The sequence below is a fragment of the Camellia sinensis genome, chromosome 1, assembly GCF_055761805.1.
Source record: "Camellia sinensis isolate YWXY chromosome 1, ASM5576180v1, whole genome shotgun sequence".
Classification (NCBI taxonomy): Eukaryota; Viridiplantae; Streptophyta; class Magnoliopsida; order Ericales; family Theaceae; genus Camellia; species Camellia sinensis.
The window spans coordinates 147,764,785-147,908,963 of record NC_138961.1 but is presented as its reverse complement, the minus strand read 5'-3'; the positions used below and the strand labels follow the sequence as shown (position 1 = coordinate 147,908,963).

The 144,179-nt window shown below is 37.2% G+C and overlaps 4 protein-coding genes and 1 non-coding gene across 8 annotated transcripts; 3 read left to right on the top strand and 2 right to left on the bottom strand.

The window, feature by feature from the left end:
* The first annotated feature begins 23,719 nt into the window (after window positions 1-23,719).
* Window positions 23,720-24,942, top strand: LOC114309011 (RING/U-box superfamily protein). The gene has a single exon (XM_028254705.2). The coding sequence runs from the start codon at window positions 23,906-23,908 to the stop codon at window positions 24,704-24,706; it is 801 nt and encodes a 266-aa protein (XP_028110506.2). The 5' UTR covers window positions 23,720-23,905; the 3' UTR covers window positions 24,707-24,942.
* Window positions 24,943-40,579: 15,637 nt separating this feature from the next.
* Window positions 40,580-55,703, top strand: LOC114309102 (protein kinase family protein). 3 transcript variants are annotated; one of them, XM_082886583.1, is made up of 9 exons: window positions 40,580-40,860; window positions 44,393-44,510; window positions 44,621-44,679; window positions 53,582-53,646; window positions 54,890-54,983; window positions 55,048-55,128; window positions 55,212-55,323; window positions 55,407-55,469; window positions 55,561-55,694. In XM_082886583.1, exons 1-9 carry the CDS (start codon window positions 40,618-40,620, stop codon window positions 55,578-55,580), a joined length of 855 nt encoding a protein of 284 aa, XP_082742709.1. In that variant the 5' UTR covers window positions 40,580-40,617; the 3' UTR covers window positions 55,581-55,694. The 3 variants fall into 3 exon arrangements, with proteins under 3 accessions (XP_082742709.1, XP_082742714.1, XP_082742717.1); XM_082886588.1 differs by lacking the exon at window positions 55,407-55,469 and having other exon boundaries at window positions 55,561-55,703; XM_082886591.1 differs by lacking the exons at window positions 53,582-53,646; window positions 54,890-54,983.
* LOC114280247 (uncharacterized) lies at window positions 51,420-53,148 on the bottom strand. Its single transcript, XM_082886601.1, has one exon. The coding sequence runs from the start codon at window positions 52,599-52,601 to the stop codon at window positions 51,819-51,821; it is 783 nt and encodes a 260-aa protein (XP_082742727.1). The 5' UTR covers window positions 52,602-53,148; the 3' UTR covers window positions 51,420-51,818.
* Window positions 55,704-69,980: 14,277 nt separating the features above from the next.
* LOC145806416 (small nucleolar RNA R71) lies at window positions 69,981-70,088 on the bottom strand. Its single transcript, XR_014349509.1, has one exon. It is a non-coding gene; the product is annotated as a small nucleolar RNA R71 (small nucleolar RNA).
* An 18,472-nt stretch (window positions 70,089-88,560) lies between these two features.
* Window positions 88,561-129,968, top strand: TSK (tetratricopeptide repeat (TPR)-containing protein). 2 transcript variants are annotated; one of them, XM_082886578.1, is made up of 19 exons: window positions 88,561-88,934; window positions 89,728-90,525; window positions 94,060-94,236; window positions 94,548-94,639; window positions 95,164-95,262; window positions 96,146-96,615; window positions 96,699-96,742; window positions 96,831-97,073; window positions 111,416-111,563; window positions 115,482-115,598; window positions 117,663-117,763; window positions 117,893-118,016; window positions 118,216-118,328; window positions 119,042-119,153; window positions 119,451-119,555; window positions 119,647-119,713; window positions 119,819-119,939; window positions 120,074-120,247; window positions 128,973-129,968. In XM_082886578.1, the coding sequence occupies exons 1-19, from the start codon at window positions 88,659-88,661 to the stop codon at window positions 129,711-129,713; spliced, it is 4,122 nt and encodes a 1,373-aa protein (XP_082742704.1). In that variant the 5' UTR covers window positions 88,561-88,658; the 3' UTR covers window positions 129,714-129,968. The 2 variants fall into 2 exon arrangements, with proteins under 2 accessions (XP_082742704.1, XP_082742699.1); XM_082886573.1 differs by having other exon boundaries at window positions 111,398-111,563.
* Window positions 129,969-144,179: the final 14,211 nt, after the last annotated feature.

Below are 144,179 nucleotides of genomic sequence, written 5' to 3'. Positions count from 1 at the left end.
TGGGCAATCACAAATCACTTGACTGCAATATCCATTTTGACAGATTGCCAAGTTTTACTTGATGTTTTGAATGGCATCTGTAAACTAAAGTGAAACATACTTATTGGTATTGACAATATTAGGCGGTTTAGTACTAGTTTTACTTTAGTATTACTAAGGTGCCGTTTGGTAACACTTACGTTTTCAGTTTTCTGTTTATATTTACAAAAATTTAAAAAACTCAAATAAAAACTTGTTTGGTAAAATTTTTGATTTATAAATCAGTGGTCTCAGTTTATAAATTTGGCTAAAAAATGAAAACACAAAAAATGTGTTTCCATTTTGAGTTTTCAATTTTTTTTTTTTTTAACCACCCAACACTAGCCACCACCCGCCACCATTTTCCACCACCGTCTTCCGCCACCACCCCCACCCCCCACCACCTGCCACCACCACTCACCACCCACCTGCCACCACCACCCACCACCCGCCACCACCACCCACCACCCGCCACCACCACCCACCTGCCACCACCACCCACCCCTTGCCACCACCACCACCACCACTACCACCCACCACCCACCTGTCATCCACCACCCACCACCCGCCACTACCATCCACCGCTCGCCACTACCACCCACTACCTACTTGCCATCACCACTCACTACCCACCTGCCACCACCATCCGCCACTAGCCACCCACCACCACCAGCCACCTGTCACCCACCCACCCACCCCCCCACCACCACCACCATGACCCACTACCCACCCGCCACCTATCTGCCACCACCACCCACTCGCTACCACCTATCACCCGTCACCGTCACCGTCACCCACTTACCCACCCACCACCACCACCACCCGCCACCACCCACCACCACCCGCCACCCACTTGCCACCACCACTAACCACCCGCCGCCACCACCACCACCACTACCCACTCGCTACCACCCACCACCTACCACCTACCACCATCACCCACCCAACCACCATCACCACCCACACACCACCACCCGCCATCCGCCACCCACCTGCCACCACAACCCGCCACCGCCTCCACCATCACCCACTCGCCACCATCCACCACCCGCCACTGTCATCCACCCACCCACTACCAGCACCCGCCACCACCCGCCATCCGCCACCCACATGCCACCACCACCCGCGCACCGCCGCCACCACCACCACCACCACCCACTCGTTACCACCCACCACCCGCCACCGTCATCCACCCACCCACCCACCACCACCAGGTACCCACCACCCACCGTCACCACTTTCCACCACCCGCCACCTCCACCACCACCACCCACTCGCTACCACCCGCCACCGTCACCTACCCACCCGCTACCACCCACCACCACCAGCTACCCATCACCCACCGTCTTTCGCCGCCACTGGCCACTACTTGCCATTTTTCACTCTTTTTTATATTTTTTAAATTTTGTAAACATTTTGTTAATTACCAAACGCGTTTGTAGTTTATATTTTTCTAAAAATAAACAAAAAATAAACAAAAATTAGTTTATAAAATTTTTTGTAAATATAAACTAAAAACGTAAACGTTACCAAACACACCCTAACTTGTGAGAATTGTAATTGAACCATCTCACAAGTTGGCTAAAAATGTACTAAATACTACTAGTTTAAAATATAATTATGTCAATATTCTCAAAAAAAAAACAAAAAAAAAAAATAAACAAAACAAAACAAAACATAAAAGTAGTATCTCCACTTGTTTGTCTTCCCCAACATGTTGTTGATAAATCTACAATATCTAGGCAAGTACTCTACATAAAAAAAAAAAAAAAAAAAAAAAAAAAAAAAAAAAAAAAAAAAAAACCTTCTTAATGTAATAGTATTAGTTTAAAATATTTTTAAATTATGTAGTTACTCTTCCAATTTTATTTTATTTTTTTTGGTGGAAAGTTTAATATGCACCCCCTCTCCCCCTTGAGAATTTTTTTTTTTTATCATTATTATTTACATTATATGCTTTAATGTATTCACCTCATTAGATTTGAATTATGCAATCATCTCTAGATATTAATAAGCTATGTTAAACTTTTTAACTTTTCAAGGCTTTCCATGAACCACCACACCACTTGATTTTTTTTAATTAGAAGAGAATTCCACCCTAGTGAGCCACAGCATAATTTTTAATTACAACTACTCCTTTTAAATTAGAAGATAATTTGAAGCAGATCTTATGGATAATGCCGCTTTAATTGAGAGCCTAGTCCCATTGGACTCTCTGTTAGATCGCAATCTCAATCGCAATCGCAATCGGACTACTTGTTGAGGGCTTCGAGCAGACGGATGAAAAAACAACAAAGGGGGAACCGGTGGGACCATGTATTTCTAATGTTTCGAAAATATCAATGCGAGACTCTGTTCGGCCCATAATAAGGGTTCATGTAATTATTAGTAAAAAATAAATAAATAATTACAAAATATAATTGGTTGGATACACCTTCACGTATTGTTATAAAAAAAAAAAATGTTGGATAATTTTTGTGAACGAGTAAAATTCTATTAGGAAACAAATTTGGATTTTTAGCCAAAATCCCTTGTTGGGCCTTTTCTTGGTAAAAATAAGAGTCTCAATTTTTTTAATTTGCAAACTCTCTCAAGAATATATGTTTCTTTTGATCTTACCCTTCGATATATATGATATAATTACATTAAATCTTTTAACGGTATTAGTCACCACCACAGGGAAAGAGAATGTTGTCATGGTGGAGACCATTCATTACTTTTCATCTTCAGTGTTGTGTTATGATGTTTTTCCAAACGTTTGGAATATTGAGTTGTTATTTTGTATCTTGTTTTGTTTTTTTGGAGTATTGAGCACTGTTTGGTAATTTTCAAACTTTAATTCAAACCTTGTTTATTGTATTTAGACAATTGTTTGGATCAAAATTTACGATTGAGCCATCTAAGAAATGTATATTTTGTTTTTGTTTTTTTTTTAGATGCAATAGTGAATAATTGTTGAAATTTTTTGAACAAATTACACCAATAGTCCCTAAAATTTACGCCTCGTGTCATTTGATCCCTCACTTTCTAATTGTAACACATTTTACCTAAAGTTTTCAAATTTGTGTCAATTTAGGACAAGCAATGATGGATGTCACATTTTTTTGAGGAAAATTGATCACATGCATGACACATAACCAAGTCTCAAGAGCAAAATGGACTATCCAGTTTTCTTTTCTGTCCCTTCCATCTTCTTCCTCCACCGTCTACAGCATAAAACCACCATGGACCTCATTTACTTGCCATACCACCACCACGAAAACAACACCGTCCGCCACCACATTGCCATTCCACAACATCTTTCTGCCACCCACCCCCAATAAACAAGACCCTCCTAGTACTCACTGTCATTTTACGGCACCTTTTTGCCACTGTACCACCATTTCACAACACTCTTCTACCACCCACAACCACAAAATAATACTACTGACCATCCCTCTACTCCACCCACCATCAAACAACACGACCGCTATATTGCAGACCTCTGCAGAACATGAAACAAACAAAAGAAGATTGTGAACCCCTTAAAAACCTTTTATCAAACATCTAGTGGGCAAAGTTCGTAAATCTTGAATAAATATTGTGTTCCCAAATTTCTTCGATCTATGTACAAAACAAAAATATAAATTAAAAAAGGGTAAATTACACTTTGCCCCCAAAAGTTTCATCCATTTTCCATTTTGACCCTTTAAGTTTGATTTTTCTCACTTTGGTCCTTTATATTTGCAATTTTTTCCAATTTGGTCTTTTAAGTATGATTTTTCCCACTTTGACCCTTCATATTTGCAATCCGTCCCACTTTGGCCCTTTAAATGTTTGCAATCCTTCTCACTTTGACCCTCATGTTTACAATCCTTCCCACTTTACTTTTAGACTAACTTCCATTAAAAAAATAACAGAATCTGCCACATCACCAACACATCAGCTCCATGCGTGATGTAAAAAATTCACTAAAGATGCAGAAAATGAAAAATATAAAACAAAAAAATTTGAAATTTTTTTTTAGTTAGTGAACTTTTTTTTTTCAAATTTATTCATAAACATGATTACATTATAGATGTATTTAGATTAGATGCACCTAAGAAAATAAAAACAAATTTAACTAAAAAAAGAAAAACTTTACTAAAGACGAAAAAAATGAAAATATACTAACTTAAACACTTATATTGTCAATTTTAAAATAAAAAGTTTACTATCATTTTTTTTCGTCTTTAGTGATTTTTTTTTTTAGTTAAATTTATTTTTATTTTTGTAGAAGCATCTATAATGTAATAATATTAATAAATAAATTTGAAAAAAAAAATTCACGAAAGACTAAAAGAAAATTCTAATTTTTTTGTTTTCTATTTTTTATTTTTTGCATCTTTAGTAAATTCTTACATCACACGTGGAACTAATGTGTTGGTGATATAACAAATTCTGTTAGTTTTTTGGATGGAAGTTAGTTTAAGAGTACAATGAAAGGATTGCAAACATGAATGGTTAAAATGAAAATGATTGAAAACATGAAGGGCTAAAGTAAAAAAAATCAAACTTAAAAGGTCAAAGTAAGAAATAGGTGAAACATTAAGGGGGTAAAGTGTAATTTACCCAAAAAAAAAATAAGAATGTAACAGGAATGGAGGACAAGAAGCAAAATAGTAGTGAAGAACTCCATAAATTTTTTTCTATGTTGTGTCTATATTAATGAAGAATTCCAAACGAAACAAAAAATGGAAGAACAAATGGAGGCAGTGATGGAGTCTAGAGAAGGGAGTAGAGGCGAAGGCTGGGAAAGAGATTGAGGTAGCGATGGAGAAAAGAGATTGTGCATGGCGTTGACCGAACAAAATTTTGGCAGCTCTGCTGTCTGGTTTGGGTGAAAAAGTATTGATTTGGTGTGGTTGAATGTATTGGAACATCAAAATAAGTGAATATAATTGGTTGAAATAAAGAAATGTGAATAAATAGACAATTTTGCCCTTGAGACATGGTCATGTGTCATGCACGTGATCAATTTTCATCAAAAACTCACAACCGTCACTGGTTGTCCTTAATTGACACAAATTTAAAAATTTAAAATCAAATGTGTTGTAATTAAAAAATTAAGAATTAAATTGATACAAAGATAAACTTCAGGGACAACTGATGTAATTTGTTTGTGAGATTGGAGATCGACCAATATGTAATTCGTTTTGTTATGATTATTTTTTGGAAAAAATACAAATATCAAAATTACATCATACCCCTTGAAGTTTTTAATTTCATAATAAATGGACTATTTTATTAATAAATCATTAAGTCAATTAACAGCTTTTAATGATGTCAGTAATTTATTTTAATTAATAATTTAGCTAATTTTATCATTATATAGGAGAACAGTTAGAAATTTTATTTTTTCAATTAATTCTGTTAAATAAAAAATTCTGACAATGGGATATTTGTAATTTTCTAAACTACATGGGGCAATTCGTATTTCAAACAAATCTCAAGGGATATATTTATAATTTACTTTTATTTTTTTATTGAATATGATTGAATAATGATGTTTTGTTTGTTGTAAGATTAACTTTATACTTGTTTGTTTTGGTAATATGTGACTTATGCTTTTATTTGCTAATGCTCTATTTAAAAGTGATAGTAAAATTTTACTCTGATTTACTATAACAATATGTAATCTATCTTTTCTTGTCGATATTCTGTTTTAAATTAATACTCCGGTTTGAGTTTTGTTTGGTGACCATTTGTTTATAAATGATAGTATAATTTTACTTTGATTTGTTTATAAAATTGACAATAATAATCTGGTTTGAGTTTTGTTTGGTGACAATAAAGTTTGAAATTTTGTTTCGGAATGATATGTTTAAAAATGATGGTAAAATTTTACTGTAATATTATATTTTTTTTGTAATTGTTTATTAATAATTATAGTCACTATAGTGTTTAATGATGATGATGATATTTTACTATTTTAAAGTTAAAAATTTATAGTAAAATGTACTGGAGTAAAATTTTAATGTGATACAAATGTTTTTTCAAAGAATTCCATGACTTATTTGATAAATTTTGATAAGAGAATTTAAAAAATATTAATTTTATAAAAAAATGACATCTAAGTCAAAAATTATATCATTTTAAAATTAAAAAATTAAATTACATAAGAATATTTTGATAATAGTGATGTGTTTTGGACTTTTTAAGAAAAAAATTTTGAAGAAATTACAATTAAGTGGTATGTTAAAAAATATTTGTAAATACATGAAATAGTTTAAAATTTTAATTATTAATCTCCATAAAGTTTACCCTTGTTGTGTAATTTTGTTCCGACATCTACAATGAATAATAATTTTCCCAAATTTTTTTGTATTTATCTTTAATGTATGAAAATTTTATTATAAGGGGATTTTGATCAAATTTACTTACAAATTTATTTATTTTTAATTAATTCGACTTTTTGCTATTTATGTGCATTCTTTTAACGAGCATTTAATTTAATTTTATTTTACTTTTTTAAAGACTTTAAACGAAATGATTTGATAGAGTATAATAGTTATTATTTGGATTATTTTTAAGATTCATTGGTGGTAAATTCATTTATTTTTCTCTTCTTTTTTTTTTTGTCAAAAATAAAACTTCAATTAATATGATAAACGGCAGTGATTCGTAGCTCAAATCTTGTGGCTCGAGAGTGGCTCGATTTTTGTTTTCAGCAGGAGGAGGAGGAGGAGGAGGAGGAGGAGGAGGAAGGAGGAAGGAGGGGAGGGGGCCATAAAAATGGCTGGAGGAGGAGTCGGGGCTGGAGTCGGGGCGGCGCGGGGCTGCGAAGAGCTGCGGCGAGGCTACGACAATCGGAGCTTCTGCAACGGGCGAAGGCGGCGGAGGCGACGAGCTCCTCGCGACGAGGACGACGGGCGGAGGCGGCGGAGGCTCCCTCTCTCCTCTTTCCCTCTGTTCTTCTTCTGGTTTCAACGAAGAAGAAGAAGAAGAAGAAGAAAAGGAAGAAAGAAAAAGAAAAAAAGAAAAAAAAAATCAAATTGCAAAACGACGTCGTTTTGCAATTCGAGCCGATTTCGAGCCACAATTTTCGAGCTACCAGTCTTTATCCTATGATAAAACAGTACATAGTAGTCAACATAGCAAACTAGCTAACTAGTTGATCATGGTTACAAACAGCAACGGAAATCAAAATAAAGCAAAACATTTCCTACTACCTAACCATTATCAAAAGTTTGATGTCCCAGATATATCACCCGCTTTATTCTCTTTTTAATTTTGTTTGATTTCTTAATTTTGGGACTTTGATTTCAATCCGAGATCTCATCGACCGTGTGAGTTCACCACGTTCCAAAATTTTCTTGTGTTAACATCTTAAGCTAGCTTCGGAGTCTTATTTTCTTGCTTCGAGTGCAAAGGCGAATTGGGGTAGAGAAAAGCCTAGTCAAAACTTAGAATCATGTCCAGTAAACAAAACCGCACGTTCGGGAAAGGAGCCGCATGTGTGGGGTGCAATGTTGCATGTGCAGTGATGGGTAGAGTTTTGAGGCACAACTTCTGGAATAAAAACACATGTGGGGGAAGAAAACCGCACGTGCAGAAGAGAGGAATCAAACGTGCGGCTTGGGGCCCGCACGTGCGGCAAAAGACGCACACATGTGGGAATGTTTAGTGAATTCGAAATTTCCTTTTTATTTCCTTTCCTCTTCACTTCTATCGTTTTTTCCTCTCTCTTTCTACTTTTATCTTTTCTTCTCTTGCTCTCTACATTTACTCCACCAACTTTACATTTCCTTTGATTTCTCCAAAACCATTAGGAATTAAACCCTAGTGCCTTGGTACATTTTGGGGAGCTCATCAAGGGCTACATCTTGCGCGGTGGATATTGGCTTTTAACACCGAGTCATAGGGCTTTTCTCACCTCTTCTCTCCAAACTCTTGGTAGGAAATTTCTTAGAATTATATATATGATTTTAGCATATCTTGACTTAGTATTGATGTGATTTTTATGTTCAAAGCTTGGGACTTGAAAATGTTAAGTTTGGGAAATGTTTGAAGAGTGATTCCTCTCATGGTTTTTGCATAAATTAGTTGTTTTATGAATTTATGAGACTCTTGGGAGTCCATTGATGGAAGCATTTTTGTAAATGAGAGAAATGTGTTTTTGAAGAAAACTCTAGATTTTTTTTGGAAATTTGGGAAAAGTTGATTTTATGAAAAACTTATGCAAATGTTGGGATTTCCATTGAGAAAATCACGAACTTTCATAAGTATTGTTGAGACACTGTAGACGTCCCCGAACGTCCCGGGAGGGAAATCCCCCCCGTTTTGTTCATTTGGGCTCACCACAGTTCAGGACTCAAAGTCACGATCCTGTATCTAATCTCGCAAAGTGTAATGCAAGACCGATGAATCATCAAAGAATCCAAATCCGGCAAATCGTTTTGGAAAACTGATTTTTTAGAAAGAAGTGCCAAACATGGACTGCTTTGCCAGATACAAAGTCGCCACCTAAATATTTTATTTTGGGAAATTTAGGAAACCCTGACTCGTTGCCTAAGGCCACGTGTCCGTCATCACCAAAGTTGCCTCGGCTCGAGAACTTGGGTACGATCGGGGAAGGTCACTTCTTGAGCACCCCCGCTCGCCCGATCAAAGATCTGTCTCTACTAACCATGATATCTAGTTTTGAAAACATTATGTGTTCTTATTCCGGTTATTAGCCTAGATTTACTACGTGATGCGCACAGCATACAAGTATAGACTGGATCACCTGAATTGGAACAAAACATTTCATGTTTGTTTATTTTGAAAATGGTTTGATGGTGCTACCCGCAAGTAGGCTAAAATGTGGATTTGCCACCCTCAGGTGGGCTTAGAAAATAAGATGATTTGCCACTATCTAGTGGGCTTAAAACTCACAATTGATGAATTGTTCCAATCCAAATAACCCAACCTTCACCCACAGGCATTCAGACAGTTATATCACATAAGCAATTAGCATCATGGTAAGCATGCTATCATGGCAGTCACTCACACACATGCAAGGATGCTAAAGCATAAAACTTACCGAGTACTCCAAGCCAAAACAGAAACTAGTTAGAAATCAATGCATGATCCTAACTATACAGAAATGCCTAATGCAACACATGCAAAATGCAACTAAGATAGGCTCGGCTATTCTAAAGATGGCATATGAAATGCTACAACTAACAAGTATTCAACTCGAAATTGAAATACAAATGCAGTTAGTATGATGCACCGAGCCCGGTGCATGCAATATAGATGAATGAATGCAAACATGCGAGCATAAGTATGCTAATTGAAATATGCCCTAATCTAACCATCATAAGCTGGTAAATAAAAGGGAGAAAGACGTGAGGTTGGAAGACATACATCATACACACGCACACTTATTACAATTGTGCCCTCGCTTAGAGGGTCTCAATAAATAATACAGTCTGAATAATAATTACAGTTCGAATAAGTACAAAACCCTAATTAATTAACAGTTTAACTAGGAAAGCAAGTAAATTAGCAAGCAAGCTATGGACCGCCTCGGCTCTGTTCCGAATGATGAAAGATGCATGCTTGAGTTGCTTGGCACGGAAATCCATTGCGATGCCCCGATTCGCCTCTGTTTACACTTAATCCCAGAATGTTGTGCGAAGCTCCAGAAGGTTGTTGATTTTTGATTTGCTGCAACAGAGAGCAAGAAAGGGGCATGGCAAAGTATTTTCACATATATATGCATGACTACTCTTCAGGGAGTGTAGTCATCAATCCTCGTGCCACCAATCACGCATATCGATGCATGATGGCCGAGGAGTCAAATTGCACGACTCAATATGAAATGAATGCACATGAAAACACAACAAGACCTAAACTCCATCACGGGTAATCCGGAGTGTCGGCGACAGGGAACTGAGACACGTTCCGTCACTCGGAGTACGAAACGTCCCTCGTTTCCCGTGCTTGGGCTAACTCCTATACCAAACACAATGCAAATGAGATGGCATACACAATGCGACTAACATACAACCTAGCATACACAATGCTATGAGATGGCATATACAATGCTCGATGTAACATGGCATACACAAAGCTCTAACATGCAACCTAGCATACGCAATGCTATGAATTGAAAAGGCATACACAATGCATAATGGACTTACACCAATCATGAGTGGACCTCAGCCACACTCACATCAGTAGCCATTAGATGAAAATGAGACAACCGAAATGCGTGCACACATGCACGCATACCGAGGACCGAACCTAAGGCATCAAATGCCACTCTACCAAAGCATGGCAAGGGATGAAAGATGGCCTATGAACATGTAATTTCCAGCACTAAAACATGATTCTAAATGATCCCGAAACATGGAAATATGACACCCGATGCATGGAATAAGCCTCGAAACTCAAAACTAGACGCATGTATTGAACCACAAGTATACAAAGCAAGCATTATTTGATCATGAAGTCAAAAGACAGAGCCAAGGCAGTCCCAAAACATGCACATTTCTAGTTTAGAGCATGGCCAAAAGATGCTAACATGATAGACAAAAATAGCATGCAACATTGGCTAGCAAGCGTGGTTTACATGGCATATATATGAAGCAAATAAGAACTCATCAAACCAGCCAAAAACAGTGAATAAAATATGCCAAAATATGCCCAAATAATCACTGAAATGCAGCCAATGCATGCAAAAATGAGGGGCTTCTTTGGAAGGCCATTCAAGAGGTTGTTAAGCACATATAAGATAGACACTTAGCATGACCAAACTAACTCTGGAAATGAGTTATGACAGCCCTAAAACTCACAAAATTGGCCCTGAAATCAGTCAAGGAAGCATACAATGAAAGGCCCCCTCAAAAGGTCTTGAATGGAATTATTCTACACATGCACTATAGACATAAAATATGATCAAAAGGGCCCCGGACAGACCTAAGGCAAACCTCAACACCTACAAAATTGGGCTCAAAAAGTGACTTCAATGCATGCAAAATAGAGCCCCTTTGGAAAGCCAATGATGTTGGTAAAGAAAATGAGGGGTGAGAGGGTCACCCCTCTATGATTTCAAAGCTCAAAACCTCATCAAAGCCACTGAAAATCTCATGGATTTCAGTGGCTAAGAGGCCAAAACAAGTCCAATGCAAATGCTCTAATGCATAGCCCTAAATATGAAGGAATGAAGCATGCAAGGAAGGAGATGACTCCAAATAGAAAAGTGACCTCAAGAAAACTTAAAGAGGAGGTCAAAACAAGGCTTTTTCCAGTTTATAACAAATCTCGAAAATGTTCACAAGTAAGGCTAAAGTATGATGCAAAAATAGCCCTAAAAGAGAGATAGAGGGTAAGGGGAAGTAGATGACCTCAAACAGTAAAGTTCCCTTAAACAAAGTTGAAGAGAAGTTCAAAATATGACACTTTCTAGTTTATGACAAAGCCCAGAAATACTTGCAAGTGAAACTAAGTAATGAAGCAAAAAAATACAAATTTAAGGGAAATAGACACTTACCCTTGAAGAGCCGACCTTCAGCAGCTTTTGGACCAAGTTGGTGAGCTTTCAACCTCTGCAAATGACTTCCAAGGTGCTGGAATGGATGATGGAGGTGCAGTGCTAAGGATTGTAGTGCAAATGGACCAAGAAAATTAGGGTTTTGGAGCTTGGAATAGTGACAATGGAGGAGGGAGGTTATATGCCTTAGTAAATTTTGTTCAACCCTTGAACATGAAGCCAAGCCTCTCCTTTATAGAGGAGAGGCTCCAAAATATCCAAAAAGGTCCCCAAGTATCCTCCATACACGTGTATGGAGGATACACCAAATGGCCTCCAGCTGGCACAGCTGGACTACACTCAGAAAAAGCAAAAAGCAAGAAGCAAGCCGGCCAGTTCAAGTGGCCGGCCAGCCACCAGCCCTGGTCGGCCGACCAAGGGTCAAAAGGGTCAACAAAATTTTCTGGCCGGCCACCCCAGAAAAGTGGCCTCCCAGATGAGTGCAACACAGCTATGTAAAGAAAAACCAGAAAATGTGACCCAGAAGAGAGAAAAGCTAGCTTTTAGAGGGGGTCAAAAGGGGAAAGAAGAGAAAACTAGTCGGCCTACCATATTGGTGGCCTCCTAGATGAGTAGATCACAATGGTGTGGTGGGAGGCCAGAAATTGTGGCTCAAAAATGGGAAAAACCAGTTTTCGGTCAGAAAAATCGACTTTTGGAGAGAGAAAATGAGAAAACTGGTTTTTTAGGAGAAAAGGTGGCCTCCCACCACCATACCACCTTCCTAACAATGAAAAAAGGGTCCCTACCAAAAATGGACCAAAACGGATGTAAAACGAAGGTTCGGGGGCCAAAACGCACGGTTCGGGGCCCCGAAAACAGGCTATTAGGCACCGGAAGTGGCGTATGACCACGAAGGTGGTCTCCTGGGCCACAGTGTCCCTCTAAAGGGAGGAAATAAGGTGTGTGCCAAAAATCGGAGCAATCGGAGGTAGTTAAGTGGTCCTAAACCGAGGCACACGGCCGACGGCTCCGAAAATCGGAAACTGGCCTCCTAACGGGAAAAATGGCCTACGACCACGAAATTTAGCCTATGGCCACTAAGAGATGGTCTACAAGACCTCTCCCTCCCTTCGGGAAGAGAAAACGGAGAAAACAGGACCCAGTTCGCAAACCGAGGCAAGGCACAAAAAGAGCCCTGAAGTCCGGAGACAAGGCTCGCAGCCGAGACTCTGAAACCTCAGAACGAGCACAATATGCAACATCACTGAGTGCTCAACTGGTGACGTCTGAGTCTAAAGGTCGGTCAAAAATGGAGTGTCTACAGGCACCCATGAGATGGGCGGGTTGTCTTGTTAAGAAATTACCCTTGTTAGCATGATTGAAATATGCTTATACTTTGAAATTTGGTTTTGATTGTGAATATGGAATATCGTCATATGTCACGTGTATATATATATTGTTGGATGATACTCAAGGAATATTAGTAATTGAGATGATTTTAAGAAATGTTGAACATTGTGTTAACATTGAGAGAATGTTGTAAATTTAGGAATTTTCTTATTGAGGATACATACAAATGTAATTACATTCCATTTCATTCGTCACATGACTTTTGAATAATATTTTATTAAATCTATGATTTTGGAAAGATTAGGTCATTGTTTTCAGATGACTTTTGAAACTTAAATTATTTTAGGATAAATACGGTGGTATGTCCGGATAGGGGATGTAGTTTGAGAATTAAGTTGGCCTAAGTGTCCATAGTGAAAGACCGAAAATACGCGTGGGGCAGGTACCACGTGCCTTCCGGTTAGGAGCCAATAAAGTGGGTTTGGTGAAGTGTTAAAGGACTTACTTGCAGACACCAACCTAGGAATTACCTGAGTCATATTACCACTCCATATTGTGATTTTATTACATTGATATATTAATATTTTCAAAATAAGCATTGGCATGAGATTTCAAAGAGATAAAAACTCATGGTTTTGAAGCATGACATGGCATTGCATGCATACTTTAAGGCTGCTTAAAACATATATACTTTGTTAAGATCCTCCTATTGGGTTTTGTGCTAACCACTAGTGGATTTATGCAGGAAAGGATGTGGTGATTCCACCTTAGTGAAAGTGAGTAGTTTTTTTTTTTTTTTTTGAGAGCGCAAGTTTGCTCGGCCTTTCGTACTCCCTTTCGAAAGAATGAATAGCCCATACAGTTCGGACTCCACTTGTGGGTTCTGAATCTGATTTCACAAGTGCAATGTGAAACAGTGGAAACACAAAAAAAGTCCAAATCCAACAATCTCTTTTGGAAAATCGATGTTTTGAATCAAATACCAAAAATGGACTGCTTTGCCAGATATCAGAGTCGCCACCTAAATATTTATGTTGGGAAATTTATAAAACTCATGACTCATGCCAAAGGCCATTAGTCTGTCGTTATCAAAGTGTCTTGGTTCGGGAACTTAAGTATGAGAGGAAAAGGTCATTAATTGAGCACCCCACTCACCCGATCAAAGATCGGCCTCTACTAATCATTATGTGATTCTTATGTACAGTAAATGTTCTTATTTTATTTTTAACATACAAGTATGGACTAATTTCACTAGAAGTTGGAACGTTTGATTTCATGTTTGTTTTAAAAAAGTGTTTTGAATATGTATCACTTGAAAAAGTGATCTTATATATATACATTAATCAAAGTATCCCAATTTCAGTGAATAGCCTTCATCCACAGGCATTCAAACAGGTATATCAAGTAAGCATTTAGCCTTATGGTAATATGTTTGATATGGCAGCAATCACACTCATGCAATATGCAAAAACAAAAATGCTTACCTTATGTCCGAAGGCGAGTCAAAAGAAAGCAAATAGTTAGAAAAAATGCATGATCCTAATTAATGCAATATGACTAATCTAACATATACAACATGCAAGTAATAAGCTCAACTACTAGCATGGCATGCGAGTCAATTGAAGGCATGTGATAGCGCACGTATTCAAGTAAAGAGGTTGAATTTGACATTCAAATAATATGATGAGCCGAACTTTTATGCATGCAAAACGAATGGATGCAAGTCATGGAAATGCTAATTTGAAAATATGATGTCCCTACACTAACCATCATAAGTTGATAAATAAAAGGGAGAAAGAATGGGGGTTGGAAGATATACAACTTATTACATATTTGTCCTTGCCAAGGAGGGTCCAAATGTCCAAGTGTCCGAATAAATAATTATTACAAATCCGAATAAATAATAATGAAAAGGGGGCTGTCTAATTTATTACAACAAATAATAAGTAATGATTGCGCAATGCTCCTCAGGAATTACTCTGTCTGTCTTCCTGAGACTTGTTCTGTTTCACCCTATCATTGCTTTCAACCAAAAGTGTATTGTTTGCAATTTATTGGAGCATTGCCGACCCAAAACGCGACTTAGTCAAGCCCCAAACAAATCCAATACCTTGTTTTCTTATGAAAATCTTTTCTTTTCTTTTTTATACCTGAGGTGAAACAGTACAGACAGGGTATTCCTAGCCATGTTTGTCTCTTCTGCCCATCATAGAAAATACTCAAGAGATGAGCAAATTCGGTTCTCAAACCATCTATGGTTACAAGTTGATTTGCAAGATGATTTTGGACACAATAGGACAAAGATCAATAAATGCAATGTATAACAACCACCCCTCCCTCCTATCATGAAGTGAATTCAAGAAGGAAAATAGAAACGCTTCAAGATTCATCAAAATATCATGAATTGATGTAAGACAAGCCTTGATACAATAGACTCCGACATAACGTATGGCCGTAAAGACGCTTCAAGATTCATCAAAACATCATGATTTGATGTAAGACAAGCCTTGACACAACAAACTCGGTATAACGTCTGACCGAATTCAATCAATCATATTGGTTCTTTATGTCGGTTGTAATCAAATTAATCAATTTTATTAGCCTTTTTTTTTATTACTTATCCATTTCTTTATCTTTTCTCTTTTTTGTTCAAAAGTGATATTTACGTCCACTAAGTCCAAAACATAATAAAGAGACATGAGCATCAACTTAACCTGAGAAAATAAATCTTATTTTCTTCGGGGGGAAATTACAATGGAAGAGTCAAACTCATTTACAAGCGGTAAGGGATTTCGAGTCAAACCCAAGATGTGCAACAAGGACTAGTCAAACTTAAAAAAGTGATAATGACTTAAGAAAAATCCAAAGTGAGCGATAATGACTTGAAATCAAACTTGATAATAAGCTATAATGACACTTTCCTTGATGATTTCCAAAGGTTTAACTAGAAAGTTAGTCCCTTAAAAGTAAATACACCGGTGATAAAAAGAAATAAAAAATAAAAGATTGGCTTTAGTATAAGAAAGATGTATGCCTTTGGTAATGAACCTCCGAAGAGATTAAACCATTAAGTATGGAAAAATTTCTTTCTTATACTTGAATAACAATCTCAATTTTTCACAACTTTTTAATCAAAATAATCAAAGAATCGAAGGAGATTGCATCAAAATAATCAAAGAATTGAGGGAGATTGCAGAGATGATTATGCAAAGTTGATTAATTGGTTATTATAAAACAAACATAATATTCAAAATAAAACTATTGACATAAATTAAACAGCCCCTAATAGCATAATTTCAGCTAGAAAATGTGAATAAATTCAAGCTAGTAAACAAATTTAAGGAAAGGAGGCTAATCCCCCCCCCTCCCCCTCCCCCCACTTTTATAACTTCAAATCACATATTTGAGATGTTGAAAAATAGCCCCAAATTAGTCCCAAATCAGCCCCAAAACAGTGGCCAAAATTAGAGAAAACAAATGGAAAACACATGGATAAAAGCTTGGAATAAGGTTCAAGCAAGGGTGATTAACCCCTCCACCTTTGGATAGCTTTTAATCACAAATTTCAGCCCTTAAAACAATCCCAAAATAGTATGAAAACACAAGAATAAGATGAACAAAGATTTAAATAAAACAAAGGAAGCTTTACCTCTTGTAGAGAAGGTGTTCTTGTTGTAAACCAAACTTGATTCCAAAGCACCCTCAAGTTTGAGTTATGATCTTCAAGTCTCAATCCAAGTTCCAAGTTCAAGCTCTACTTTGGTATGTATGGATGATATGAGAGCTTCAAAGCTATGGAAGAACAAGGTGGATAGTAGCTTTGATCTTTTCTAACTCTTGATATTTCTAACTCACTTGATATTTCTATACTTGATATTGTTCTCTCTAACCTCTCACAGCAGTCTGAACCCTGCTATTTATAGGCCTCAAGCAGGTTTGATCAAAATATCAGCAAATTTGGGCAGCTGGCAGATTGATGTTGAAACTGCCTGAAAAGTTAAGAGGTTTGGCCGGACCTTGGTGTCTCCGTCCGGATGTCACTGAGGCCCGACCGAACTTCAATGCATCCCCACTGTTCTACACTTTCAGGTTCAATACAGATTGATACAAGGTGCAATACTGAAATTCTAGGGTAGAAATACAGTGGGTATGGCAGGTTGGAATTGTTTAGAGCTCGAACTCGGATTCTTTTTTTGAGAATTAAAACCACGTACACAATATAATCATCATCATCGAGTGCTCGGAATAAAGCGCCTAAGTCTTACGAGCGGTCAAAATTGGGGTGTCTACAGCAAAACTCTTTTGCTTATTTATTATATTTTTTACAAGCCAAGGACTTATGTGTATGGATTTGTAAACCATTTATTGTAACTAAGTTTAAACCTTGGAACTTGTGGCCCGGGGGGATTTATTTTGTATTTTTTTCTTTTGTTATTTATCTATCTCACATACTATAAATTCATACCTTAGAGGATATTGAATATGTAATTGTATGTAGACCTCTTTTGTAAATCTCTCATATATCAAGGAATACAACTATAGAGATTTGATTAGTTAATGATGATCGGAGTATTATGATTATTTAACTAAGATAGATTAAATCAGAGTTATCATATGTTAATTATTTGGAGATTTACAAAAAGGAAAGTGGGTGTCTCCATAAGCATGGATACGAGAAAACGCCGCAAAACATGCCAGCAATGGGGATATGACATTAGGTTCAAATATTGATCTTTTTTTTAGATAAGGACATGATTAATTAAATTGCTTGATAAGAATGATAAATTATTGTTTCAAAATATTTTTTATTATTTTTCATTATTTCCCATTACTGCCAAATCGCTGCTAAACCATCACCAGCATTGAAAAAGTCACTGCATGTGACCAACAGTGGCGATTGGTGATAGTGATGTAGAAAGATAGAAAGATTAAATGAACAAATAGGTAACACGTGGACAAATAAATGGACGACACATATATAGACATGTAAACAAATAAGTAATGTGGACACGTAAGTGGGATAGTCAACATATATACACATAAGTACGACTAATATAGTCTTTCAAATTGTTTTATCTAAGGTTAGAGATATGTATAAATTTGTGCATTATTGTCTTCTTTATGTACTGAGTTTTTGTGGATTCCTTACTGACTTTATTATTGAAGTGCCCTTCTGGTTAACTAGGGATGGACACAGATTTTGTATTTACCCAAGCCTGAACTGGTCCTAACTTCGGGTCTCTATATCTACCCAAACCCGGTCTAAAAAATAATTATAAATCCCAAGCCCACATATTGGGTTATATGTTAAAAAAATTAAATCATTCCATAATTAAATTCAATCACATATTATATTTCTTAAATTAATATATAGACATCATTATAAATTAAAAAATTTGTGTATAAATTGAAATATTTCTTAAATAAATTCAATCACATATCACCACAAATGTAAATTTTAATAAAATCAATAAAGATAAAGTTTAGATCCTAACAAAAAAGTATTTTTTAATGTATTATAAATAAATAATTAATTAATTAATTTAATAATAGGTCGGTCTGGGTTGAAAGTATAAATCTTAAACTCAGCTCATTAATATTTTGAACTGAAAATGTTGGCCCAGTCCGCCCGTATGGGTTAAAACAACATTTCCAAGTTCTAGAAAAATAGGACTGGAGTGAACAGATTGGACGAGCCAACGAGCTGATGTACACTCCTACAACCAATTGTGACAAGGTTTAACCTCAGTATTGCCAAGGTGATTCTATTTACTCCCAAATAATAACTCAGTACGCCCAATAAAAATTTTAAAATTTTAATTAATATTATACTATAATATAAATTTACTAATAAGGACAATTCACATTAAATCTTAAAATAAATTTTTTTTTCATAGTAAACCCTAATCATTTATACATATTTTTTATATTAAATCTCTTCATCTTCTTCTCCAAAATTCAATTATCTTTACTCTATCTTCTTCCTTTTATCAAAACTCTAATCCATTCTACTAAATTTACCACTATCATCAAACAAAAAAGGAACCTTAGATCTTGAACGAAAGTCTAAGGGGAGGAGGTAGTGAAATTTTGAAGTAAAACAATCTTGTTAACCATTTTTTGATCTTTGTGATGAGATTTGTAAAAAAGAGTAAATCGTATCAATCTCTTAATATAAAACCCACTTCACAAAACATCATTCTAGAACCCATGAAACCATTAAAATCATCATTAGAGGGAGAGAGAGAAAAAAGTTTCCAACTGCAGAGAGAATGCACAGTTCTAGATGAAAAACAAACCTTACTCAACAAAGTTCATGAGACCTAACCAAGATCCATATATGATATATACATATATATATATATATATATATACATAAAGAGAGGGGAGATTGGGGAGAGAGATACCGAGCGTTGGGGAGAAAGAAGAAAGATGAAGTCTTTTTTTAATTGATTTGTTTATTATTTGGGTCTACCACAAATTATTATTCTATATTGAAGTGTAATTTTGGAAAAAAATATAGAGTGTAGTAAGAATAAATTATAAAATTAAATAATTAAATAAAGAATAACAAGAAATTGGGTGTACTAAATTGTGGGGACATAATTTTTTAATGACAACACGTGGCCGAGGTGTCACTGAAGTGCCAGCCGAGGTGCCACATGTCCTGGTCATGACGCCGAGGTAATCTCGGCTAGGCCGAGGTTATCTGCAAGAATACCGGAATCCGAGATAAGCGGATAAGGGACAAGAGTCCTAGAATGGTAGAAGACTTTAGTTTGGGTAAAGATGAGACTCTTAGAGAGTTTATCCTAATTCTACTAGGAGTCCAAGATTAGCAGTAATCCTAAGTCCATTAGAGCCAGGCTCCTATTGGGACTAGGATTGTATTGGCTATAAAATGGAGGCACCCCCATGGGTCTAAGGTATGCTTTTGATATTCTGTCTAGTGAGTTAAGCACTATTGGTTATCTTTGAGAGATATTGAGTACTGACTTGATTGTCGGAGTGCCCCCGGGTGAACGAGCCACCGCTAGAAACTCTTCTTTTTGTTGCTGGTCGTTCGGGCTTAATCTATTCTGTCGGTGCTCTCCAGCTGGGTACCTGTTTGGCAATGTGGTCAGAAAATCACCCACACAATTTGGCGCCGTCTGTGGGGAGGAAAGGAGAATAGATGGCCAACGACGGACAGAAAGAGGAGGTTGAAGACAACACCCCTACTAAGAATGGGAAACATATTGACTCTGACGTCGAAGAAGTCAACTGCAACGAAGAGACTCGTGATAAGAATCACGAAGGAAAGGACGTCGGCCAGGAGAGCGGCGAACCAAAGAAAACGGACCGAAGCGGGTATTACAACGAGGACGACCTCCAGGTATGGAAGGATAAAATGCTTACGAAGGGACGACGAGATGAAAGGAATGGCGAACAAATTGGCAGACCTACAAACGGTTGTCAATTTCATAATACAGAACAACGTCATGCAGCCACCGTTCCCGTCACAAGATACGCCGATTCCAGCAGCCAAGAAAGATGCCCAGGCAGGAGGGCAGAAGACAACTCCTACGACTTCTCAGCACGATAGGACCAAGGAACATTCTCACCGGCCTTCAAGGGAGGTTCGACGAGGAGAATCAAGAAGGAGAGATTCACAGAGGACACATCGCACCAAGGAAGCTGACTCCAAAGAACATCGACATGTTCAGGGGAAGGACCTCTGTTTCGACGCGACCAATGGAGGGAGGTCCAAAAGGACTCGCAATGACACAGGAAGTAGTGCACCAAAGAGGCTGAAATCCGGAGATAGCCGAGCTCCTAGACGAACCAAGGAGGATCTGAGGGATTACCTTCAAAGAAAGCGACAAGATGCCGAGGTGACCTCACCTGTCAAGCCGAGATAACACTAGATATGAGAAAACAAGAGCTCAGTCTAAAAGTGAGCAGATCCCAAATTCCAGAAGCCAAGATCTCGGCCTAGATGATTAGGTCTGAGAAAAGAAAAGCTCAGTCTAAAGTGAGCAGATCTCAGATCCCAGAAGATAAAAAGAAAACATACAAGGTCAGACTGCAGTTAGCCAGGTTGAAGACCTTTTATAAGGTCCACAAAAGAGCATGTGAAAGCCATGCAGGGGGCAAAGAGAAGAGAGATTATTGTTTAACACTTGTTAAAATTTGTAGCAATTTACAAGTTGAAGTTAAACCGAGATAATGTTTAACACTTGTTGAAATTTGTAGCAATTTACAAGTTAAAGTTAAACCGAGATTATTGTTTAACACTTGTTGAAATTTTTAGCAATTTACAAGTTGAAGTTAAACCGAAATCATTGTTTAACACTTATTGAAATTTGTGGACAATTTATAAGTTGAAGTTAAACTGAGATCATTGTTTAACACTTGTTGAAATTTGTGGACAATTTACAAGTTGAAGCTAAACCGAAATCATTGTTTAACACTTGTTGAAATTTGTGGACAATTTACAAGTTGAAGTTAAACTGAAATCATTGTTTAACACTTGTTGAAATTTATAGACAATTTACAAGTTGAAGTTAAATCGAGATCATTGTTCAAACACTTGTTGAAATTTGTAGACAAATTAGAAGATTGAAGACTAATGTTTAACACTTGTTTAAACTTGAGAAAAGTTTACAAGTTGAAGTTAAACCGAAACGAAGATTAACACTTGTTGAAATTCTGAGAGAATTTACAAGTTGAAGTTAAGCCGGGAAAAAAGATTGGTTTAAACACCTGTTGAAATTTTTGATAAAAATTTACAAGTTAATCCAATGTTATGTTGAAAGAAGTATCTACAAACTTGCCAGGATTACCATATTGCTGAGACTTGGAAGAAATTTGAAGACAGAAGTCTTAAGAAATAAAAAAGTGGCGAGTTTTGAGCAAACACTTGAGAAAACATTTGTTACAATGTTTTCAAGTGTTAAGCCAAGGCCGAGATAAACAAGACTAGAAGTTGTGTCCGAGGTATTTTACCCCGAAGTGATTACACAGTGTAGGTGTACCTTGAAGACATGCAAATTATTTCAAGTATAAAATGCATTCAGAAAAGGAAAGAAGGCACTTCGGCCTAAACATTAAAGAATGATCGTACAGATTACAAAAGTGGCACGTCGGCCAAATTAAAGCTTACATTGTTTCAAAAGTTTCACTGGAGGAAAAGAATGGAAGTGGTTGTAGAGCTTGAGAGCTTGAAACATGGCAGATTTAGGAGAATAAAAAGAAAGAGAGTCTAGGGACACAGATAGAAATGAAATGGTTTCGTTGGAATTAAAAATCTTGACGTGCCCGTGCTGACGTCAGACGGCGGGGAACAGAACTGATGCGACACAATGGGGGCGTGATTGGTATGTTCCAAATCTGATGATGATCTCTGATGATAGTGTGATCTCTGTTGAGATGTTGAACCTGGATGAGAAAGAACATGATGATTCTTCATTCTTAATTCTTGATGAGTGGACATATGAGTCCTAAATTCTTGGCGCCGACAATCCATGAACTCGGCCAGAGGAGTACATGTGTAGGTTCCATCACCTTAGGATGCCGAGGTAATAGAACCTAGGGGGCAGTTGTGGGGACATAATTTTTGAATGGCAACACGTGGTCGAGGTGTCACCGAAGTACCAGCCGAGGTGCCACGTGTCCTGGTCATGACGCCGAGATAATCTCGGCTAGGCCGAGGTTATCTGCAAGAATACTGGAATCTGAGATAAGCGGATAAGGGACAAAAGTCCTAGAATGGGAGAAGACTTCAGTTTGGATAAAGATGAGACTCTTAGAGAGTTTATCCTAATTCTACTGGGAGTCCAAGATTAGCAGTAATCCTAAATCCATAACATTGTGTGTATATGCCTATATTTTCCATTTACTTGGCATTGGAGTAGCCCTTTCTTCTTCCTTCTCCTGCAGGGATAAGTGGGACTCATGTGGCATTTTAAAAAGAATAATGGTAAGCAATGTTAGGGAGTTTAAAATATATATATATATATATATTAAAAATTTTACACACAATCTCATATAGGTACAGGACTTGTGCTATATGAGATTTGTATATAATTTTCAATAATTTGTTTAAAAGAATTATTATGGTATGCAAGTTATGATTACAAATGTCAATATTTGATCATACAGAAATCATAACTAAAAAAAATATGAATTATAACCGACCATCATAAAGTATAACTGAAGAATTTTTAAATCATAAATAAAATAATAATTAAAATAATGTCATAACTAATATTATAAAAAAATCATAACTAACGTCTTAATAAATCATAAGTATATCACAAAAATCATAATTAAGATGCATAGGTACCATACAATTTCTTTTTATGTAAACGTATGTAGCAGTTTTGAATAATAATGATGATTTAAAATTTTAATGCTATGTTTGGTTGGGAGATTTGGGAAGGGATTTGGAAAGGAAAAGAAAAATGGTATGTGAAACTATGTGAAATATAGACATGATTTATTCACATTTCACTTATACCTTTTTCATTTCCCTTTTCAAATCCTTTTTTAATTCCCTCAACCAAACACAATATAAAAATAAAATTTTACTGAACCAGTAAATTCAAGAAAATATATCAAATTAAAACATTACATCAAAATAGACCCCCACACAACTATCACATCATTAAAGCATGCTCTAAAACTTTTCCACTAGAGCTCAGAAACATTTTCCCCTGAATAATGATTCATGAAAGCCAACTGCAGCTTTGTCGTTGTCTGCTGAGCACAAAGTGGATGGGCCCAATTTCATTGGAAAGCCAATTAAAGTGCTGGAAGATTATTGTGGAGGATCCAATGGTGGGAAATGCGATAAATACAACCAAGATTTGCTTAAAACCCACAGGATGTTCTCAAAATATCATAGTTAGTTTTAATAATCATATAGTTATAGTTGTTTATAAACTCAAAAGGCAAAATCAAATATTTTCTACCTTTACTCTTTCTCTCTCTCCCTCTCTATATAATCCTTTATGCCCCTATGGAACAACCAATCAACCAAAACTCAAAACAATCAACAAAAACAAACTAGCCATGTCTGCTTCAGCTTCTACTTCTACTTCTACTTCTTCTTCCTCTACTACTCAGCTCGTCCAAGATACTATTCAACAATTCTACTCAAGTAGAAGATTGCTGCTGCACACCCCACTTTACCAATCATCAACAGCTACGGCTGCAGCGACTCCTCCGGCTAGCGGAAACGCGAGTGAAGCCTATGGAGCAGCGGCTGCCGGGGGGGACAATACTTTTGATGCAAATGTTGTGATGGTCCTTTCAGTCCTCTTGTGTGCACTAATATGCTCACTGGGATTGAATTCTGTCATTAGGTGTGCATTAAAGTGCTCGAGTATAGTAGTAGCCTCATCATCAGAGTCTGGAGGAGGAGTCAACCCATCATCAGCTTGCAGGCTAGCCAACACTGGAATCAAGAAAAAGGCACTGAAGACTTTCCCAACACTGAACTACTCAGCAGAGTTGAAGAATAAACAAGTGCCGGGGGGGTTGGTATTGGACACTGAATGTGTTATATGTCTATCAGAGTTCACGAGCGGTGAGCGAGTAAGAGTCCTGCCGAAGTGCCACCACGGTTTCCATGTCCACTGCATCGACAAGTGGCTCAATTCACACTCCTCATGCCCTACCTGCAGGCACTGCCTCATTGACACATGCCAAAACATTGTCTGCTGCACCCAGCCACCTCTGCCGCCTACGCCTATGCCTACCTCATCATCTGCAGCTCCTCCTCCTGCTCCTCCGCCGCCACAGGAAACAATCATAAATATTGCACCTCTTGAACCAGAAGGTTTGATTTGTAATTACCGGGGAATTAGTTAATCATTTATTTTCTTTTTCTTAATTGTATGATTGATGCTGCTGCTTGGGTTGACCTCTTGTTTATCTGTACTCTTCTTCTTCATCTGGGTTGGGGGTTTCCTGGAGAAGAAATTTAATTTTAGTACTACTGGGGAATTGATGGTATAATTGTACATAACTTTCAATTGTTTTGTAGCTGTTTGCATTATTGTTTTCCTATTTCCATTAATTCATGAAATTGTGGTGCATTCACTCAATATTCCAGCAAAGCTGATTGATTAATTATATAAAAATCAGAGCTCCACCGGTGGTCTGTATACTCAAATCTTTTTCAACATACATGATATATGAAACAAATATTTAAAAATCCCAGAGTGCTTTTAGTTTTCCAGAAAGGGTTTTAGAGAAAAACTATGAAACCAAAATGGACTAAGAGCTAGTTAGATTCCTCACTAATTCAGCTGAGTCAACAAACACAAACCGATGTTACATGTAGTGGGCATATAGTATATGTATATATATAAAGATCTACTTCATGCATTATTTATTGCGAAAGTGCACAATCATATTATAGTATAAATATTACATTATGCTATGTTTGTATATGCTCATGAAAATGAAAATTATAGACTAGAATAATAAAAAAAACACAGTCGTCAATCCCACACTTGCAACTAGATTCCAGCCTCGTTTGGGGATTAAATATTTTAATTAAAAAGTTAAAAAATTATTATAAATTATTACATCATTCTCTTTATTTTTTTATATATTTTTTCGTAAAAATTAAAAAATTACAAATATAACATGTTCCCAAGTATTAACCAAATTGCACTCATTATTATTACTGTATACAAACAGAATGGAATTATACAATTCCCCGGGACACAAACGCACCCAAAGTAGGGAAAAAAGTAATAAAAATAATTTTAAAAAAAAAAAAACACACAAAGGTGGATGTTCATTCTATTAGTGGAGCACAGAATGAATGGAAGCTGAGAGGGAAATCACCATTTTTGTGAGTTCAATCAAGTAAAACCTGTACTGCAAAGGTGGATTTTGTTTCATAGTACTCAAATCTCACTGGGAGCATGTATTCAGCCTGGCGGCGAAGATATATTATGGCTTCCTTTGGATGTAGGTTGGTTTTAACTTTTGACTAAAAGTTTTGTTTATGATAAATTTTTTAGTTTTTTTGACTTTTGTGAAAAAATAAAATAAAATAATTATAATTTAGATGTGATATTTTGTCTTATTGAACTAAAAAATTTATTTTATCTTTTTGTAACTATTTTAACCCCAACCCACCCCAATCCAACTTCCCAAACGAGTGTTATATATTTTCCAGCATGTTTTTGATAACATGTTATATATATATATATATATATATTGGGTGTTTGAGAAGTGACTATTTTAGAAGTTTTTTGACTTTTTGACTATTTTAATTGATTATTTTAGTTTTTGTGTTTGGAAAGTTGGGTTGGATTTTTATTTGAATTATTGTATTGAAAAATGTGTTTGAAATGATGTTTAGATAAAAAATAATTAAATTATTCCTTGAAAGTCGTGCATGACATGATGAAACTTGGATTATAATTATGTTGGGATATGAAATGATTAAAGTGCCCCCGTGGGTTGAAATGCTAAGTTGGTGGGTTAGTCAAAAAGTAAAAGAGCAAAATCGTAATTTCAAATATACCCTACACAGTCACACACTTCTGCCAAATCTGTCCACATCAGTTTCTGATTAAAAAAATAATAAATAAAAAAACAAACTCAATTACAGTGTAACTTTTTTACTATTTATTTAAAATGGGCTAAAATAGCCTTTTGGCCTCTTCCCAGACACCACCATAGTCGCAACATAGGACTATTTTGAAAAGATGGTTATAATTAACTTTTTTATTAAAAATTACTTATAAACAGTTTTTTTATGAGAGGAGAAGTGAATTATAACTCACTTCCCAAAAGGGACAATAAACTCTTGGCAGCCACAAGATTATAGTAAATTCTTCTTTTACAATTGTGGGTCTTAAATGGCTTCTCATAATTAAAATAGGAGAAATTCAAAAGTAAATTACATAAAACTTAAAAATAGAAATAAAATTAACAGACATCCAAGAAAATAAGCCGCTGAATTATAGTAATAGAAATAGATTAGTGCTTCAAGAACAGTTATCGCAGGAGTTAAGTGAAGTGAAATTGTTAATTGTAGCCTTAAATTATTTATTTAGTTATTTATATTTTTTTTATGCATTTTGTTAACAGAGTCGATTGAAAAGCATTACCACAGCAAGCTACTAATTCTACAGCCAAAAAAAAAAAAGGCAGCCATTAAGGGAAAAAAAAAAAATGAGAACATAATATATAATTGGGTGATTTAATTTATGTTAAAATAATATATGATTTGAGTAGAAAAAAAAAATAAGAATTTTCTGTTGGTATATAATTGGATGATCTATTGTATGTTAATTATATATAATTTAATTTGGTTGATATTTGATTTGAGATAAAAGTATGTATAATAGAGGAAAGAGAAAGACAAGATAATAGCAAGCAAACTAATGAGGACATTATGGTCATTTTAGGCATTATGTTAACAGTTGTGCATACCGAATACCGCACTAGATGATTATGGACCGGAGCTCCACACCCGATTGGTCTATCCAAGAATTGAGTCTCTGCAACAACGAGCACTGTTAGAGCTGCCCGACCGGGGTTGGCCGGATAACCCCTCCTGTGTGGTAGTAAGTGGATGAAGAAGATGAGAAACTCTCTCTGAGTGCAGAGAGAGAAAAATGTAGAGTGAATTTAGTTATGTTTAAATGAGTATAGTTCGGCTCAACTTAATTACCTTCAATGTGAAGAGAGTAAGACTTTATATAAAAGACTTTGCTTGTTGCCCAAGATGGTTTCATGGAGCTTTGGTGCTTTAAAGCTCCCTTTAGCATGGCTCAACGTGGGGGACCTCCAGGGAGTTGACAATGGAGGCATGTGTTCTTTGTAATCATCCCTGTAACAAATCACATTCCCTGTGCTAACCACTTCCGTTATTCTAGAGGGAAGGGACCAGCTGAGGTGACAGCTTTCATGTGCATGTATTCATAACTTCTACATGTCCTTGAGAGGTTACCTCAACTCGTTACCATTGTTCCTCGGCTTGGCCTTTCACGAGACTGTTTGTTAAGATGGGATGGCCCACATAGACATCTTTGTGTGGGCTCGGCCCACTTTGGTTCTGACCATAGGTTCGGCCCATCAGTTCAATCCATGGATTGAGTCCAACAGCTCTACCCAGCCTAGCGCCGCAACTAGACTGGCCTTTCTACTGGAAGTTGGGCCCAAGTGCTTGAGGACTTGGGTGAATTATTTATCATGGAGATGGACTCAGTTGGCTGGCCCATGTACTCATCTAACCCACTTGGAATTGGGTTTAATGGATTGGGCTAGCCCAAGGCTTGGGTCTGACCCATTTCATATTCAGGCCTTTCACTTGCCCTCTAGCTTGCGCTAAGGTTCCCCTTGGGTGGAGCTACTGTCCAATACCGCAACCGTCGTATCGCTTTGGATTTGTTCCAACTCGGCCTTGGTGGCGGTTCAATCCTTACATGTACACTTTTGCATGCATCTTTTCATAAAGATACGTGGCAGCGTGGCACTGGTGTGTAGAGATAGTGCGCCGATTCCATACAAAGGGACATGATTTTGTACCATCACGCCTTTCGAGGGTAATAAAGACCCTAGGGCTGTCACCTCAACCCCTTCATCTGCTCTAAGTTTTGAAATCCCCAAAACCTCTTCATTCTTTCTTGCTAGTTTTGACGGTGCTCCGCTCTGACACTTACTGCCATCACTGTGGGTTGCGAACACTACCGCTCTCATTCCAGTCCCAACGACCTTCGTTCTTCGTTGTTTCTTCATTGAATCTCTGTAAGTTCTCCTGAAACTCTTCTTTTCTCTTACTTTTCCTTTTATGTCGCCATTGTTGGCCTTTGCGCCACTGTTTCCAACGTTTGGTGTTATTTCTCTGTTTCTCGCTTAGTTTAGTTATGTCCTTACCCTTCTAGGTCTAGACAATGAGAAAATTCCGTACATTAGTGGATACCCCTGAGGCGATGGCCCTGTTCCGTCGTGACTACAGTATGCCTGATGATGTTATCATCATGATGGCTAAGGTCAACGCCAAGCGCATGGGTACGAAAAACACTGTTGCGTTCCCCGTTACTGCTATTGTTAAATGAGGGGTTCGATTCCCTCTTGGCCCATTAGTACGTCGCTTTCTGTACCAAGTCCAACTTACCCCAATGCAAGTATCTATAAACCTATTCTGAGTTGTTTGCGGTGTCTCTACTCTAAATAGGCGATCGGGCCTGAATCTCGATGTTTGGGACATCTTGGGCTGTTACACCTTTTCTCACAACAAAGACCACAGTACCTATTACCTCCGTGTCCGTTCTGTTGCCTGCCACATTGTCACCGGTTTACCTGAATCCAATAAGCATAATGATTATTTCTTACAAGTTGGTGGAAACTAGGAGTTCCCTGCTGGGACTGAGGTCCAGTCTAAGAGGATGCCTCAAAACGATGGTTATCCAGGTCTGAATCATGTACCCTAATATTTATGTTCTTCTGCTTTTACCTATGTTTTGTTTGAATGTTGTGCTAATGTTATTCCCCATTTATGCAAAGGCTTCTCGTTACCAACATAGATCAACCCATGAGAATGTTGAAACGATCAAGGTTGTCTTGAGATACAAAAAGAGGTCTACTCCCAAACTGCTAGATTATCAAGCTACTTACCAAACCACAATCCTAAAGAAGGCAAGACTTGCTGCATCCCTACTTGACTCTGATACTGAGACTGACACACCCCCTGCCCCTTTAGTTACAAATTGCCACCGCGGTCGAAGTCTATCTGTTGAGAGGACACCTTCTCCTACCTTCAGTTTCACAAGAGGCATTGCGATGTCAAAGAGAAAGGTGCTAATAGATCTAGAGGTAGAGACGTTTGGCACTTCTGATGTTCTGAAGACTCCATTGGTCAAGGCCAAACCAAAGAGTCTAATGGATATGAAACTGGAGATTAGGGCTTCTGGCTCTTATGTCGTTGCTGACAAACCTAATGCCTCAATTGCTAAAAGGGAAAAAAAAAAGGAGGAGAGAGAGACCGATAAGGCTATAGTTGGCGAGACTTCTGAGGAGTCTGTTTTGGATGAGTCTTTTGAAAAAGGAAAATCGCCCATGCTTCATCAGGGCAAGCCCATTTCTACTTCTGATTCGATTGTTATTTCTAGAGATTTTGCTTTTAATTTGACCAAAACTTTGCTACTGCCGGTAGATATGGCAGATCATAACAGACCTCACGATATTCTAATCTTGAATGGAACCCTTCAAATGATGACTACTGTGAGTACCTCTATATTTCTTTTTTTGTTCTTACTGGTCTGTACCGTTTCCTTACCTATTGTTTGCTACAATGTATTCAGAGGATGCACTTGTCAATTACCCGAGCTGAAGCGCTAGAAAAGGTCGTGCAACAAATCTTGAGGCCAAGAAGAAGGGTCGTAGAACTGCGGAAAGAGAGGTGTTTCCTTTGAACAAAGTTGTTACCTCTGCTGAGAAGTCAAGAAAGGCTGTTGTTGGGGTCCAGGCCCAACTTGAGAGAAAAGTGGCTGAATTAGAGGCAGTAATAGCGGTGATGGCTGTTGAGCATTCGACTCTGGAAGCTAGGTACTGGCAGCAAGGCTGGGATGAAGTTAGAGCTACCTATAAGGAATAGGTATTGGTGTTGCGTGACAAGCTCTTCCTCAAAGGCTAGATAAGTGCCCTAGCAGCTGCTCAAGTTCCTGAAGAGTCCTCTTTGTTCCAGGATGTTCATGTTCCCTCAAAATCCTTGAGTTTGAAGACTATTACCACACCTGCTACTCCTTCATCAAAAATTCCTCCAGGCACTGATTCTGCAAACAAGACTCTAGAGAGCAATGCTGCCAATAAAATAGTGGATGCTGAAGGGCGTGAGAACCCAAGGACTGAAGCCGCGGGAGATATGGTTAAGAAGGCTCATGTTTCTCAAGAAGTTGGAGCTACCTCTACTTTTCCTTCCCAAGGTGACATGGACAAGATTGTGAACACTGCCCCTGAAATTCCCTCTAGTGATAAGAATTAAAGTGGTTTTTGAAATGACTTGAAGTTTTTTACACTTTTTTTTTTCTTTTCTTCATTCTATATTGAAGCTCGGTCGTCCTGATGAGTTGTTCCTTTGTTTGCCAAGACAATTTTGTTCTTTTGATGTTTTGTGAGGCCAGATGTGCCTTGCCCCTACCTGGAGTTAAGTAAGACTAATGGTAGAAGTTTGCTCCTGAAAGAAGTTAGCCAAGTCAATTTGTATGTAGCAGTACTGAAGTGTTGATGCATTTTATGCTTAAGGAAGAGTCGTTTGTGACTAGAGATTATGTGATTTCCATAAAAGAGATGAGCAATTAAGAAATTCATTAGTACGGTTTCCACCAAGCAATTCCACTTGGCTAAGTTCCATTTGGTTACCAAACATAATTCCACAAAGCAATTCCATTTGGCATGTTTGAGTGCAAACCAAAACCAAATTCCGTTCAGTTATTCCGAAACTAGTTCTGTTTGGTAAAACCAAAGCTAATTCCATTTGGAAAAAACCAAAGCTAATTCTATTTGGTAAAAACCAAAGCTAATTAATAATCTGTTTTGGCCTTAAAGTTGTATAGGTGTTGGAAAAAAAAAGTTCAAAGAAGTGGGGAGATGCTTCTATTAATCAAAACCTGAATGCCTTTACACTTGATAAATAATTTGGGGGATAGTCTATTGATAGTACTTCTTGAGGTTTGCTACATTCTAGGGTCGAGGTATGGCTTTGCCCTTCAGATCCTCTAAGTAGTATGCTCCATTCCCAGTAACAATTGTAACCTTGTAAGGCCCCTCCCAATTAGGTCCTACCTTCCCCTCGCCAAGAACCCTTTTGTGATCCATGACCTTCCCCAAAACCAATTCACCAGGTGTAAATTGTCTTGGGAGAACTTTCTTATTGAAACTGTTGCTAAGCTATTGTTGATAGGCTACAAGTCTGATCAGTGCTACTTCTTTGCGGCTTTCTGCCATATCTAGTGCCTGTGCAATTACTTCTTCATTACTTGCATCTTTGAACAGTGCAGACCAAATGGTTGGGAGACTGACTTCCAGCGGAATAATAGCCTTCATTCCGTAGGTCAATGAATAGGGAGTTTTCCCGGTTGAGCGTCGTGCTGTAGTTAGGTAGGCCCATAACATATAGGGTAACTCTTCAACCCACTTCCCTTTTGCACTTTCAAGCCATTTCTTTACTCCGTTAATGATGGTCTTGTTTGACGACTTTACCTACCCATTGCTCTGTAGGTAGCCCGGAAAGGAGTGTCGATATTCGATCTTGAGATTGGCACAAAACCTCTTGAAAATTTTGTCAAATTGCGTTCCATTATCTACAATCAGTACCCGTGGGATTCCGAAACAAACCACGGCATTCCGCATAACAAATCGCTTTGTGTCTGCTTTCTTGATGCTTGCTAGTGCTTTGACTTCCACCCACTTGGTGAAATAATCGGTTGTAGCGATGAAGAATCATCTGTTCCCAGTCCCCCGTGCCAGAGATTCAATGATATCCAAGCCCCACTGAGCAAAGGGCCATGGGCTAGTGAGCAGAGTGAGGTTTTTTACTGGTTGATGAATCAGAGGAGCAAACATTTGGCACTTGTCACACTTCTGAATGTACTGTTGTGTGTCTTGCTACATCTGTGGCCACCAATACCCATGAGTGAGGGCACAGTGCGCCAGTGATGTTTCGCCAACGTAGCTTTCACACATCCCATCGTGAATTTCATAGAGAACATTTTTTACTAGATTTGGTTGCACACATGATAGATAGGGGCCTAGATAGAAGTGTCGGTATAGTTTCCCAGATGGGAAAATCCAAAATTGAGCTGATCGGTGTCGACCTTTGTTTGCCTCTTTTTTGTCTTCAGGGAGAGTGCCAGATCTTAAGAAAACAAGTATTTGGTCCATCCAGCTCGGTCCTAAATTCATACAGAGGACCAGATATGGAGACGCAATGCTCGGTTCCGACACGAACTAGACCCAAATCCTTTTAGCATCTTTGGTATCTACTGATGAGCCAAGGCAGGCTAGAGTATAGGCATGACTGTTTTGGTCTCGATTGATCCATTCCACTTGTATGGATTGAAATTTCTTAAGAAGATCCTTGGCATTGTCTGCATACATAGCCATCCTCTCATCTCTTGCTTCATAAACCCTAGTGAGTTGGTTGATAACCAACTGAGAATCATTGAAAACCAAGAGCTCGTCTGTGCTAAAGTGTTCGGCACTACGCAAACCAGTCAGTAGCACTTCGTATTCTTCCTCATTGTTTGAGGCTTTTCATCCAAGCTTCAGAGCTTGCTCCCAAATGAATCTTTCTAGGGATATGAATGCCACCCCTGCCCTCGAGCCTCGATTATTGGATGATCTGTCAACATAAAGCTACCAGATGTTACCAATGAAGAGTTTTCATGCTTCAGAAGCACATTGTTTTCCCAATTCGGTGGTGCGTGGCACCTGTATCGAACTGGAGTTCTAATGTTTGATGTTCTGGATAGGGGCGAATTCCGCAACAAAATCTGCCAAGACTTGGGCCTTGATTGCTATTCTGGGCTGATATCGAATGTTAAACTCACCATGCTCGACTGCCTATTTCGCTGTTCGGCCCGAGAAATCGACTCTGCCAAAGACAGATATGAGGGGGAACTTAGTGAAGACATTGATGGTGTGCCCCTAGAAGTAGCGTTGTAGTTTTCTTGAGGTACTGAGCAGGGCGTAAGCCAGCTTTTCCAATGGAAGATACCGCGTTTTGGCATCTAGGAGAGTCTTACTGACATAGTATACCGGCTTCTGTTCCTTTTCTACTTCACGAATTAGTATTGCGCTTACCGAATGATTTGAAACTGCCAAATACAAGTATAATTCTTCCTTCGGTTCTGGAGTGAAGAGGAGAGGTGGTGTGCTGAAATACTTCTTAAGGGCCTGCAGTGCCTCGGTATACTCGGGCCCCCACTCGAACGCAACCTTTTTTTCGTAAAAGCTGGAAAAAATGTTTCATTCGGTCTGAAGACCTGCTAATAAATCGGTTCAGTGCTGCCGCCATTCCAGCCAATTTCTGTAGTTCTTTGGCCTTCTTTGGTATCTCTATTTCCTGTATTGCTTTGATTTGATCCAAATTAGCTTCAATTCCTCTACGAGTGACCATGTATCCCAAGAACTTCCCTATTCCTACCTCAAAAGCGCATTTCGAGGCATTAAAGCGAAGCTGATAGGTTTTTAGGATGCTAAAGACTTCCCTTAGATCAGTAAGGTGGTTTGTAACAAGCCTGCTCTTAACTACCATGTTATCTATGTATGTTTCCATAGTTCGACCGAATTGCTCTCTAAACATTTGAGTTACCATCCGCTGGTAAGTTACCCCAGCATTTTTAAGGCCAAATGACATCACTTTATAGCAATAGATACCTCTTGAGGTGATAAATGTTGTCTTCTCTTGATCTGAACCAAATAGAGGTATCTGGTGATATCTGTTGTAGGCATCCAATAAGCTCATTCACTCATGCCCGGCTGTTGAATCCACAAGCTGATCTATGCGAGGCAAGGGAAAGCAGTGCCTTAGATAAGTTTGTTGAGACAAGTGAAGCCGACACAAACTCTCCACTTTTCATTCTTCTTTTTTACTACGACTGTATTGGAACGCCACTGTGGGTACTGAATTTCCCGAATAGCCCTAGGAGCTTATTGACCTCTGCAATTACTGTTTCGGTGTGCTCAACTGAGGATCTTCTACTCTTCTACACGATAGGCCGAGCTGAAGGATTGACGTTGAGCTTATGGCAAGCAAATTCCAAATCCAGTCCAAGAATATCATATGTCGACCATGTGAATACCTCCATCTTTTCCCTCAACAAATCCAACAATTGAAGTTTTTCATCAGCGCCTAACGAGGTACCAATAAGAAAGTACTTCTTTTGGTCACCCTCTTACACCAAAACTTTCTCTAGATCCTCTACTATCTTCTCAATTAGGGTTCCTCTGATATCTTCCAGGACAGGCTGTTCTGCTACTTTAACTGTCTGAACCTGATTACAGAGTTGTTTAGCCTTCATGGCTGCCATAAAACAATACTTTGATATAACTTGGTCCCCCGAGATCTGCTCTACTCCGTGTTCCGTTGGAAAGCGGATGAGCTAGTGGTAGATTGAGGAGACTGCTTTCATTTGATGAATCCATAGCCGACCAAGGATGGCGTTGTAAGGAGATGGAGTGTTTATAACCAAGAATTCTATCTGTAGAGTCTTTGTCTCAACTACTATAGGTAAAACTATCCTACCAAGTGTTCATTCGCGTTGAGAATTGAAGCCGACCAACGGTGTTGTTACTGGGGAGAGATGCTGCTCAGAGAGACCGAGTTTCTAAATAAATCGTAATACAATATGTCTGTGGCACTACCCTAGTTCACCAGGACTCGTTTCACATCAAATCATTTTCCAATTCCCACAGTTATAATCAATACATCAGTATACGGATGTTGAATACCTTCTAAATCTTTCTCAGTAAATGAAATAGTACATAAGGGAGACTTAGGTATTGTTCTTACATTTTTTGGTGTTGGACCAACTGACATTACTTGCTGAATCTGTACAACGTTTGCAATTTCCTCTTGAAGTACCTCCTCCTACTCGAGACTGGTTGTGCCATGGATTACATTGATGACCAGTCGAGGGGGATGCTCTACATTTGGTTGTGGTGGAGGGTTCCCCTATTTGGTCACGATCTTATCTGGATCGATGTATTCTTGGAGGTGCCCAGTAGCTACCAAATCCTTTAAATGCTATTTTCAATGCTCTGCAATTTTGGGTCATGTGCCCTCTGTCTTAATAATAGGCACACCTAAGCTTTTGGTTACACCAAGTTGGGTCTCCTAACATCTTTGGTGGCCAAGTAAAGAATGGTTCTCTCTTGATTTTCTCCATAATACGGTAGATAGGCTCTTTGAATATTGTGACAACTACTTCGTGGGATTTAGATCTGTTTACCTCGTTCATTGTGACTTCTCAGGGTTCTCCTTGGTCTGTCCTTCGTCGATCTCCTCGGCTCGACTGCGCGGTTGACGCTAATTCAATAGGAATTTGATCATCTTCAAGCCGAGCGTACTGCGCAATCCTGTCACGTAAATCCTTCAGTGCAGTGGTTAGGTGCTTGGTAAGTGATTGCCTCAATTTGCTTTCTGGCCACAGGTCGTGCTTAAAAGACATTATTGTCATCTGTTCACTGTAGATATTTTTCTCCAAATCGTTGTATTCTTTCCAGTACCTCCGTGCGTAATTGCGCAGTGTTTCATTTTTTTCTTTTTGGAGACCAAACAAGGTGTCTGGTTCCTTTAGGATCTTGGTGTTAAAGACAAATCTAGCCAAGAATTCTTCAGAGAATTGCTTCCAATTATAAATTGATCCAGCAAGAAGATGATCGAACCATCGAAGTCCAAACTTTCCCAGGCTAGATGGAAAGACTTTGCACATCAGTGCCTCATCTCGGTTCCACAAAGCTAGTGGTTGATGTGTATGAGTGGATCTGACTTCCAATCGTATGGTGTGAAATTTGGTGGAGTGAACTTCTTGGGGGGTTTCATAGCTTCAATGTCTGGAGAGAAAGGGGAAGAGACGAGCCCATTCGGTGCTCGATGCTCCCTTTGATGAACTGTTCGGTCAAGGTGCTAAGCTTGTCGCTCTTGTCGTTGCTCATTTTCTCTGTTCTTGATCAACTAAGTACGGAGATCCTGAGGACGAAGAGGATACTCCGTCTGTTGGCTGGCCGTTTTCTGCCTTTTAGCCCTCTTCCGACGTAAACCACGAGTGTGGCTGCTCGCTACTTCACTTTCTATCGGAGTTGGCTGACTTTGCTGTCCAGACTCATTTCTAGGGACCTTCTTCGCTGGCGGTTCCAAGGATCGACTTCTCCGGCGCAGACGAGAAGGTTCTACGTCTATTCTCTTATCCGTCGGGTCGCCCATTGTCTTCCTGAGCTGTGCTTTTATTTCTTGTATCTCCATGCCTATGGAATCGATGACACAATCTATATAATCTTTCTCCAACAGAAAATGGTAGGAAGAGCCACTAGCAAAGGGTTGTCGATGTTCAACAGATTCTAGAGTCCAGTTGTTTCTCCAAAACGATTGGCAGTGCCAGGCCCTTATTTTTCATCTTCTCCGTTAGTGGAGTTGATGCAGAGAGTGGAATATCATCAATTCCCATCGCCAAATCAGATGAAGAACTCAGAGATAAAGGTCCACGTTCACCGTACCAATTATGCGTACCGAATACCGCACTAGATGAATATGGACCGGAGCTTCGCACCCGATTGGTTTATCCAGGAATTGAGTCCCTGCAACAAAGAGCACCATTAGAGCTGCCCAGCCAGGGTTGGCCGGATAACCCTTCCGGTGTGGGAGTAAGTAGACGAAGAAGATAAGGAACTCTCTCTAAGTGCAGAGAGAAGAAAATGTAGAGTGAATTTAGTTGTAAGTGAGTATATTTTAGCTCAACTTAGTTACCTTCAATGTGAAGAGAGTGAAACTTTATATAGAAGACTTTGTTTGTTGCCCAAGATGGTTTCATGGAGCTTTGGTGCTTCAAGGCTCCCTTTAGCATTGCTCAAGGTTGGGAACCTCCAGGGAGTTGACAATGGAGGCATGTGTTCTTTGTAATCATCCCTGTGACAGATCACATTCCCTATGCTAACCATTTTCGTGATTCTAGGGGGAAGGGACCAGCTGAGGTGGCAGCCTTCATGTGCATGTATTCATAACTTCCACGTTTCCATAAGAGGTTACCTCAGCTCAATACCGTTGTTCCTCGACTCAACCTTTCACGAGACTGTTTGCTGAGATGAAGTAGCCCACTTAGATATCTTTATGTGGGCTCGGCTCACTTTGGTTATGACGATGGGTTCGACCCATCAGTTCGGTCCACGGATCGAGTCCAGCAACTCGGCCCGGCCCAACCCAGCCCAGCGCAATGCCGCGGCTAGACTGGCCTTTCCACTGCAAGTTGAGCGCAAGTACTTGAGGACTTGAGTGGATTATTTATCATAGAGATGGGCTCAGTTGGCTGGCCCATGTATTCATCTAACCCACTTGGATTTGGGTTTAGTGGATTGGGCCGACCCAAGGCTTGGGTTTGACCCGTTTCATATTCAGCCCCTTCAACAGTGTTAATATTGCATTTAGGTCCAACACCACATATGTGGTTCTTTGCATATATTTGAATGTGGAGGGGGTAAAGTGATCTAAGACAAAATCACAAGCTATATTATTTTGTTTTTCCTATTTTGTAGCTTTACCTACATTATAAGGCTTATGATTTTAGAGTTATGATCATACAATGTATTAGATTTTATAACTCGCCAACTTGACCAACCACTTGATTTGAAACTACCGAATACTCAAACCAACTCACTAGTTTTGAGGTTGTGCAGGTTGGTAAGAGGTTAAGAAATTGTCAATACGTGGAGAATGATTTAATTGAGATTATTTCCCGAATATCGCTCAAATTGACTAGTGTACACCCTTAGTAAACATAGGCCATGTTCGTTTAAAGGTTTGGAGAGAGAGAGAAATGGATTAATAGTCCATGGTTCTTACAAAACTAATACTGATTTGAGTAAAATGCCATGGGATTAACAATCCATGAAAAATGTGGGATTGCTAATCTATTCGGGAGTGTTTATTTACACACTATACAAACTCTACACACAATTTTCGTAATTCAAATTACACATGTTTTGAATTGTTTTGTTTTCTTTTTCAATTTACTCCATCAATTGTTTTGTGAACAATGCCAAAATACCTTCATCTTGTCCAATTTTCAAACCCTAACCCAGTTCTAATCCTACTAGCATAGCGGGTTGCTACCCCTTCCCCAATAGTTTCTTTTTTGTAACCACCACTCACAAGCCATGCTATTATCCCATCGCAGGATAATTTTTTCTTAAAAAGTAAAAAGTTGATTAAAATACTTACTTCCTAAAATAATCTTTAGGTTGAATCTATAATCATTTAGGAATAGAGACTTTTTATTTTTTTAACTAAAATATTAAACCAAAAAAATGAATGAGTTTTTAATTTTTTACAAAAAAATTAAATAAAAAATAAGTTATAATTTTTAATTTTTTTTAATACCTTTTTACTTTCACAACAAGCCTCAATTTCGTGGTTTTAAAAAATATTCGGATGGTTTGGGTTAAGATTTGGGATAGTTCAGTCTAGTTCAGCTCATTGGACTTATTTTTTGGTCTCTTTTTGATAATCAAAACCGTTTACATTTTAAGATTTTTTAAATACATTATTCTTATAAAAATTACGTCAGTCGAATAATAGATTTGGATCACTTTTATCTAGAAAAAAAATAGAAGGTCAAAAAAATAAAAATTCATAAAAAAGTAATCCAAATGCATACTATTCGTTATCCGCCTAACGTGATTTTTTATAAAAATAATGTACTTAATAAACCTTCAAAAATAAATAATTTAAATTATCAAAAATATATATATATCTAAAAATTGACCCAATGGGTCGAATTGAATCTTCCAAAAACCACTCAAAAAGGTTTGTAGCTGTCTATCTAAAAATTAAAAATAAAAATAAAAATTTAAGGCTCCGTTTGGTAGAGCTTTGTAACTATGATTTGAGAATATGAGTTGTATTTTGAGTTTGTGTGTTTTAGAATTATGATTTGAATGTAAAAAATTTGTTTGGTTATGGTTTTTGAATAAAGTGTTGAATTGAGTGTGGAATTGAGTTTTGAATTGAGTGTAGAATTGAGTTTTGAAAGTTTGATTTGACATGTGAAGTAAGAAAATTTGTTTGGTTATGAGTTTTGAAAAGAGTTTTCAAAACTTAATTCAAATTGCTATAACTCATAACAAAACACATTACTTTCACATTATTGAAAATTTTGATCAACACTCATAACCAAACTCTTTTTAAATTCAATTAAAAAAATTTATTATTAACAAAAAATAACATTAATCAATTTTTTAATTGAAAATACTACAAAGGAAATAATTTTTTTTTCAAAATAAATATTCAAAAAATTTAAATCATAAATATTTAAATAATTTAAATAATCTAAAAAATTTAATAAGTAAAAAATTAAAATAAATATTCAAAAATTTTAAATCGTAAAAATTTATATAATTTAAATATTCAAAAAATTAAAATAATTTAAAATTTTAATATTTTAAATTTAAAAACAACTCTACACTCAAATCGTAACCAAACACATAAAACAAAACTCAATTAAAAAATTATTTTTAAAACTCATAACCAAACACATAACTCGAAACTCCATACTACTTTCACAACTCTATACTCAAATCGTAACCAAATACATAACAAAAAAATTAAAATATTTAAAAATATTTTTATAAAATAGAGTTTGAATTTATTTTTATAAAATATTTTAAAATTTAAAAAATTAAAATCGTAATATTTAAAAATTAAAATATTTAAAAATATTCAAAAAATTAAAAAAATTAAAAAATTAAAAAAATCGTAACATATTTAAATATTAAAATATTTAAAATCTTAATAAAATTAAAATATTTTTAAAATATTGATTTGAATGGAGTTTTGAAAAGAGTTTTGAATTATGTGTTTGGTTATGAGTTTTGAAAAGTAATGATTATGTTTTGAATTGAGTTTTGAGAAATGAGTGTAGAATTATGATTTGAATATCTTAAACAAACACCATACTAAAAAATAAGCGTGGAACTAGATTTTGAAAACTCCACCAAGGAACCTAAAATTTTTTAGTGGCAACTTAACTCGGGAGGGAGAAATGGAGTCTGGAAGTAGCGACGTGATGGTGACAGCGGGAGAGTACATATTGAGGGAAAAACTGGGAGGAAGGATGTCGACGGTGTGGAAGGCCGAGCACCGGACGCATGGCCAAGCGGTGGCGCTGAAGCAAGTCCGCCTCTCCAATCTCACTCGCACCCTCAAGATCTCTCTCGACTGCGAGCTCAATTTCTTGTCCTCCGTCCATCACCCTAACATTGTTCGCCTTTTAGATGTCTTCCAGGTTCCTCTCTATCTTCTTTAAATATAATTCTCTCTCTTTTGTTTTTTTACTTCCCCATTTAATTTAATTTTCATTTCTAGGGCTTCTCAGACTTCAGAGCTGAAAAATCCTCAGATGTAATTTGATTTTGATATCATTTAACTAACCATGACTTAATTTTTTAAATATTAATATTTTATTTAAATTTAAATTTTCGTATTTCAATATACAAAATTACTACTTCTGCAATGAATTCTGTAACACATTTTTTTGAATTGATCATATTTTTAGTCCACTTACTAGTTAATTTTTTATAAATAATTTTAGAAGAAGAAATGTTTATATTGGTGAAAGATGTTAACAAAATCAAAAGAATATCATTTTAGCCTCGTTTGGCTATTTTAGTGCAGTAGGTTATTTTAATTTTTGACAATTTTATTAAGTTAAAATTTTTATATTTGAAAAGATGGTTAGATTTGTTAGTAGTTTGATGGGTTGTTTGTAAGGAAAAAAAAATGATTATAAATTTAATGTAACATTTTATCTTATTAATTATTTTAATATATTTTATCTTTTTGTGAATTTTAACTATAAAAAAAACAAAAAATTTACTTGCCAAACAGGGCCTTTGTCTACAACATTCTAGTCCATATATTTTTATTTAAGGTAAAATTACAACTACGTTTACTTGAAAGATTTGTGATTATAGAAATTACATCCTGCCCCACCCTCTGAAATTATAATTTCATAATAAATAGCTCATTTTGTTAACAAATCATCAACAAATTTTAATGAAGTTTGAAATTTATTTCAATTAATAATCTAGCTAAATTTATTATTATATAAGAGAGCAGTTCGAAATTTTATTTTTTTAATTAATTCTGTTAAATAAAAAATTATGACAATGGGACATTTTTATAATTTTTCAAGTCACAGGGTAATCGGTAATTTACCCTTTTATTTATTTGATCTATTACAAATATAAAAGAAAGAAAAAAATACATAGGAGGCTTCATTTTTCTATTTAGGGTAAAATACAAATACACTCAATAGGTTTTTTAAAATAGGGATTGCTCTATGTGGTTTTGAAAAATAATAAATATCCTCTTATTAGAATTTTTTATTTAATAGAATTAATAAAAAAAATTAATTACTTTCCTATATAACAATAAAATTACTTAAATTGTTAATTGAAACATATTTCTAATATCATAAAAAACTGTTAATTGACTTGATAATTTATTAATAAAAGTGTTTATTTGTTATGCAATTAGAAACTTGGGGAGAGGGATATAATTTGTCAAACCACATGAGGCAATTCATATTTTAAGCAAATCTTAGGATATATTTTATCTATTATTTTATGACTTGGGCATGTGGCCTCATCAACTTTTTTTTTTTTTTTTAAGAAGCAAGGAAATAATATTTTTTGTGTTTTGTCCATTACTAAGGGTCTTTGTTCAATATGATGGGACTTAAGGCTTCGTTTGGTTTGGTTTGGTTTGTCCATTACTAAGGGTCTTTGTTCAATAGAACAATATATATCATTAAGAGTAGTCTTCTCAAATATGAGGTTTAGGCGGTTGTCTAACTGGCCTATTGGAAGGCGCATATGGCCAGTTTGTTATCTTTGTCTCTTTGTCATGTATCCGTTTCGTGGCAAATTACTGATGTAAGCTATTTTGGTCTGCATGTTATGACTTCCATACCTAATTCAGTAATAAGAGCTTCATGTTATTGGTGTGAGCTAGGTTGATCTGTTTTGCTATATCCAGGGGCGGATCCAATTTCATATTGTGGCCAGCCAAGTGTTGTCGGATATGGGTTAGATTTGAAATAATTACAACATACAATCAATTACAACATAATTACATATAAATTTTCTAAAAAATTTATAATTTTATATCAATTTAATCTTGTAGTTAGTCTAATACAACTCAAATTCAGACTAATAATATTATATCATGTATGTGGCACATAAGTTTTTAATTTTTAATTTTTAATTTTAATTATTGCATTATTCCATAGTGAATTGATCAACATTAATTATAACGATTTAGCGCCAAATGTAGACTTTGATGATTCAGAGTTCAAATATTGGAAAGTCAAATCCGGCGTCTGGGTGCGCCCCTCAAAAAAGGCGTGGTTCTCACACCTAATTCTCGTTTGAACGATAGACATTGTGTATGAACACAAACATCACTATAGTTGTACAAAATCTAAGCCCAAAAAAGTAAAGTGAAAAGCCAATCCCAAGAGGTCCCAAGGTCAAAACTGTTTATCAAGTTACCTATATGCCTAACTAATTCAACTACAGTAAAAACCAACTCCAACGAAAAATAGTGGAGTAATATGCAACCGAAGTGATGTAGGAAAGCCTGTTAGATTTTCAAAACACGGGCTATTAAAGGCCTAAACAGTGAGTAATTTAGAGTTTGAATGGTTAAATCGAATTTGAAGGTTAATAAGTAGGAGAAGGGATTAGGGTTGATTTGGGAGAGTGATTGGATAGGGTTTTAGCACTGAAAAGTGCACTTTCAGAGAGTTGTGAATAGTAACCCAAGAATAGTAACTAGGGTATGTGCACAAAGAAGAAAGAGAAGGATAAGAAGAAGAAGAAGAAAAGAGGGAAAGAGAGAGGTGTTTCACCTTCGCAAGTTAGGCTAATCAGACACAAAGACAGTCACAAATTCTCATAATATCAACTCTCTTGAATCATTGTGATTAGACATATTTATAGGCTAAAGACTGTCCTACAAGGACTATGACTCAACAAATTTAGAAACTGAGAATATTTGGTAACTACAAATATTTTAGACCAATTATGACTATGAATTTTAATTCTACTTTATGATATGAATTCAAAATAGGAAACTTCGATATTTTTTACCACTAAGACTATTCTAGACATAATAAAACACAAATATAATGATCCATTTAATTACTTGACCGTCAAGAAAACCTATGGACTGACTATGACTACTACCAATGTCCAACAATTATTGAAAAACCATAATAACCGTAACTACTAAAACCTACTATAATGACATAAAAATTGTCCAACAAGATACTGAATCTAAAAATAAATAAAAGAAACTAAAAATTATTCCAAATTTTCAATAGATGGTTTTTCATATGTGCTCTATGTGAAATTTAAAATTTTCTCATTTGCTTCTTTCCATGCTCGCCATTGCTAAGTGTGTGTATGTACATGCATTGAGTTTATTATGCTTGAATATCTTTGTGTTGTCTATCCATGAAATCTTCAAGCCAAACCTCACAGTATTCCAAGTCTATGTCAAGCTTCACTTGAGTCTTCATGCAGATGGAACTAGAACTGCTTAGGGACTTAAACTGAAGACAAATTACAGACTCGAATAACGGAGTGAAACTGCTAACAAAAAACATGACTAACTAGACATTGTTCCTATATATATAGGCTTTTTAATTTGGATTTCGTTGAACCAAAATGAAACTCAAATTAAAAGTAACTTCTTCGCAGTTTATTTTTCTCATTGATACACAAACTTGAAATTGCCTTGTTTTTTCTCAGGCTGAAGGTTGCGTATTCCTGGTCTTGGAGTTTTGTGCTGGGGGAGATTTAGCTTCATACATTCGACTACATGGAAGAGTTCAAGAACAAGTTGCTAGAAAATTCATGCAACAGCTTGGTAATTCTTCAATGCAGTCTATTTAGCACTTGTCCTTTATTATTGCATTTAGTTCTTCCTGTTTGAAATGTTGTGATTGGATTGGTGTGTCATCATTTGCTGCATTGCAGGAGCTGGTCTGAAGGTGCTAAACTCCCATCACATCATCCACCGAGATTTGAAACCAGAGGTATATGATATTTACATAATGCATATGTGCTCTTTATTTCTTTTGATAATTATGTAAAATAAAATAAAACAAAGTTCCTTGAGGGGGCGAACCTTATACAACAAATCAGCTAGGACATTACATATTCGTGATGTATACTCAAAAATAAATAAATGAGTAAAAGACAAATGCATCTTGTGACAACATGGCCCAGTGTCACGGGCCGACACTTTGGAGTATGCAAAGGAATGAATTTTTTCCCGTGAGGTGCTTGAACTCGACCAAGTTCAAGCCTGCCTTATCACTTCTTGACCACCGAGTTCTAAATCTTTACCCATCTCGTCAAATATAGGCCTAATGCTTTGTCAAGGAAGAACAACTCCCACAACGGAAGCTCCGCCTTCCGAATGGCACAAGTAGACTTGACATCCACAAGTACACCAAGCACGGCTCAGGTTGCTTCATGGCATCAAACTTGCCTTTAAGCAAGGTGCTCACCCAATTGAGGCTCATGTCAATCAAGGCATCTTGTGTCAGTCTTGTCCACAACTAAGCCAACCTAAAATTGCCCAATTGTGCACTAGCATAGAACCCTTAACCTAGCTAACAAGCTCTTTTTCTCTCGTGCATATGATCTCTTGTTGCACCTATCTTGAATAGCCACTAATGATTTGAGGGTCGCTTGCGTGCCCACAGCTTAATACCCTTGCATGAATTGACATGCTAAACCATCCACCAAGGGTTATTGCGCACCCTAGGCATTGCACTAGCATCTATGAAGCACGGACACCTCTCCGAGGGCTTCGTGTCAGTGTTCGACATGTGTCCGACACGCAGTAGAAGGTGTCCGTTTTTTTTTTTTTTTTTTTTTGTGTGTGTTTGCAGACGAACACGTAATGGACACGTTCGGGACACCGCAAGGTGAAATTCATAATTTATGAAACTTCTATAGGGGTCAATTTGTAAAAAATAAAAACAAATCAATTTGTAACCTAGAATCATGGTTCTAAATTGCGGCATCGGTAGTATCGATCGGTACATATCGGGAATCGAGTGTCGCAGGGTGAAATTTTAAAAATCATTTCACAGGTTTTTTAGCTTTTTCTTTCCCGTACCAGTCCGAACCGATGAGTATCGGCCTGTCGCGGTTTGTGTAACGGTTACCGACCGCTACGTACCGGGACTCGGCCGATTCTCTTGCAATTTTCGATCTCAATGCTATAACTGCCTGTATTCGTCGCGGTGCTCCATTTTTCCGATACGAACCGGCTGGTATGTAGCGTATCAGCCGATTTTTAGAACTATGCCTAGAATCGAATAGAGAGAATAGAAGAAAGTGAGAGAAAAGTTCGTTCGGCACACTTGGTCGGTCATCGATGGTCGATGGTTGATGGTTGCTTCTCGCTGCTCTTGTTGTTATCCATAGTACAACTTCGATCTTCTTCTTCATTCTTCTTCTTCTTTTTCGATCTTCTTCTTCTTCTTCATTCTTCTCCTTCGATCTTCTTCTTCTCCAATCTCTCTCGCGTCTCTCTCGGTCGCTCTCAGTCACTCTCTCTCTTCTGCTTTACTCTTGAACTCTTATTTTTTTTTCCTTTTTTTTTTCTTTTATAGGCTGATGGTAACATCTCTGTCTCTGTCTTCTTCTTTTTTTCGATTTTATTTTATTTTTTCTTCTCTCTCTCTCTCTACCTCTGTTATTTGATTATATTCTTTTCTCTTCTTTTTTTATTAGTTTTGTTAAATCAATGAAATGTTTTTTTTATAATTTTAATAGTGTTATTTTGCATTTTTTATTACCTTTCAATATTTTTTTAAAAAAAATTTATAACATATAATAAATAAATTTAATTATATATATTGACCGCGTCTCTAGCGTGTTGTGTCCCTCATTTTTTGAAAATTTGCGTATCCGTGTTGTGTCACGTGTCCGTGTCCGTGCTTCATAGACTAGCTTGTTGCACGAGTATGACAACATTTGTCCATAGCCCACAATTAACATTTTGCCTTCCTACGAGCTCCATACGATGTGCCTCCCATGATGACAATGCTTCATGCCGTTCAAATTATCCCACGAGTAGCGTTGTTGCCACCAAACCGCTAGCTAGGTTACAAGACCCCCACATTCACGGCTGAACCCAAGCGCATGTTCGTGACTTGGCATGCGAGGCCCCTAGTGGCACCTTGATAGCCTATTATGTTCGATCTGGGATGGCAACCTAAGATGCTACAATGTGTAGCATAGCAAGTGCGTGTCCAAACCTCTAGTCGAGATTCGACGCTCAATGTCGGCATTAATGCCCCTTGATGACACTCTTCATGGGGCTCCTAAACCCGCATGGAGACTAATGATAACCCTCATGGTATGTCAAAGGCCCGCCCTCAGGTTGTCCAGATGATGCCCACTTGGAACCCATCACAGGTTGTGGAGGCAGGTAGTTGGCACAACATGCCACCTTGTAATAGCATTTTAAGCCTTTTTTTTATTGCCACAAAGAAACATCCACCTTGTTTGAGGAGTCATAATGATTTTCTAATAATTCCCCAATTCTTGAAAAAAAAAAAAATTGGGCGGGTGGGTGAACAAATAGCATTGGGCGTTCTCGTTGACATGCATGCGTTGGATTAGTTGGCGCCATGTTGGGGTGCCAAACCACTTGACTTGGAATCCGATGCCACACCCTCATATGGCACTTCCAAAGGCATGTACTGAGCACAACAAAGGCCACCACACATGCAAGCATCACGACATTGGACTTGAAAGAGTCAACTCATGACACCCAGCCGTCACCATAACCGTTGTCGGGAAAGCCTATATCAATAATCGAACTCAGATTCTTGCCCATTGGAAATACTCTCTAGACTTTGTATCTCCATCAACGCCCATAAAATCCTTGCAAGCCTCTCCAACGATAAAAACAGAGCATGGTTTCAATTGTGAACAGGAAGCCTCAAAACAATAACCCAAGCAACTTCTGGCTGATGGGAATTTTTGAAGCAGTCCCATACTGGAGACCCCTAGTCCAAGGAGACTGCTTTCCCTTCAATTGCCACCCCCTATCCATCCAAAATCCTTTTGGCCTTCGCAGGAAGAAAGACCCACTAACGTCGATCACTTGCACCCCCTGCCACCACCTTCCGCTGCTTTTCACACCATCACTACATTTCTGCCACCGCTGGAACCTCATTAGACCAATTACCAACTCTACCCACTAAGCCCCTCTCCAAAAACAAATCCACCGCCACTGTCGATTCGATCACACTTCTTCCACCACCATTGGGCAATGGGGAATTATGGGTACTAGTACTCATTCCTCATATTGCAAAAGTTCATAAACTTGTAAGCAATATCTTTCCATAGAATGCCTTCTACCATAGCTGGCATACACAATGACTTCCATCAACTGCCAATGCCAACAGATTTATTTATGCAAGTCACGTTTTCCAAAGTTTTTGGTTTTCTTATATAAAAAATAAATTCTTGAAACAAGTCCAATTCAAGAATGTAGCATTTAGAACAAATTTAAACTGATTGTAGTGTTTCGTAATTCTTGATCGTTAATAACACTCAACAACAAGAGCTTCGACCCCTAACGACAAGCTTGAAAATGACCATTTGTTTTCATCCTCCTCCAGATCTATCATAGACATTCCTATTTGGACAGTTGCTTGCCTAGCAAAACTCATTGCACACAATTCCTTGGTTTGTTTTTCGATATGTGGTCTCTTTGTGGCACGTTTTTAGTTTTCACCCCTCCTGCTGTCTTGTGAAGAACCTCAGGATTACATATAGCATTGGAAGATGTTCCCGTACAATATTATGTACTAAGATTTTGAGGTCATGCAAGCATAGTTGTCTAATCGGGATTCGTATCGTGAATCGAAATGGTTTTGTACTGAATCGCGAATCGAATCGAATCATGAATCGTAACGATTCGATCACGTCTTCTAAATTATTTAAAAACATATATCTACACATTTAGATGTTAAATATATCTTATGAATATAAAATATTTAGACTTAAATCAATAAAAATGTTATTTTGAATGATAATCACGTAGTTTAATAGGTAAGAAGTTAACAAAGGTTTCTATGTAAGATCACCATCTTACCTTTTTTTCTTTTTTGGATATTTCTTATCAACCATTCTTAATAAAGATAATAACCAAATAGACAAACTATCAATTTCTAAAGTAACAATAATTAACAACGATATTGATATTTGGACAATAGCATACATACTTTTCTAACTAACAGTGAGCAAATAATAAGAAAGAATCATGTAGAATCTTTTATTTTAAAACCCAAAATATTTTGAAAGGTATAACTGACCTCACACATGTAGTATTCAATTTAATAAAATAGTAATAGATAATTCATAGTGTAATTTTAATCTTAAACATCTTTAGAAGATATATTACAGTTTTTTAAAGAAAAAAAAATGAGAAGAAAGGTTAAAAATATGTTGGGTCTAACTAAATCTGATTGACCCTATTAAAAACTCCATGATCACTAAAATAACAACAAATCATGTATATATGTTGATTATTTTGGTATTAAACGCTATTAGAAGTTGTATTATGTCATTTTTACTAAAAAGATGGAGAAAAAAAGTCAAAAATATGTCGGACACAATAATTTCAAAAATTGCATGAATCGTAAAAAGTGAATCAAATCGTGATTCGAATCATACGATTCACTAGAGATTCGCTTCCAAAATAAATTCACCCATAGATTCGTATCAATTTTGCAAAAATTGTGAATCGAATCGCGAATCGTAAGATTCTGATAACAAAGCATGCAAGTACTAGTAAGGGCAGTTTTGTAAATCTGTTTATGTTTTGATGTTTTAATTGAAAAGAAAAATAATAGATAAAAAAGGACAAGAAAATGGTAAGATGATTTTTGTGGGAAGTTCCATATATTAGTCATCGTGGATTCTCCTCCTTTCCCTGGCCCAACCAAATAGAAGGAAAAGGTAACAACAAATGACAAATGGTAGCTTTCCTTTTGTGCTATTTCGTGGAATTCTCCCACTGGATGAACTAGATGGATGATCTCTAGAGAATAACTTCAAATTTAGAAAGATAATGTAGAAATTTAATGTATAAAGAGAAATGATTGTATTATTGATTAATGTATGCTTGTTGTTTATTACAATTACAAGGATTCCTATTATATAGGAGTGTGTTTGGGAGTAGGTGGAGAGTAGGTGAAGTGGAGGTGGTAGTGGTGTAGTGGGTTAGGTTTAGTGGAGTAGGTGAGGTGGTAGTGGAGGTAGGTTTATGGTAAATTCTAACAGCCCCCCGCAAACTCAAGGAGGATAGAAACTAACCAACTTGAGTTTGAAGAGAGGAACAAAACAAGAAAATACATAAAAATAAAAGAGGATAGGAGACACTGTATGGTCGTGTCAGACCATTGGTGACGACACTGGATGGTGGTGTCATAACGTTGTAGAGGACACTGTATGGGGGTGTCAGACCGATGTAGAAGACAGTTTATGGGGTCATGTCGGACCGTTGTAGAAGACAGTTTATGGGGTCATGTCGGACCGTTGTAGAAGACAATGTTCTGACAGTTGTTGTGACAGTTTACAGAGTCTTGCTGGACCCTTGTAGAAACTAACCGGAATCAATGTCGGGACAGTTTATAGAGTCTTGTCGGACCCATAAAGGAGCTAACCGGAATCAATGTCGGGACAGTTTACAGAGTCTTGTCGGACCCTTGAAGGAGCTAACCGGAATCAATGTCGGGACAGTTTACAGAATCTTGTCGGACCCCTAAAAAGTCGCACCCTCAAAAAGTGTGCCCAATCTTTCAAAAGGCGTGCCATCAAAAGGCGTGCCCAATCCATAAAAAGGCGTGCCATCAAAAGGCGCGCCCAATCCATAAAAATGTGTGCCGGACATTATGGCGAGGCGCGTGACTACCTTGGCTGGCGCGCCCGTTTTGTCGTCTGGCGTCAAGTGGCGCGCGAGGCGCGTATCTGCCCTGGCTATTTAAACCAAGGTTGAGGCGGAGGCTGTGCAAACTAGTCTGAAACCGCTGAACATTGGCATTCTGAAACACTCTGTAACCAACCCGTCTCTGAAACACTCAGCAACCCATAACATGGCCTCTTCTTCCCGTCCAGCTACCCAGAACATGGCCTCTTCTTTCCGTGGTCTGCTTACTCTCTTTCCCGACCTCAACGAGTCCACAAGAGAGATAACCGGTGCGGTTGCCCTTGAACCTCAACCAAACGCCCCTGAGTTTGCTCCGTTGACCTTTCCTATGCGGTCTGTGGAGCAAAGAATGGCAGCGCAATCAGATATTGAGGCGAATCAGTATACATTGAAGTCATGTGTGGAAACCATGACTGCGGTCACAAACTTGTCGCACCGGCTGCAGAGTAGGACAAATGAGGTGCAGCAGTTAAACGCCCAACTGGCTCTGCTCCAGCGCATGTATAAGGATGCGCGAGCAGAGATAAGTGTGCTAAAGGCGGAAAATAAGGAGCTGAAGCGGAAGGCCACCGTTATGTTCCGATTTGGAGGTCCGCCATATGCTGCAGTGGAGGAGCAGGGTGGAGTGATCGTGTCCAGTGGAGTGGGAAACACGGAGGCAACACCGTCAAGGGCCGCCCAGGACGGAGGCAAGAAGAAAAGACCGGCGGAATAGGCGAAGAAGTGAGGTCGGTGGGTGGCCGTCTGCAGAAAAGGAAACAAACCTTTTGGTGTTGTGTTTTGGTTTTTTGTTGTTGTTGTTGTTGTTTTTTTTTTTTTTTTTTTTTTTTTTTTTTTTTTTTTTTTGTGTGTGTGTGTAAAATTGTGATCGGGGTTAATCCCTGAGATGAATAAATTATGGTTTGGTGTGCAAAGCTATATGGTATGAATGGAATTTGAAAAAGATAAAAAATAATGTGAAAGAAAAATAAAGAAAGAAATAATAAAAATATATTTGAAATCAAAATGAAAGATGGGGAAATAAGGAAAGTGGTTTGGAGAAAATAAATAAAAATAATGGATTTTGAAATCAAACGGAGGAGAGAGAGGGGACAAGCCCATGTGAGGGAAAGAGGGGTTTAAAGAGAGTGAGGGAGTGGGTTGATTAAAAAAAAGGATTGTGGGTTTGAAAGTGGAAAGATGAGAGAGAGAGAGAGAGTGAATTTGTTTGCTTTAACAAGATGACAAACTTGGGCACAAGTCTTCCACTGTGAGAATAAACCCATAAGTTCTCTTAAACATCTCCCGAAGACCACCATATTGTTTAATAGAAATGCCACATAGAACTAACACGTAGAATGCCCACATGGATGCCCACAAGAAGAAACACACAACTGGTTTCCAAGAGAAACAAATTAGTTGCACTGGTTGATTTTTCAGTTCCTTCTGTTGACCTGTCAGTTCACAGGAATTCCTTTGCAGTAACAATTTCCTTGGGGGAGCATCTGGACCATAACCTAATAAAAGAATCACCGGTACAATCAGAATAGCAGGATAAAGGGACAAATGTGTTGCTATGACCCATCCAAAAGCTGCCAATGGAATTTGTCGTGTACAAGCTCCATAAAGTGACAGTATGATGACCAAATTTTCAATTGGAGAAGTAGACAAACCCACACAACTGACTATGGTAAAAGGATTCCATAAGTACACCAGAGCAGCCATATCCCCAGATGAAAGAATCTCTGAATTTTCCAACAGTCCAACAAGGCCTAGTGATTTCAATCTTTGAGAATATGCTTTTTGAAGATTCAGGCCAGTTGAACGAATAAGCATTGCAGTGACAAAATCTGCATAGGGAGACATCGAGGACTGTTTCAACCAGTAACCTTCAGCCAGGCGGCGGAGGGAGGTGAGAGGAGTGGAGACTTTGGGACGAGAGGACATGTCTTGTGTTCTTACATCTGAACACATACACGGCACCGAGACAGTTAGAACAGGTCGGCGGCAGCACATGTAGCTCGCATGAGCAGTGAATGAGAAGGATGATGGACGGACCAACGACGTATTGGGTAGGCGTCGTGGTCAGCAGTCACGGCTGACAGACGCAGCAATATTGCAGGTGCTGGACACGAAGCATGCAAACCATGCGAGTTGGGATGGTCGGCGACGGTGCCCGGAGTTGCAGCAAGGCAATCTGTATCTGCAGTAGGCCGAAATGAAACACTGGTTGCGAGAAGAGTTGGGTCAATTCGAGCTAGCAGTGGTTTGAGTTGCTGCAGTGGTTGGAGGTTTTGGTAGGTTTTAATTGGTTGAGGTCTGGCGGGCGGTTAAGGCAAAGTTGCCGCCCGCCAGAAGGCGAAGAGCACCAAGAGCTTAACCTTGCTCTGATACCATGTAGAAATTTAATGTATAAAGAGAAATGATTGTATTATTGATTAATGTATGCTTGTTGTTTATTACAATTACAAGGATTCCTATTATATAGGAGTGTGTTTGGGAGTAGGTGGAGAGTAGGTGAAGTGGAGGTGGTAGTGGTGTAGTGGGTTAGGTTTAGTGGAGTAGGTGAGGTGGTAGTGGAGGTAGGTTTAGTGGAGTAGGTGAGGTGGCAGTGGAGGTAGGTTTATGGTAAATTCTAACAGATAACTCTGGTCAATTGATCTACAAGACCATCCTTTTGCAACCATTACATAGGATTGCCAATGCAGCAAACGAAAATAGAAGAAACTTGTAATTTTTATAATTTGCAAAGTTTTTATTCAGAATAGAATTTATCTTATTGTCACCATTTGTTTGTGTCTTCAAGTTTACAGTTTCTTCCAAAGGAAATTTATTTTTACAAAAAAATTGCATTTTCCAGCACTTTTACATCTTTAATGAAAACAATCTTTTACAAATGATTCATATTAATCTTATTCTCTGTTTTTATAGTGTGCTTTTGTGTGAGATCAGAATTTGTTCAAATTGGTTAATCTTAGTACCCTTTTTTTTATCAGAACATTTTGCTTTCAAGCCCTCACAGTGATGCAGTGCTAAAGATTGCTGATTTTGGTCTCTCAAGGTAATAATAAATAGCAGAGGAAACTAGTAATTTCAATCATTTAATATACCTGGAATAAAAAGTCAACAAACTCTCTGTTTGTTTCAGCGTTTTTGGGAAAATGGTTCACATTTTCAGGCATTTGGTACGACAAAAACGGAAGTCAATAGAACTTTTTCCTTGGTCAATGGAAAACATGTTTATTTTAACAAAAAAATAATTTTCACTTTTGAGAGGTGGAAAGTCTTACCAATGCTTACCAAATTATTGCTGCAACCACCACCACCTCAACCACCACTAATTGCACCACCAGTGTTGTTTTTGGCTTATTTATAGTTTGCTACCTTCCTCCGCTCAAGCGGAGCCCTTCATGGAGGCTCACAGGATCTGGTATTTGACTTGCTTTTGGACTTCCTAAAGTTTTGGTTTTGGTATTTCCTTAATAGTTTTGGACTTGAAGTGCATGGAAAACAATTTTGGTTTGGATTAGTTTTAAGGACTCGTTGACTATATATATGTGAAAACTCTCTCTCTGTGGATGACACTATTCAATCCTTGGGTGCTCTCCCTAGGGGGTTTCTTTGTGTGGCCTTTGGTCACTTGATGGTCCTTTTTGTGGATCCTTACTTGGTGATCTTGGTGGGTCCTTGTTTCTTATTGGATGGTCTGCACAAGATTCTTGGTGGCCTCTTGGAGGTCTTAGTGAGAGTTATCTTTTGTTCTTGGTGACTTAGAGAGTTTAGGTTTTGTTCTCGGCTCTCTTTCTCTTTTGTTTGGGATCTTTGGTTATGTTTGTTAGAATATTTGGTGTCTCCTTGTGAGACTTGTTCCTTGGCGCCTCTTCGTTGAAACTAGGGTTTCGTGAGAATTGAAAATAAATGGTTTTTGATAGAGAGGATTTTGAGAGAACTTGTTTCTGGATCTGGTGAGCTTTGTTATTTGTGAGAGTTTGCTTTATCACCATTGCAGCTCTTTGGAGCACCTTTCTCTGTGTTAGTGGAATTCTTTTTGGTTTTAAGTTTGTGTTTGTGAATTAGTTGCTCTCTTTTGAATTCTTTTGTATTTGTGTGGTTCTTCTACTCCATATTCAAAGTTATCAACTATCTAGGAGTGATGGCGTTTTCCAAGGGATCTCTGCACTACAACTAGTACATTAGTTTCAAGCTCACAACCAAACATAGAAAAACATTTTCTAAAAAATGTTTTCCGCCAAAACAAACATAGCATAAATTATTATTGATTCCAAATTTTCATTTGGGAACAGAATTTTACATCCTAATGATCACGCAGAGACAGTTTGCGGGTCTCCACTGTATATGGCCCCAGAAATTCTGCAATTTCAGCAATATGATGCGAAGGTAAAAAGCTTTTCAAATTTATGCTTGTTAAAATTAAATGAACTGAAATTACGATTCCTTATAGGTTGACATGTGGAGTGCTGGTGTGATTCTTTTTGAACTTCTTCATGGCTATCGGCCCTTTCATGGTAGAACTAATGTTCAGGTTGCTTCTTTAGCTTAGACTCAAAATATTCTCCAAATATAACCTTTCCAGTTTTCGCCTTTACAAGTGCTTTTGATTTTCAGATTCTGCAGAATGTCCAGTCGTGTTCATGTCTTCCATTTTCCGAGCTCATCCTTCCAGGGTTGCACCCTGATTGTGTTGACATGTGTTCGAGACTATTGTCTATCAAGCCAGGTTTGGCACTTCTACATCATCTTCAATTAAACGATGTATCCACATCTTGAAGTCAAGACTAATTGTTCCCTCCATCTTAGTAGAAATCCGATTGTCTGTTGATGAGTTTAATCGGCATGAGTTCTTAAGGGTACAAGGACTTGGAGGTCAAGGCTGCTCATGAGAGTTCAAGTCTTTCAAGGTTCACTGAAATCAAATTTGCTTGGTTGTCTAACCAGGTGATGTGGTCGTTTGCAGGACTGATTGTCGAGAATTAAATTCAGTGCCCCTTCTGTGAGATTTGACAAGATTAGTCGCATAAGCAGGAGCGGGGAATGGGTGATGCGGAACGGGTGTGCAGCATAGAGAAATCAGTGGTGCTAGGGACCCCCAGTGGGGGCACCCCCAGCACCCCCAGTAGCCCAAAAACAATTTTTTTTTCCTTTCTTTCCAATCACGCGGTGTCACGTGGCACTGGGGGTCATTGGGGGTCACTGGGGGTGGGGGTCTCAAGCTTTATTCTAGAGAAATAGTACTTGTGTCTTTTATTATGTAAATTTATTATAGTATTTTGTTTCAACTATGGTTTAGTAGGGAGTTTATTTTGGTCATGACTTTTGTTGATAACTAGAGCTAAAGATATGGTTCAATCCATTCTTTCTTTCCTTATTTTTCATTTTTATATTCTTCTTTATAGTTAAAGATATTCACACAATATTCAATGTGATGCAAATTCACATAAACCCTAGCCTATATTAAGTCATTCTCCATTTTTGTTTATTAAACTTAAGATCCAACATTCGAGTGTTATTCTTGTTGGCTATCCAAATTTTTTAATTTCAAATAGCAAAATGAGGACACGTGCCAAAAGATAAGCCAAAGTTTGGACACTAAATGAGTTGTTCACTTTTAATAATAGAATAAATAAATAGATGAATGAAATCTCTTATCAAATGAATTGTAATTAATAAATTTCACCAATCAAAAATTCAGTTCAAATGGTTTATCTTGGATGGTATATTTGTTTGGGGAGAGGGGTGGAGAGGAAAAAGGCTTATTAATTTTAAGATGTTATTTGGAATAATTTTCCAAAATCATTTTCATATTTGATATGATAAAATATTAGTGTTTGTAGAAATGAAAATTCATTAATTTTGAAAAATATTATTATAATTTGATATGTATAATTCGTTTTATATAAGGGAATACGATGTATACGGTTGTCCTGTAATTCATTTGTTTACGGACAGCCAATTAAACCATGACACCTCGTCATTTCCTTCTCTTTGTTTCTTCCTTTTGAGAGACCACAACCATTCTATAGAACTAGTCGTTAGAGTATCCCAATTGATGAATCATCCAAGAATCAAAAATCAAGTGACAAACTTGATTGCAAGTCATTTATTACCGTATGTAATTTGAGAAGTTTGGTTGCGGGGGAGGAATCAAGAATTAACTGAAGTCAATTTGCCAGAATGAAGAGCTAACCAATGAGACCCATGTTTTGTATTAAAATTGATTTGCAATCGAAACTCCCTTTCGTATAGCATTCTATACAGCGGTAGGTGGTGGGGATTGGAGACAGAGCGAGGGCGGTAGTCGTTGGGCAGGGAGAGTAAGCAAAGAAGAGAGAGAATATCATTTGACTGTAATCATCATCTAATATTACTAAATTGTCAGTTGACGTCAATTTCTAATCAAAACTTGGTCGAATCAAGGGTGATAATATTGTCTTGTCATAAGAAAATTATTATTTTCCTTCCTTATATATATATAAAGGTTATTATTTAAGAAAATTTAAAATTAATCTTACAAATCAAGTACCAATGAACATGTGTATTTTTAAATTTTATAAATTCAAAATTATAAAAAAAAAAATTAATTGAAACTTTCATGTTGATAGACAAATGTTTTACAATTTATGATAGTACAGATTTAAAAAAGTTTGTTTAGTAAGTAGTGGAAGTTACAACCAAAAAATAAATAAATTTACAATTCATAATAATATGATAGTTAAACTTATAATTTTTTTTAATACAAAAAAAATTAAATTTGTTATAAAAATAGTTACTAATATTTTGAATTTCTATTTTGTTGTAAATTTTTCACCATAATCAGATTCATAAAGGAAAATATATTTTATTTTATTTCATTTTAATTTCTAACATTTTCAATTTCCATCATTTTTTTAATAATCAAATAAATCCTAACTTAAAAAAAAGACAATCTTTCGACTACCCAAAAATAAATAAATAAAATTATAAATATACTTTCTAAAATTTTCTTAAAATATAATTTGCCCTTTATGTTTTTAGAAATTACATTTCGCCTCTTGAATTTTTTAATTTCATAATAAATGATTAATTTTATTAATAAATCATCAAATTAATTAATAATTTTTAATGATGTTAAATTTTTTTTTCAATTAATAATTTAAGTAATTTTATCATTGAATATGAGAACAGTTAGGAGTTTTTTGTTTTCAGTTAATTCTGTTAAATAAAAATATCCTGATAAGAGAGTATTTGTAACCTTTTAAATCACAAAAAGACAATTTATATTTTAAACAAAAATCAAGGAGTGTATTTGTAATGTACTGAAAAAGAAAAAAAGAAAAAAAAGAGCACTCGATCCAAAAGTCCAATTCTGAATTTTCTTTGGCCAGAGATTCACACTCTAAATTACTTTGTCTATAAGTACAAATCCATACAAAATAACCAAACTACCCCAGGTATATATATTCAATTATATATATGATTGGAACCTAAATATTACATTTTTAGCCCCTTAAAATATATTTTATTAGTCTATTTATTTTTACCATTTTATAATTTTACATTTTTTTTGTGTATTTTTTTATATTTTAAGTGTTTTTACAAAAATTAATATAAATAATACATTTTAAATATTATATATTATTATATTAAAAAGGTTCATAGTATTTAATTGTGCACCCACGCTATTCATGTGTATTGATCACTCAATTAACATTCGATATATATGTATATATATTATATTATTATATTAATATTATAATTTTTATTTGGTTACGCAGGTTTGGGTCTATAGAAGGGAAAGGAAGGGGGCGTGCAGCTGAGGCTCAAGTGTTTGAGCTTGGAGCTGAAGCTCTGCGAGGGAGAAAAAGAAAAGAACAGAAAAAGGAAAAAAAAAAGAGTGGAACGGTTTAGAATATATATATTTTATTGTGGTTGTAATATTAGTATGTGTAACTAAGGTTAAGTTTGGAAACTTGTAAAAAAGTTACAAAGTAAAAAAATTACTCAAAAAGTTTAAAAGTTAACACTATTCAACAAAAGTCAACAATTACGGCTGCACAACTCTCAATTCGAATTTTTCCCTACAAATCAATTTTTACAATTTTTTATTATACATTTTTTCATAAAAAGTAAAAAAGTTAACCGAAGCATCCATATTTTCAACCTCAATTTTTTAGTCCAAAAAGACAAAAAATACACTTATTTAGGACACCTCAAACAACCCCTAATTTTCATATTTTAGGGTTAAGATAAAATTCTGATAAAGTGATTGGGATAATTTGTATTTAGTTTTGTAGATTTTTAATTGATTTGGGTATTGTTATATAGCTTAGATTTTTGTACAAATAATGTTTTATCAAATTATGTGTTTACTGGTCATGAATGCATGTTATACACTTGTTTTCACTGTTTGTGTATTAAAATTGTTAGACTAGCCATACTTAGTAAGATGGATCGTGCATCAACCTTAGTTTAGTTTAGTTTAGTTGTGACGGTTTGTGCTAGGCGAAGATAATTCGTGACTTTCTGATTTTAAACATAAATCTTTTTAAGTGATGTGTCCTAACCAAAACACATCATAGTTTCTATTTTAATGATTTTCTACAATCTAAATACAATAATCCTTAATTACAAAGCTAGCAGTGGATTCTAGACCTTATGGTTTATTTTTCTCATTTTTCATTTTCAAAATCGAAATATTTGAACTAAAAATAACTTCCCCTAGTCTTTGTAGTTCGACACCTGTTCTCAACCGCTATACTTTTGTAATAGTAGTTGCAACCAGTTTTATTCATTTTATTTTGGTGTTCAAACGACAGCATCAAAATTTGGCGTCGTTGCCGAGGACTTCTGGTATAAAAAAAAATTTCTAGAAATTTCAATTAGTTTTTGTTTTTACTGATTTTTCTTTTTGTGCAAATTTTCTTTGCAGGTTAACTAAAAAAAATTAAAAAAATATATATTAAAAAAAAACATAAGAGAAATAAAAAAAAATCATTCCATTCCGTTAAGGAAGTACCCATGCTGGACATATAACTTTTGGGATATTTACCTTTGCTAGACACTGGTGGATGACCTTTACTGGACATATAACTTTGAGGATATATAAAAAAATAAATAAAATAAAATAAATTTCTGACTACTAACTACTAACTATCAACATTTATTTTACTACAATTTATTTTATCACATTTTTTTTTCTTTCTTTGGGAGGTCTTATACCCCTTTTTATTTTTATCGTAATTTAATTTCCTTAAAGGGTAGCTTACGACTCCCGACATGTTGTACATTTATTTTATTATCTTGTAAAGTGTTATTTATTTTAGTTGTACTAATTTGCAGGTGTTTTCTTTCTTTGTGTTGTTGTAAAAAATAAAAATAAAAATAAAGTTGTGAGTGTGTTGTATGCATGGTTATCGTTCTTGTCTTTTAAAATTATTATATGACCCTGAACTAGAGCAGACCCTTAGAAATCTCCAGATATCTAAACCGACTTTAGCAATGGCTAAAGCAGTAGTTGACCAACTTAGCTCACTGAAGGCACATTTTACCCCTACCACTGATGTTTCATCATCTTGCATCTGATTGCCAATTACCGAAGCGACCCATTATGAGAATAAGCCTAGTACCATTCAAATGCTTTCATCTTTTCACAGGCTTAGTAATGAGGATGCCTATAAACATCTCAGTGAGTTTTTAGAGACCTGTTCTATAGTGAAACTTCAAAATTTTACCGATGAGGCCCTTAGGTTGAGATTGTTTCCCTTTTCACTTAAGGATAAGGCCAAACACTGGCTAAATTCCTTGCCCGCCAACTCTATCACAACTTGGGACCAATTGAGGCAAAAAATTTTGAACAATATTTTCCCATAGGTAAAACCAATCAGATACAACGGGCCATCACCTATAGCGATCCCGGGTTTATCCTTGTTGTACAGAGATCCGGACATGTGTCCGTGGATGTTGGTCATTGATTATTATCTTGTTTACATCCTTTTTACTCCGTATTTGGGTTATAGGATGTGATGGGCGGATTTGTTTCAGGTTGGTTGAGTTTAGAAACCAAAACTAGTTGCCCAGATTTTTGGCCTGTACGCTCGAGCGGAGGTGTTGGCGCTCGAGCGGGTAATACACCCATCCAGTATTTGTTGTGCAGTGTTGTACGCTCGAGCGTGGAGTTGGCCGCTCGAGCGGATCTGTGTGAGTGGCCGCTCGAGCGTAGGGTTGGGAGCTCGAGCGGAGGCCTGGTTTTGCAAAAGTGCTGGGCGAGTGCATTCTGCGCTTGAGCGGGCGGTTGGCCGCTCGAGCGGAAGTCTGTGAGTGGCCGCTCGAGCGGGGTGTTTTACGCTCGAGCGGAGACCTGGGTTAAAGTCCCGAATTTGTGACTCTTCAAATCACTTTTTCACTTTCTCTTCTCTCTCATACTTTTCCAAAAACACCATTGTTGAGCCTCTCACTCTAGACTCTACCTTCTCTCTAGGTTTTGATCTAGTAAGAGTGGTTTGCTCATCTTTGGCCTTTACAAAAAAGTTGTTGATCGTCGAGGGCTTCATTTTAATATGAAAATCACGGGTTTTGGAGCACGTTGGGTTTTGTCGTCTTCTCCCTTGGGACTCCGAATTTGAGGTAGGGATATCCTACTCCTCTCTATAGGTTTTGTCTTTAAATTTTGGTATTTTGAGATGTTGGGCTTGGTTTGGTAATTTTGTGAAAATTTGGGGCTTTTGTGTAATTTTACAAAAGTTGGGGTTTTATTCATAATAAACCTAGATGCATGTTTGGCATGGAAAAATGGAATAGATGTTAATTCATTGATGGAAATGGGACCTAAGGGTTGAAATGGTAATTATGGAAAATGGCCTAATTACATTGTTTAATTAATTGGGATAATTAATTGGTGAGAAATGAGGAAATGAAATGTTGATTGAATATCCATTTGTGCATTTATTTTCTGTTTAGAAATAAATGCTTTGGGCTATCGGTGGAGGATAGTCGTGATTGTTGTAGACAATGTATAATGATTAGGTAAACTGAAACTAATCAATGAAATGTGTCATGGAACTTGACTGTTGATAGAATACATTAATTGTATGTATTGGGTGATTGTATATAGAACCAATGTGTTTATATACGTTATGTGTAGAGGAGGAGATAGGGGATGTACTCCGCGGTTTAGGGGAAGATAGGGGATGTACCTCTAAACCGGATAAGTATTGGGAGAAGATAGGGGATAAACTCCGTAGACACAGCTCATATGCTTGTCTAGAGAAGTGAAGATAGAGCTCATATGCTTATCTTTGTGAAGTGTGGATACAGCTTATATGCTTATCTGTGAATGTGGGATATTGTTGTTATACATATCTGTTGAGAATGTGGATATAGCTTTTATGCTTATCTGAATGTGAGATATAGTTTTTATACATATCTGTGGAAATGATGATAGAGCTAGCATGCTTATCTGTTGAAAAAGGGAAAATGAAAGGTAACTTAGACTCATAAGTTGTAAGACATAAATGTATAATTTATGTGAATGTATCAGTGTTGGCCATCTATCAATTGCTAATATTTTAGTCATTGTTCATGGTTGGTTTAGTGTATTTCTACTGGGCTGTGGCTCACCCTATATAGGAATATCATTTTCAGGTGCAGGTAGCATGCCACCTCCAAGGACATAGCTGGGAGGCTAGTGGCGGACATACTTTTGTCGTTTAACTTTTGATGTATTACATGTAACTTCAAGCCAAGGGCTTAATGTGTATGAGTTAGTACTCTTTTGTTGTAACCAAGTGTTAACTTGGAAAGCTGTAAGCCCGTAGGGCATTTTGTTATGATGTTAACATGTAATACTTATGTAATGGAACTCTAAGGAATAAAGGAATGTGGTTAGTTTATATGTAAATGCATGTCTTATCTGATGGGTTTAATGTTGTTATTTTGAGGGCGTTACAACTTGGTATCAGGGCGTACCGGGTTCGAATACTTTGGGTACGTGGGAAGTGATTAGTATCACAATGGGTTTGTCTCGCTTGATAGAGACTTAGATGTAGTATCATATGCTATGTGCTTAATTGATAACATGCTTATGTGATTATGTGGGTATGAGATTTAATTTCTAGGATGTTGATTGGATCCTTGGGTTTCTGGGAGTCTTGTTGGAAAGGCAGTTGATCAATGCTGTTTCTAACCGGAACTCTAGTGACGTCTCGGGACTATCATTATCCGGAAATGAAATTCGTAAGTGCTTATGTGTTTATGTGCTTATGTGGAATGAATTACAGTTGTCCATGCATTAGGACGTGAGTGTTTAGTTTCGGCACATTTATGAATGTGCTAACGTTCTGTGTTGCCTTTATTAGGATGTCAGGACGAGGAAGAGGTGCTAGGCGTGGTAGACCTGCGAGGCAGGAAGCACCGTTACCAGGTGAGATTCCGGCAGTGCAGGAGGGGGTTGGTCAGGCCAATGTGGCCGAACCAGTGGGTCAGCAGGCTATGGGTGCCTTGGCCAGAGAGTTAGCAGGAGCTTTGGGTATTCTTAGAGCTGGGAGTCAGGCAGCTGAGGCAGGGCCTTCTTTCTTGAAGAGGGAGTTCTTCCGGTCTAATCCGGACGAGTTTGTCGGGGATCCGAAGGAGCCACTGAAGGCTGATGAGTGGTTAGAACAGATGAGTAAGACGTTCGAGATGCTTGGCATCGAGGACGGAGCACTGAAAGTGACCTTGGCATCCTTCCAGCTGAAGAGAGATGCGGGTCAATGGTGAAAGTACGAGAAGGCTCGTGTGGGCAGTACTTGGGAGGCGTTTATAAATGCTTTTCAAGAGAGGTTTTTGTCTGCAGCAGCTAGGGAGAAGCTGAGGGATCAGTTTAGCCGGCTTAAACAGCAGGGCTTGTCAGTGGCCGAGTTTGAGGCTACTTTTACCAGTCTGTCCAGGTTTGCACCGGAACTGGTGGCATCTGAGGAACGCCGTTGCTATGAGTTTGAGCGGAAGTTGAGGCGGGGCCTCAAGTTGAGAGTTGGTGGGTCTTACATTCGAGAGTATAGACACCTGGTTGATGCTGCTGCTCATATGGAGATTATGATGCAGGAGGTGGAGGAAGAACAGAGGGGCTCCAAGAGGAGCCAGGATAGTCAGAGTGATGGCAGGAGACAGAAGGGTTATAACCCTCAGCAGTCTCAGGGTGCAGTCTCTAGATCGACCTTTCCAGTGCCGAGTGTAGGCTCGGGGAGAGGCAGTCAGGGGGAATTCACTTGTTACAAGTGTGGCCAGCTGGGTCACAAGGTTTCAGTTTGCCCGCAGAAGGGTGGGGGTCAGAAAGCTGCTTCTTCTTCAGCTAGACCGCAGAGTCAGAGTTTGGGCAGGGGACAGCCCTTGACTTGTTATCAGTGTGGACAACCTGGGCACATGAAGAGGTTTTGCCCACAGTTGAGTGCCACTTCGGGAGCGTCTGGTTCTAGGCAGACGCAGGGTTTTCAGCCAGCTCAGTCTGTGCAGGCCTCGAGGGCCAATCCGGGAGTTTCGTCATCCCAGTCTGTGCAGCAGTCGTTTGCTCCGAGAGGTGAGCAGGTAGACCAGGGGCCTACGGGGCGCGTGTATGCTGTTACCGCGCAGGATTTAGTACCGGCTCCATCAGTAGTGAGAGGTACTTTTCTGTTTTGCAACTCGGTTGCTAATGTGTTGATAGACACGGGTGCATCTCATTCTTTTGTATCTGCTGCATTTGCATCGGTTTTGGAATTGGAGTTAGCATAGTTAGCATCTCCTATTTGTGTGGTATCGCCTTTGGGTGGTGAGTTGATCCTGAAACAGGGTGTTAGAGGATGTGATATAGAGGTCGCCGATTATAGGCTTCCTTTTCCGTTTGTTGTCATGCCCATGAAGGGTTTTGATGTTATTTTGGGTATGGACTGGTTATCGTCATACCGGGCTGTTATTGATTGCTACCGCCAGAGGGTCACGTTATGTACCTTGAGCGGGGAGTGGTTCCATTTCTTGGGGGACCGGGTTGGTAGTGTTTTGCCACCGGGGTATGATTCGCGAGGGCGAAGTGAGCTTAGTAGTCTACTTGCTAGCTTTGAGAGTGGTGAGAGTGGTGAGACCCAGGTTATATTGCCGAAGGTGGTTTGTGAGTATTCGGATGTTTTTCCCGAAGACCTTGTTAGTTTGCCACCTCACCGAGAGATAGGGTTCTCTATTGATTTAGTGCCCGGCACGGCGCCGATTTCTATGGCACCTTACCGTTTTGCTCCAGCAAAGTTGGTTGAGTTGAAAGTTCAGCTCCAGGAATTGCTCGATAAGGGCTTTGTTCGCCCTAGTGTTTCACTGTGGGGAGCACCGGCACTCTTTGTTAAAAAGAAAGATGGTGCCTTGAGATTGTGTATTGACTACCGGAAGTTGAATCGGGCTACGGTTAAGAATAAGTATCCTATGCCCCGTATAGATGATTTGTTTGACCAATTGAAGGGTTCCCGTTGTTTCTCTAAGATAGACTTGAGATCGGGTTACCACCAGTTGAGGGTCAGGGAAGAGGATATTCCGAAAACGGCATTCCGTACGCGGTATGGCCATTATGAGTTTCTGGTGATGCCATTCAGGCTTACCAATGCACCGGCAGTCTTTATGGACTTGATGAACCGGGTTTTCCGGGAGTTCTTAGACCGATTTGTGGTCGTCTTTGTGGACGACATTCTTATCTATTCGCCTTCTGAGGAGGAGCACGAGGCACACTTGAGAGTGGTGCTTGAGTTACTTAGAGCCCATAGGCTGTATGCCAAGTTTGGAAAGTGTGAGTTCTGGCTGAGGGAAGTCAAATTCTTAGGCCACGTGGTATCCGGGGAAGGGGTGTCTGTTGATACATCCAAGGTTGAGGCAGTGCAAGATTGGGCACAGCCTAAGAGTGTGTTTGAGATCCGCAGTTTTCTGGGATTAGCTGGGTATTACCGTCGGTTTGTGAAAGATTTCTCCAGGTTAGCGTCACCGTTGACTAGACTGACTCGGAAGGGAGTCAAGTTTGTGTGGAGTGAGACTTGTAAAAAGTCGTTCCAAGAGCTGAAAGTTAGATTGACCACCGCTCCGGTGTTGATTATTCCGGAGAGAGGGTTGGGTTATGCGGTTTATTGTGATGCCTCACGAGAGGGTTTGGGTTGTGTGTTGATGCAAGAGGGGAAAGTGGTAGCTTATGGCTCACGTCAGTTGAAAATACACGAGAAGAATTACCCCACACACGACCTAGAGTTAGCAGCAGTGATCTTTGCCTTGAAAATCTGGAGGCACTACCTTTATGGTGAGAAGTTCGAGGTGTTCTCGGACCACAAGAGTTTGAAGTATCTGTTTATACAGAGAGACTTGAATTTGAGGCAGAGGAGATGGATAGAGTTCATCGAGGATTATGATTTTGAGTTGCACTGTCATCCGGGAAAGGCCAATGTTGTGGCCGATGCCCTTAGTAGGAAGACCATTGGTGATGTAGCTTGTATAGCCATCCGGGAATGGGAGATGTTGGGAGCACTTGGTGAGTTTGATTTGCTACTGGGCGAATCTGTTGAGGCTGCGACCTTGTTTTCTGTTGTTGCGCAGCCTACACTTGTGATTAGAGTGTTAGAGGCACAGAGAGGTGACCTTGAGGTAGAATCCCTTCGAGAGAAGATCTCCAGTGGGAAAGTTGAGAAGGGTTTGACGGTGTATCCCGACCTGAGTGTGAGATACCGAGACCGTTTGTTTGTACCGGAGTCTTGCCGTGAGGAAGTACTCCGAGAGTTTCATCATTCGCGCCTTGCGGTACATCCGGGAGGTACTAAGATGTATCAGGATTTGAGTCGCCAGTTTTGGTGGCGAGGTATGAAGAGAGATGTGGCAGTTTTCGTATCGAAGTGCCTTACTTGCCAGCAAGTGAAGGCCGAGCATCAGAGGCCAGTGGGTTTGTTGCAACCCTTGCCTATTGCCGAGTGGAAGTGGGAGCATGTCACTATGGACTTCGTTGTAGGTCTTCCGAGAACTCAGCGGGGTAGTGATGCTATTTGGGTGGTTGTGGACCGGTTGACTAAGTCGGCGCACTTTATTCCTATGCGCGTGAGAGATTCGGTAGATCATCTTGCCGGCTTGTATATTCGGGACATAGTGAGATTGCACGGGGTCCCAGTGACGATCGTCTCAGATAGAGATCCTCGTTTTACTGCTAGGTTGTGGCAGAGTTTGCAGAGTGCCTTGGGCACTAAGTTGACCTTTAGTACGGCTTATCATCCTCAGACTAACGGGCAGTCCGAGCGTACTATTCAGATCCTCGAGGATATGCTTCGGGGTTGTGTCCTTGATTTCAGTGGGACGTGGGAGAGGCACTTGCCATTGGTAGAGTTTGCCTACAACAACAGTTTTCAGTCTAGCATCGGTATGGCACCGTTTGAGGCCTTGTATGGCCGACCGTGTAGGTCTCCAGTTTGTTGGGCCGAGGTGGGTGATACACCTTTGTTGGGTCCGGAGTTGGTTAGGGAGACGACGGAGAAAGTTGAGCTTATCCGTAGAAGGCTTGTTACAGCCTAGAGTCGACAAAAGAGTTATGCCAACCGTAGGAGGAGGCCTTTGGCGTTTGAGGTAGGTGATCATGTCTTTCTGAAGATATCACCTAGACGAGGCCTGATGAGGTTTGGGAAGAGTGGGAAGTTATCCCCTCGGTTTATTGGTCCTTTTGAGATCCTTGAGAGGATTGGTGAGGTTGCTTATCGATTGGCCTTACCACCGCAGTTGTCCGGAGTGCATGACGTGTTTCATGTGAGTATGCTTCGGAAGTATGAGCCAGATCCATCACATGTGTTGGATTGGACTGATTTAGAGGTAGATGAGGATGCCTCGTATGAGGAGAGACCGGTACGGGTCTTGGATAGGCGGGATCAGGTCCTGCGTGGCAAGACCATTCCTTTGGTGAAAGTCTTGTGGAAACATCACGGAGTGGAGGAAGCCACTTGGGAACGTGAGTTGGAAGTCCGAGAGAAATATCCGGACTTGTTTGTTGATATGTAATCTTGTATTTAAATTTTACATTTTGTTGAACTTAAGAGCTTTTATATATGTCTTAAGTTGTGAAACATTGAAAATGTTTTGGTTATTGGGAGTATGTTTTGGAACTTGCCTTATATGGAAGTTGAATGTGACACTATATGTGTTGAATATATTGTTGAAATTGGAAAGATAGTGCATAATGTTGATGCATGTTGAAAATACATATGTTGTTTACATATTGTGATAGGTCTCTTGTTACAGGGATGGGATGACCGGTAATGGGTCGAATTGTTGAATGTTAAATTGTAACATTGTCTAAAATGAAGGAAAACTTGTTTTTGAAAACTTGTGCTTAATTTCGGGGACGAAATTCTTTAAGGGGGGGAGGTTATAGCGATCCCGGGTTTATCCTTGTTGTACAGAGATCCGGACATGTGTCCGTGGATGTTGGTCATTGATTATTATCTTGTTTACATCCTTTTTACTCCGTATTTGGGTTATAGGATGTGATGGGCGGATTTGTTTCAGGTTGGTTGAGTTTAGAAACCAAAACTAGTTGCCCAGATTTTTGGCCTGTACGCTCGAGCGGAGGTGTTGGCGCTCGAGCGGGTAATACACCCATCCAGTATTTGTTGTGCAGTGTTGTACGCTCGAGCGTGGAGTTGGCCGCTCGAGCGGATCTGTGTGAGTGGCCGCTCGAGCGTAGGGTTGGGAGCTCGAGCGGAGGCCTGGTTTTGCAAAAGTGCTGGGCGAGTGCATTCTGCGCTTGAGCGGGCGGTTGGCCGCTCGAGCGGAAGTCTGTGAGTGGCCGCTCGAGCGGGGTGTTTTACGCTCGAGCGGAGACCTGGGTTAAAGTCCCGAATTTGTGACTCTTCAAATCACTTTTTCACTTTCTCTTCTCTCTCATACTTTTCCAAAAACACCATTGTTGAGCCTCTCACTCTAGACTCTACCTTCTCTCTAGGTTTTGATCTAGTAAGAGTGGTTTGCTCATCTTTGGCCTTTACAAAAAAGTTGTTGATCGTCGAGGGCTTCATTTTAATATGAAAATCACGGGTTTTGGAGCACGTTGGGTTTTGTCGTCTTCTCCCTTGGGACTCCGAATTTGAGGTAGGGATATCCTACTCCTCTCTATAGGTTTTGTCTTTAAATTTTGGTATTTTGAGATGTTGGGCTTGGTTTGGTAATTTTGTGAAAATTTGGGGCTTTTGTGTAATTTTACAAAAGTTGGGGTTTTATTCATAATAAACCTAGATGCATGTTTGGCATGGAAAAATGGAATAGATGTTAATTCATTGATGGAAATGGGACCTAAGGGTTGAAATGGTAATTATGGAAAATGGCCTAATTACATTGTTTAATTAATTGGGATAATTAATTGGTGAGAAATGAGGAAATGAAATGTTGATTGAATATCCATTTGTGCATTTATTTTCTGTTTAGAAATAAATGCTTTGGGCTATCGGTGGAGGATAGTCGTGATTGTTGTAGACAATGTATAATGATTAGGTAAACTGAAACTAATCAATGAAATGTGTCATGGAACTTGACTGTTGATAGAATACATTAATTGTATGTATTGGGTGATTGTATATAGAACCAATGTGTTTATATACGTTATGTGTAGAGGAGGAGATAGGGGATGTACTCCGCGGTTTAGGGGAAGATAGGGGATGTACCTCTAAACCGGATAAGTATTGGGAGAAGATAGGGGATAAACTCCGTAGACACAGCTCATATGCTTGTCTAGAGAAGTGAAGATAGAGCTCATATGCTTATCTTTGTGAAGTGTGGATACAGCTTATATGCTTATCTGTGAATGTGGGATATTGTTGTTATACATATCTGTTGAGAATGTGGATATAGCTTTTATGCTTATCTGAATGTGAGATATAGTTTTTATACATATCTGTGGAAATGATGATAGAGCTAGCATGCTTATCTGTTGAAAAAGGGAAAATGAAAGGTAACTTAGACTCATAAGTTGTAAGACATAAATGTATAATTTATGTGAATGTATCAGTGTTGGCCATCTATCAATTGCTAATATTTTAGTCATTGTTCATGGTTGGTTTAGTGTATTTCTACTGGGCTGTGGCTCACCCTATATAGGAATATCATTTTCAGGTGCAGGTAGCATGCCACCTCCAAGGACATAGCTGGGAGGCTAGTGGCGGACATACTTTTGTCGTTTAACTTTTGATGTATTACATGTAACTTCAAGCCAAGGGCTTAATGTGTATGAGTTAGTACTCTTTTGTTGTAACCAAGTGTTAACTTGGAAAGCTGTAAGCCCGTAGGGCATTTTGTTATGATGTTAACATGTAATACTTATGTAATGGAACTCTAAGGAATAAAGGAATGTGGTTAGTTTATATGTAAATGCATGTCTTATCTGATGGGTTTAATGTTGTTATTTTGAGGGCGTTACATCACCAATTTTTCTCTAATTGATGGTGAGCATTTTCATGAGACTTGGGAAAGGTTTCGGGATTTACTTCATCAGTGTCTCCATCATCAAGTACCCCAGTGACAACTTGTTCACATTTTCTATTCTGGTTTTACTTACTCATTCAAATAAATGGTCAATTCGACCTGTGGTGGAACGTTTATGACTAAGAGTGATGTACAAGTATGGGAGTTATTTGAAAATCTAAGTGAAAATTCTTTCCACCATGCATCTGTCTCTCAACATGAGAAGCAATCCAAACCTAAGTGGTATGAAGCGAGGTGGTCTATATAAGGTAGGTCATATTGCATATATTGCTCAAAAAGGCGAAATATTGTCTAGAAAAATGGACCAACTGTTAGCAGTAGGACACATTTTTTCACAACCAGCACAACCGCCATACCAAGAGGCTTGCATAATTTGTTTTAAGTCCTATCCACTGTGCAACCGAGTGCCTATTAGCACCTTAGTGTCCTGAGTCAATTCCAAAGCATGTCAATGCGATTGAAGGTTTCTCTAAGCCCGTTAATGATCCGTTCTCAAATACCTATAATCCAGGATAGAGAAACCATTCAAATTTTTCTTGTCGCTCACAACCATAAGGAAATTCCTTTGTTCCGCCTCCACCAAGGCAGAATTTCTGAAATTCTGCCAATCCATCTTTCTACTAGCTTGTGTCTCAACAGTCATACCAATATCCTCCTTAGAAAAATTTAGGGCTTGTTTGGTTTGCTTTTGAGAGAGTTGTTTTTGAACATTTTTTCCAAAATTTGTTTGGTTTGTGGTTTTTCTCAGAAAATTTCCAAAATTACTTTATCTCTCTTACATATTAATCAATCACTTTTTCTCTCTCCTCTCTCATTCTCAATCACTTTTTCTTCCACACACATCTACTCAATTATAACAAAATATCAAATCATCCCAAACTCCAAAATTACTTTCAAAATATATAACCAAATAAACCAAAAAATTTTCTAAACTCTCTTCCTATTTTTTTTTTGAAAATCACTCTCTTAAAAGCAAACCAAACACACCCTCAACCTTTGAAGAAATAGTGTTATAACTCTTACAGTCTACAAGCCAACTTGTCCATTCTCATTCCTAATCCATTTCAAAACTTGAGATTCAAATTGGCCTACTGGCCAACACCTCTTGAGTAAGAGAGATGAAGGACAATTGCTTAGTCAACCAGTCAAAAATCCAAAGGGGCAGTATGGGGTGGAATCATCTAATGGCAATAACATACAGAAAATCTAAGCTATCATGACTCTTAGGAGTGGTCAAGAACTACCAAACCGAACAAATGAGACCAATGAAAAAGTGGGTGAGCAGGGTAGTCAAATTAAAAATTCATCAGAGAAAAGTAATGAACCTAATAGTCCTCCCCTGAGTTTTCTGAGTGAGCTTACGGCACCCTAAAGGCGTTAAACTTAACGTTGCATTAGAGGCAATTAATGGTCTGATCTTGTGTTTAGCATATGTCCCACCGTGTAGATATTTTGGTTTAAAAGAAAATACTTGAGCTCCTACTTCAAATAGGCTTGGTTCTTATTCCATTAGGGAAGTGTCTCCCTCAACTTAATGTGGTTTGGTGTTGTATGGCTTGTCATTGGCATTGCAAAACCAGTATACCAAAGAGACGAAATGTCTGGTACTGGAAGACCAACCTAGCATAGTTCATACACCTAGGGAATGTCACTAGGGCATTTTTCAGTCGACTGGAAACCTTTGGAGTAACCTCCCTATAATCGAGTATGATAAGGATAGATTCTTTTACTAATATCGTTTTTTTTTCTTTTTTTTTTTATTATTTTGATTTCTTCCCTATAATTAATTTGGTTGTTCCTTTGTGGTATGTGTCATTGAGGATAATTAAGTTTGGGGAAGGGTTTGGTTTGCATTTATTTATTTGTGTATTTTTTTATTTATATTTATACTTTCGAATGTGTTTGAAAAACAAAACAATAAATAAATAGTTTTGTTTTCTTGGTATATTTTTATGTTTATTTTTGTTTTATTTTACATTTAACACAATTTTATTTTTCATTCAACGGAATTTTATTTTACATTAAAAAAAAACGCAAACACAACACAAATATAGAAAATAAAAATAAAAAAACACATAGAAAAAAAGAAAAGGAAAAAGAAAAAAAAAGAAGAAGTTTATCTCAGATTTCGACAACGTCTCGACGGCAAAGGTCAAAAGCCGATCTCATTTGTAGGTAGCCTCACCACTCGACTCTACTGCCGATCACCTCGCCTTGAAATTGATTCTGGTGACGCCCTCGAAGGCCCCGCCTTCGTATTTGCAGGGTTTGCAAAGGAGATTGCTCCTTGTTAGCTATCGAACGAGGAACACCAGGGCGCCAAGTTCTTGGCCATAATTGTTGTTCTTCTCTTCAGTTCCTTATTTTGTTTCTTTGGTTGACTGTAATCCCTTCGAACATCTTGATACATACCCTGAAAAAGGGCGAGTTGTTCATGTTAGTGTATAATTGTTTAGTGTATCATTGTCTAGTGCATAATTGTTTAGTGTATAATTGTCTAGTGCATAATTGTTAATAGTATAGTGCATAATTGTTTAGTGTATCATTGTCTAGTGCATAATTGTTAATAGCGTATAATTATTAACTTTAACTTTAGCTTTATTCCTTTAGATTTAGGCCTTATGTTTTCGGTGGTCTTTGGCATACAATGCACTATCTTTCTCTCTATAAAAAGAGAGTGCATTCTCTTTGTAATTCATAATACATTTTACAGACAAACATAACAATTGTCTCTCTCTCTCTCTATTCTCTCTCTCCCTTTCTCAAATTATTATTTCATGGTATCAGAGCCCAGTGTTACATTTCTGGCAATTTGTAATTTTGGTGTTTAGTCCCATACACAGCGGCACTACATCAAACCACTCGGAATTTCCTCACGATTCCAACGGCACCAAGCCCGGCCTCAGGAAACCTTCCACGCGCCCACACGCGCTTCCGTTGTCCACTGCGCATCACCATTTCCGCCACCACTCTCACACGCGCCTGAACGCGCCATCAGTTGTTTGTCACTTCTGACACGCGCCCACACGCGCCCACACGACCCGCGGTTGACGTCAGACCATACGCCGCGCCTGCTACTGTGCGCCCCTCGTGCGCCGTTTCACTACTGTGCACCCGCGTGCGCCGAAACCACTACCGTGCGCCGCGTCTGCGCCTGACCGCTATCGTGCACCACCGCTTCCTGCTAACGTGTTCCTTCCTGCACTCTACTAACGTGCGCCGCTGACATCTTGCTGACATCATCTCTGTTCAGCATACCTTTCCTGACTATTTTCGACCTTCCGGACTCACTGGTACACTCTGTTTTACCTAATTTTGCTCCTACAGGTCTATCCTATTACTTTAAACCCTATTCAACTAGTATTATGGATCGTCATGATGCCTCCCATCCTATTTCCGTTATTTTGAATGGTTCAAACTATGTTCTGTGGGCCCAAGCAATGTCCTCCTTCCTCAAAGGAAAGAAGCTCTGGCGAATTGTCACCGGGGATGTGACTAAACTGGTGAAAGACAATGACACTAATGAGACTACTGTTCCTACTGCCACATTTGAAGACCGACTTGAGGAATGGGATAGTAAGAATTATCAAATCATTACCTGGTTTCGTAATACCTCTGTTACCTCTATCAGTCTTCAGTTTGGTCGTTTTCAGCTTGACTCAGTAACTACTCCTGCAAAAGACATCTGGGATTTCTTGAAAGAACGATACCAGACTACTGGTCTTGCCCACCAATATCAACTTCAGAACCAACTTCACCGCATGCGCCAAGAATCCACTCAGTCCATTAATGACTTCCTCTCTCAAATGTACTCTGTTTGGGATCAGCTTGCTCTTTCAGAACCAACTTGGCATACCCCTGAAGATGCTGTTTTATTTACTATCTATCGCAACCAGCAAAGATTGGTGCACTTTCTTATGGCTCTTACTACCTCTTTTGAGCCCGTACGTGCCTCTCTGCTTCATCGTCATCCATTGCCCACTCTTGAACAAGCAATTTCTGAGTTGCTATCAGAGGAGACGCGTCTCGGTACTCTTCAAACTCATCATGTGGACTCTGTTCTTGCCACTCCTCCGTACCGGCCATCATTTACCCAACGGACCACTGCTTGCCTCTATTGTCAGAATCGGGGCCTTCCTTCAACCCATCTCCTAGTCAATTGCCCCGTCAGATCCTGCCGCTACTGCAACAAACTTGGTCCTGGTCATCTGCAACAGGATTGTTTTCGCAATCCATCCCGCTCATCGTCCAATAGCCACTCCTCTCGCGGTGGCTCTTCCCGGGGAAGCTTTCATCGTTTCGGGAATCAGTCTCATCACACTACTACTACTGCTTCTAGGAATCAGTCTCATCACACTGCTGCTGCTGCTTCCGGGAATCAGTCTCCTCACACTGATGCTGCCACCTCTGCGGGGTTTTCTGAGTCACCTGCTCCATCTACCCCTCGCTTTTCTCCGACGGATGTAGAGGACATGCTCAAACAACTTCTCTCCCCATCTGGTACACCTCCTCCTACTGCTTTGTCTGTAATCCCAGGTAACTCTTCTTGGTATTTTGACTCTGCCTGTTGTAATCATACGACCTCCAGTTCTACTATCTTTTCTTCCTTCTCTTCATCTCCTCATATTCCCTCAATACATACTGCTGATGGTTCCCTCATGTCTGTCCGTCATGTTGGTACTGTTTCCACCCCTTCTTTATCTATCCCTCAAGTTTATCATATCCCTGCTCTTACCTTAAACCTTATTTCCATTGGTCAATTGTGTGAACTTGGTCTAACTGTCACATTTTCTGCTACTGATTGTTTGGTACAGGACCCTCAGACAGAGCAGACTATTGTGATCGGCCGTAAGCATGGACGTCTCTATGAACTCATTCACCTCCATGTTCCTGCCTCTCCTCAGATTGCTGCTCCTACATCTACTTCATCATTATCTCCCTTTCATCTTTGGCATTGTCGTTTAGGGCATATTTCTGTTAATCGCTTGAGGTCTTTGGTTTCTAGTGGACAGTTGGGTCATGTCATTCCTGATAATTTCGATTGTATCCCCTGTCAACTTGCCAAACAACCTGCTTTATCATTTAATAAAAGTGCGTCTGTTTCCCTTGCACCTTTTGATCTTATACATTCAGATATTTGGGGGCCTTCCCCTACTACTACTATGGGGGGATCCCGCTATTTTGTTGTTTTTATTGATGATTTTTCCCGGTTTACTTGGTTGTTTCTCATGAAAAATAGGTCTGAACTTAAACACATTTATTATAGATTTGCCCAAATGGTCCACACCCAATTCTCCAAAGCCATCAAAATTTTTCGCTCTGACAATGCTATGGAATATCGGGATTCCGATTTCCTTTCATTTCTTCAGCATCATGGTACACTGCCCCATCGTTCTTGTGCTGGCACGTCCCAGCAAAATGGCCGCGCTGAACGGAAACATAGGCATATCCTTGACACTACTCGCGCTCTCATTCTCTCTTCTTCCTGCCCTGAAAACTTTTGGGGGGAAGCTGCCCTCACTGCTGTTTACACTATCAACTGTGCTCCTTCCCCTGTCATCCATAATCAAACTCCCTTTGAACATCTGCATGGCACTCCCCCTCCTTACGCCAATCTTCGGGTTTTTAGCTCTGCCTGCTTTGTTCTACTTCAATCCCATGAACACACCAAGCTTGAACCTCGTTCTCGTCTTTGTTGCTTTCTTGGGTATGGAATTGAACATAAAGGCTTTCGTTGTTGGGATCCTCTCTCTAAACGTCTTCGTATCTCCCGCCATGTCGTTTTCTGGGAGCACCTAATGTTTTCCTCGCTATCCTCCTTTCACTTACCCGCACTTTCCACTACTGTACTATTTACTAATCCTTCCATAGATCTTTTCTCTGCTGATTTTGATACAGGTTCCTCCTCCATCGAGACGCCCGTGCTCACTCCTGATCCTGTCCAGCCTACTCTCCCTGAAGGTCTACCTCTTCTTGCCACACCTCCTTCTCCACCGGTTCTTCCTCCCACCGATCCTCCTACGGGTCGACCACACCGAGTAACTCAACCTCCTCTCCATCTTCGTGATTATATTGTTGGATCTGCTGCCTTCTCTACTTATGAACCTACCTCCTATCGTGAGGCTTGTACTAATCCTCTTTGGCAGCAAGCTATGACCGATGAACTCCAGGCCTTGGACAAAGCTCATACTTGGGATCTTGTTGATCTTCCTCCTGGCAAAACTGCCATTGGCTGCAAATGGGTTTACAAAATCAAAACACATTCTGATGGCTCTATTGAACGCTACAAAGCTCGTTTTGTTGCCAAGGGTTTTAACCAGGAATATGGTATTGATTATGAGGAAACATTCTCTCCTGTTGCTCGGCTCACCTCTGTCCGCAGTTTACTTGCTGTTGCTGCTGCTCGCCACTAGGGGCTCTTTCAGATGGATGTCAAAAATGCTTTCCTCAATGGTCATCTTCTTGAGGAGGTTTACATGCAACCTCCACCTGGGTCCACTTTTCCCCCTCATCAGGTTTGCAAACTCCAGCGTGCTCTCTATGGCCTCAAGCAAGCACCTCGTGCTTGGTTTGCTACGTTCAGTTCTACCATTCATGACTTCGGGTTCACCTCTAGCTCCTATGACTCTGCTCTTTTTATACGGACTACTTCTCATGGTACCACTCTTCTTCTTCTATATGTGGATGATATGATTATCACTGGTAATGATGAAGCTGGTATTCTTCACCTCAAACAGTTTCTCCACCGCCAGTTTGAGATGAAGGACCTTGGTACTCTTAACTACTTCTTAGGCCTTGAAGTCTCTCATGATTCTACTGGTTCCTATTTATCCCAGGCCAAATATGCATCCGATCTTCTGGCTCGTGATGGTCTTACTGATTGCAAAACTACCTCTACACCAGTTGATCCTCAGATTCGTCTCACTCCTCTTGATGGGACTCTTCTCTCTGATGCTACTCTTTATCGCCAACTCGTCGGCAGCCTTGTCTATCTCACAGTAACTCGTCCTGACATTGCCTATGCTGTTCACATTGTCAGTCAGTACATGTCGGCTCCTCGCACTCCCCACTATACTGCTCTACTCCGCATCCTTCGTTACCTCAAAGGCACTCTGTTCCATGGCCTTCACTTCTCTGCTTCCTCCTCTCTTGAACTGCGTGCTTTCTCCGATGCTGATTGGGCTGGGGGATCCTACGGATCGACGCTCCACTACGGGATTTTGCTTCTTCTTAGGGGATTCTCTTCTTGCTTGGCGTAGCAAAAAACAAACCCTCACTGCCCGCTCTAGCACCGAAGCTGAATACCGCGCTCTTGCTGATACTACTCAAGAACTTCTCTGGCTTCGCTGGCTCCTTGCTGATATGGGTGTTTCTTCTTCTGATCCTACCCCTCTCTATTGTGACAATCAGAGTGCCATTCAGATTGCTCACAATGATGTTTTTCATGATCGCACCAAACATATTGAGATTGATTGTCATTTCATTCGCCAGCATGTTACCTGTGGTACTGTTCATCTTCTCCCTATTGCTTCCGTCGATCAACCCGCTGATATTTTCACTAAGGCTCATCCTCCTGGCCGCTTCAATGACCTTGTTTCCAAACCCAACTTGGTTGATGCTTTCCCTCCTTGAGTTTGCGGGGGGATGTTAGTGTATAATTGTTTAGTGTATCATTGTCTAGTGCATAATTGTTTAGTGTATAATTGTCTAGTGCATAATTGTTAATAGTATAGTGCATAATTGTTTAGTGTATCATTGTCTAGTGCATAATTGTTAATAGCGTATAATTATTAACTTTAACTTTAGCTTTATTCCTTTAGATTTAGGCCTTATGTTTTCGGTGGTCTTTGGCATACAATGCACTATCTTTCTCTCTATAAAAAGAGAGTGCATTCTCTTTGTAATTCGTAATACATTTTACAGACAAACATAACAATTGTCTCTCTCTCTCTATTCTCTCTCTCCCTTTCTCAAATTATTATTTCAGTTCAGTTAGCCGCTACACTTCATTCATTTAACTTTGTAATCAACAAGACACATTTGACACTGAAGTCATGGCCTCTATACACATGTTTAGGGTGTGCGAATTAACATCCATGTCAGATTTGGTTGCCAATAATTGGTCCGGTGGCACTACGGGGTTAAAAGTGGGGGCTGGGGATTTCCAATGAGGGTCTAAGCCTGCAATATCACGTACTTCCTCTAGAATTTCATTTAGATCAGGAAAGAGAGCAAGAGGTCAAGAATAGGCCATGTCAGAAAAGAAAAGAAAAAAATTTGGGCTGGGATGGACAGATTTTGGTAGATACTCACTCTGTTATTTCCTTTGTAGAGGCTGGCTTTAAGAAGAGGAAGACGAAAAAGAAGAAGGATAAGAGGACAAACGGAGAGCGGCGGGAGACGATCGAGGTCAGATGTATTGGCGCCGCTGTCGTTCAATTTGTGAATTCAGACGTGACGCTCTATGTTTCGGCAAAGAGAAAGGCTAGGCGAAGAAGAAAAAGGAGGAGGAGATAGCACGCATGCTTCAACAAAGCGGGAAAATAAATAAATAAAATAATAATAATAATAAATTTTGTGTATATTTGTGTTTAGTTTCTAATCCTTTTGTAGATAATGTTTCTATATGGTGAAAGATCTAACAAACTTTACTTTGGAAATAGCTGAGTAAAACAAAAGTAATTTTGTTTGAGACGTGTTACGGTAAGGACGCAATTAACAATTTTTACTAAGAAACTTTATTACAATAAGTCTTGGAATCTGGTTCTAAAAGACCATTTTCATTTGAAATCTATGCTTTACTTTTATTTTTACTTTTATTTTGTTTCATGTGTTTTTATTTAAAAAACAAAAAACTTTTTTATATTTTTTTCTTGTTGTGTATAATATTTTTCGATTTTTTTTAAGTGATGATTATATTGTTTCTTCTTCATTCTGTGTGTGAAGCAATTAAGTTTAGATGTAATTTTGTTATCTTAGGATTATAATTTTGTCTTAGTTCGTTGCACTATTTCTCATTATAATATTTATTTATTTCATACTTGATTAGATCACGTGCACGTCACTACACAGATATTACTTGACTGATTTTGGGACACAACCTTTGAAAATCTTGATGTCTAATGCGGAGACTATAACCCGTGTGAGATTTTGAGCCTATCATTATTTTGGGAGGGTTATTTGACATTAACTCTTAATTTTTTTTTTTTGATAGCTCATTATGTTGTTGTTAGTCTCTTTATTCTTTCAAATTAGTCAAAAAAATATCCTTGAAACATATAAATCATGCTATATTTTGAAAATTGATTTTAGGTCATCTTTCCTTGTTTGAGCCTTATTAAAAAAATAAAAATAAAAGCATTCTTGTTTCAATTATCCCTTGTTAGCCCTTTGAGATTATACAAAAGTTTATATTTATTTAGCTATTTCCTCTGGTGTCTCAAGAATGGATTTTATTTGTTATTTTGGGAGGAAGCTATCTAGTGAGCGGAATAAGGAGATTATCAAATAAATAAATAAATAAATAAATAAAATAAAATAAAAAAAATTGTATTTACTCCAATGTTATAAAAATAGAAAAAAAAATTAAAAAAAGAGAGAAATTTTTTTGATAACATGGAGAGTATTTAAGATGGTTATGAATCACATGTAAAAAATGAGTTAAAATGGCGGGTTAATGAATATAGCGATTATGGTTTAAGACCTGACTTATTTGATATTCTGGATTCGGGTTTAATTGTTTTGTATTGTTGTTCATGTCTTATTCATCTTTTCCCTCCTTGAATTTGGCTATTGGATTGCGTTGATAATATTTAGAACAGGTTGGTGACTTATTTTTCAAACTTGTGTTGCCCAGATATTTGTTCATTTGCTCGAGCAACACTTCTTGCGCTCGAACAGTCTTTGTGAAACTCAAATACTTTTGCAGGTCTGTAAAAATACTAGGAGTTTGTATTATTCGTTCGAGCGATGCTTCTTGCACTCGAGCGACGATTCTGTCTGCAAAACTATTGGAAGTGTGTATTCTGCGCTCGAGCGAAGCTTCTTACACTCGAGCGGAACAACTTATTGTGTTTGGTCGCTCGAGCGACACATATTGTGCTCGAGCGAATTGCACATATATCAGTTCGTAAACAGGCCATTTTACATCACTTTTTCATCTCTCTCTCTCTCTCTTTCTAAAACATTTCAAAACCCTAAGTTAAGACCCTCTCTCTCTAAAACTCACTCTCTCTCTACAAATACACCTAGATCTAGTGATTTTTTTACCTTACTCCCTTTGTTAAAAATGGTAGAGCTCACCTAGAATTTCGTTTTCATCCCAATAGAGTTGAGTTTCGGCTTCATCTGAGTTTCATTCGTGTTTATCTCGTCTTTTAGCTTTGAGGTATGGATTCTCTACACTCTTTTATTAGTTTTGACTTAGCCATTTGTTTTTTTATAAAACAATCTTGTGATTTTGGAGAATTTTGAACAAATCTAGGGTTTTGGCTTAAAATCAGAAAAGAGATTTTCAAATGAATGTATTAAAAATAATTGTGGGATTGGAAATGAGGTTGAATTGTGATAAAATTACTGATTTTGATACTTGAAATGGATTTTGGAAGGGAAAAAAAGGGTTTTGCCTTACATGTCTCAAATATTTGTTTTGTATAAATAAATGGAATTGGTGTTGGAAATGTGAAATTGGATGGGTATTGATATGGATGGTAGAGTTGGATATGTATTATCACTCACATCTTGAAATTTGAAAAGTTTATCTGTATTGGAGATTTTATATCTGTTTAGAAATATCTGTTTTGGGCTATCGATGGAGGATATCTATGATTGTTGTAAAAATTGCATAAGGATTAGGTGAATTAAAACTAATTTTCTCATTCATTTGCATTGAGTATTGTCACATCTTGATACATTGTACATGTATAACGTAATTAGAGAAAAATAGGTGAATCTGAGAAGGGGATGTATTTCATTGAATTAAGTTGGCCGGTGTATCCGGGGCGAAAGTCCTGAAAAACACACGTATACATGGGTGCTGGTTTTCCGCGAATGAAATATCCGTAAAATGGCAATAGTAATGCTTGGATACACTATGTTTACATAGGTGCCATTTGACGATTTCTCGCGGATGAAATATCCGTAAAATGGTGTATCTTGAGATTCCCAGAGTTATGATTCATAGCCTTGTTTTCTAATGTAAAGGAAATAAATGATGGATTGTGATATAAACTGGACTCGCTTGGTTTTGGAAAGAGAAATGAAACGTTTTGGTCATGAGCATTGCATATGCATAAAACCTTATATCTTTGTTAAGATTCATACATTGTGTTGGATTATTTCTACTGGGTTTTGGCTCATTCTATATGGGAAAACCATTTTCGGGTGTTGGCGAGATGCCTCCGCTAGGACGGTAGGTTGGGAGAATTGGAGCAAAAGCTTCATTTTGTTTACTTGTTATTGTTTTGTACAAGCCTATGGCTTTACGTTTATTAGATTTAAATTCATTTTGATATAACCAAGTATAGTCTTGGAAAATTGTAACCTTCAGGGCATTTTAGTTGTTTGTTTAACTTCTATTTCATATCTTTATTGTTGACACATTGTATAGATTCAGGTTTAGGACTTATGAATATATATTCACATGGGTCACTCCTTTGTACAACTAAATCTTATGTAATGGAAGGATATTATACTCTGATTTATATTGTTATTTACTTATCGTTGTGGATGGCTTATTGTATTGGTTTCGAGGCGTTACAGTGAAACAATGTTCTACATATGTCGTGTTTGTTTAATTCATTTATTAGACACCTGTTTTTTAACCCTTAACCCAATTTTGTAAATCCCTTTGACCTAACATTACAACCAAAAATAAAGCCCTAATTGATCTTGGGATTTGTATGATTTTTCATATGACAAAGTGGCATAATTTAATTATTTTCAGCTTTCTTATCATGAGGCTATACTTACTTTTTCTATACAGCGTTTTTCATTGTTAAATGTGAGAAATTTTCATTTTGATAAAAATAATTTTCTTTTCTCACATACATACACTAGTGAGCTGAGTCATTTCAGAGTGTTTCATTTGTTGGGAGTAAACTAGTTAGAATTGAGTCAAAACATGCTTCAGATGGAAATTTTGAGCCCGTGTTTCATTTTGAAGTTGAGGACGTATCTGTGTAAATTAAAAAAATAAAATAAAAAAATCACACATACCGAGTTTAGAAATAAATGTCGTATTCCTAATGATTGCTAGTGCTTTGTGCTCTAACTAATTATTTTTCTAACATAGAAAAATTATAATTTTCTAAACATTTAGCATTTGGATTGAAGAGATTACCCGGGCTCAAATTAAAAACAAAAAGATGTTTTTTTTTTTTAATTTAAAAAAAATCTGAATTTTGTGAGTAGATTCTCTATAAACCCTCAAGAGACTACAACTCGTTCACTAGGGGTAACCTAGGGGTTCAAAGGTTAGTTGCATATGCTAAATACAATCGTGTTCCCTACGAAAATTGCATAGATAGATTTTATTTTATTTTATTTTATTTTTAATTTATTTTGCTCAGAGACTAGAAAAATGTAAGTTAGGGGTGTGATTGAAGCCTAAATATTACATTTTTAGCCCTCTAAAGTACATTTTATTAGTCTATTTATCTTTACTATTTTGTAATTTTACATATTTTTTATGTATTTTTATATATTTTAAGTGTTTGTATAAAAATTAATATAAATAGTACATTTTAAATATTATATATTATTATATTAAAAAGGTGCACAGTTAAATACTGTGCACCTACGCTATCCATATGTATCCACCACTCAATTAACATTCGATATATATTATATTATTATATTAATATTTTAATTTTTACAAAAAAGAGTGAGACCCCCTTTCCAAGAGACCCCTACGACCCCCTTTGCCTTTTGATTGGTTGAAATTGTTTTTTTTTTTTTCTTTTATTCTCTCCCACTCACCAACCCCCACGTGTGTGTGGGGGTGGTGGGGTTGGGAATATGAGGGGGTCCTAATCACAGCTCTAATTTTTATTTGGTTACGCTACGCAGGTTTGGGTATATAAAAGGAAGCAAGGGGGCGTGCAACTGAGAGCTCAAGTGTGAGATTGGAGCTGAAGCTCTACGAGGGAGAAAAAGAGAAGAAAAAAGAAAGAGAGAGCCGAAAAGTTTAGAATGTATATATTTTATAATGGTTGTAATATTATTACGTATAACTAATTTTCATATCTTAGGGTTAAGATGAGACTCTGACCAATTGTTATATAACTTAGATTTTTGTACAAATAATGTTTTATCAAATCATGTGATCACTAGTCACGAATGCAAGTTATATAATTGTTTTTACTACTTATGTATTAAAATTGTTAGACGAATCATACTTAGTAAGATGGATCATACATCAACCTTAGTTTAATTTAGTTTAGTGGTGACGGTCCATGCTAAGCGAAGATAATTCGAGACTTTCTGATTTTAAAACACAAATCTTTTTAAGTGATGTGTCCCGACCAATAATACCCCTTTCAATGATTTCCTACAATCTAAATACAATAACCCCTAATTACAAGGTCAGTAGTGAATTCTAGACCTTAAGGTTTATTTTTCTCATTTTCCATTTTCAAAATTGAAATATTTGAACTAAAAATAGTTTGCTCTAGTCTTTGTAGTTTGACACTAGCTCTCAATTGCTATACTTCGTAATAGTAGTTGCTACTGGTTTTATTCATTTTTTTTTGGTGTGCAAACGACATCATCAACATAGTTAAATATCATCAAAACACTCTTTCATACACACACACACACTTTCTCTCTCTCCACATCTGCAGTCACTTATCGCTCATCCTCGTCACCGTTGCGACCATCTTACCCGTGTCTTGCACGACGTTTGTAAAACCAAGCTCATTGACGGTTCAACCTTACTTAGATCTGGTTCTTCGACAGATCTTGTTTTTTAGTTTCGTCTCATTCAGATTTGGTTGTACAGAAATCAACAGGGTCGACCTTGCTGTAGGAGCCATAACTGTTACGCCGGACATTGGTCGTCGCTATTGCCGTTGCCGTAGTGATGTTGATGAGCAAATATCAAGTGCTTATAGGTATAGATCTGCAACAGAGGAACATGGAGTAAATAACCTATGGATCGTTTATATATGGCCTTGTTTGTTTTCAGAGATAGAATGAAGGGGATTCATAGTGAGGGGATTAATAGTGAGGGGATTGTTAGTGAGGGGATTAATAGTGAGGGGATTAATAGTGAAAAATTGTTAAATTATTTTTATATAAAATAATAAAACAAATAAAAAAATATAAAAAAATTAAACATTATATTTAAAAAAAAAAAAATTTCTAATCCCCTCACTATTTTTCTAATACCATCTCTACCTCCTCCTTATCAATCCTCCTTCCTCCTCCTTACTAATACCAAGGGATTACTAATCTCTTCCCTATCTCTTAAAACAAACACTCCATTCTCAATCCCCTCCTCACTACCAAACCCAATTTCTTTCCCTATAACCCCAAACAAACGAGGCCTATAGGTATAGATATGTACGTATATGCTTATGTTGTTCTATGGGCGTAACTGTGTGGATCTACTGATCTAGGTCTAATTATGGTACAAATTAGTGATTTTGGTAACTATTTTTAAAAAATAGAATAGATAGAACTAGATCAGACTCTCACTACATTGGTATTAGGGATGGCAATGGGGGTTAATAGGGTGGATGTTAATTTCCCATCCCCATTCCCTTATAATAAATTTTTCCCATTCTCCATTCCTTATGGGTACCACCCTTCCCATTTCTTAATGGGTTTGGATTTTCCCTAACCCACTTTAATCCCTATTTTTATTTTATTTTTATTTTTTTATATTTAATGTTAACATTTTTTTAAGGTTCACAACAAAAGCTAAATATACCTTCAATATTTTTTCTTTATTTTTTAATATATTTAATGTTAACAATTTTTTTTTTCAAGGTTCACAGCAAAAGCTAAATATACCTTCAATTTTTTTCTTTCTTTTTTAATATATTTAATGTTAACAACTTTTATTTTTTTTCGTTTTTTAAGGTTTTAGCTAAATATACCTTCAATCTTTTTTTCTTTATTTTTTAATATATTTAATGTTAACAACTTATTTTTTTATTTTTTTTAAGGTTCACAACAAAAACTAAATATACATTCAATCTTATTTTATTTTATTTGGTTTAACAACAAAATCAAATACACATTTATTAATTAATTAAAAAGTTTGTTTTGTAATAATCAAATATATAATTTTGAGACAAACAAATAAGGTTTAGTAATTGAAAAAAAAAATGTGGAAGAACGTGGAAGATTAAAAAAAAAATTACAACCATCTCTCTCTCTCTCACTCTCACTCTCACTCTCACTCTCTCCCCTACATGTTATAAGAACTTGTTTACAATGTTATAAGAGCCTGTTTGAAGAAATAAAATGTGAAAGAACCTGTTTGAAGAAAGTGTTATAAGACCCATATTAAATTACATCAGGACATAAACAAGGAATTGTTTGTTGATTTCTTAGCCGCGGACATTTTAGACATTAAACCATCTTTCTCTTAGCAAATTTGAACCATTCATTGTAATTTATCCAAAATCTAATTATACCCTTTAACAAATCTGAACCACTTATTTTAAGATATTTATGCCTTATCACACCCAATCCATCCTCCATCTTCTTCCTTTAGTCCCCAACGAATTTTGTTGCTTGTTACTTTTAAAAAACAAAAAAATATTTTTTTCAATTAAATTTTTACTAATTTCATAACACCATCACCATTATTCTCACTTCACTATCACACTACCATCACCATAGCCACTACCATCATCACTGCCGCCATCACCCCATCACTATGTCACAATCTCTATTTTCACCTTCGTTCCATTACCACCACCACCAAATATAAAAAATATATATTTTAAATTTTTTTTATAAAAAATATTTTTCATTAAAAAATATTTTCTATCTAAATAAATGAAGCATAACATTGGGAAACAAGCTGATTTCAGTTAAATCTGTTCATAACTAAGAAAATTCTTTTATTTTTAAAAAAAATTATTTAGTAAGACTTTGTATTCCCTTTTTGTTTTTCCAGCAAAAAAATCTTTGTGCCTATGCTTTCTAACCAATCACGACTCATGCTTGTTTCGATTCTTTACAATTTTTTTTATTTTCAAATACATTCATATATATATATATATATGTTGTATAAATTGTGTGATAACACAAAACAAATAGATTCATACTCGGTAATTGAAATTTCAGAACAAGCAAACCATTCTGAAAATTACAATACATAACAAAATAAAATAACATAGAAAATTAAATCGAAACCTTCACTAAACAGTGTCCTTAATTTTTTTAAATAAATTTAAAAATTCTAGATATGTATAAAATTTGACAAGAATAATGTGCCAATGTTAATTAATATGTATTTGATTTTATTGTTGAGCCAAATAAAATAAAATAAGATTGAATGTATATTTAGCTTTGTTGTGAATTTAAAAAAAAAAATTAAAAAAAAAACAAAAGAAAAAGATTGAATATATATTTAGCTTTGGTTGTGAATCTTAAAAATTTTTTTAAAAAAAGATTGTGAACCTTAAAAAAAAAAGAAAAAAAGATTGGATGTATATTTAGCTTTGGTTGTGGATCTTAAAAAAAAAAAAAAGAGTTGGTTGTGAACCTGGAAAAATAAATAAATAAATAAAAGAAAAAAGATTGAATGTATATTTAGTTTTAGTTGTGAATCTTACAAAAAAAAAAAAAAAAAAAACACATATGGGGAAATTAGTGGGTACCCATCTCCAATCCATCCCCTGTGGATATTTAAAGAATATCACTTGCCCTACCCAATGGATAAGAAAAAAAAGAAAAAACTCATGTATTTAGGTTGGGTCTCCATAAATACCCACATAATAGATTATCCATTACCATCCCTAATTAGTACGTGATTTTGAACTCTCCTCTCCCCAGCTCTTTCGCGAATCGGTACCATTTAAAGATGTCTTCTCTAGATATGTGTGTTGTTATTGTTGATGAAAGAAATAATATTTTTTTTTTAATTTTTATAGATAGGAGAGAGAAAGAAAGAAACAAATGTTTATGTTTTTTTTTGTTTTTGTTTTTGTTTTGGTTCTCTATTCCAGTAAAGAAATGTGTATGTGTATGTTGTGGTTGTGGTTGTTTATAGGTAGATGTTGCATTTAAACATATAAAAGGAAACTTTGTTGTTTGTTGAACAAATTTGTTTAAAAATTGAACAGATAATAAAAAAATGATGAAATTTCAACAAATAATTTGAGTAGACATAATTTTTGAAGAGATAAATTTCAACAGATAGCTTTTGTTTGGACAAAAATTAATAAGATAAAAATTTTGACATATAAGAACTTCAACAGTTAGATTCAACAAATAATGACAATTTTCAACAGATAAAAATAATTTGAACTTTATAGTGAAAAAAACTAAACAGATAGACAAAAAAATTGAACAAGTAAGGAAAAAACTACAACAAATAGGAAATTTTTTGAATAGATAGGGAAAAAATTTCAACATATAGATATAAATTTGAACAGATAGTCAATAAAAAGTCAAACAAATAAAAAAAAATCTGAGGATAAAATTGAAAAAAAAAATGTTTTTCATAACTTCTTACTAAACTATTTTGCTAAAGGTGTACCTCTTACTAATAAGAAAATATCCTGGATTTAATACCATAGACAATTCTTAAAATGAATTTTTCACCAATTTTCTCGAAAAAAAAAAGAATGACTTTGTTTGGTTTTGGTTTTTAGAAAATAGTTTTAAGAAAATTCTATTTTTTTTGTATTTTTTGTATTTTAATGTTTTCAATGAATTTTTAAAAATATTTTAAGCATTTTTTTTTTTAAATTTTAGACACACACCTAATATAAATATATTTAAAAAGTATAATATTTGTGAATTTTTTTAAAAAAATATACTAAACACCAAACAATACAAAAAAAAGAAAAAGAAAATTCAATACATTTTTCGTATTTTTGTGTATTTATTAATTTTTAAAAATATTTTATTATTTAGATATATCTAAGTGGGATACATCTAAAAAAGTAAAAAAATTGTTTAAAATTTTAAAAATATTCATTAAAAACAAAAAAATACAAAAAATAAAAAACTCAATTTTCAAAAAACTGAAACCGAACACACTGAATAATTGTTAAAGTGAATTCTTCACCAATTTTCTCAAAAAAAAGAGAATAATACTATATGTACCAATTGATATATTAATTAATATATTAATAGATGATATGACATAATTTTAGAAATTTTGAATATTTATAATTTGTATAATGAGTAGGTTAACACTAATTGGCACACTAGTTAGTACATGTAATATAAAAAAAAAAAAAAAAATGAAGAAAAAGAAAAAGGAAAAGAAAAGGTACTTGGCGGGAATTTATTTGGGTTCGCAAACACAAACACAAAACCGCCAAAAAAAATCAAAGCAAATGAAAGCCTTAAAATAAAACCCTAAAAGAGGAGCAAGTAAAGCATCATAATCAGCAGCGTAGATCAGCAATGGCGAGAGGAGACGATGGTGAGCTGAGTGGTGCGAAGCGAGCGTACAGGAACGCGGTGGAGGAGGGGAACAGGCAGGAAGAGGCTCGGTGGGCGAATATGATCGGAGACATATTGAAGAAGAGAGGAGAGTACGTCAAGGCCTTGAAATGGCTCCGCAAAGACTACGAGGTCTCTGTCAAGTATCTTCCGGAGAAACAACTCCTTCCTACTTGTCAGTCCCTCGGTGAACTCCATCTCCGTCTTGAATACTTCAAAGATGCCCTAATTTATCAGGTAATTTTCTATTTTCCCTCCTCTGTTTCACAAATTATTATAATTGTATTGCTTCTTTTCTCCTTACTGGAATTAGTTTGACTGGAATGGAATAGAATCATCATTACTTTTAGGTTCTCATATGGAATGAAATTGTGAATGATGATTCCATTTGTAATACATTTTGTCTTTAATGAATATTTTGATGAAATGATATTACATTCTGTTTTATTTCAGTTAATCAAACACTACCAAAGGGTTGGATTTCCATTTTTGTTATTTTTTTTTGTTCTTTTCTTTGAGAAATCGGAATAATTGAAGTCAATTCCGACACAAGTGCATTTCTTCTTCTTCTTTCAAGTGCTTTAATAGTAACCAAACAGAGTGCTAGTTGTAATTTTGCAGGTACCATTACGGCGTTTCATTTTGTAATTCACTCATAAAGAAATTTCATTTCAAATACCCAATTCAGTATGTGTGGTCATTTGGACATTCTTTCAACTTCCAATTACTATACTTTTTATTTGTTAGCAGTCAATTGTAATAATGTTGGATCAATGAGGTCGCAGACTTCCCAGCTATTTTCATTTTTAACTCCAAACTATTCTTTCCTTTTTTTTGGTTTTACTGCCCATAATTTTAATTTGTTTTCAAGCCCTAAATTTCAAGATTAAAAAAAAAGAAAAGGAAAATGGTGTTTTTAACAGCTCCAAAACACCATAAACTTTAATACTTTGTATTTACATTGCCTTGTTCAATTTTCAAGTTTTTGCATTTTTCTCTTCAACTTATATATTTTAATCCTCGATCCCAGAAAAAGCATTTAGAGCTTGCCAAGGACAGCAATGACCTCATTGAGCAACAAAGAGCCTGCACCCAACTTGGTCGAACTTACCATGAAATGTTTTTAAGATCTGAAGATGATCACTATTCGGTTCGGAATGCCAAAAAATATTTCAAATCTGCCATGAACCTCGCCCAAAGTCTTAAGGATAATCCACCAATTGGTAAACCTTCTTTTCTCAAGGAGTACATTGATGCTCATAATAACATTGGAATGCTTGAAATGGATCTTGATAACTTGGAACAAGCCCAGATGATTCTTATCAAAGGATTACAAATTTGTGATGAAGAGGAGGTAATTGAAGATGATGATGGGCGCAGTAGGCTCCATCATAACCTTGGAAAAGTTTACATGGAGCTCAGGAAGTGGGATAAAGCTCGAGAACATATTGAAAAGGACATCATCATTTGTAAGAGAATTGGGCATTGCCAAGGAGAGGCAAAAGGGTACATCAATCTTGGGGAATTACATTACAGGGTTCAGAAATGTGAGGATGCAATTCTTTGCTATGAAAAGGCACTCAAACTGGCAAAGTCCATGGAAGATGAGGATGCTTTGGCTGATCAGATTGGTCAGAATATCGAAACTGTAAGAGAAGCAATGAAGGTAATGGATGAGTTAAAGAAAGAAGAACAGAATCTGAAGAAGCTGATAAGAAACATTCCCATGGTTAGAGGCACAGCTAATGAACGGAAGTGTCTGCTGCAGCAGAATGCATCTCTTGATTGTCTTATAGAGAAATCAAGTATTATCTTTGCATGGCTGAAAGTACGTTTTTATCCTGTCCTCATTTTTTATTTTGGTTATAATTCTTCTTAACTGTTGAATTACTTCTCAATGCAGAAATAATTTCTATGAGAATTTATATTTTTGTTTGTTTGGTAACGTTTATGTTTACAGTTTGCTGTTTATATTTACAACAAATTCTGAAAAATGTAAACAAAAGCTCATTTGGTATCTATTTTCATTTTTAAAAACAAGTAAATAGTTTACACAATTTACCAAAATTTTTGTAACCATAAAAAGTTGGTTTCACGTGTTTAGATTTTTTTTGTTTTCCTCCTCCCACCTCTTCCGGCCACCACCGCTGCTCATCACCCCACTGATCTGCTAGCTAGTGGTCCTCTCAAATCCCATTTTTTCATTGAAAGGTACGGGTTGCTGTACTAACAAGATAGAAAGGGCTTTCTCATTAGGGTGTGCAGGTTTGGAACCCTATACAAAGGACCTTTCCTTTCAAATGACAACTGCCCCACCCCCACCTCCGACCACCATCACCTGGTGACCTCTTCCAAAGACCACCTCCAGCCACCACCTCCCACCGACAACCACCACCTTGGGCCACCACCTCTTGCCATGATCCACCTTTGGCGCCTTACCACCATCTCCAACCGTCGGCAACAACCTTTAGCCATCAGCTCCGGTGACCAACAACATCTTCGGCCACTGCCAACCACCGCCAACCACCTTCGATAGTTGAAAACAACCTCCGATCACAACATCTGCATGACCAATAACCACATTTGGACAACTGTCGATAACCACCTGCTGGCCACCTCTTTCTCTTGTTTATAAAACAAAATTTTAAAAATCATGTGTATCAATATCAAATATGTTTTTGTTTTTGTTTTAACCAAAAAATAAACATAAACATGCTTAATGTTTTTTGTAAACAAAAAACAAAAAACTGTAAATGTTGCCAAATGCTAATATTTTTATACGTGTTTCACTTCCTGCTTTAATTTACTCCATTCTCAGCTTATGGTAGCATACGAGTGCATATTACACGTCTATGTGTATTTTACATTCTCTCTCTCTCTCCGGACAAAACCTTGGTTTAGATGTGTTGATATTATCTAAGTGTCTTATTTACTTAGTCAAAGTTTATTAGGAGTCCTTTATTGCTATGAGTTGGTAGTTGAAGTCTTCTTTATAAGTTGTGTTCTGATGATGTACAAATGATGATGTACTTTGACTGTATAGTAAAATGTAGTATGCAATGTCTTGGAAAGACTCGGGCACCAAGTATGATGGGCTAACTGAGATAAATCTATTGTAATTTGTATAAAATATCAAATGAATGAATTGAGAAGCAGACTTTTTGATATGAATATATTTGGTTACAACGTTTCTTTTTCTTAGAGTGATTGATTCCTTCTACAATCAAGTGTGTGGCTTGGTCGTGTTGAGCAGCAGCCACAATTAGCAATATCAAGTGGCGTCAGTTGTCCTCAATGATTGGCATCCTTGGACTATTCCCTTCTGTTGGTCAAGACCCTTTTGGTTTTGAGACCAGCCTTGTAGGCATTGGCCTGCATCATTTCTAAAAAAAGGTAAATTATAATAAACCCCCCTCACCTATGACCCGTTTTTAACTTGCACCACTTAAACTATTTTACCAGTTGGGTACACCACTTAAAGTATTGACCTGTAACACTAAACACCCTTATGTTATCTCTCCGTCCTAAAATTAATGGAAAAAGGACAATGAGCATCATATGCTCATTTATATTATGTATTTAGACATTTTTACCCTTTCTTCTCCAACAGACCAGTTGGGTCTCTTTTATTTTCTCTTAGTCTGTTTTCTCTAACAGTCCTTTTAGATCTTTTTCAAAACCACAGTTTATCTCCAAGGATCCATGAATCCATCCAATAATCTCCTACACAAACCCATACGTAGACAACCCAACATCATGCGCAAAAAATAAACAGCCCAATCCCACCATCAAAATTCACCACCAAAAGCCATCACAGACCACGCTACCATCGTCACATCAGGCACCATTTGCTTCCTTAAAAACATATATCAATGTAAATGTTGTGCACTTGTATACATATATATGAGAAAAAATTACTTACATAAACAACTTATTGAGCTCAATACAATCTTTGTTCTCATAATTAGAGTCTTGGATTTATTATTATTATTATTATTATTATTATTATTATTATCTTTTAGATTGTCAGCATTTGGGTCAATTATTGAGTTATTAAATTGTGTATTTATCCACGGAGATTTTAAGAAATTGAGGGTTTCAATTATGGTGATTGGTGGTTACTTGGATGTGAGGGGGAGAAAGGAAAGAGACGGGGGTGTGTGGTTAGTATTAAGGAATAGACATGCAGTGGGTCTATGATTATGATTATGAATATGGAATATTGTGGCAGTTTGATGGTGTTGTGGAGGTGCGATTCGATATGAGGTGTGATTATGATTATGATTTAAATGTGGAATGTTGTTCTATAACTCTATCCAATAAATTTCTTAATAAAAACATAAAAAAGATGACAGTATGGGTAAAACTCACACTCATCCATGGTTGTTAGAATTGTAAGATTCACGATTCGATATGAGTTTCAACAAAAATGATTAGAATTGTGCTGTTGAATTGGAAATTAAGTGAATCTTATGATTCAATTTGTGATTCAATATGATTCATTGTGATTCAACTCTGTTTTTGTTTTTGTCACATAATGCATGAAAACGAAATCATTTTTACCAAACTATAAAGATGTATAGTGGAGATCAATTAGTTATATTGATATATATGATTTTACACGTATATACATATATACAATTTAGTTTTATTGATATTTACTTAATTTAAACACTGTATTTTTTTATATGTATGTCATATAGGAAATTATATATAATATTATATAAAATAAATCTTACAATTCACGATTCATTATTTTAACAAAACAATTTACGATTCGATTCCTGATTTCACAACAATGCACTCATCGCTTGGGACTCCTTTATAGTTTTTTATCTAGTGAAACACTCTCTAACATTTCTAGTAGTCCACATTTCCAGTCTGAAAAATTTATTAATGACAGAAATCATCATACAAGATGACTTCTCAAAGTGAAGCTTTTCAGATGGTGAACTTTCACTTTGGTCTGAAGTTGGCATGGTAAGAACTACAAGTTTCTTTTCAATGTATAAAGTAGATATTGCAGAAGGAGCCAACTTTACACTGTTATTAGCAGATCTAGATCTTAGTTTGCACAAAACGGGGATGGGGACGGGGGCGGGAAGGGGAACGGGAGCAGGAGCGGAGGCATATAGATTTCTAAGGTTGGAAGCGTCTATGGGAGTTTATATATTTTTTATATATTAAATATATTAGTATGTCTAGCAATTAGTTTTTCTACTTAGTTGTAATATGTGTTAAAATTTGAATAAATATTAGATATTTATATGAACTACGAATCTGAAATTATATTTTCATTTTAGTATTCTCTTTTCTGTAAATGGATTGAAGCTGTGCATTTTTGTGAAATATTTGTGTTTAGCATCGTGAATTTGCCAAAAGGAAGAAGAGAGTAGCAAGTGAACTCTGCGACAAAGAAAAGCTGAGTGACTCATTTCTGGTCATTGGAGAGTCATACCAGAGGCTTAGGAATTTCAGCAAAGCACTAAAATGGTACACAAAAAGTTGGGAGATCTACAAATCAATTGGCAACTTGGAGGTAAGTTGTATAAAATGCCATGTGCTAAATTTCCTTTATTTATTTTCTTATATAAATATGTGTGTGTGTGTGTTTTAATGGGAAAGATTACAAAAAAAATGTATGTAAGTACTTAAAAGTGATATTTGTGAAATTAAGGGTTTCTACATGACCTTGGTAGTTAATTGCACTTACACTTGGAACTGTCGAATCACTAGATAACATTGCACAAATATTGGTGCTCCGTACATGAATATGCAACTTTATGTTATTATTTTCTTTCTATACTTCGTATATTATTATTCTGAACTGGTAGTTTGGTAGTGATTCAGGGGCAAGCATTAGCGAAGATTAATATTGGAGATGTTTTGGATTCTGATGGTAATTGTGCAGGTGCTTTAAGTGCATTTGAAGAGGGTTATGGGTAAGTGTCTTTATTCTTGGATCCTATATTCTATTTATTGCATTTGTTTTGTGGAATTTAAAATATTTTTCATATTTTTGGATGGAGAAATATGCCATGTGCTGGCTACTAGAATTCATTTGTTAATGGACCTTATGATTTCTGAGCATTAATAGAGTTTTTATTTTGTTTTATTTTATTTTTTGTGATATTAAAGAAAGACATTGAAGTCCATCTCAATTGCAAGAGAAGTACGACGTTGAGATATATCTTTAGGCACATCAAATCATTCCCGTATTCAATAAGTAATCCTGAAGTAAAGCTGTTGCCATGTTGGTTGTTTATAAAAACAAATAAATAAGTGAACAAATAAAGGTGATTACCTGACCTTTTGAAGTTATATAATCCATATAAGCCATAGAAATAATTCCAGTGCCAATTAGAATGATTTTCTTCATTTTAGCTGCATACCAGTGCACCCCTGTTAATGAATAAATTTTAAAGGGTCAGTTTTATCTGTGCTCATGGTGTTATACATATTGCAGGATTGCTCTAAAAGCGGACCTTCCTTCTGTTCAGTTATCTGCACTGGAGAATATGCACTATAGCCACATGATAAGATTTGACAATGTTGAAGAGGCCAGGTAAATGTAGTTTTTGCTACTATTTTAAACATTTAGGGAGCTTATTAAATTTTGGGCTAATCCTTTGGCTGAGCATTTTTATGCTGCCTTTTTTCTGGTTTTGCCTTTAATGAACTCTTGATTTTTTTAAATGGTTTTTCTGGACTAGAAAACCCTAAAACTTAAGAAAAACTGAATTCCTTTTTTCAAAGTTCACTGAAGATGGAAAAGTCAATTTTTGTTGACAAAAAGCCTATGAAATTGAGGTTTTTATTTATTTATTTCTTTAGCGTACTTATTTTTCACAATATTTTCATTCCAAACCAAACCAAACCAAACCAAGCCTTGAGTCCCATCAAATGGGGTTGGCTACATGAATTTTTCTTCTTCACGCGGTCCCTTCAAATTAAAAATTATTTTTAATTTTTTTAAGGTTCTTTTGGACTAGAAAACCCTAAAAATTTTAAAAAATTGATTTTTTTTAATTATACAAAGTCCACTAAAGACAGAAAAAGTCAATTTTTGTTCAAAAAAGACTGAAATTGTTTTTTTTTTTTCAACTCTATTTCCTTTTTAATTTTTTTTAAGGGTCTTCTAGTCTAGAGGCACCAAAAAAGTAAATTTTTTTTTTTCTACAATTTAAAAAAATTCACAAAAGATGAAAAAAGCTAGAAAAACCAAAATGCTTAGGCCAAAGGAGTAATCCATTGTTATGTTGAAACTAGGGAAGTTGAGATAGAAATATTATTTGGATCCTTTGAGTTTTATTATTTTTTTTTTTTTAATTTTTTTTTATCTCTTTTAAACTTTAGAAACTACGGAAGTCAGTCATGTAATTTGTTTTCAAATATGAAATTAAGCACTTATGTACCTTTATTGGGGAACTAATTATGATCCCGTTTAGGAGGCTGCAATTGCTAATTGACAAATTGAAGCAGTCAACAACAAAAGAGCTTGAAGCACAAAATGTGGAGCAGGATTGTTGCTCTGAAACTGAAACAGAAGGAGATGATCAATCACCAAATGGGTCTGATATGAGCTGTTCCCAAGAGACAAGTAAATACAATTCTGTGACATCACAATCTCATGCTAGAGTGGAAGAGCTAAACGATGACCTACCTTTGATTTCACTTCTTCATCCCCATAAATATTCAGCCAAACTGAAAACTGCTTTTGTGCCTGTGACTGCTACAAAGCCAACTCAATCTTTGCCTAAAAGTGTGCCTAGATCTACTGATAGTCAGCAAACATTTGTTGGTCATAAACGCATCCGTGTAATCCTTTCTGACGATGAAGGTGAAATGCATGATGAGGTAGAGTGCCCAAGAGCAAAACATAGAGGTCCAAAAGAGGATGTTGCCACTTGTGATGAATGTGAGCTTTAACACTAATTTCTTTGAACATAATATGCTTATTAAAAAAACTAAGTACTGAGTGAGTTTTTTGCTTGTTTACAGTTAAGAGTGGAGATAACTTGGCTGGTCCTGCCTGTGAATTCCAGGTGGAAAATTTGTTGGATCAAACTCCTGTCTTTTGCTTTCCTTATGGATAAGTTGGTGGTTAAATGTTTTATTCTTTTGGTCTGGCAGGATGTCTCAGAAGTTGCCTCCAAATGCGCCATCAGTACTTGCACTCCTATTAATATTGAAGAAAGCACTTGTTCTTACAAATCCCGGAGTCCTAAAGTTGCTGCTCAGGATGCCAAAGATTTCAGACGTACCTGTGAAGCTGTTAAAAATTCCAAATTTAATGAGAATGGTTCCAAGTATTATGCAGATGTCACTGAAAGCCTATTTGGTATCAACAAACATGCTTGTGATCATGAATATTGTGTGAGTATTCTTAGTTTTCAAACCATGCATTAATACACACACACGCACACACACACAGACACACATATATGTATCAACAGCAGATGTTCTCACGGCTTGCATACCGTTTCTTATCTGTTTTTTCCATTTTGTTGCACATGGTGTGGTATAATCGTGTCTCTACACTTGCACAGTTGCATTCCATTTGTTTTGATGTTAAATAATTTCCTTAAAATATTTTTTGCAATTTGCCCCTCTTGCAATAGGTAAAGGGGAATAGGGGAAGGGGAAGTTGCATAACGCAATGGTGAGACTCGAACCCAGACATCACTCCTACTAAGGGAGTGCCTCAAACACTAGGCACAAAATTGGGAGTACTTTTTGGTAAAATACATTACAGGATGAGGCTTGTACTTGGCTTACCAAAGTTGATTTTCCAAACGAGATGCACGATACATGATACTTTTGAGTCTTAACCAGAGAGAGGAAGAAGCTCACTCTATACGCCAAATTATACCCGAACTTCTATACACCTAAATATACTCTGGACAAGAAACTCTATATTTTTACTCACATTCTTTTTTTTGTATTGATTTCCCGTTGCTGGCATGTTGTTGAGAAATCAAGCCCATATTTGTGATTGGTAGCTTCAGGGTCATAATGTGTAAACAGATAAGGCTTGCTTACCATTTATATTTTCTGTATTGGTTGGCCGGTGCTTGTTTTGTTCTCCATTTTGGCTGGCCATTGCAGTCGGCCTCACCTAACCCATTTTTGTTAAAATCGGACTACCTTTTTATATAGGTTGAAAAGCATGGCTCAAAAGTGAGCCAATTTTTTGAACAGTTCTCTAGCTGTTCGTTGAAAATAGAAATTCTTCTCACCTCCTTAACTTTACAAGTTCATGCAACTTGGCTATTGGAATAGATTTCATCATCATATTTGCTAGATTCTCTGTGGTGGGAATCTTCTGCTCTATAATAGCACCCTATGAAACCACATCTCGGATGAAGTGCACTTGCTCCTTGTCATCAATATGCTTGTTCTTCTCATTGTACATCTGATTGGTAGTGAAATATATGGCATGTGGGTTGTTGCAGTACTCAATAGTCAAGTTCTGCTACAACCCCAGATCACTATCCAAATCTCTTAGGCATATAGCTTCCTTCACAATATATGTGTTCCACATTGCCTTCTGAACATTCCTTGTTGATTGGATTAGTTGGGAATGTGATTTTCCTTCTTTCTAATTGATATATTTTCAATTTGATTTTTTCGATTAAGGTCCAACACTTTGTACCTTGTATCACCACCTTAATGAAGTTGGGCATGCTATACTTTTTTTAATACATTCACTAATAATTCTAGATATATTATTAAAGGGAAAAATCAAACCAAAAAGGAGATTAAAACCCCACAAACCAGATGATGGAATCTAAAGGGTGAGAAATTAGAAATATTTAAGGACAAATTGCTTAAAGTAGCGTGGAGTTTTGAAGATGATGCTAATAACATGCTTAATACAATGGTGGAAGGCATGAAAAGACTATCAAAATAAGTCATTGGAGAGTCAAAAGGAATATGTCCTATATCTAAAGATACTTGGTGGTGGAATAGTGAGATATGAGCCCTAGTTAGAATAAAAAAGGACTGTTTTAAACAATGGCAAAAGGATAAAAATGAGGAAAACTTTAAGGGATACTAGTTGGCAAATAAGGAGGTTAAAAGGACAATTAGAGATGCTAAGTTAAAAGCCTGCTGGATTAGATAGTAAAGTACATTTACAAACTTAATAAACTAAGAAAATGTGAAACGAGAGCCTTTAATCATGTTAAGTGTATAAAAAAATAGGGATTTAAGTGTGTTAGTGAAAGATGGGGAGATTAGGACAAGGTAGAAAAGTTATTTTGAGAAACTTTTAAACAAAAAAATGTACAAAATTTAAGAGGAGAGGAATATGATAGCATTGATAGAAGTAGAGAATATATATTTTTATCGTCAATTAAGGGAGTTTGAGGTTGAAGTTGCATTGCAGAAGATGAAATCAAGTAAGGCATTAGGACTAGATTGTATCCCTATTGAGGTTTGGAAATGTTTAGGTAAGGAGCAGAGTTTTAAAAGGCTTTCCTCAATGCTCGCCTCGCCTTGAGACTAAGGTAAAACGCATTAAGGTTTTGATTTTTAGGCATGACTCCCCAAAGGCTTGCGCATCATAGTTTGAGACATGCGCTTTGAGTGCGCTTTGTACGTTTTTTGTGCATAAGCATGTGAGGAGTACGCACATGCAGAGAGTGCCTTGAGATTTGGTTAAACTTAGCCTATTAGATTGTTTAAACATAAAAAAATAAAAAGAATCCATTTTTGCAACTATATTCTACAGGAAAAATTAAGTAAATGATCAATAAAAAATAAAAAAACACAGTTAATGGTCAAGTGAGAAGCTCAATCACTAAAGTTAAGAATATCAATTTCAAGGAAAACTTCCTTCTATGTAGTAAAATGTTCAATGCCTTAAGGTGAAAAGTATTTACACCTTCATATTTAATTTTGTTTTTATTTATTTTTTTACTATTTTAAAATATTTAATTCATTCACTAAATATTAAAATTTGAAATGCTTACGCCTCAACACCTTGAGGCTTACATCTCGCATCATAAGGGGTGAAACGCTTTGAGATATGCATTCGCCTTTAAAAACTTTGGTAAGGAGGGTGTGTCTTGGTTAACAAAATTCTTTAATAAGATTGTAATGAATAGAAAAGTGCTTGACGAGTGGAAGAAAAGTGCTTGACGAGTGGAGAAAAAAGTATTTTAGTAACTATATATAAAAATAAAAAAGAGATTCAAAATTGCAACAATAATAGAGGCATTAAGTTGCTGAGCCATACATGAAATTTTGGAAGAAAGTGATCAAACATTGTTCAAGGGTAATGACAACTGTGTCAAAGAATCAATTTGGATTTATGCTAGTTAGGTAAGCTGTTGGAGCAACTTATTTATTAAGAAGATTAAAAGAAAAGTACAGAGACTAAATGAACGATCTACATATGGTTTTTATATATATCTAGAAAAAGCTTATAATAAGGTAGTTAGAGATATTATATGGTGGGTTTTGGAGAAAAATTGTGTAACTAAAAGATATATTATAATGGAGCTATGGCTACAATTGGATCACCTGCGTGAGAAACTAGAGAATTCCAATCACTGTGTGGTTGTACCTATTTGCCTTAGTTATGGATTAATTAACTAAACACATTCAAGGTGATGTATGTTATTCGTTGATGATATTGTTCTAATAGAGGAAACTAAGGAAGGAATTAACACTCACTAAATTAGAAATCTGGAGAGGAGTACTTGAGTCAAAATGGTTTGAAATTAGTAGAAATAAAACTGAATATATGGAATGTAACTTTAGCAATAGTATAAGTGGAAATAATGGAGAAGTGAAGATTGAAAACTAATAGATAACAAATAGTGAACATTTTGTTACTTAGGTTTGATTATTAATAAGGATGGTGAGATAGGAGATGATGTGATATACCAACCAACCAAACAAAGTCTTAAGTCCCATCAAATAGGGTCGGCTACATGAATCTTGCTTTTCCATGCGGCTCTATCAAAGGCCATTTCGTTAGTCAAATTAAGTATATCTATATCTCTATTTACAATGCTAGCTAATGTTAATGTAGGCCTACTTGGTCCTCTAACACTTCTAGCTACCATCACTGCATCGCATTTTTTTATTACTACCTCTGTTGGTCTCCGTTGAATATGACTAAGCCATCTCAATTGATTCTCTCTTAACTTATCTTCTATCGGTGTTATTCCTACCTATTCCCGAATACACTCATTCCTAATTTTGTCTTGTCTAGTCTTGTCACACATCCACCTTAGCATTTTCATCTCAGCCACACTCATTTTATCTGTATGTTGTTTTTTGGTTGCCCAACACTCCGTCTCATATAACATCGCTGGTTTAATAGCTGTTCTATAGAACTTATTTTTTAGTCGAGTGGGTATTTATTTATTGCACAGTACGTCCACTTAAACCATCCCACCTAAATCTTATGGGCCATAGCTACATTAATCTCCTCTGCTGTTGTGATAATCGATCCTAAATAATAAAAATGTTCATTGTTAGACAGTTTTTGATTCTCAATTTTCACTTTCACTTTTACTTTGCTTTCATTGTTATTGTTACTAAATTTACACTCCATGTATTCTGTCTTAGTTTTGCTTATTCAGAATCCTTTAGATTTGAGTGTTTTTCTCCAAATCTCTAACTTTGTGTTAACTCTTTCTCTAGTCTCATCCATTGGCACGATATCGTCTGTAAAAAGCATATACCATGACACGTCATCTTGAATATTTCTCATCAATTCATTCATAACTAAAGCAAAAAGATAAGGATTCAAGGTAGATCATTGGTGTAGCTTTACAGTAATAGGAAATTCATTTGTCTCTTCAGCAGGCGATCTAATAGTGGTCACAATCCTTTCATACATGTCCTTAATCACATCAATGTAACCTTTTGTCACCCCTTTCTTTTCCAATACTCACCATATTATATCCCGATGCACTCTATTGTATGTTTTCTCAAGGTCGATAAATACCATATAAATGTCTCTTTTCTTTTCTCTATACTTTTCTATTATTCTCTTTAAAAGATAGATCACTTCCATTATTGACTTGCCAGGCATAAATCCAAATTGATTATTGAAGCTTGAGTAACCAGCTTAGGGTATGATGAGATATCACCCCTTATTTATAAATGAAGATTAGGATTTACAAGGCATAAAAATGATTACAGACCATAGTGACTTTCGGCTAATATAATATGCTAAGTGACTTTCGGCGAATATAATATGCCAACACTCCCCCTCAAGCTGGTGCGAAGATATCTCTCATGCCCAGCTTGCCTAATATGTCATGAAATGGTTTATTCTCAATTCCCTTGGTGAGAATGTCAGCAAGTTGTTCACCAGACTGGACAAAAGGAGTACAAATGGTACCACTAGTGAGTTTCTCCTTAATGAAGTGGCGATCAATCTCAACATGTTTTGTCCTGTCATGTTGAACTGGATTGTGAGCGATGTTGATGGCGGCCTTATTATCACAGTATAACCGCATGGAGTCCGTCTGAGCAATAACTAGATCACTCAACAATAATTTGATCCATAAAAGTTCACACACACCTTGTGCCATAGCTCTAAACTCAGCTTCTGCACTTGACCTGGCAACCACATTCTGTTTCTTACTCCTCCATGTAACTAGGTTGCCGCCAACAAATGTGCAATACCCTGAAGTTGATCTCCTATCAGTTACTGACCCTGATGGCACCGTTGATATTCGCAACTCTTACGCCATTCCTCACAACGAGTCCTCTGATCAGGTTGCATTGGATATAGACTCTCATCATAATATGCTACAATCCCACCTGAAGGTGCACCCAAAAGAAGTCATTGTTGGATGGTTTTCAACAGGCTTTGGTGTCACAGGAGGGAGTGCTTTGACTCATGAATTTTATTCCAGAGAAGTTACAAACCCTGTTCATCTGACTGTTGATACAGGATTCAGTAATGGAGAGACATCATCTGCCACAATATCCTCTTGTTCCTCACCCTTTATTTTTTTATTCTCTTTGAATTCAGTAATGAATTCTAAGCCGATCTATTTTTTCTTTTTTTTATTTGTTTTTACTTTTTCTGGTCTTTATCCCATATCCTCATGTTCCTCACCCTCTATTTTTTTATTCTCTTTGATCACCCCCATGTCTGACCAAACACCACTCTTCTTTTATTTACACATAAAACCTCTCTCCACTCATTCATTTTATTATTATTATGCACACACTCAGAATCCAAAATCCATGTGTTTGCTTGGTTTCCAATCTCCTTTGATCTGAGCAAACCAGACACACAGAGACATCTCTCTCTCTCTAGTTTTTCAAACCCATTTTACTTTTCTTCTTTTATTTCTTTATTTTTTCTTTATTATTATTATTATTTAAAAAAACAAAAAAAAAAAACGCAGGTTTTAACACAACCGTGGGCCAAGACACCCACGTGGGCTTGTCCTCTCTCTCTCCTCAGTTTGATTTCAAAATCCATTATTTTTCTTTATTTTCTCCAAACCACTTTTAATCTCTTTCACATATCCACTTTTATTTTATTATATCATCACCATACCCATCATTCTTTTCCCCACTCAAATATATTATACTAGCCTTCATTGATGCCACTGGTTTCCAACACTTCATTTTATTTCTTATTCTTATTATTATTTTCACCAAAAAAAAAAAAAAAAAAAAAAAAACACTACATTCATTCCATTTGATTTTTCTGCCTTACCACACCTCCCATTCGAGTTTGCAAAACACAATTTACCAATTTGCACAACAAACCATATTTTATTCATCTCAGGGATCAACCCCGATCACAATTTTACAAAAAAAAAAAAAAAAAAAAACAAACAAACAAACAAACAACACATTCACAGGCGGGATTTTTTCTTATCTACTCTGCCGCCGGTCTCTTCTTCTTGCCTCTGTCCTGCGCGGCCCTTGACGGTGTTGCCTCAGTGCTTCCTAGTCCACCGAGCACGTTCACTCTCCCATACTCCTCCAGTGCAGCATATGGCGGACCTCCAAATCGGAACATCACGGAGGCCTTTCGCTTCAGCTCCTTATTTTCCGCCTTTAGCACACTTATCTCTGCTCGCGCATCCTTATACATGCGCTGGAGCAGAGCCAGTTGGGCGTTTAACTGTTGCACCTCATTTGTCCTACTCTGCAGTTGGTGCGACAGGTTTGTGACCGCCGTCATGGTCTCCACACATGACTTCAAAGTATACTGATTGGCCTCAATATCAGTTTGCACCGCCATTTTTTGCTCCACCGACCGCATCAAAAAGTTCAACGGAGCAAAACCAGAGGTGCTTGGTTGAGGTTCACTGGCCACCGCACCAGTTATCTCTCTTGTTGACTCGTTGAGGTCGGGAAAGAGAGTGAGCAGACCACGGGACGAAGAGGCCATATTCTGGGTAGCTGAACGGGAAGACGAGGCCATGTTTTTGGGTTGCTGAGTGTTTCAGCGAAGCAGCGATTTCCGACTGGTACTTTCAGAGAAGGATTGGTTACAGAGTGTTTACAGAGTATTTCAGAATGATCGGCGGTTTCAGACTGGTTTGCATAGCCTTTGCCTCAACCTTGGTTAAATAGCCAAGGCAGACACGCGCATCATGCGCCGCTCGCCGCTCGACGACAACATGGGCGTGCCTTTTGATGGCGCGTCTTTTTATGGATTGGGCACGCCTTTTGATGGCACGCCTTTTGAAAGATTGGGCACACCTTTTGAGGGTGTGACTTTTTAGGGGTCCGACAAGACTCTGTAAACTGTCCCGACATTGATTCCGGTTAGCTCCTTCATGGTCCGACAAGACTCTGTAAACTGTCCCGACATTGATTCCGGTTAGCTCCTTCATGGGTCCGACAAGACTCTGTAAACTGTCCCGACATTGATTCCGGTTAGCTCCTTCATGGGTCCGACAAGACTCTGTAAACTGTTCCGACATTGATTCCGGTTAGTTTCTACAAGGGTCCAGCAAGACTCCGTAAACTGTCACAACAACTGTCACAACATTGTCTGCTACAACGGTCCGACATGACCCCATAAACTGTCTTCTACATCGGTCCAACACGAGCCAGTGTCTTCTACATCGGTCTGCCATAACCATAGTCTTCTACAACGGTCTGACACGACCATACAGTGTCTCCTATCCATTTTTTATTTTTCAGATTATTTTCTTGTTTTATTACTCTCTCCAAACTCAAGTTGGTTAGTTCCTATCTCCCTTGAGTTTGCGGGGGCTGTTAAAACCTACTATCACCTACTCCACCTACTACACCTACCACCACCTACTACACACCTACCACTACCACCTACTACCACCTACTCCACTACATCTCCTATATAAGGAGCCCCTCGCCATTTGTAATACATAACATACATCAATCAATAATACAATTCTTTATTTCTCTTTATACATTAAATTTCTACAGGCTTCTACACGAAGATGATCATACTTTGAAAAATACAGACCCTTACCAGGAGCAGACTTCAAATACCTCAAGATTCTCATGACAGCCTCAAAGTGAATCTGATGAGGAGCATGCATAAACTGACTAACTACACTGACAGCAACAGTAATATCAGGACGGGAGTAAGATAGGTAAATGAGCTTACCCACTAATCGTTGATAGCTCCCCCTATCCACAACTTCTCCTCTTTCATCATCCCCCAATTTTTGATTGGGTTCCAGTGGGGTGGCACATGCCTTGCAGCCAAGCATCCCAGTTTCCTTCAACAGGTCAAGCACATATTTTCTCTGTGAGATAAATATCCCATCCTTAGAGCGAGCAACTTCAATTCCCAGAAAATACTTCAAGCTTCCTAAGTCTTTGATTTCAAACTCTTTGGCTAAATATTTCTTCAATAGAGGTATTTCCCCACTATCATTGCCTGTAAGAACTATGTCAACTACATAAACAATAAGTGCTGTAGTCTTACCGCATGAGGAATGTTTCACAAACAATGTGTGAGCTGCCTGACTTTGTTTGAAGCCATATTTAAACATAGCCTGAGTGAATCTCTCAAACCAAGCCCTTGGAGACTGTATGAGACCATATAATGACTTCCGAAGTTTGCATACTTTGCCTTCTGTTTGATGATCCTCAAAACCCGGAGGAATGTCCATATATACTTCTTCTTCAAGGTCACCATGGAGAAAAGCATTCTTAACATCAAACTGATAAAGCGGCCAATCTAGATTAGCTGCTAGAGAGAGAAGTACTCTGACTGAATTCATTTTAGCCACGGGTGCGAAGGTCTCCTGATAATCAATGCCATATGTCTGAGTAAACCCTTTTGCCACAAGTCTTGCCTTGTAACGCTCAATAGACCCATCTGCTTTGTGTTTCACAGTATATACCCATTTACAGCCCACAGGTCGTTTGCCCGTAGGTAACTCAGTCAATTCCCAAGTGCCATTCTTCCTATGTGCTTTCATTTTCTCAATCATGGCTAGTTTCCACTCAGAGATAGCAAGAGCATTCTGAAAATGGTTAGGAATACTAACAGAGGAAATATTGGACACAAATGCTCTATATGAGGATGACAAATGAGAGTATGATACAAACTGTGAGATAGGATGTTGAGTACAAGATTTCACACCCTTCCTTTTGGCAATAGGAATATCAAGATCAATGGACTCACGAGATTCAAAATTACATAGACTCATCAGAAGCAGGAGATGGCAGTGGAGTAGCAGAAACGGTCCCGTGTATCCAGTTAACTTGTTTTCTGTCGATGTCCCGGACATAAACATGCCCATCCTTATTCTTGGTGACAGTGGGTTCTATAGTTCCAGTAGAAGAGGGGGGTGCAAGAACAACTGATTCCACCATAGGAAGCACAGTAGTAGAGGGTGGTGCAAGAGCAACTGGTTCTACCATAGGAGGCACAGGACTCACTTCACACCAAGGCTCCCCCGGAAATGAGGACGGTGACACCGGAGAGGACAAGAAATAGGACTGGGACTCAAAGAAAGTGACATCTATGGACACAAACCGCTTACGAGAAGAAAGGTGGTAACATTTATATCCTTTTTGAGTAGAAGAGTAACCAAGGAAAACACACTTGAGGGAGCGAGGGTCTAACTTACCACGAGAGGGAGAGTGATTAAGGACAAAACAGACACAACCAAATATTTTGGGAGGAATAGAAAACAAGGACTGAGAACCGAGGAGGACGTGAAGCGGAGCCTGTTTGTCCAAGACCTGGGTAGGGAGACGATTAATAAGATGGGCAGCGGTGAGAACAGCGTCGTCTCAATAGGGTCGAGGCACATTCATAAAAAAACACATGCACCGAGCCATGTCAAGAAGATGCCGATTCTTGCGTTCGGCCACCCCATTTTGTTGAGGGGTATTGGTGCAAGAGGTCTGATGGATAATGCCATGAGTAGAGAAATATTGTCCTAACCCAGAATCTATGTATTCCCCGCCATTATCAGAACGAAATATTTTGATAGTGGCCCCAAACTGAGTACAAATCATCTTATGAAAAGTGCGAAACATAGAGAAAACCTCACTCTTATCTTTCATGAGATACACCCAAGTAGCACGAGAAAAATCATCAATAAATGTAACAAACCAGCGATGACCTCTCACAGACAGAACACGAGAGGGACCCCAAACATCAGAATGTATTAATGAAAAAGGAACTAAGCTTTTATTCAAACTGGGAGCAAAAGAAGCTCTATGTTGTTTTCCAAGTTGACAAGACTCACAAAGAAAGTCAGACACATGATGATTTGCGAAACTAGAAGGAAATAAATGCTTAAGTAAATGAAATGAGGGATGCCCATGACGTCGATGCCACAACCATACATCAACGGGGGTAGTAGAAGACGTGGTGGAAGAATAAGCAAGTTTGTCCGGTTGATCTAGGAAGTAGAGACCATTTTCTGCACTACCACTGCCAATCGTCCTTCCCGTGACAAGGTCCTGAAAAAGACAATGATCAGGAAAAAACGTCACACAACAATTCAAATCCTGGGTAAGACGACTTAAGGATAACAGATTAACAGAAAACTTAGGAACATGGAGAACAGAAGATAGATGTATGGTAGGAGTGACTTGGACTAAACCTTTTCCAGAAATGGAAGAAACAGTTCAATCGGCAATCTTAACTTTGTCCTGACCTGAAGAGGGCTTATAGGCAGAGAAAAGATCAGAGGAGCCAGACATATGATCTGAGGCACCAGAATCAATAATCCAAGGCAAAGATGTATGACACAGGAAAGCACAAGGAGAAGATGCTAAGTTACCTGAGCGAACAAAGGACGAGGAAGCGGTACTGAGAGCAGTAGAAGATCGGCGGTCCAACAATTGGCGCAAAGCATCCTCCAGCTTAGTATCAGAAGCTTGGGTAACAGAAGTAGAATTAGAATCAAGGGTATCAACGGCACTAGACTGATGAGCCCGGGAATAGGAACCACGTCCTCGAGATTGGCCTGACTGACCTCCTCGAGAATCAGACCAATCACCTCAACCCCCAGATGGAGTCCCATGAAGCTTCCAACATGTCTCACGAGTATGCCGCGGCTTCTTGCAATAATCACAGAATACAGACTCCTTAGCAGCAGACGGAGGAGGCAGGCTGAGGCCATCTCGAGGAGTAGACAGTAATGCGGAACGGTCAGTAGAGACAGGGGACATCATAGCAGACCGACGACTCTCCTCATTTTGTACATAGGCAAATGCCTCCTGCAGTGAAGGAAGAGTGTCCATACTCAGAACTCGACCCCTAACTGGATCATACTCCATATTTAGGCCGCTAAAAATTTAAAGACCCGTTCCCGTGCGATGAACTTCTTGTACCCGACAGAATCAGTAGGGCAAACGGGCTTATAGTCTTCCAGGTGGTCAAGGCGTTTCCAGCCGTTGGTGAGGAAAGTGAAGTACTGAAGAACAGTCTGCTCCCCCTGAAGTGAGCTCTCAATAGAGCGCCGCAACTCAAATGCCTGTGAAAAATTTCTTTTGCGGGAATAGGTAACAGCCACACCCTCCCAAATGTCCTGGGCAGTCTCCATAGACAAGTATCCCTCACCAAGTTCTGGAACCATCGAATGGATAAGCCAACTCATAATCAAAGAGTTGGTAATCTCGCATTGGTCATAACCTGAGTTAGTGGTACTAGGTGCCTGTATCCTGCCATCAATATACCCCATCTTCTCTCTGCTTTTCAAAAACAAAGTCAAACTTTGAGACCATGCTAGGTAATTCTGACCATTAAATAGAGAGGTGGTGATTTTCAGACTAGGGTTGGGGTTCTCAGTCATGGTAGTAGATAGAATGAGACTCTCACTCTTTGGTGTTTGAGACAAAGGGGACACACTAGTGGAATTTGTCATGGATACAATACTACCAAACTCGCAACAAAACTAGTGGAAATCACAAATCCGGAAGGTGGTAGTGAGATAACAGGCACAATGACCACTATAAAAACATAACAAAATTAAGAAACGATTTTTTTTTTGTTTTTTTTTTTTTTAATTTTTTAATTTTTTTTAAAGTTGATTTATTTATGTATACATGTCTTTATATATAAATATATATATATCTGGCTATATTTATATATATATCAGGATATATATGTATATATATATATATTTATATATACCACAGTGAGATCAGAGGCTGAGGACGACGAGTGACGAAGAAGACGAGCGACGAATGGCTGGAGGAGTTCGCCGAGCTGAGGAGTTGACGGCTGAGTGACGATCGACAGAGGAAGGCGAGGAGATCGACGAGGTGAGGAAGACGAGCTGAGGAGATCGATTGAGGAAGACGAGCTGAGTGATGATCGACTGAGGAAGACAGCTGAGTGATGATCCACCCAAGTAAGCTTCGAACCCTAGAGTGTCGTTGGTGAAAAGATCTACCAACGAGGGTGAACCGAAACCCTATAGGTTCTGCTCTGATACCATGAAGCTTGAGTAACCAGCTTAGGGTATGATGAGATATCACCCCTTATTTATAAATGAAGATTAGGGTTTACAAGGCATAAAAATGATTACAGACCATAGTGACTTTCGGCTAATATAATATGCTAAGTGACTTTCGGCGAATATAATATGCCAACAATTATCTGACACCTCTGTTATATCTCGCAATCGGCGTTCCATCACCATGTCTCACACTTTTATTATATGACACATTAGCTTGATTCTTCTATAGTTGTTGCAATTCTGGACATCTCCTTTATTCATATAGATTGACATTAAATACTCTTCTTCCACTCATTTGGCATATTTCTAGTCAACAAAATTTTGCTAAACAACCTAGTCAACCAAGCAACCCTCCTTTTACCCAAACACTTCCAAGTTTCAATAAGGATATCATTGGGTTCTAAAGTCTTATTTGATTTCATCTTCTTAAGTGTAATCTCTACTTCAAAGTTCTTAATCCTGCAATAGAACTTATAGTCTTGGTTTATTGTATTATTGGTTATTTCTTCCCCAATTGACGTACCTCCATATTCTTCATTTAATAGTTTCTCAAAATAGTTCTTCAATCTTTTTTTAATCTCTTCATCCTTCACTAATACTTTAGAATCCTCACTCTTGATGCACTAGAGATGATGTGATATATATAATCAAAATAGGTTGGCTCAAGTGAAGAAATGTGTCTGGCATAGTATGTGATCGGCAATGAATGCCAATAAAATTAAAAAGAAAATTTTATAGAACTATAAGGCTAGTGATGCTTTATGGGAAACTGTTGGTCAACTAAGAAATAATATGTGCATAAAATGAGTGTAGTTGAAATGACAATGCTTAGATGAATGTGTGGTAAGATTAGATAAAAATGAATTAGAAATGAATATATTTATGTAATGGTAGGAGACCTATTTGAAGATAAGTTGAGAGATAAGAGGTCAAGGTGGTTTGGTCATGTACAATGAAAGCCTATAGATGCAACAACAAGAAATTGCGATAGGATCAACATAAATGGAGATGCTAGGGTGAGGGGAAGACCTAAGTTGACATGGGATGTGGTAGTGAAAAATATATGAATTTAATTAACTTATTTGAGCATATAGCCCTTGATAGAGTTGAAATGAAGAAAAAAGATTTATGTAGCCAACCCCACTTGATTGGGACACAATGCTTAGTTTGGTTTAGTTTATTCAAGTCAGTAGTGTTACTTTCAAATCTCTGTGATTGTTTTGATATTAAACTAGAAGCTATAGGTATGCCTTTCATTTTAAGCATTCCTTGTTTGTGAATTGTTTGATGAAGTGCTTCAACAATATATCATAATGATACTTCATAAATTGAAAATTATCAACATTTAGCCAAATACAAAAAACGGGGAGAAAAGCTGAATTTTCACGTAAAACCTTTTATCAAGAAAAATATTTTCCAAGTAAAATAATTTATAGCCAAACAAACAGAGCTTTGTAGTAACTCTTTATTTAAACCCCAAAATCAGCCCTACCAATTGATAGGTGTTATTTCCCTTACCGTAGATTGACAGATGCTAATGCATCTTTGGCCATATTGTGATTCAGAGAGATGTGAAGGGGTGAAGCAACTGTGCTGCTTGTCAATATACCGTCTACAAATTCGGCAATGTTTGCATATCACTAACTTGCCAAATCTGCTGCTTGTCAATATACTGTACAAATTTGGGATTGCTTGCGTATCATTAACTTGCCAGTGCCATTTTGCAGCATTGTTGTTTTTCTTGTTGCTATCGCAGTCATATTTAATAACCTTCAGTGCTTGTGTTACTTGCAGCAAAAATTGACATTCAAAATTGATGAAGACTTTGTACATGTAGAACTGGGCTCATGTATGGTTGGTGATGAGTTGAGCATAGAGTGCATGAAAGTTGAAGTTGCATGCTTATACTATCTACAACTTCCAACAGAGAAGAGATCTAGGGGTATGCACTTTTGATGTTCTGGGATTTCCATGTTTCTATTTGTTGATTGTCACAACCTTGGCAATGCCTAGCAGTGGTGTAGAAAAAAGTAGCCTTGTGCATGTTTTTGTCAATGCCTAGAATGTTTGAACACTGTGTTTTGTTCTAAGCTGCAAGTGCTGGTTCAACTATTTGTCAAAAAACATGTCATATGCAGTTATGAACGGCAAAAAGGGTTTTAAAATAAAAACAAGGAACTGGTTGTGCTCAGGCTCAAATAGTTTCATATATTCTTTAGATTTGTGTAAAGTTCTTGAGCCATACATGAAACCAATTATCAGGCATGTTCCCAGAAAACAGCTTGGATAGGAATTTATGTCAAATTTGAATGTTTGCCTTCATGGAATATGAAAAAATAAATTGATGTATATTATTAATTGATTTATTGATGTTTACATTGATTCATATATATAGAAGAGAAGAAGGTAGTAGGTGAAGGGGAGTAGGTGAAGTGTAGTAGGTGAGGAGTAGGTGGTGGTAGGTGATGGTAAATTGGTGGTAGGTGATGGTAAATTTTAACAGCCCCCCGCAAACTCAAGGAGGATAGAAACTAACCAACTTGAGGTTGGAGAGAGTAATAAAACAAGAAAATACATAAAAATAAAAAAGGATAAGAGACACTGTATGGTTGTGTCAGACCATTGGTGAAGACACTGGATGGCGGTGTCATAACGTTGTAGAGGACACTGTATGGGGGTGTCATAACCATGTAGAGGACACTGTATGGGGGTGTCATAACCATGTAGAGGACACTGTATGGTGGTGTCATAACGGTGTAGAAGACAGTTTATGGGGTCATGTCGGACCGTTGTAGCAGACAGTTGACGGGGTCATGTCGGACCGTTGTAGCAGACACTGTTGTGACAGTTGTTGTGACAGTTTACGGAGTCTTGCTGGACCCTTGTAGAAACTAACCGGAATCAATGTCGGGACAGTTTACAGAGTCTTGTCGGACCCTTGTAGAAACTAACCGGAATCTATGTCGGGACAGTTTACAGAGTCTTGTCGGACCCTTGTAGAAACTAACCGGAATCTATGTCGGGACAGTTTACAAAGTCTTGTCGGACCCATGAAGGAGCTAATCGGAATCAATGTCGGGACAGTTTACAGAGTCTTGTCGGACCCTTGTAGAAACTAACCGGAATCAATGTCGGGACAGTTTACAGAGTCTTGTCGGACCCTTGTAAAAGTTGCACCCTCAAAAGGTGTGCCTAATTTTGTCGAAAGGCGTGCCATCAAAAGGCGTGCCCAATTCATCAAAAGGTGTGCCGGACATGATGGCGAGGCACGTGGGCGCCTTGGCTTGCGTGCCCGTTTGTCGGTTGGTGGTAAGAGGCGCCCGATGCGCGTGGCTGCCTCGGCTATAAGACAGAGGCTGAGGCTGAGGCAAAAAACCTGCAAGAGATATTCTGAAAGAGATTTCTGAGAGAGATTCTGTAACACTCTGTTTTCTGAGAGAGAATTCTGAGAGAGATACTGTGTAACACTCTGGTGCCTAGAAAATGGCTTCATCGTCTTCCCGCGGGCTGCTCACCCTCTTTCCAGACCTTAACGAGTCCACAAGAGAAATAACTGGTGCGGTGGCACTGGAAACTCAACCAAGCGCCCCGGAGTTTGCTCCGTTGAACTTTCTGATGCGGTCGGTGGAGCAAAGAATGGCAGTGCAGTCAGATGTGGAGGCCAATCAGTATACTTTGAAGGCATGTGTGGAAAGCATGACGGCGGTCACAAACTTGTCGCACCGGCTGCAGAGTAGGGCAAATGAGGTGCAGCAGTTAAACTCCCAGCTGGCTCTGCTTCAACGCATGTATAAGGATGCGCGAGCAGAGATAAGCGTGCTAAGGGCAGAAAACAAGGAGCTGAAGCGGAAGGCCACCGTGATGTTCCGATTCGGAGGTCCGCCATATGCGGCAGTGGAGGAGTATGGGGGAGTGATCGTGCCCAGTGGAGTGGGAAACACGGAGGCAACACCGTCAAGGGCCGCTGAGGACGGAGGCAAGAAGAAGAGACCGGCGGCAGAGTAGAGAAAAAATCCCACTGTGGGTGTGGTTGTTGTGTTGGTGTTTTTTTTTTTTTTTTTTTTTTTTTTTTTTTTTTTTATGATGTACAATTGTGATCGGGGTTGATCGGTGAGAAGAATAAAAGATGGTTTGGTGTGCAAAGCTATATGGGATGAATGGAATTAGAAAAAGATTAAAAATAATGTGAAAGAAAAATAAAGAAAGAAATAATAAAAATAGATTTGAATAACGAAAAATATATTATAAAATATATATATACAATAACGAAAGTGGGGAACAAGGAGTGCACCATAAATTTTATAAAAAAAGTTTGGGCAGCGGATGCAAAGTGAGGAGAGAGAGTGTTGGGCTGTGTGGGTGGAGAATAAAAAAAAAAAGAATCATACAGCTGTGTGTGTATTGTATGGCAGACAAAACTGAAATTCAGTCCACCAATTTGGATGAGTTGTGACCTGTCTTTCGGGTGGCAGCCTCACTTTGGTCGCCCGCCGGACCTCAACCTATTCCGCTTATTTTCTACACATACCTTCCCATCATTGCCCAAATCCTCTCTCTCCTCTTGCTTTTGTTACTCTTCAAGATCACAAGCTCTTTGCCGATTCCAGATCAGTTTTTCCAAAGTAGTGGAGTAAATATCGAGTGAAAGTCAATGGATCGAGGAAAGAGGCCAAATAAGCTCGTGGGCAGCAGGAACAGTAAGATTTACATGGACCTTAGGGATATAATAAGGGAGCACACTCTTCCTTTCCTTCCTGCAAAATCACCTTTCAGGTTCCAAGGTGTTTGTAGGGACTGGACACTCCAGATTTCAACTCCTTTCTTTGCCCACAACCAGTCACTTACCTTCCAGGCTATCTCAGGCCTCTTCTGCCAGTCCTCTGGGGGGGACCCACCATCATTTATCTCCATCGACCCTCAATCTTGTGGTGTTCCGGATCCGTCTCTGAAATTTTTGCCCGAGCCCATTGACATTAGGGCGTCTTCCAATGGACTAATTTGCTGCCAAGGTCAGACTGGGGATAAACCCTACTACATCTGCAATCCTGTTACCAGGCAGTTGAAGAAACTTCGCTCTGATACCATGAAAAAATAAATTGATGTATATTATTAATTGATTTATTGATGTTTACATTGATTCATATATATAGAAGAGAAGAAGGTAGTAGGTGAAGGGGAGTAGGTGAGGAGTAGGTGGTGGTAGGTGATGGTAAATTGGTGGTAGGTGATGGTAAATTTTAACAGAATATATTCTCAATTGGTTTCTTTGTTATGTAGCTACTTCAGAAATGAGTGAAGAACCCAAGTTGACAATATATGTTGTTGGAAGTCAATGTAATGTAGGGAGTAAAAGATAGAATCCATCAAGAGTAGTCATGTCCTGTCCTCTGTCATGTTACTTGGTTTGCTGTGATTGGCTCAGTCATTTCTTTAGCTTATATTGTCATTACAACAATCTCATAAAAAAGCTCTACACTGACAGATGATGATCAATTGAAGCAAAATCCTTGTTAGGATAAAAATAAAGTTGATCAAAAATACATGCCGTGTTTGACTTACACTTACCAGGCACAATCAGTTTGGTTAATTCATTATCCACTGAATAACACCAACCAGTGGATATTCCTCTTATCCCGGGAACAAAAAAGCATGGGTACTGCACGATCATTAATGCCATAGGAATATCTATATGGATATTGAATATTATATCTTTCTAGTGTCATAGTAATTGATGTTGGTACTTTTGAGAAGATACTTTATGCATGTCTCATGAGCTGACCACTTCCTGTTGTCCATTAACTGTAGATATTTTGATGGAAAGCATCAACAGTTACTAATGTGCATTATGCTGACTCATCAGGCCTATTGCCCATTATTCAGCACATGAAATGTGGTGGAAGAGCTCTTGAAACCTTGGAGGGAAGAGCTCTTAAGGATCATTTGTGGGGAAAATCCTGGATTGAAGTTTCTGTTGATGGTATGTCCTTTGTACTGCTTAAATTTTATGTTGTGTGATATTATGCACCTTCTCCCAGAAAGAGAGAGAGCTGTAACCACACACTTCTATGTTTACATGTTCACTTGTGATTGGGTCGTTTGGCAATTAGAAATAAATCCTTACTATGACCTCAATTCAATAGAATAGTGGTTTATTTTGGCAATGAAAGGCTGAGTTGCTTTAAATCTGGAAATTCCTTCTTAAATTAATTCAAAAGAGATTGAGATTTAATATAATGAAATATGAAAACTAATTAAAACCAGGAGTTAAATGTGTAATTCAATATGAAAAGATTTGGGGATTCAAATTCACCACTAGCTGCGTAACCATAATTGTAGTTTGAATTTGGGAATTGATCCACTAGCTGCATAACCATAATTGTAGTATCAATTTGGGAATTGATTGCTTAACACAATACTGACCCGCTATGGCTACAAGCCCTAACGATGTCTTCAAGAGAATTAATAGACTTAAGAATCAGGCATAACTGATCTTTGATTAGCACGAAACGTCTACATTGAACTAGGGTTGCAGGATGTCTTGTCTTCTCTAGGCATGAGTTATCTCAACTCTCAAATACATGTACAGAGATTACCATTGTATAACCATGTATTTAAAATTCACCAAAATTAAATACATCAAACATGATTGGAAGAATGAATTCTATTGAATAGAAATTGTCTCAAAGTTATACAATCATTGTATTAATAATCAATACCAAAGTAAAATACAACAAAACAAAGTTACTTTTGCTAGGGTTTTATCCACACTATAAGGAAGAAGATTAGTTGCCCATGGAGAAGGTGAAGAAAACCATATGTTGAGAACTCCATCCTTGGAACCTTGGGTTTCCTTCCTCTTGCTTCTTGTGCCGTCTTTTGATATGTGAAGAACCCATTTTTCTGAAGGCTAAGTCATCTTTTTTTACTCCCATAGCAATTGGGGTTTGAATGGGCTCAAAAGGAGCATAAAAATTCACTTTTTCGGGCTTCCTTGCACATTATCTGGCTGCGCTCAGGCTCAATCAGAGCTCTATTCTGGAGGGTGTGCGCCTGTGCACACCACGGCCTGCGCCCGGGCTCACCTAGACAAAATACTTGATTTGTGCAGGCGTACGCCCGGGCTTACCATGACCTGTGCTCGGGTTCACCACAACATTCAACATTCTTCTTCTTGACAAATATTTGAAAATCAATATATGTAAATATAGGCAAAAACATGATTTATCAATATATATATATATATATAGGCAAAACATGATTGCGGGAACTTTCTTTGACTGATTGATCTGCTTCAGTCAGTAAGATGATCAATGGTATTTTTTTTTTTTTAATGTGCTTAGTTATTTTCTTGGAGGAGTTAGCCTTTCACATGAATTTAATTTTAAAAATTTTCTGTTTTTACATTTACATTCTTTACTGATATCATTGTCTATTTGAGCTAGCTATACTTAAGTAAAACATTAAAGGTCAGAAAGTAATGGACTTGATAATTTGGATTAATATCTTAGTTGATTCCAGATCTTTAATGGGTAATATGTTACTTAGAATTCCAGGCCTCATGTTGTCTTTTTGAAGATGGGAATTATCTATTGGATTATATGGTGTCATTGTCTTTATTTGAAGCACTAATTTTCAGGAGGTTTTACAAGCCAGCACTAATTGAGTTAATTAAAGATGAACATTGAAAACATAAATAATGCATTGAATATTAGCAACACTAGATTGAAAATGAAACCGAAGTGGAGAATAATTTGGAGGATGAGTCCTGGAAACAATATTCCCAGTCTAAATTGGAACAAGTCAAAATGATTTGGAGAATAAATCTTCATGGGGTTTGAAGCGAAGTTCTGAACCTTTGGTACTCTGTTGAATATGCAAAAGATGTTTAACAGTGCATGGGTATTTTGTTGAGAAGTAGGCGCTCCAGATTTATGTAGTTGTGTACTTTTTCTCTGTTTTCTTTTTTCATTTCTGACATTTTTCTATTGTATATCTGTGTGTCAGTGATATAAGCCTTCAATTCCATTTACTATCTGTTCAGGTTGGGTGCAGAAGCGTTTGATGAAGCTTTACATTGACTGCTGCAAGGAGTTATCTGAGCCCCCCAATCTGAAATTGCTTAAGAAGTTATACAATTTGGAGGTAAAATTATATGTTTAATGTGCTTTTTAGTGATGCAGAATTATCATTTTTGGCTCTCTGTTCTTCAAACTACCGAAAAGTTATTAGAATCTTTAAAATCTATCATATTCTTTTTTTTTTTTTTGCCAGGTTTCAGAGGATGAAGTCATTTTGTCTGATTGTGAATTACAAGATGTGTCAATAACACCATTACTAAATGCCTTGCAAGCTCACAAGACAGTTTCTGTTTTAGACCTATCTCACAATTTGCTAGGTAATGGTATTTGGTTTGTAAGCTGTATTCATTTTTATTTCCTAGTGTTCGTTCAGATGAAAATCTTGACCTGAACATATCTGTTACATATTTCCCAAATAGCAACTATTTCCATCAATTCTTGTAGTTTTTTCCAAAAAATATTTAGTCTTGCCATTTACTTGGGTATTTTTAGCTACACATTAGCTTTTATCTTCAGGAAATGGAACTGTGGAGAAACTTCAGCAGGTGTTTACATCATCAGGTCAAAGATATGGCAGTTTGGTTCTGGATTTGCACTGCAATCGCTTTGGTCCAACTGCGTTGTTCCAGGTCTATAACCCATTAATCTTCTCCATGCTTTGAAGTATTGCTGTTGCGTAGTTGTTGTGCTTCTTCCTTAAAGTAATAGTTTTACAGATGGACTATACTAGATAGCTATTACTTGAGAAAGTGAAGTTTACAGATCTATGTGAGAAAATGGAGCTAATTTAAACTACATAATTCTCAGAATTGGTAGATATGACTTATGAGTATCTCATTGTTACTTTCTTTTTCATTCTATAAAATATCTTTATTAGGGTATTTTTTTTTTTTTTAAATAAACCTTCCCAGTGATTCTTTTAGACGGTTCATCATCTGAAGGAATTCTAATATTTATCAGAGTCCCATACAAGCTGCAGTGCAGATGCACTGGATTAGAAGACTGTTACTTGAAAAGATCTTGAGCGAAATGGGAGCAGCCCTAAACCGTGAAAATTGGGTTATGGGAGGAGATCCTATCAACCTGTTCCGACCTAGGATTATAAGCTCATAAACTTGGTCTTCACTGTCGAGAATGAAAGAGAACAGTTTTTTAGACGAAGTCATGTGTGTTCGAATCACGATACTTTGGATAAAAGCCTGTATTTATGCATCTCACAAACAATATTCTTCGTGGTTTTGAAATTCCTTGCTATAGCACTAGAGTGTATTTCTTTGTTATGTTTGAACATCAAAAACTCTTTTCAGTTGGCTTCATAGTTTGTTTCCCTCATGAGATACAGATTTGTGAATGCCCTGTCCTATTTGCTCGATTGGAAGTGCTCAATATCTCTAGCAACCGTTTGACTGATGCATGTGGATTTTATCTTTCAACTATCTTACAAAATTGCAAAGGTAAATTGCTTTTTCCGCTCTTTCAAGTGAATGTTTGTTAGGTTTGGTATCTGTACCTAATTATGATCAATATTAAAACAAACAAACTGAGCACAATGGCTTTATTACTTTTGCCCTCTCACCAGGCCCCTTTTGCACTGCATTGTGGGCAAATATAATGTTGATTTCATCCCAATTAGTTGGCAAAAACGTGATCAGATAATGATAGTCTAATTAGGATTTGGAGTCTCTTTATGAAATTTAGAGTTGCAGAGACCCTGCATTTTATTCTACTTACTTGAGCTCTTTATTTTGTAGCCCTTTATAGCTTAAATATTGAGCGCTGTTCTATCACATCCAGAACAATTCAGAAGGTTGCTGATTCACTGGGATCTGAATCTGTCCTATCACAGATTTGTTTAGGTATTCTTGATTTAGCAAATAGATTTACAACTATCTTCAATGTATTCCTTTTTCGTTGGCTAACTAATGTTCTACTTCTCATGTTGAACAGGATATAACAACCCTATATCTTCAAATGCAATAGTCAATCTTTTGGCCAAACTTGCCTCTTTAAAGAGGTCTCTATTAAACTTAATTTTGTCTATGTTTTTCCTTATAGTGGTTTCAAATTCTGTGGCTTCAGTTGATTGTTTTTATTTTTTATTTACTTGCTTTGGTTGTAGATTTTCGGAACTAAATCTGAATGGTCTGAAGCTAAGTAAGCACGTAGTAGACAGTCTTTGCCAACTCTCTCAGACCTCATGCTTGTCAACAATGATGCTTGGAGATACAAGTATTGGAACTGTGAGTAGATGCTCCGGCATGCTGATGTTTCATTTGTTGGTGGATTCCTTTGAAGTGCACTTGCCAAATATATTTGTTGTACTTAATATTGTTTCTCATTGTGTATGATTTATTTATTTATTTATAATTTACAGGATGGAGCATTGCAATTAATTGAGTCCTTATCCAATGGGACTCATGAATTGATGAAACTTGATTTGTCGTCTTGTGGACTAACCTCTCAATACATTGTCAGACTCAATGATGAAGTCTCACTGATCAGTAGTATTGTTGATCTAAACCTCAGAGGAAATCAGATTATGCAAGAGGTAAATGGCTTTAATTACTTTAAGTTGGTGTGGTATATATGAGATATCAGTTTGGGGCTGGTTTATCTAAGCTGCTCATCCTGCTTGCGTCAACATTCAATTAAACTAAACGAAACGAAACGAATCCTTGTGTCCCAATCAAGTGGGGTTAGCTACATGAATCCTTTTTCATTATTTTGTTCTATCATGGGCTATATGTTCAGTTAGATCAAATAAATTCATATATTTTTTTACTATTGCATCCCATGTCAGTTTTTTTGTTCTTCCCCTTAAGATTTTCATTCACGGTGATCATATCACTCTTCCTTACCATTACATTTATAGGTTGTTGTACATGATCAAACTATCTTAATCATTTTTCTCTCCTAACTGGTTCTACTCCTACCATTTCAAGAATATATTAGTTTCTAAATCTATCTTTTGTAGTCTTGCCACAGATCTATCTAAGCATTCTCATCTCAACTACTCATTTTATGAACGTGTTGTTTCCTAGTTGCCCAACTTTATGTTTCTTAAAGCATACTTCATAGTTCTATTAATTTTTTTTTTCAATTTTGTTGGTATTTGTTGATCACATAACAAGCATGACACACTCACTTGGGTCAACCTATTTTGATTTTATAAATCACATTATCTCCAACCATCCTTACTAATAATCGACCGTAGGTAATGAAATTGTTCACTATTTGTTTATCTCTTGGTTTTCAATTTTCACTTTCCTATTATTTTCACTTCTACCATTACTAAAGTTACATTCTATAAATTCAGTTTTATTTTAACAAACTTTAACTCAAGTTTTTCTATATATTTTTGTTCGATAGTGTGGATCTTGATAAGTACTGAACACTAACCCCTAGACTTTGACTTGATTTTGGAGTAAGGGTATTTTTGATATTTCGCAATTTTTAAATACTAGTATTTGTTGTTGAAGTGCCACATCTCTCTATACTATATTGTAACTCTTTCAGTTCATAGTGAAACAACAACCGTGGATGTAGCCCTATTATGGAGCAAACCACATAAATCTATGTTCTTGTGTGCTTGATTTAGATTATTATTTGTGCTTCGTCTCACCGATCCTAGCTAGGTATATCAATTCCTTACAACTCGTATCAAAGTTTTGGGTTTGAGTGGGAGCAATTGGTGTAGACAAAGGAAAAGTTAGAATCGATAAATTCATTGGTGTGGATTTTGGTTTCTAAAAGATGCTGATTGAAGTATTTAGGGTCTATTATAGACAATTTCCAAGTATTTATAAGAGCCCTTTTGTATTTACACTACAGTAAAAAATTATGTTCTCTCTTTACATACTATATAATTCCACTTCTATTCTCATCCCTAATCTCCCTCTTCTCCTTACACTTATCCTTCAAACCCTGCCTATTCCACCTTCTACCACCACCACCACCATCACATTGTCACTTCCGACCGCCCTGAAGTAGCCCACCGTCCCGATCACCACTTTTGCAACCCTATTCCTCTTCTTCCTTTCTCATTTCATCTTCTCTATTGTGAATCTCCTTGCAAAAGTGTGAATCGTAGTGTTTTGATCATAAAAGAAGGTAATTGATGAAGAAATGGTGATGAATGACTAGTAGCAAAACGAAATAATGAATTTTAATTTTAATTTTAATTTTGTTTTGTTTTTTTTTTTTTTTTTTTAAGTTTTAGAGTCAAATTTGGAGACTGTTGTTTGAATTTTGTTCGGTGCACCAAAACCAAAAAAAACCAAACAGCTTTTACATCCACAGCCTGATCAAGCCCTTCCTAGTTCCTAGTAAGCTATGAAGCATGGACACGGCAGATTTCATGCCGTGGCAGTGTCTGACACGGGGACACGTCGGGGACACGTACGGGACACGCCGGGTGGCGTGTCCCTTTAATTTAATTATTTTTTTGCAGGGGACACGGTGGAGACATGGCGGAGGCACGTGTGTCCACCAAATCTAGACACGCGTGTCCAAATCTGGACACAGAGAGCAAAGGAGAAGAGTAAAGGTCTTGAAACAAACCTGGACTTCGATCCAGTCCAGTCGACTCGCCGGCGACCTCCATGACTTCGATCCAGTCCAGTCGACTCGCCGGCGACCTCCATCCCCTTCGACTTCGACGATCCAGTCGCCCTTCGACTTCGACGAGCTCTCTCTCTCACCTTCTCTCCCTCGCGATCGCGATCGCTATCGCTATCGCTATCGCTTCCTCTCTCTCTCTCTCAGTAGCGTCTTTATCTTCTTTAATCTGCTGGATTCATATATGTATATAATATATAACTATTATTATAATTTGTTGGATTCACACATATATATATATATATATATATAATATAACTATTATTATTATATTATAATAATAACTGAAAGTATTATTATTATAATAGTTATAAAGGATGCCACCAGTTATTATTATACAACTATTATATTATATATACTTATACATATTAATAAAAATAAATAAACATGTATATAAAATAAAATAAAAAAATTAATTAGAACATATTACTTAAAAAATATAATAAATAAATAAAATAATTAATATGTATTAAAATAAAAATATTTATAAAAAAATTAAAAAATTTGCCGTGTCTCCTGCCGTGTCTGTGTCCCCATTTTTTAAAAATTGACGCGTCCCGTGTCCGTGTCCGTATGCGTGCCCGTGTCCGTGTCCGTGCTTCATAGCTAGTAAGTTTGGGCTATTTGGGGCAATACTTGTACTAAATTATAGACCAATAAGTCTTCTCTTAATTAGGATGATGTGTCCTTGGTAATCCCTTCATGATTGTAATTCTTTCACTCAGTACCTATCATCACCTTTCTATTCCTTGATCTTTACATGCATGTTGCAAAACCATGTCATCTACCTCCCTTTTCTTGTCATCAACAAGTTCTTCCTTAAATATTTGTAAATCTGTTCTTTTCATCTCTAATTCTTCTATCATTTCCTATCATGCCAATAATTGTCTTAAAATCCTCATTAAGGTATTTTTTGACCTCTTCATGATATTCTTCCAGTTTGTAGGAGGTTCAAAAATATAGGGTACAAAATTTGTATTGTTGAGTTTGACACCCAAAAATACAACTTTTATTAATAATGGCTGCATTTGGGAAAACAGGTTAGGGGCTAAAATAGCCTCAAGCAAGAAAAAAGTCAAAAATCCTAAAATTGAAGAAAGGGAGCATCACGTGGTTCACAGACTGCCACCACAGGTGGTTAAATGACAATTTTGTCCCTTAGAACATGCCTAAGACATCAACGGTACACTTTGTTATTTGGGAAAAGAAGATTTTATTAGGATAGGGGCAATTTGGTCATTTCTTATTCAAACATCATTTCAAATACATTTTTCAATACAACAATCAACCAAAAAATCCAACGCACGTTCCCAAACACAAATTAAAATAACCTACTAAAATATTCAAATAGCCGACAAGCCCACAAAGTAGCCCCTTCCCAAATGCAACCAATGTCAAGTACACAAGACACTTGTACACTACAACAATACACAAAAATACACCTTATGACTTCTCACTATTACACTAACACTCACAGCTAGTAAGACTCGTATCCAAGACTGCACCTTTCACTCACACGTCACCTTTGCATCAATCACTTACACTTTGATTGTCTCTACACACATACACGCCAAGACTTGATCCTTTCGCTCATTACATAACATAGACCCAAAGCCATCTATTTATACATATTGTTGCTCACTTAGGAAGTCAGTTTATCACAGACCTTAACAATCTAGAAGGCTCCTTTGTTGACAGTGGAGTATATATATAAATGCTGGATGTAAAGATTGCTAGAGAGAGAAGGAAAGAATCTAGAGAGGAAAACTAATAGAAGAATCTAGAGAGGAGAGTTAGTGATGACTCTCGACATGTATCACCGGAGGCGTGAGTAATGTGAACAGTAAGCCGGAGATGGAGTGAGAGTAGGGCAAGCAAATCAGGAAAGACAATGGCAATGGCAAGACTTTCCCTTTTCCCAGTTTAACTCTCTTATCAAGCTATGAGAATCCCAAAATCACTCTACTTAAAGAGCTCTAGGAATTTCTCCAAAAATCACTCCTGAGCTGTGGGAAATGACTCCTATTTATAGGCGTTTCTTTGGCTCATAGGTGGCCAAGTAGCCAATAGGGTGATGCCACATGTCTCGGAAATCAAAGTGGGAATTCCTGGGTGCGTGCTTCCCTCGGTTTTTCCATTTCAGGACCTCATAAGTCCTCAGTATGACCTTCGAGAAATGTAGCTTTATATCAGCTATACTAGCAACTACTTCAGTGAACCCCTACTTTTAGCCAGCAAGCCACGAGATCCCCAACGTCTCAATCAGGGGTCATAGTGCAGCCTTCTATCAGTTAGACTATGCCGCGCACCAAACCTTGGGGACTTCCCTTGGTATGCCATTCTGAGTAGGGACAAGCTCTCTTGGCCTGGGTAATTTTATCTATGGGGAGGAGATTTCTTGCCTTTGGATCTCATTCTCCCCATCTTCATGGGAGTCATCATTTTGACATGTCCACAGTATTTTGACAATCTTGAGCCCGCTATCAACTCTAAGAGGACTCCATTCTTAGGGGGCACTTTGGGGATTTGGCTTCGCTCAAGGGCCTTATTTGCGTTAGAGGGTTTTACCCTTGATTGGTTTCACCTTGCCTTTTGGGGGCTTCTCATTGAGCTCACCTTTCAGAGAGACTTGGCCTTACTTCTCATTCTTTTGGATATCTCTTCAGTAGTTATGGAGGCACCCTTCTTGCCTCGGCTAGTTCGCTGAAGGGCTTGTGCTCCCTGCAGTGGATTCCACGTGGGTCGGTTCACAAACTCTCTGTGGGTTTTTGTTAAAATCCACCTACTCTCCACCTACTTCACCCACTTAAACCTACTCCACTAAACCTAACCCACTACACCACTACCACCTCACCTACTCCACTAAACCTAACCCACTACACCACTACCACCTCCACTTCACCTACTCCTTACCTACTACACACTCACCCTCTTCTATATATAGGAATCATGAATCATTGTAATTTATATAACATTACATCAAGCAATAATAATACATACAATTTATTCTCTCTCTTTCTCTATACATTATTATTTACATGGTATCAGAGCGATAAGATTTAAGCCTGTATTTCTTTCTCACCGGCGGGCAGCCGGCCGACACCTTTGCCTTTGCTGCCCGCTGGAATTTTCTACACATACCTTCCACTCTCCACAGCCGTAACTCTACAAGAAGAGAAACTTCGCTCCATCATTTTCTTCCACGAATCTTCTTCGTGGCTTTCGAGCTCGTCTCTCACTATCTCGTGCAATCGATCTTTGCACTTCATCGCCACATGTGAGCAACCGTGGCCGTCGTAAACGCCGAAAAAGTGCAAATCCGCCGGATTCTGACTACTCCGGCGGCAAAGCAAGGGGTGAATGGCCACAGCGTCTTCCATATCTCTCCTCCTTCCACGCACAGAAGTCATGCCTAACTTAGGGCATTTCTGAGCCACCTCAGGCTCGTTTGTCACATTTGAAGTCGGAGATGCACACTGTTTCGCAGACGTCGTCTCTGATTCACCGTTCTCCACCAAACGACCTTCACTAATCACGCAATTCTCAACTGCTTTTCCGCACTCAGACAGCTTCGAATCTGCCACCAAAACATCCAATTTCTGACGTTTTCTACCGTGCTCTTCCAGATTCTTCTCAGCTTGGTGATAGATTTTTCATAATGGTTGCTACCGCCGCTACTTCTGCATTTTTTCCAGTTGCATCTCCTCCACCCGATTCTGGTGCCAAGACATCCAGCAAGCTTGGAGGACCTCCAGCAAATGTGGATGCACGAGGGATTAAATCAAAATCTGCTGCCACTGGGGGTTTGCAGGTTAAGGCCAATGCACAAGCCCCTTCCAAGGTAAACGGTACCAAAGTTGGTGTAATGGAAGGGCTCAAGAGTGAGGATGATTCGCCATCACTTCACCAAAGGACTTTTATCAACCAACTGTTCACCCACGTTGGGCAGTGTTACAGCTGCAAATTTGTCTTCTTATCACGTGAGGTGATGATGAGATTTGTGAATTATTTGAAGTGGTTTGAGCTGGAATGCATATCTTCAGAAAAGGAATGTGCCGGTAAACCTAAGATAAACTATGTTAATATGTTACAGTGTGTCTCTCTCTCACTTTACTTTTTCCACCACCCACAACACATTATCATCGCCATTCCCTAACCCACATGGACTTGTTCCCATCGTTTCATACAACTCATCATTCATCCCACTAGAATATATAGAATATATATATATATTTAAAAAAAAAAAAAAAAAAGTACAAATTTGCACACCAAACCTTCCCTTATTTTATTCATGTTGGGGCTCACCCCGATCACCATTTTACACCAAAAAAAAAAAAAAAAAAAAAAAAAAAAAAAAACAACCACAAGATTTGTTTTCTTTTCTGCAGACGGCCACCCACCGATCTCACTTTTTCGCCTATTCCGCCGGTCTTTTCTTCTTGCCTCCGTCCTGGGCGGCCCTTGACGGTGTTGCCTCCGTGTTTCCCACTCCACTGGGCACGATCACTCCACCCTGCTCCTCCACTGCAGCATATGGCGGACCTCCAAAACGGAACATCACGGTGGCCTTCCGCTTCAGCTCCTTGTTTTCCGCCTTTAGCACACTTATCTCTGCTCGCGCATCCTTATACATGCGTTGGAGCAGAGCAAGCTGGGAGTTTAACTGCTGCACCTCATTTGCCCTACTCTGCAGCCGGTTCGACAAGTTTGTAACCGCAGTCATGGTTTCCACACATGACTTCAAGGTATACTGATTGGCCTCCACATCTGACTGCACTGCCATTCTTTGCTCCACCGACCGCATCGGAAAGTTCAACGGAGCAAACTCCGGGGCGTTTGGTTGAGGTTCACAGGCCACCGCACCAGTTATCTCTCTTGTTGACTCGTTGAGGTCGGGAAAGAGAGTGAGCAGACCACGGGAAGAAGAGGCTATGTTCTGGGTAGCTGAACGGGAAGAAGAAGCCATGTTTTTGGGTTGCTCAGTGTTTCAGAGAAGGGTTGGTTACAGAATGTTACAGAGAACGAAGAGGTTTCAACTGGTTTGTTATGCTTCCAAGCCTCAGACTTCGCTTTGGTTTATAAAGACAGAGACGACGAGGCCGACACGCGCTCTGTCAATCACGTGCATCGCCGCGTGTCAGGCGCCCCTTTTGATGGCTCGACGCTTTCTGTCGGGCACGTCTTTTGATGAAGTGGGCGCGCCTTTTGATGGCACGCCTTTTGATGGCACATCTTTTTATGAATTGGGCACGCCTTTTGATGGCACGCCTTTTTATGGATTGGGCACACCTTTTGAGGGTGCGACTTTTTAAGAGTCCGACAAGACTCTGTAAACTGTCCCGACATTGATTCCGGTTAGCTCCTTCATGGGTCCGACAAGACTCTGTAAACTGTCCCGACATTGATTCCGGTTAGCTCCTTTATGGGTCCGACAAGACTCTGTAAACTGTCCCGACATTGATTCCGGTTAGCTCCTTTATGGGTCCGACAAGACTCTGTAAACTGTCCCGACATTGATTCCGGTTAGTTTCTACAAGGGTCCAGCAAGACTCCGTAAACTGTCACAACAACTGTCACAGCATTATCTGCTACAACGGTCCGACATGACCCCATAAACTGTCTTCTACATCGGTCTGACACCGCCATCCAGTGTCCTCTACACCGTTATGACACCACCATACAGTGTCCTCTACAACGTTATGACACCCCCATACAGTGTCCTCTACAACGTTATGACACCACCATCCAGTGTCTTCACCAATGGTCTGACACGACCATACAGTGTCACCTATCCTCTTTTATTTTTATGTATTTTCTTATTTTGTTACTCTCTCCAAACTCAAGTTGGTTAGTTCCTATCCCCTTTGAGTTTGCGGGGGGCTGTTAAAATCCACCTACTCTCCACCTACTTCACCCACTTAAACCTACTCCACTAAACCTAACCCACTACACCACTACCACCTCACCTACTCCACTAAACCTAACCCACTACACCACTACCACCTCCACTTCACCTACTCCTTACCTACTACACACTCACCCTCTTCTATATATAGGAATCATGAATCATTGTTATTTATATAACATTACATCAAGCAATAATAATACATACAATTTATTCTCTCTCTTTCTCTATACATTATTATTTACAGTTTTTATGGACCCACTTTTGTTAGGATTTTGTTCTCGTTTAAAAAATGCTTCTCCTACCAAGGCAAGTCCCACGGTATATTCAAATTTCGAATCTGACCTATATTTCACAGTGGATTTCCAAATCTTCATGTTGCACTGAGGGATGGCTCGACTTTTGGACTACAGCATATCCATTTTTGTGTTACCGTGTAAATCAGAAGTTTTACAAGGAATTAGTGTCTACTGTCAACTGTTAATCTAGTGGGCAGATACAGTTTAGTAATTGTAATAGCCATACATTCAGATTATACTTGGAAGCTTATTTATAGTTGTAATCTAGGTGTAATCATTCATGGCTGTTAATAACCATTGAATGTTCCTTATTTGCTCCACACTATTTGGTTCTGTCGCAAAGAACTTGGTTTTCTATGAGTTGGTCTTATGTGGACTATATTTGTAACATTCTAAAACAAAATTTCTGTAACTTTTTGATAAAAGATCTGACCGGAAATGTGAAAATGCAGGGTGGAAGTGCATTAGTTTTGCTACTAAAAAATCCTCGGTGTTGTTTAAAAGTTTTGGATCTGAGCAAGTGTCACCTTGGTCTTCTTGGTGTTCTTGGGATACTACAGGCACTATCTGAGAATTGCTCTCTCGAAGAGCTCAATCTTGCCGAAAATGCCAGTCTGGATAAATATCATACGTTGAAACATCATGACTCAACAGTGACAGAGTGTTCAAAGTCAGTGCAGCAGACAAATAAAAAATTCTGCGACTCTTCTTCGTTCAGGGTTTCCTTGGTTGAGGAAGTTGAGCCTGCCCAACAAGGGTCATCATTTGCAGTAAAGACAGAATGTATTCAGCTTGAAGCTGCTGATAGCGAAGATGATGATCATCCTCCAAATCCAATCAGGATGCCAGCTGAAGAAGCTGCTGCTGCTGCAGCATCATCATCGAGTAGTCCCAGTGACAGCTGCATGATGAGCTCATCATGTCAGCGTAACCCTTCTGATGAAGAGAGCCTCCAGTTACTAGTTCGAGATCTTTCAACTGCTATTGGTTTGGCAAAACACTTGCAATATTTGGATCTTAGTAATAATGGATTTTCAATGGAAATTGCAGAAACATTGTTATATGTTGCATGGTCGTCATTAAGTTCAAGAGCTGGTTTTGCTCAGAGGCACATTCAGGGAAACACAATCCACTTGTCATTGCAGGGCCGCAAGTGTTGTGGGGTCAAACCTTGCTGCAGCAGAAGGGATTAGTATTGTTGCCACTTAAATTCTTTCTGATGTATCCAAGTAAAGAGCTTCATTGCATAGTATTAATTCATGACTCTACTGTGACGCAACTATGTGGGAGCTTCAGATATGGACAGACATTGGGTTTAGATTGTTATAAGGTTGAAAATTAATGGTTTTAGTTGAATAATTTAAAAACTCAGGGTTTAATTTGTTATAAAAATTAAACTTTGGAATTTCTTGCTTTTATTCTAAGAATTTGTGTGTATATTTGATCTTTATTCTGATTGTAATTCATTAGACTTCGTTAATTAATAAATAAATAAAGGAATAGATAAGTAAGAAAAAATTAAGGGGTATTTTTTCATAAATTCCTTTTTATTTATTAATATTCTATTTAGTCTACATAATTTTCTTATATTTTAATAAGTTATATGAGTGACATAGTTATTAAAATATTTCTAATAATATTTACATTTACAGTATGAATGTTTTGTGATGTGAATGTTTACATTGTCAATGTGAATGTAAACGTGTCAATGCGAATGTTTACACTGTCTATGTGAACATTTACACGTCAATGTAAATATTAACATTGTAAAATAAGAATTTTTACATTATCAAATTGTTAACTATTTAAAAAAATATTTGTAAGGGTAGAAAAATTGATAAAATATTTTAAATATGATAATTAGGATTTGGTAGATCAAATGTTTAAATAATAAGATTTATTGAAATATAAGAATATCTTATGAATTAATTAAGATATAAATACTTGAAAAATGATTTTCTATTAAATCTTCCAAAAATTAAATTTAATTAAATGAATTGAAATTGGTTTTGTTTGGATACAGAGATTTCAAATGAAGTGATTTGAGATGGAAATATAGGAGGGTAACTGTTATAGATTCTATAGAAAGTAAAGGGGAATATGGATTAGGTAAGAAAAATGATTGCTATTATTAACGTTCCATTAATTATTTTGAATTCTCTATTTTTCACCTTATTTTATTTTATTACAATAATAACCTCAAATGAAATTAGTAAAAAAGACATTAATAATTTTGAAACACTCCATCTCACATTTAGGTCTATACATTCACTACATCATGAGTTAGGATTTATGAAAGTATCTACCTCCATCACCACCTATCCATCTTTCTTAAATCCCACCTTTAAAATTTATACACCCTTAAAACCTTTAAAATTTTTTGGCAGAAATATTGCGGCAGTAACGGTGGTAATTATTTGATCTTACACTTCTCTGACAATGACAATGAGTAGAAATTTTTCAGGCAATCACAACTCCATGTGACGAGAGGAGTACAACAATAAAAGTTCAGAGGAGATTCATAACTTTGATGGTGTTTTTAACTCAGAAGACATTGGCCTTGTGAGGGCAAGTTTTTTGAAAAAAAATGACAAAAATAACAAACATTATTCGTCATTTTTTTAGGACTGAACTCTCGAACATATGATCGAAATTCAGAAACACAAGGCCGAACATTGTTCATTTGTTCGGTAATAGGTAACTGAACATTTTCTTATTGTTTGGGAACAGATAACTAAAAATTCATGGAGATCACAAAACTCACAAAAGGAAAATTTTAAATCTACAACAAAAGCCTACATTTATCTTTTCAGGTCATAAACAAGTATGTGGAGATGAAGTAGTAATCACTTTCGTGGATTTTGTTAAGATTTTGGAGAAAGAGGCTTTTTGGGATGTCGGGGTATGCATTTAATTGAATGAGTAAAATGTTTTCATAAGGATGATTTTGGTATTATTTGAGGGGAGAAAAGAAATTAAGGATTTTAAAATTTATGAGTGGTGGTCCCAAAAAATAAGGAATTCAAAATAATTAATGGGTGCAAATAACAACACTCAAGAAAAAAATATGATTTTTGTGTAGGGTAAATTGTTAGAAAGTCCAATTCAATAGGGTTATTTATTAATAGATCATACTAATAGTTCTGAATAGTTAAATGTCATTGAATGAGTTCTCTCATTTAAATTATTTATTTCTTTTGGGGTCTGTTTTATCCTTATAATGGTATGCATATATCGGAGGAAATATTATTTTGCTTTTCAAGTTATCACTCAAAAATCAATTCAACTCTTATTCTTTTAATAATATTAATTTTATACTTAAATTATTTAATATTAGATTAATTTTATCTCAGTTGTTAACTTTTGTTCATAATTAAACGGGAGTTGCTGACGTGACATTAAAATTTTGTTTGAAATTTTATTTTACCACCCAAACTATTTCTAAAATATCAATTAGACTCTCAAATTTTATTTTATTCAGAAGTTTAATTGATATTTTGGGAGAAAATAAAATTTTAAATAAAGTTTGAATGCCACATTAGTAACTTTTATTTAATTATAGAGGGCTATAGAGGGCAATTGACAGCGGGGTAAAATTGTTAAAAAATTGAATAATTTAAATATAAAATTGATGTTATTAAAAGAATGGGTGATTTTACTTACACCATTATTTAAATTCTTTACACCCTCCATCTCATTACACTACTAAAAAAAATGTAATTCTCATTACATCTCCAATATATTACTAAAACTAACCTCAAATTAATTATTTCATCTCTTTACACCACTAATTTTGGTAATACGGTGCTAAATAATATACATTATTTCGGTATTATGCTGCCGGAAAAAATAGATCTCTTTAGCATTTTGTCACTATACACTTATAGAGTTACTTTCTTCTAAACAATGATTTTTTAATTTATGGTGGGTCTGTTTGGTAATACAACGCTAATTAATTTGAATTACTCTAGTGTTATGTTACCAGACAATATTTTTTTTTCCCAGCATTATGTTGCTGTCCAATTAGATGATAAGAAGAAATTAATTTGGGTCATTTGTAAAGTGCCTGTTCAGTGATACATTGTTATACAAATAAGATTACTCTAATGTCATGTTGCCAAACTATAATAAAGTTGTCTAGGCCTCCGTCGCTGTATATTGAAAGATTTACTTTTTCCTTGAAGTATCAATAAAAAAATTCATAAATCAAACACGCATTTATAAAATCATACATAAAAAGTATTCATAAAAAATCAAGTGTACGAATATCTATAAAGTATCTATAAAATTTGTTATTGTTTGCATCCATCAATCAAACATATTATCACAATTCGTCTTAGTAATTTGGAGGTAATTTTTCCCTCTTATTAGAAATAGACATTCACACTTTTTAGAGCCTGTCTACCTCAATCATTTCCCTTTGATCTTCTTGTTGTCTATATAGTAACCACTTCTTTCACAAGCAAGTGTAGGTCTTGGTTTTCTGCTATTGCCTCCCTCAACTGATGTCTTTATGACAATGACAAATCCAGTCTTCTTTCCAACGTCATAAGCCTATTTAATTAATGCTTCATGACTACTGAAAATCTAAAGATAATAAATACATTTATACGTCAAATTATTAATAAAACTCAATACAAATTAAAAATAAGAAAAAATCGCATTCACAAAAAAAAAAACTTAACAAACCTTATATGTAATGAATTCATGACAAGAGTCCACTAATATTGCAGTATTTGTGTTGTTGCAATGAGTATAAGTATAATCATTCCAGGCAAAAAAATAACAAATATAAAAAAATGAAACTGAAAATACTTGGTAATGAGAAACTGAATAAATTAAAAAATTCTGTTTGGGATTTTCGGAAATGTATTTTTTATTCGGTAGTTGGTTACTAAACTTATATTTTTTGTTCGGCAGTGTGATGCTGGACTATTTTATTTTGTTCGATTTCGAACCACCAAGCTAAAGTCGAACACCAGTCCAGAAAAACAAAACAAAAACCTACCAAATAAATAAAAAAACTTGCAATTTCATTTTTTTGATGGTTTTTCACCATCGTTTTTTTATCCATTGCTTTATTTAATGATCAAAATATTATGATTCTCACTTTTGAAAAGAGATGCGTAAGAGAAAAGAAAAATTAAGAAAGGAAAAAGAGGAGTTGGGCTTGAAGATCAAGGAATGTAAAGAGATAACAAAATATATTTAATTTCAATGTTTTGTCCTTAAAAGTAATTTCATACATGGATAAAATTGGAGAAACAAAACTCAGGTGTAAAAAAGTAAAATAGTGGTGTAAGTAGAATCACCCTAAAAGAATATGAGTTGAATCGATTTTCAATGATAGTTAAAAAGGAAAATGATATTTTCTCCTATATATCATTTTCATTACATGCAGAACTATTTTATGTTTATCTTGATTTACCACAACCACCATGAAGATTTTCTCTCATCAAGTCTAATTAATTTACTTTAAAACAAATTTTTTTTTACACAAGATTATATATATATATATGTATATATTTGGCAAAGAAAAGAACTTCATTTCATAATAATTAAAAAAAATACACCGAAAGTAAAAGATTACAATGGCAAGCACAAACAGTCACGAACAGAGAGTAAAATTACAATTGTCTTTAAAATGAGCTATGGAAAGGGAAAAGAGCCCTCAACAATTTGGGTTGGGCCAATTCCATAGGTTGATACATGTGGGATCCTCTGCACGTGGTGGAATATGATGAACATGTTGAGCACCAGGTGGGCCTTGCAGATTGGCTATTGGCTGAGCCTGAGCTGTAATGGTGAGGTTAAGGGTCTCAACAGTCCTCTGAAGAGTAGCTATCATCTCAACTGTCTTTGGGAGAATCTGAGCCATGAGTGATTATGGGCTTGAAATGGTTAGACTGACAGGTGAGAGCACACTGATCTATGTTAAAGGTTGTTTTTTGATTTTTCTTTTGGTAGGCACTTCGAATGCTACCCAACATTGGCTGACCCTGAACTAAGTTACTAATCTTAAGCAATCTCCCAGAGTGGCTCCATCAAACTAAGGAATTATCATCTAGCCTCTCTGAAGCAATGATGCAAACCCCCTACCAAATCAAAGAAGAGACTCCTCAATTTGACAGTACTCCAACTGAACTTACCAAAAACAGGTCACAAATTCTTAAACACCACTTTGATCTGTATTTGAACTTAAGAACCCCTGTATCCATTCCAATTCACATAACACATAAGCAAGTAATGCAAACACCTTTACAGGTGGATGCTAGGTTGCTCTGTCCTAGTTTTGGAAAAGATCTAGACTTTCACTATTCAAACAAAGGTAACACAACAACCTGAATATGAAGTGTATCTTCTCCTAGTATTGGAAAGTTCTAGCTCACTCTATGTATGTTGGGTATACCTCCTTATTGGAGTGTGGGACCCAATTGATTTATTAAAAGAGTTTTAATTTGGCTTGGTTTAGTATAATGTATTTTTATATATTATATTTGAGGAGACCCAATTCAATTTGGATATAATTAGGGTTTGATTACAAAACCCTAGATTCACAATTTTGTTGGTGTATTATTTTTCCCAAGAGAAAAAAAGGACAGAGGGCTGCCTCCTTATTTAGTTTTCCGAAGGCAGCAAATCGTGATGATGAATTTGGTTTTTCCCGAAGTTGAATGAAGCTACAGCAACATTGATGTACTTGGTTCCTTTCATTCTTGGGTGTATATTCAAGTTGGTGCATCTTTGTTTGGGAGCTTTGGTAAAGCTGGTTTGGGTTATTATTTTGGATCTTCTTCAACTTTGATTCAGAAGATTTTGGTTCTTCTATTTGGTGAGGTCTTTCCTCTTTGTTTATTTGTGATTATTTGGAATTCACCTAAGGGTGTTTTGTGAGACCATTAGTGTCTCGTTTGTAATCGTTTGGAATTATTTGGTTGATAGTGGAATCGGATTTCGATCCCGTGGACGTACCTCACATTGAGGGAACCACGTAAAAATTCTTGTGTTGCCTTTGATTTAATTTTTCCGCATTAGTTTTTATTCTCATTGATTGATTTACTTGTGGGGAATCTCGGATTTTCCCTAACAACTGGTATCAGAGCTTACGGTTTATTTGGATTTATTTATTTGTGTAAATCAATGGAGGGGAATGTGGGTCGCATGTCTAGTTTCAATGGAAGTAATTGGGTAACTTGGAAAACTAAAATGGAGGACCTATTATTTTGTAAAGATCTATATGGACCCATTGAGGGTGATAGTGGCAAACCCGAGGGTATGAAAGATGATGAATGGAATAGGCTTAATCGAAAAGCCGTTGGTGTTATCCGTCAATGGATTGATGACAGTGTGTTTCATCATGTTGCTACTGAAACTTCAGCACATGATTTATGGAAAAAATTAGAGGGCCTTTATGATAGGAAATCAACCACAAATAAAGCTTTTCTGTTTCGTAAGTTGGTTAATTTAAAATATAAAGAGGGCAGCCCTATTCCGGAACATCTGAATGAAATAAAGAGTATTGTTAACCAACTTGCTTCTATGAAAATTGTTTTTGATGATGAGTTGCAGGCTTTGATGCTACTTAGTTCTTTGCCCGAAAGTTGGGAGACTTTGGTTGTGACGGTTAGTAATTCGGCACCTGATGGAGTTGTCACAATGGGCCAAGTCACTAGTAGCCTGTTAAATGAAGAAACTAGAAGAAAATCAGCGGGTTCCTCTCATTCGGAAGCATTTGTTGTGAGAGGCCGAAGCAAAACAAGGGGGAGGAGTAAGACTCCTCATGGTCGTGATCAAAGCCGTGACAAGTCAAGAGATGGCTCTTTTTCAAAGAAAGACGTTGAGTGTTATTATTGCCATGAGAAAGGGCACATGAAGCGAGAATGCCGAAAGCTCAAGAATAAGGAGAAAAGGCGTGATAAAAGTGTGGATAAGAAGCAAGAAGACACAACAACAGTTACTACCAATGGTGATCTCATGGTCGTTTGTGAAGATGATTGTATCAATTTTGTGGGCCAAGAGAGCAATTAGGTGATTGATTCCGGTGCTTCTTTTCATGTGACTTCTCGAGTTGATTTCTTCACTACCTACACTGCAGGAGATTATGGTTCTGTTCGAATGGGTAATGAAGGTTTGTCCAAGATTATCGGCATGGGTGATGTTTGCTTGGAAACAAATCTGGGCTGCAAGTTGTTGCTTAAAGATGTGAGGCATGTTCCCGACATTCGCCTCAATTTGATCTCTACCGGGAAGCTAGATGATGAAGGCTACAACAACAAATTTGGTGATGGAATATGGAAGCTCACAAAGGGTTCCTTGGTGGTGGCTAAGTGTAAGAAGACTCATACACTTTATTCGATGCAAGGAAAAATTTGTAAAGGTATTGTCAATACACTTCAAGATGATACTTCTACCGAATTGTGGCACAAGCGGCTTGGCCATATGAGTGAAAAGGGGCTGCAAGTTTTGTTCAAGAAAGAGCTTCTACCCGGTTTGAAAGGTACACATCTTAAAACTTGTGTTCATTGTTTGACGGGTAAACAACATAGAGTTTCTTTTCATAAAAATGTTGCTTCTAGAAAAGAAAATGTTTTGGAGTTGATTCATTCGGATGTTTGTGGTCCTTTAAAAGTTAGAACACATGGTGGTGCACTTTATTTTGTTACTTTCATTGATGATTATTCAAGGAAAGTTTGGGCTTTTTTACTAAAAACTAAAGATCAAGTTCTAGAAGTATTTAAGCATTTTCAGGCTATGGTTGAAAGAGAAACAGGGCAGAAATTGAAGTGCATCCGATCAGACAATGGTGGTGAATACATTGGGCCATTTGATGAGTATTGTCGCAGCCAAGGTATTCGGCACCAAAAGACAGTTAAGAAGACTCCTCAACAAAATGGAGTTGCCGAGAGGATGAACCGCACCATTGTGGAAAGAACAAGGTGTTTGCTTTCACAAGCTAAATTGCCAAGATCCTTTTGGGGTGAGGCATTGAAGACAGCGGTTGACGTGATCAATTTGTCACCTTCCTATCCTTTGAATGGTGATGTTCCAGAAAGAGTTTGGATCGGTAAAGATGTATCTTATGAGCACTTGAGAGTGTTTGGTTGCCGAGCTTTTGTTCACATTCCAAAAGATGAGAGGTCTAAGCTTGATAGCAAGTCAAGACAATGTATTTTTCTTGGCTATGGGCGTGATGAATTTGGATATAGATTGTGGGATCCAGTCGACAAGAAAGTCATTCGAAGCCGTGATGTTGTGTTTCTTGAAGACCAAACAATTGAAGACTTTGGCAAAGGTGATCAACCGGAGCCAAAAACTAGTGATCTCATTGACATGGATCCATCTCCTTCATCTTCAGTTGATGATGAAAACGGGGGAGATGTGCAGCCACCTATTGAAGATATAGAGGATGATGCTAATTCTAATGAAGCTGAGCCAGAAATTGAGGAAGAGTATCCAACTCAAGAACCACCACCACAACTTGAGTTGAGGAAATCTACAAGGGACCGACAACCTTCAAGAAAGTATCCTCCCAATGAATTTGTGTTGATTTCTGATCAAGGGGAGCCGGAGAGCTACCAAGAAGCAATTGAGCATGCAAAGAAAGGTGACTGGAAAAAGGCCATGGAAGAGGAGATGAATTCCTTGCTTGAAAACCAAACTTATGATTTAGTGAAGTTGCCTAAGGGGAGGAAAATTCTGAAAAATAAGTGGGTCTTCAAATTGAAGAATGATGGCAAGAATCTGAGGTACAAGGCACGTCTTGTTGTGAAAGGCTTTGGGCAAAAGAAAGGTATTGATTTTGATGAAATTTTCTCACCGGTTGTAAAGATGTCTTCTATTCGGGTTGTACTTGCCATGGCTGCAAGTATGAACCTTGAAGTTGAGCAACTTGATGTGAAGACCGCATTTCTTCATGGTGACCTTGAAGAAGAAATTTACATGGAGCAACCGGAAGGATTTGTGGAAAAAGGGAAAGAGAAATTTGTTTGCAAATTGAAGAAAAGTTTGTATGGCCTCAAGCAAGCCCCGCGGCAATGGTACAAAAAATTCGACTCTTTCATGATGAATAATGGTTTTTCTAAAACCACTTCGGACCATTGTGTGTTTGTGAAAAATTTTTCAGATGGTAAATTTATTATTCTTTTGCTTTATGTTGATGACATGTTAATTGTGGGTCAAGATTCTACCATGATAAACAGGTTGAAATTGGAGTTAAGCAAGTCTTTTGCTATGAAAGATTTGGGACCGGCAAAGCAAATTCTTGGTATGAAAATTGTTCGTGATCGCAAAGAGGGGCTGATTTGGTTATCTCAAGAAAGCTACATTGAGAAAATTCTTGAGAGGTTCAACATGGATAAAGCAAAGCCGGTTGGTTGTCCACTTGCGGGTCACTTTAAGCTTAGTTCGAATCAATGTCCTACAAGTGAGAAAGACAAGGAAGAGATGCAGAAAGTTCCTTATGCTTCAGCAGTTGGTTCTTTGATGTACGCCATGGTTTGTACAAGGCCGGATATTGCTCACGCCGTTGGTGTAGTGAGTCGTTTTCTCTCTAATCCGGGTAAAGAACATTGGGCAGCGGTAAAATGGATTCTAAGGTATCTTCGAGGGACTTCGAAGGTATGTTTGTGTTTTGGGGATGGTAAACCGATGCTTGATGGGTTCACAGATTCTGACATGGCTGGTGATGTTGATTCTAGGAAATCTACTTCGGGGTATTTGATGACTTTTGCAGGGGGAGCTGTGGCATGGCAATCTAAATTACAAAAATGTGTTGCTCTCTCAACTACCGAAGCTGAATTTATTGCTATTACAGAAGCTTGCAAAGAAGAGTTATGGTTAAAGAAATTTTTGCAAGAGTTGGGTTTGAAGCAAGAAAAGTATGTGCTTTATTGTGATAGTCAAAGTGCTATTCACTTGAGTAAAAATTCTACTTTTCATTCGAGATCGAAACACATTGATGTGAGATACCATTGGATTCGTGATGTGTTAGATTCGAAATTGTTACAACTCGAAAAGGTTCACACAGATGATAATATTTCAGATATGTTGACGAAGACTTTGTCGAGGGACAAACATTTAAAGTGTCGAACTTTGGCGGGTATGGTTGAGGTCTCCACCTAAGTCGGTAGGGGGAGAATTGTTGGGTATACCTCCTTATTGGAGTGTGGGACCCAATTGATTTATTAAAAGAGTTTTAATTTGGCTTGGTTTAGTATAATGTATTTTTATATATTATATTTGAGGAGACCCAATTCAATTTGGATATAATTAGGGTTTGATTACAAAACCCTAGATTCACAATTTTGTTGGTGTATTATTTTTCCCAAGAGAAAAAAAGGACAGAGGGCTGCCTCCTTATTTAGTTTTCCGAAGGCAGCAAATCGTGATGATGAATTTGGTTTTTCCCGAAGTTGAATGAAGCTACAGCAACATTGATGTACTTGGTTCCTTTCATTCTTGGGTGTATATTCAAGTTGGTGCATCTTTGTTTGGGAGCTTTGGTAAAGCTGGTTTGGGTTATTATTTTGGATCTTCTTCAACTTTGATTCAGAAGATTTTGGTTCTTCTATTTAGTGAGGTCTTTCCTCTTTGTTTATTTGTGATTATTTGGAATTCACCTAAGGGTGTTTTGTGAGACCATTAGTGTCTCGTTTGTAATCGTTTGGAATTATTTGGTTGATAGTGGAATCGGATTTCGATCCCGTGGACGTACCTCACATTGAGGGAACCACGTAAAAATTCTTGTGTTGCCTTTGATTTAATTTTTCCGCATTAGTTTTTATTCTCATTGATTGATTTACTTGTGGGGAATCTCGGATTTTCCCTAACAATGTAAAGGGTGGATTAAGTCAAAAGGGTACCCTGACTATGGCTACATAATACCTTTCCAACCCTTCAGATAGTAAAAATGGGATGATCAAAGACGGTACATAGTGATTAAAATCCGAGGTTTGCTTTGTTGACTGTGACATTGCTCATGGCCCGTAACTGTCGGCGGTATCAAGCAACAAAGCGGGGGTGAATTTGAGAGAATGATGGTGTAAATGCAGTGAACAATAAGTAAGAAAATGAATCCCTTACTAGAATTTTTTGAGTCAAATTCTCTAGTTTTTCTAGCGGAGTCGCCAAAAATTGTGGACATCAGGGGGATCTGCGGAGCTCAACATTTCACTCCTATCTCGTTCACAATGTGAACGGATTTAGTAGACTTAAATTTGCCACCTAATCTTTTTGGGAACAATAGGAACCTTGACTCTGAATAATATAGACCATTGAAAATTTGGTCCGTGAGTTTAGGTGTAAGAAGGGAAGATCATGAATTAAGCATCCACCACAACCCACTGATCAAAAGATCAGCCCTGCTAATTCTTATATGAGATTCATTGCTAAATATGTTCATATTCAATTTTATTAAAGCTAACTTTCTAGGTGAAGCATACAATATTAGGATAGATGACCTACTTTGGAATGTTTTTACCCCTTTTTTTTTTTAAAACAAAAACAAGAGTACTTTGATGAGAGTTCCCCAAAAATAGGAAAGAAAAGAAAGGTCTCTCATATATAGAAAGTGAAAAATTTAAAATTCCTGAGATATTGATTTGTGATTATGTATCAATTTTAACCAATAAATAGCAATTTCAATCAAACAATCAAAGACAAATCGACACAACGATTTTAACATGGAAAAACCACAATTGGAACGCCTTCAATTGTGATAAAAAATCACTAGTCAAAGCCACAAAATAATCCACTAAGAAGACAAAATAGAATAACACAAGTATACTCTCAATTATTTAGCGAATCCATGCCCAAATTGAATTGACCCCAATGTGCTTTTTCCACCACCGTCTTCACCTTGGAATTGTCTTGCTCACCATTGAATCCACAACGACAATGTCGAATCTAAGACGGATGTAGAATCTATGACGATGAGCCACTCCAAAATCCTTCAAAGCTTCAGACCCAAATTCCACGGAGTGCACCAAAAAACAACTCTATCTTTTTTAAATAAAACAAAGTAAAACAAACCCTTTAATATAATCTACTAAATTCATGAGATAAACTCTCACAGATATCAAAGGAAATAAGCAAAGAAGCTCCAGATGAAAACCCTAATACTCAAAAAGAAGATCTGGAAGTCGTACCCTAAAATTTGACTAAAACACAGCTTTATAGCAAACAAGACTGCGATGGTTGCTTAAGCGAAGGACTTCTTGCTCGAGCGAGGATACTAAAATGCGTGTTTTACCACGTGTCTTCGTTCGAGCCACCAAAGTGTTGCTCGAGCGAGAAATACATCTTCTCAGTATTTTTACAGTCAGTGAAAACTTTTGGGACCAAAGATTCTTCGCTTGAGCGCACATTCCTTCGCTCGAGCGAACACACAACTTTGATTGCATTTTCGATCATCGACATAGTCAGCGAAGTGGCAAACATGGTAGGGTTAAGATCACAAACTCCTCTGCATAGGCACAATTCGGGTTTGATTCGCATCTAAATACTCATAGCCTTACTGAAATAAAAGAACGAATAAAATTACAATTGAAAGGAGTGTTGTCAAACATGATTGCCAATAACAAAAACTTAACAGAAAGGATAAAAAAAACTTCAACTTATGCAAAATAGCCTCGAAACAAGAAGCAATCATAGATATATATTACATAAGCACATAATATAAATTTATACAATTAAAACCTAACCCTAGCATGGTAAACAACAATGTGTTGTAAAGAAATCTACTATTTAAACCTAAGAAATCTACAATGAATGGTAAATATGCAAACATGAATTCATACAATTAAAACCTAGCACTAACGTGGTAAACAACAATGTATTGTAAAGAATTATAAAGGAAAGCATAATAACATATAAGAGATAGAAGATGACCCTTACCTCAAGAAAGGAGGAGAAGACAGGGAGACACAAGAAATTGAACTTCATTGAAATAGAATTTTGGAATGGTAAGAATGTCGTTCAAAGTTTGGAGGGAAGCTCAGTTCTCACTCTAGGTAGATTGATTCTAAGCTTTGAGTTGGTTAACAATGATGGAGTATAGTATAGAGAGAAAAGACCAAAAAAAAAAACAAGGAAAAATGTTCCAAAGCTCTAAATAATGAGCTCTAAAGGAGTTCTAATCAGTGGACTCCATCCACTGATGTGATAGTTTGGCCTGCGTTTTTTTTATTTATTTTATTTTTATTCACTACCAATTTATTAGAGCTGACTTTAGAACTGCAAGTTCAGAACTCTGAATCACTATTGAAAAACAAAAGTGTAGAGAGAGTGTGATATAAAAAGTGATGCACAAGTACAAAAGGATGAATGAAATGGGTGATGTGGAGTGGGCCACGTTGCCTGAAATGGTCTAAAATTCATTGCGTCGCTCAAGCATCCCTTTGATTTCCCGACTTCTGCACTCAAATGTAGAAGGGGAAGCTGGCGCTTGAGTGCTGAATCCAAGTTCACAGGGAAAATTTTTGTTGTCAAATTCTTGCAAGTTATTCAAGATCGCTCAAGGGTCTTCTAATGTAAAAACTAAGTAAGAAACCTAATTCAAAATGCCAAAAAACCCACTAATAAGAGAAATTTACCATAATGTAATAATTAAAATAAATGAGGTTCAATCTCATCCTTCCAACCTCGGAAGCATAAGACTTCGCGAGTTGTGCTAACCCATGGATTCAATTACAAATAGTTTGGATCTAAAGATATATAGAATAAAATGAGGTTTCAAAAACCCAAAATGTTATAAAGATTGTCTCAAATTCTGTGTTTGTGGGTAGCAAAAATTCATGTCGATCTTTTGAAAATTGTAATTTATTTTGTCACAAAAATGCTAACGGGGGAGATTGTGAAAGTATAATTTGTCTTGGCAATTTTTGTTATCAAAATCGGTTGTAATGGAGTATTTTAATATGTAAGGGCGTTTTGATAGTTTGTTATACTCAATTAGCCCAACACATCGTCATTGGAAGCTTCGCTTCGTTACTCGGTAACATAAGGATTTTTATACATGTTTTCATTGCACTGTAAAAAGTTTTTCAAAAAAAGAGTTTCAAAGAAATACAAATATTTTGTTTGAAAAATGTGTGCAAAAAGTCTTAGTAAAGTGGGACAATTGATTGCACTTTTATAGCTATCAATCGCATGTTTAATAGTGGCAAGCAATCGATATGCGATCGACCTCTAATCGATTACTTAAAGTTGATTTTTAAGCAGTAAACATTGATTGATATGTAATCCACATTATAAAAAATTAAATTTTTAGAGATTAAAATTTAGGGGCAAGATTATTTTTTAGAGACTAAATATTTTTGTTGTAAAAAGTGTCGTTATATTTTTAGTAACAAAAATTCGATATTAGTGATGAATTATTATCCTCTTGGGATCAAATTTTGTCTCAAAAAAAAAAAAAAAAATCATTTTGAAACCAAATTATTTTGTCCATAAAAGTCTATTTATTAGTGACATTTTAAAAATTTTATCTCTAAAAGTCTTATTTTTGATTTTTTGGGACGACCTTTTAACAACTATCTCCACGATAATAGAAATATGTCTCTAAATGTTTTTGGCAACAAAATTTTCACTTTTAAAGACAAAAAAAAAATGATCTCTAAAACTCTTATATATTGTAATGCGATTGGTAAATGATCGCCTCA

Coding starts and splice junctions, on each gene's coding strand:
- LOC114309011 (XM_028254705.2), top strand. CDS start 23,906: ATGTCTGCTTCAGCTTCTACTTCTACTTCTACTTCTTCTTCCTCTACT.
- LOC114309102 (XM_082886583.1), top strand. CDS start 40,618: ATGGAGTCTGGAAGTAGCGACGTGATGGTGACAGCGGGAGAGTACATA. Junction 44,511..44,620: donor AAAATTCATGCAACAGCTTG/GTAATTCTTCAA, acceptor GCTGCATTGCAG/GAGCTGGTCTGAAGGTGCTA. Junction 53,647..54,889: donor GCTGATTTTGGTCTCTCAAG/GTAATAATAAAT, acceptor ATTTGGGAACAG/AATTTTACATCCTAATGATC.
- LOC114280247 (XM_082886601.1), bottom strand. CDS start 52,601: ATGTGCTGCCGCCGACCTGTTCTAACTGTCTCGGTGCCGTGTATGTGT.
- TSK (XM_082886573.1), top strand. CDS start 88,659: ATGGCGAGAGGAGACGATGGTGAGCTGAGTGGTGCGAAGCGAGCGTAC. Junction 96,616..96,698: donor TGTTGCCACTTGTGATGAAT/GTGAGCTTTAAC, acceptor GCTTGTTTACAG/TTAAGAGTGGAGATAACTTG. Junction 111,564..115,481: donor AACAGAGAAGAGATCTAGGG/GTATGCACTTTT, acceptor CTGACTCATCAG/GCCTATTGCCCATTATTCAG.